We start from the raw sequence: 120203 nt of genomic DNA, 5'->3' as shown, positions 1-120203 counted from the left end.
CTGCGGTTTTAATTATTGCTGCTATTTCCGTCATAAATTTAAAAACCTGCCATGTAGAACATGTTAATTTGCAAAAGCTTCCCGTATTACTTCTATATTGGTTGTTTATTAACAATGGTTATATTTTGTGATGTTTATCGTGATTTTAGTTTGAACTGATACACAGTTCGTACGGGAAGATGCAAACTTTGGAATGCTTTGTGTATAATATCCTAATTTCAACGTCCGTTTTCCGTTTTAGCTATTTAATACGATAAAAACGTTTTCCCTAAATTGACTTACACAACATGCAAACATGCATGCATGAATGACAGTTTGCAAGTAAACTCATTTCGTATACAACTTAGGTTTAAAGAGTCTCTCCTCTCCGTTTTATACACGCTGAAGTGTATTTCAAATAATTTATATTATTTATGTGAACGTTAACAAACGATGAACGCATATAGATTTAATTATTTAATGGACACAGTAACCGGCTGTAGTTTTACAAAATTCATTCAGACCGACAGGACCACGAAATAAACAGAAAGTTTCGAGAAAGCATGTTGTTATCTGCACAGGAAAAGCTTTCACTTTAACTCGAAATACTTTTTTTGGAAAAGCTTTCAACTTAACTCGAAATAGATTTACCGGCAATAATTGTACTTTTTTTAGAGTATTTTTTTTAAACATTCATTGGAGAAGAAAACTTAAAGAAATCTTTGTAAAAGAAAACTCAAAGAAAACTTTGTAACATTCCAATCATTCAATCAACTCATTTGGGAATACACGTAAGATTATATATTCTGCGGGAAAACACGTTTTATCAAACGGGTAATGATATGTTTCATCGAGCAATTAGATCATTCTACAATTTAGTTGGAACTTGCATGGCGATTGTCATGCAAATATATTTGTTTCCCCATCCCCCATTTATTTAATCTTTAATCGTCGCCCGGACAGTATTAAGGCGGATTTCCACTTACAGCGAAATCGTTCGCTGGCGAAATATTTGCATATTTTCTTTTGAATTGAGAACACTCAAGTTGCACTAATTTATCTATGCTGTTTAAATTCAAAATAAAATATGCTAATATTTCACTAGCGAATGATTTCGTTGTAAGTGGAAATCGGCCTTTAGAGTTGTGCCGTGAAAAAGTTAATAAATGACAAGGAAGCTGCTTGAAAGGGTCTTAACTTACACCAGATGATCATGGAATCGAACTACTTGGAGATGACGAAAACAACACGTTTGCCAAAAAATTGACTTTAATGAGCGTAGGAACCACCGTGGTCGAGATCCATGCGGAAACAAGTGGTAATAACACAGACTTAAGCCCGTTTTCCACTTGTCGAACTTCAGGGCCGTAGCTAGAAGCTTAATTGGGAAGGTGTACAGTCACTTCGTCTCATGCCCGACTGATTTCTTTGGTACGCTATTGTTTTGACGGTATCTAAACATGAATACATGAATATACTCCCCCCTCCCCAAAATTAAGCGGTCTAGCTACGGTCATGGCGAATCTATTCGCACAAAGAGATAAAAAGTAGCAAGCGATTCTATTTTTTCGCGTCGAATTTTTTCGCAAACCAATCACATCACCGGATTTTAGATATCCCTTAATTCGCGTTGTGCGAATAAATTCGCCTAGTGGAGAACGGGCTTTAGTGCCGGAGTGCGAAAATGGTATGAATATCTTAAAATCAGACTTTTATCCTTTCCAACTGACTATGCCCTCTGGATCCAGTAGCGTTACTAGTCAACTTATTTAGATCATTAATGTTTTATTGGGATAGCAAATTTTATTCAAAACTAAAACAAATATTCTCTCTCCCTACTCACCCGAGTTCTAAAAAAAATACCTCCCCCCGTTGAAATCGGAGATAATATTGCACTTGCCAATGAAGTGCTTACGAATTATGATGCTACCATTATGTTGACACTCTGATGAGTTAATTTACTCCTATCCTCTTTTTTATTATATTCATTTTGAAATCAATGGTGTTTCTCGCAACTTGACTGGTTAAAACTAGTGTAACTATTAATAGAGTAAATATTATTACTATAAATAAAAGCTGATTATTCACGTCATTTAATTATAAGCCAATAACATTGAAGCTCTGCACCACAATAGCCAATCTGATTTACTATTTGAGTGAGTCAACAATCTAATCAAATAACAGGGGAAAATGGCACAACATTTTATTATTCCGAATTTTCAAATGCCCCGCAAAATTTCTTGACAAAAATAAATAAAAATTACTTACATTTTACACCGAAATTTTGGTTTTGAATTTCGTCTTATGACAAACCAGTTGCGAATACTTTGTGCATAATTTCCTTAGTGTGTAGCCATCCCAACAATAGGGAGTTTAAGATGTTGTGAACGGACTACCGACAAAGGTTGAATTTATTTTATCGCTGCATGCTTACAAATACTAAATACTTGTCCTTTCAAATTCAGACTATAGATAAGCCAGACAATCACAGCCTGGACTGGATTCATTCCTTTAGCCGCAAGTACAAAGTGACTCTATACACTACACTGCGTCCAAAAATTATATGCATATATATTTTTCTAAAATATCTAGGGCAGTATTGAGAAGAAATTTACAGAATTTTGTGTGCAAAGTGGCAACACTGACATCTGCGCACATCTGAAATGTCGTGCAGTTCTGCGCACTAGTAAACAAATGATAGCAATTTTCAACTTTTAACATTCAGGGATTGTCCAATATTTTTATGCAACATGGGCAGAAAAGTCACTTTGACTGACAATGAAAAAGCAGCAATAATTCAGGGCCTTCATGCGAAACAAACAACCCTCCAAATAGCGAAAAAACTTAGTCGTGACCATCGAACGATAAAAAAATTTGTTGCAAACCCAGAATCTTTTAATGGAAGGTCAGACAAAGGTAAATCTCGGAGGAGCTCAGTTGTAAGTCCCCGAATGGTCAAGCGTTTAAAAAGAGAGATTCGCCGCAACCCTCTCCAAACTAGCAAAGAAATTTTTGAGGCAGTTGGTTTACCACATACACCCAAAAGTACAAGATGTCTCATCCTGAAGCGCATAAGCAAATGTGGAAAACCTGTGACTAGACCTCCTTTGAAGAGCGTTCATCGTCAAAAGAGACTAAAAGTGGGCAGAAAATAACATGAAAGTGAATTTTGAGAACGTATTGTTCACCGATGAATGCAGGGCAACCCTCGATGGTCCGGATGGTTGGAGTAGAGGATGGTATGATGCACAGTCAACTGCTCCTCAAAGATTACGACGTCAGCAAGGTGGTGGTGGAATTATGTTCTGGGCAGGTATCATCCATAATGAAATAGTTGGTCCTTTTAAAGTTAAAGAAGGGGTGAAAATCACTGCAGACACGTATACTGCTTTTTTAAAAGAGTTTCTTCTGCCTTGGTATAAAAAGAAAAGTTTGTCATTCAGGAGGAGAATGATATTCATGCAAGATAATGCACCGTCACATGCAGCACGTCTAACATTGGATTTCTTGAAGAAATCTTTGGTCAAAAACGCTACAATCATGGAATGGCCTCCATACTCCCCTGATCTTAATCCGATCGAGAATATGTGGAGCATTATCAAGCGCAAGGTTTACGCGGCTGGAAAGCAGTTCAATTCAAAACAAGAACTTTGGAATGCCGTCCAAGCCACAGCAAAGGATATCTCAGCTGATGAGGTTTTAAAACTTACTTCTTCAATGGATCGAAGGCTAATTGCTGTTGTGGCTAATCATGGTGCTTATATTAAGTATTAGCTGTGAAATCGCCATCTCTTATGAAGAGAATGAGCGAAATTGTTGCGTATTTACCAAAAACGTTAATAAAATATTGTTTTCTCACATTTTCAGCCTTTTTATTTTGTTCTTAGCTCAACAATTTAAAATTTTCAAGGGTGGAATATAGTTACATATAAATAATGGACATTTGATGATACCTCAATTTGTAAAAAAGGCGATTTTTCTTTCGGTAATATTCAAAAAAGGAAAACATTTCACTAGACAGAAAGAACTAACGTTTCAATATTGTATACCAAATTTCATTTCCATAGGCCTAAACTTGCTAATGTTATTTTAAAAAAATATATTTGCATATAATTTTTGGACGCAGTGTATGACTATAACCCTATGTAGATAATTAGCTACTAACCGTCTCGTTTGAACTTTCCCACCACTGTGAGAAGAACCCTCTAACTAAAAAGGAAAAACGATTGCATGATAGACCAGATTATATCATTATAATTATTATGACTAATATCAGCCTCGATTAATTGAAAAGCTATAATATGGCTTAAGGTCCCTTCGATATTATGTCAAGCATAACATCACTTAGCCTCTCCATCGGCAATTTCATTAATCAGCTGTTGCTATATCTGTATATAAGACCGTCAAATATATATGTGACTTATAACGCTAAGGTTTGTTTACAACATTTGGAAAATTATTTGGTAAAATTGCATTCAAAATTGGAAATCAAAATGCTCAACCCCAGTTTATGATTGCACATTGAATATTTTAGTCCAAATTGCATTTTGTGAATTAGCAATGTGGTATTGCAGAGTTATAGTTGTTTGTACTTTACAAAAGTAAAAGTTACCTTCTATAAATTTGGTATAAGTTTGGACTTATCTTTATGCCAACAATCTGATAACTTAATTTACTTCGTGTTTTGACTGAATAATATACCGCTATTTACGGAAAACTCACTGAACCCGAACTGCAGTTAAATTTAAATAACTTTTCTTGTACTCGGTAAAATAATATACTAACCTATTGACCTCAATCTCTACGCGGATGTTTTTTGTTGAAATGTAGATTGCCGTGCAATAACTGGCAATGTCCACAATATAGCGGCACACGCAAACTGCTTGCAAACGAAGGAATATTTCTCTCTGATTACAGACCGAGTTATATTCATATTCAAGAGAGTATTATTAACAGGAATGCATTTCTTGTATTTTCTTGAGTACCAGCGCTAACCTGTGGTTTAATTATTTCAATAATTTAAAATTCTGCCATGTAGAACATGTTAATTTGCAACGAGCGTCCCGTATGAATTCTACATTGATTGTTTATTACCAATGGTTTTATTTTGAATATATTTTCACCGTTCGGCCCGCTGCACAATACCATAGCTGAAAATAAACTAAGAATGGGGACAAAATGATTTTCAGCTAAGAGTAAAGTGCGGCGAGGAGACGGTGTCGCAGCCGAGGGGAGGTGGGTGGGACGAAAATTCCTTCCTGTATATGCAGCCAGGTCGTCTTCGTGGCAAAATGTGAAAATTTGCTGTTTTCCCGGTCTTTTATACCAACCGTGTTTATTCATGCGAGTACTCTGATGGTGCCTTATATTTGCATTAAGTTTTAATGCACCAATATGGTATTGTTTAGCGAAGCGCCCAGGAGAATATATTTTGTGATGTTCATCGTGATTTCAGTTTGAATTGATACACAGTTCACACGGGTGAGTTTTGCTGCAATTTTAGGCTCGAATTTCTTTTTATGGCAGATGCAAACTTTGGAATGCTTTGTGTATAATATCCGAATTTGAACAATCGCTTTCCGCTTTTGCTATTTAATACAATAAAAACATTTTACCTAAATAGACCTGCACAACATAAAAACATGTCTCTCCTCTTCGTTTTATGCACGCTGTATAGTGTATTTTAAATATTATTATTTATGTGAACGTTAAAAAACCTATGAACGTGTGTTTAAATTATGTTAATGGACACAGCGAAACGGCTTTGCTTTACAAAATTTATGCAGGACGACAAAATGCTTTGAACAGAAAGTTTCGACAAAGCATGTTGTTATTTGCATGCATTCAAATACGACATCAGCTAGGAAAAGCTTTCACTTTTACTCGAAATAGATTTCACCTCAATAAATACACTTTTTTAAAGTATCTTTTTAAAAAAATTCATTGGGATTCCTCAAAGAAAACGTTGTAACATTCCAATCATCTAATTTTACAATCATCCAATCAAGTCGTGTGGAAATACACGTAAGATTACCGTGCGCGAAAAGACGGCGTTTTATTAATGCGCATTGATTTGTGGGTATAGGGTTGAAGCTCATCGCGAAAATGATTTTCATTGGCTGAACTTTACAATACATTTCTTTTTCAACCAATAGCATAGCTTTGTTCTTTAAAAAGCATAAAAAACATTATCCAATTGTCCGTGATATGTTTCATAGAGCATGCAATTAGATCATTCTACAATTTAGTTTGAACTTGCATGACGATTGTCATGCAAATATATGTGTCTCCACCCCCCCCCCTTTTTAACCTTTAATCGTCGTCCGGGCAGTCTTTGAGTTGTGCCGCAAGAAAGTTAATATAAATGACAAGAAGGCTGCTTGCAAGAGCTTTTCGGATCATGGAATCGAACTACTGAGGATGATGTAGCCATTGAATTTATAAATTTTGTATATTCGTAAGGTATATATTTTGTACCATAGCATATATGCGAACCCGAAATGATGACTTTCCATTTATCTCAAAATCGCTTTGGGTGTGACGTTGCGACATTGGTTACTGGTTATCGTGACACGGGCTGCAGAATAATGATCAATAACTAATTGATTAATGATCAATAATCAATACGTGGTCTTGTTTTCACAGCCTTCTATCAAAAACGCACCCAATAATATTAGTATACGACAATTGGAGGTAGCGATAAGATGCGTTCTGTCATGTCCTAAGTAATAATTATAGTGAAAACGCGATCAAACAAATCCCTAGTGAGTTAGCTTTTAATGCTTCGACATTTCCTGCATGTGTAGCGTTTAATACCTAATAATTATATTGTTGCAATATAGTACCAATACATATGATAACTCAAAAAACGAGAAATTTTCGTATTCAGATTATGGAATTAATTATGCTAACACATGCAGGTTTATAGTCAATAAGTATCTAGAACATACAAGTCATTTACTAGCTCCGATATATCGGAATATATTCGGCAATGGCCCTTTAGTGGTAGGCTGGTGGTTACATAACACCAGAACTTGCTTAGGGAATCCCCCGGTCGCAAGGTCCCTCTTATGGGGCGAAATAAAACCGTGAATTACTGAGTAAAATTGTTGATACTAATTAACTTAGGATACATGAGTATAGATACATGGGTTAGACAAAGTGATATATCTGTTTGATAATAAGTCAAGAGTTAACTATCGTGACACTGAAAGAAGATTAACTAAACTTAGTAATAACTATTATCATATATTGCATGGGGTTACCGTTTTTCCGTTATGAGTGCCAAAGTGGTCTGATTTTCATTGATGTTGATTTCAGTGAGTAATAATGCCCTTTCCATGTGAACCAGTTGATGCCATCAGCATGCAAACTGCGTTTGCCATGAAGATACCTGCCATTCAGGTTGGAACTGTGACAATGGTGATACCACCAAGCACCTTTGTATATCACAGCGCAGTTGTTCACATATGCATCATTGTCGCGATTCTTGGTCGTGAACGCCATTCCTTTATGTTGTGACAAAGAATCTCCTGCTGTACCTAAAGCAAAGTATGAATTACGAATTCTTATTTCCAATACAAATTTTCCCAAGCGGTCTATGACTTGTTAGAATGTTCAGTTGACAAGATTGCATCTTGTGCAGCATTGAACACGATGAATTAAATTATTTTTGAATTTAAAAAATTCGCTTCAAAACTCAGTGGGAACGATTATATGAAGTTAGGCCTTGCTATACACTGCAAATTTCTATGCAACTTAAAGAAAAATCTAATTTTGAGAGATGTGAAAATTTGGCAACTACGAAACATTTGTCAACTTTACCTCTGCATGGCGGCTAATCTGAGTACAAAAATCAACCAATCGACAAAACTGAATTATAACTTCTTTAATGTCGTATCACTTCGGAAACGGAAAATTGTATTATATTTTCATGCGTAAATACTTTCGCCTTTCCTTTTATATTATTAAGGCTGGTTTCCAGTCTGGAAAATTATCCTCCGACGGTATATCGGAGAAAAATTTATTCTATCCGCATGTTCGCAGCCAAAACTAGTAGTCTTCAGGGCAAAAAAACCATACTGCTCTCTTCCTTACTGATCTGGTCCAAAGGAAAATTTTTCTGACTGGAAACCAGTCCTTAGTTGGTAGAACGGGACAAACGACTCCAGGCGCACGATAACCCAATTATTTTTATCGATGCGCAGCATGACGTCATGATTTCACATGATGTTATGCGAGGGTGTAAGTCTTACCGGCGTATCTTCCAATGCTTAAAATATACTTTTGTTGTTCGCTACCGACAGCAAAGGTTTCATACTGTGCGTACTTGGTGTTTCCAGAAGTATCTTCCATGTCGATACGAAGTTCATTTTGTAAGGCAGTTGTCATCCGATGTATTCTGTCAAGACCAAGCCAGTATTCTCCGTTGACATCGCCAAAGCCGTTTTTGTAATCTTGCCATCCTCGATAAAAATCAACGCTTCCATTGAGACGACGTTGAATCACTGTCCATCCTCCACCGGACGTTGTCATATCACAAAAAACTTTGAAACTTCCCGTCCTGTCCGGATCTATTTCATAAACACCGTCTGTTCTTTCTCCATTTATACGGTAAAGTTCACTGCCGTCGCGTCCGTAACCCTTGAAGAAAAGGAATATTTATTAGTATCATATTAGAAAATGCCTTTTGACTGGCTCCTTTCGCCTTCACCTCTTTGAAGATGAACCGCTGTATGCACACGTATATGGCCTGTTTTCATAAATGACTGTACAAATGATGTTCCAAATTTCTAGTAACCACTAATGTGAAACGATTCTAGTTTCAAATGATGTCAATTAACCTACCACACGAACATTGTGAAAAAAAGTCCAATCACCAGATCCTACGCTGTTGCTTCTTACAGTGGTGTTGGTCAGTTGACAGTTTATGACGTCTTTCTTTTTTGTCTGGAAGTGAAATCCAACACATCTTCGGTCTTCATAACAGAGAAAATTGCAGTTCAGTTGAACAGCGGGTTGGACGTTGTGGCTTGAAATTTCTTCTTTATCAAGTAACGGCGGGCCACCTTAAACAATTACGGTTTTATACCAGAGTTAGCCTTATTTTGGACAGGGCGCTTTATACTGAGATGGTAAACACGCGCTTAATGATCTGATCGATATGTGATTTTTTTTTAATTTTCCCCCTCTCGCTCCTACATTTTCTTGTCTGCCGCTAGATTTTCAAGGTTACGTAAGTAGTTTGTATAGATTTATTCGACGTTCGCTTCACTTATAATAAGGGGTGGCCCTTTTAAAACATTTGTTTCAACACTGCGCGTTTCTTTTATAAACAAGTATCACACATTTTATATAACTTTTTGTACCGCGACTTCAACCAATTTTAGTAAGAAAATAATGCAAGAGGGTGTACGTTTAACTGCTTTTTAGTTATCGCAAGTACTTATCGCATATATAGAGTAAATATATATATATAAAACACAGTTCGTATTGGCAGAAGTGTACAATTTAGAAAAATTTTATTTGTTTCTCATCGAATTAGGACCAGGATCTATCTTGGCGTAATGATCCATTTTAGAATAGGACTACATTTTTACAAACCCTTGCCCTTGCGTTCGGCGAAGTTTAAAAAAGGCGTATTTTTACAGGTTTAAAAAAGCAAATGTATAAATAATTAGTTTACATCTCACAGTTGCTTCAAAACAATGCTTAAGAACCGAGCACTTACTTTTACTGAATGGCAAAGATAAGATTCAGAAACGATAACGAAACTGCAGCATTTGTTTACTCCTAAGCAGCGAAATCGTAGCGTTAAAGAGACAATTAAGATTTAATCTGTGAAAATGTGCGACTTTCCATCGCTTATATAAGCCTATATCTTCAAATGTTCAATTTCAATTATAAATAAATCAATCTGACTTATCTAGCTGATTTCCATGCAGCCTGGAACTAGCTGATAACATGTGCAAATTCTGCCGGCAAAGTCTAAAGAAAAAGAATTATTCAAAAATAATTTCTTTAGAATATAAGTTTTTGTGCCAAACAAGCGTTCAAATGATAAAATGTAAAATCGAAAAAATCGATTGTTGAGAAAAAAACAGCAGTGCCGTCCGGCACACAGTTTTCGAGTTATGATACTCTTGACAATTACTGTCATTCAGACAGAAAGTTAAAATGCTTTAAAAAAATAAAGATTTTCGTCGAGTTGCGGAATCGCGTCCTGTGTGTGTGGGTTTTATACAAAAGACAAAAAATACACTGTGCCAAACTTTGCCGATAAGCACATTCGTGCCAGCTCTTTCCGAAGAAGCGCTGTGTTAATTGATAAAAAACAATTCAACCACAGGAGTGCAAGGCTTCATTATTTAAAAGCCTTTGTAAAAACGATCACACATAAGTGCTTTACGGTGCATGTGATAATCAGAGACTAAGAAGCCCCAGAGAAATGTCGGCAAAAAGCCTTTCATGAATTATTCATAATTTATGTCGCTAACTAACGAATCGGCTCGTATAGTTACCGGAGCAATGAAAGGAACAAATAGGGTACGATTATTGAACGAATTATGCTGGGAAGATCTAAAAACTAGAAGATTTTTACATAAATTATCGTTGCTTTATAAAATAATAAACTGCCTCACTCCACCCTACCTTCGCGATCTTTTACCTCCATATGTCCATCAGAGATCTGATTATCATCTTAGATCTAATGAAAATTTTACTTATATTCCTACTAGTACCGAATATTTTAAAAAATCTTTTTTCCCGTCAGCAACTGCAGCCTGGAACGGGCTTGATAAAAACTTGTGCAATGTGGAACCATTATCACTATTCAAAAGTAAACTACGTAATACATTTCATGGAATGCAATATAACACTCTCTATAATACCTCGTTAAATCGATTCAGTTCAATATTACATAGCAGACTTCGTCTAGGTCACTGTGCGTTGAATTCCTATTTATATAGTATTAATTGTGCAATTTCTCCATATTGTAAATGTAGATGGGGAATAGTTGAATCAATTAAACATTTCTTTCTGCACTGTCCTCGATATGCTGCTCAGCGACAATGCTTACTTTCCTCGTCTGCACAGTTGCTCCACGCCACCTGGTTAAGTTTATCGGAGGATCAGATAGTTGAAACATTACTATTTGGTTCAGAAACGCTTGGTTATGAAGAAAATCAAATTTTGATGCGGAATGTTCAACTGTATATCCTTCAAACCAAGAGATTCACCAGTTTAATTGAATATTAATATGTAATAATTTATCTCTAGATTTTGAAATCTCTTCTCAGAGCTAACTATATTCTTTCTCTTTATTAATCATCCTATATTTGTGTATCTTTATTTAAACACGATGTACTCCTTAGTTCTAAATAATTCAACATGATCTCCCTCGATGAGCCTAGCTCGTGGAGAAAATGTTGAGAATTTAAATGTTTAAATAAAAAAAAAACGTAAAAAAAATCGCTTTTAAAAAAAATTAAAAATGTAAAAAACAAAAAATATACCTCTTGCCATATAGGTGCCTCCTGCCACCTATCAGGTTGTCTATATTGCTGAGGAAGTTTCAAAATAAAGACAATGTTGTTCAGAAAGCAGAATTAAGTTAAATTTCGGGAACTACGTTTCCAAGGATCATTTTTCTACAACTTAAGAATCGTGACGACGAGTAACATTATTAGGACACCTGCTAAAATGAATTATTTGTCATGCTTTTAACACAAATATTCTTAGTAAACAAAGTTACCTTAAAAAGGGATATAATTAAATCGAAGTCATGGTAACATGTCAATACAGTATTTTCCGACAAACAGTTGAAAACAACAGCAACAATAAACTGCATGATAACAGTGTTGCAAAATTTAATAGACATAATTATTTCTTATGTTCACTATGTAAATTTTTCAATTATTCTAAACTTTCGGGCCTTAAGCCTGTTCCATCATCAGAGAACTTTCAATAATATTAATAATTATACGAAAATAGCAAATTTATAATACACGAAAAAGAAAAGATATAAAATTGCTCAAATATCTGTTACACTGTCACTGTAAAATTTTATTTTTCCCCCTAAATTATCACTTCCAATTTAGTGGAAATGTCTTATTTTCGAATCTTTTTTTAAATTTTGGGATTTATGTAAAGTATGATACACACAATACATAAATAGAGTTTCACTCTGCAGCATGGGATGTGAAAACGACAAGTAAAAAAAGTGGATCATATATAGCTATATCATATGTTTACAGTTTTGCATGCTGTTGTAAAATAGCCAAATAGGCAGAAATTCTTGTGATCTTCACCATGTAATTTGTTTTATCATCCTAACCTAGCTTTCAGCCCGCGAGCTCTGGCTGCATGTCATCAAGGTTAATCGTGCGTGAAAGACGAAATATATAGGCCTCGATCGTTAAAATTACACTGGATTTGATATAGCTATTCAAAAGCTGTGAAGATTTCAGATCTAGGGACCAAAATAGATTATACCGCATCTGTCCAATATAACACTAAAAAAGCTCTTTAACGGCCAACAAAAACAGCGTGACAAATGCCGTATTAATATTGTTAGAGAATATAACCTTCGTTCTCGCGACAAACCATATACGTATTGCTTCAGTTGCAGAAAGTTGGTTTCTTTCAACATCTATGATGTAGTTTTACTATGAATTATATATAGCAATATTAATTTTACTGAGCCGATATCTATACATGCGAACTTGAAGTCTTTGTTCTAAAAATATGATATGCCAACCGCTGTCGATAATTTCATAATTCCAAGTTCTTGAACATTGCTGTGAATGTAATCTTGAAATAATACTAATCAATAAGATTAAGATTAATAATTTAACTTGGAAGTTTGAGAAGATTTCGTCCATCATCTTATAGAGCTCTTGAAGAGAATACATGCAGAGCTAAGCTCATGCGGAGAACATATAGTCATAAATGTAATTTAAGAGAGACTTATAGCAGGTGGTAAGATTAGGATATTGTTTTGCATGACGTTACCTATAATGCATAGGACGAATATAATGCAATGACTGCTAAGCCTTATCGATAGAGGACACGGTTCTTGAAACGCTCTAAATTCTATAGATTTATCGCCAGCCCGCGTTTATGTCGGTTAAATCTTTTCTTCGATCTGCATGAATGTTGTTTGTAACGTTTGAAATTTGAGGAAGGAAAGGATTTAAACGAAACTTCTAACTTCTCGTCTGTCCAATATCAATCTCCAAATCAAAAAAAAGATATTTTCTAATAATATACATGTGATTTTCGTTCTTTCTCTTGGGCAGGTTGTATGAAGAGGTATAGTTTTAACGCATGAATTTTGCGCAGTAACTACACACGATAAAGTAACTACAAAATTATTTACATCTGCTATAATAAAGACTTTGAACAAGGAATGAGGACAGTTACTTGAAAAAATTGACAGTATTTTGAACGAAAATATTGAAAAATGCAAAGGAACAAGAAAAAAGTTCAAAAAATATCAAAGTAAATAATTTAACGCTCTTAATGTGAAACGTCCCTTTTAAGTCAAACTACAAAATGCCAATGAAAATGAAAATGTGAGACGTCCCTTTTAAGTAAATTACAAGTTGCTAATGAAAATGTGAAGCGTCCCTTTTAAGTCAAACTACAGGTTGCTAATGAAAATGTGAGACGTCCCTTTTTAATAAATTACAAGTTGCTAATGAAAATGTGAAGTGTCCCTTTTAAGTCAAACTACAGGTTGGTAATGAAAATGTGAGACGTCCCTTTTAAGTAAATTACAAGTTGCTAATGAAAATGTGAAGCGTCCCTTTTAAGTCAAACTATTGAAACTACAGGTTGCTAATGAAGTCATCGAATCAAGTCATGAACCTTCATGCAAATATTTGCCCATACCCCATTTAATTTTAACCTTTAATCGTCGCCCGGACAGTCTTTGAGTGGTGGCGCAAGAAAGTTAATAAATGACAAGGACGCTGCTTGCAAGGGTCTTTAGCCAAGTAAGCCAACAATCCAAAAACTTTCACTAGATGATCATGGAATCGAACTACCTGGTGATGATGTAGCCATTGAATCAGATAATATTCCCGAAAACATCAGCAACACGTTGGTAATAACACAGACTTCGTTCCGGAGTGCGAGAATAGTATGAGCAGAATCAGGCTTGTAACCTTTTTTTAAACTGACCATGCCCACTGGATCCAGTTTCCTCAGATTTGAAGCGTTACTGGTCAACTTATATGGATCATTAATGCATTATTGTGCTACCAAATTTATTTAGAAAATTAAACGAGACTTACCGTAAGTTGAAGTTTGATTGAAATTCTACGAGCCATTGGTCAGAAACGAAGAAGTCACATGAGATAGCGGCCAAGGTATACCAGAATATATGTATATTTTATAAATATATACATATGGTGGGCTGTGACTTCTTCGTTCCTGACCAAAGGCTCATAGAATTTCAATCAAACTTTCAATCAGACGGTATGTCTCGTTTAATTTTCTAATTCCACTTCATCATTTGTCTACGTCACTACGAAGTCACGTGAGATTTTAAAGCAAAGACCATGAGCAATGCAAAACAGCATGCGAAAGAGAAGCTTTATTTTTAATCCCCACAACATAACAATAAAGTTCTCCTTGTGCAAACCCTAGCCCAAAGTCTTCCAACAGTAACGGTATCGTCAACTACAGAGAATATGAGTTATATATATATTGCAAAATTTTGATGGAAATTTATAAAACTATATTTTCATAAATATGGACTAAATATGAACTTCTAGAAAAAAGTAAGAATCTTGTCGTATTTTTGCCATTTTTTAACAAAAATATGCAGGTAAACTTTGATTCTTTGAAAATATACGGCCGTTGCGAGTGGCTATGACTACAGTGCTTCAACGCCCAGAAAAATATTTCCATACTTCTTTTCTTACATTAACACGTACCCTCCAAACCCCCATTAATTTTCTGACTGTCATGTTACCATCCCTATGCTTAATTCGTTTAACCGAGGCGAGGGGTTGCTGCATGCATGTATTTCTAGTACTGTTATAATATAGCACCAATAAATACGATAACTTAAGAAACGAGAAATTTTCGTATTCAGGTTATACAATTTATGCTAACACATGTAATGACACATATAGTCATTAATGTCTAGAATATACAAATTATTTATCCACCTCGTTTTCACGATATTCTGCAAATGGCCCTTTGAAGTAGGTTGGTACGTTACATAACACAGGATTTGCTTGAGGAATTCCCCGGTTCCAAGGTCCCTCTTATGATGCGAAATAAAACCGTGAATTACTGAGTAAAATTGTTTTCGATATTTTTCGATATTTTCAAAGGGAGACATGCGTGAGACAAAGTAATATATCTGTTTGATAATAAGTCAGAAGTTAACTATCGTAACACTGAAAGAAAATTAACTAAACTTTGTAATAATTATTATCATACATTGCATGGAGTTCCGTTTTTGCGTTATGAGTGTCAAAGTGCACGTGGTCTGATTTTCATTGATGTTGATTTCAGTGAATAATAATACCCTTTCCATGCCAACCAGTTGATGCCATTAGCGTACGAACTGTGTTTGCCATAAAGATACTGGCCATTCAGGTTGGAACTGTGACAACTGCTATACCACCAAGCACCTTTGAATACCACAGCGCAGTTGTTCACATCTGCATCATTGTCGCGATTCTTGGTCGTGAACGCCATTCCCTTATGTGGTGACAAAGAATCTCCTGCTGTACCTAAAGCATAAAGACGAATTAGTAACAAATAACACTTATTTCCAGCATAAATTTTCCAAAACGGTCTATGATTTGTAAGAATTTTAATGACATTTAAGAATTTTAAGGCTGTCCACTAAAAAAAATCATGATTTATTCTGTTGTATAAACTTAAATGTATGCCTAAGCAACCCTGAATATTTTTCTCCACAAAATACACAAAGAACGCGAGAATTAAGCAAAAAGTTTTATTAATTAGGCTTTTATCCCGAGTATCTAGTAACACGTGATTTATATTTGGATGCATGGAGTTTGGATAAACTGTGGAATGAGGACAGACTGTGTAGAGACAGCGGTGTAGTAGTTGTTTCATAAATATTTTTGCCTAATGTGTCTGAAATTTGTGTTAAATAGTATAAAAGTTTATTGACATTTCCAGTATTCAGTGGGGACGATTACCATTTACAGCTGGTCTGAGTGTAACTATCAAACAATCAGAAACCAGATCAACAGCAAAACTGAATAATAATTATCTTCATTTCATATCACTTCACACGCTTGTATTATTTTTATGCGGAAACATTTTTGGTTTTTGCCCAACTGTGAATTAGAATTTCTAACGGACAGAAGGTTTCCTTTATCCGCGTGTATTTTCCTCAAGTTATTAGTGAAACCTGGGCTTCCACGCCCCCCCCCCCTCCTCCAGTTAAAATAGCTGCGCCCCTATTTGCAACTTGCAATGCGATCCTACTTTTAAGGGATGTAATTTAGGAAAGGGTCTTATGAAAAATAAGTTGATAAATGTCCGTGGAGTGTAACATCGTTACATTTTTAGGGGTATTCCTAATCGTTTCATGTCGTCGTATAGAAGACAGCTGTTGTGCGAGGGTCTACTTGGCCATATCATACCGTGCAATTTTACTTGCAACTTGAAATGCAATCCTACTTTTAAGAGATGTAAATAAGGAATTGAGTATTCAAAATGTAAGTGTAACACACGTACATGGAGTGTAATAAATATAAAAGTTTCGTAGTTGCCAAATTTACATCTCTCAAAAGTAGAATTGCATTCCAAGTTGCAAGAAAACTTGCACCGTGTAACAGGGCCTTAAGTCTTACCAGCGTATCCTCCAATGCTTAAAATATACTTTTGTTGTTCGCTACCGACAGCAAAGGTATTATACTGTGCGTACTTGGTTTTTCCAGAAGTATCTTCCATGTCGATACGAAGTTCATTTTGTAAAGCAGTTGTCATCCGATGTATTCTGTCAAGACCAAGCCAGTATTCTCCGTTGACATCGCCAAAGCCGTTTTTGTAATCTTGCCATCCTCGATAAAAATCAACGCTTCCATCGAGACGACGTTGAATCACTGTCCATCCCCCACCGGACGTTGTCATATCACAAAAAACTTTGAAACTTCCCGCCCTGTCCGGATCTATTTCATAAACACCGTCTGTTCTTTCTCCATGTATACGGTAAAGCTCACTGCAGTCGCGTCCGTAACCCTTGAAGAAAAGGAATATTTATTAGTATCATAATTATTAGAAAATGGCTTTTGATTGGCTCCTTTTGCCTTCGTTTCTATGAAGATGAACTTGTAATGCTTGTATATACTATTAATTAATTGTATAGTCTAAGGACCTGTTTACATGGCGCGAGTTATCCGGGCCAGGCGAGGCGGTAAGAAGCGCATCACATCAAAGACTTGCCAAAAATCATTATTGATTTACCCTCACCTATTCCCGGCATTACCATCTATCTATACACATTAACCACGCTTGCTCTTGTCAGATACCTCTGTATAGCTCAGAGCATTGCACCGGCATCGCAAAAGCGTAGGTTCGATTCCTGCCGGAGGACCTATAGTTGACTCATTTTTCCATCAACTGTTCCTTGCTTGAATTTGAAGTGTGTATAATACTACTCGAAATTAAGACCCTTTAAGCCACGAAAATTACCCTGATTAGTCTCTCATTATATGCAGTTTTATCTCGCCTAGCCGGGGTAAATCGCACCATAGAACCGCTGTAATAACTTTTATTTACTGCCTGATAATACCATACAAACTGTTTCCCCTCATTAAAATTTGGTATAGTGTTTAGAATTGTCTAAAACTTAGAAGCCAAAACTCAATAACACACTTTAAAGCCCAACCTCGTACCCAGGGTCCCCGCGTTTAAAGTTCTGGTGACGCGAGGGGGACCCTGGCAAACTCCGATGCCGTGACGTCATGAATCTTGGAGATTACGTAATTTGTAACTTTTTGATCCGGGGGGTGATGGCTCTGTGCAGAACACTGGTGCAGAATGCAGAAGCAAACTTCGCGAAGACAAATAAATACATAACACAAATAAAAGATATATAGACACAAAGATCGTTCTTACAAGATTCTTTTTACAAGATTCTTCTTACTTTGGTTTCCCTACTGGCAGCAGCAGTCTACATATTTTTGCAATCTAAGTTGTTTACCGAAGATGTATGAAAATTGACATGAAAAGATGAAAGATGAATCACATCACAATCACATTTTATACAATTCGAAGATTGGCTATTTACAATTCAAAGATTGGCTATTCTGTGGTTATGATAGATCTCTAAAGTCCAATCAGTATCGATAGGAATCGTTTGGTACATCAGCTATAGCCTAATGGACTCATTATTGGATAAAAAAGACAACAACTTTAAGAACGTGACAGTGACTGGCAAGGCTATGAATTCAGTGTATATAAAATTGTATGTATATCTTATTATTAAAATACAGTTAAACTTTTAAGTTGATTTTGTTTGTCCTTATTTTTTATCATGATGCTAAAGTTTGAAAACACCACTTCTAAAGCACATGTATATGTTATATGATATAGCAGATTTTTTTAAAAGACATGTAGAAATCTCAAATATATAATTCATGATATAAAAAATATATAATTATGATGTACAATAATCAGCAAAATTCTTACAAAGTTACTTGAGGTTGTCAACAAATAAACTGTCCTTCAATTGCAGACTTGTTCTGCGATTGTTTCAAAATGCTTTCCCAGTGGAGGTCTATATGTAACTTAAGTTCTATTATAGATATAGTACAATCTACAGACATCCATGCTTTGGCATTCAGCAGTTGATCAATGCAGCTTGGTACGATATAAAGTCAGTTTTCATTCCAAATATTTCGTAATTGCAGATTCTAAGCTAGGACCTTTTCCCACTTTATGTTGGACAAGTTCAGAATAAAATATGTCAGCAATTTAATATTCAATATGATCAACCCAGATCAAACTGTGCACACACAAACTTGCACAAAACTACAAGAGGAATAGGTTTCAGAGCACATTTGTCTTATACTGTACATACTAGGAATAGATCACTAGAAAACAGAAACTATATATGATATATATATAGTTGCCTGGATTGTCATCAGTGATAATCAAGGCATATGGATAGAATAGTTTGCATTAATAAATATATGTGGTGTTTTTCCACCTTGCAAACGTTTAAAGAACTTGTCATCATAGGCGTACAGGGCCAATTTCAACTGGGGGGGGGCCTGAGGCTATTTGCCCAAAAATTTTCTTCATCACCAAAATTTTCTAATATGAATCAAGGGCACAGAAACGTTTTCGATATGCGAGGGGGGGGGGAATCTCACAAGGCGCCACCATGCTTGGCATGAAAGAAGAACTTGGAGTCTCAAAACGGGCATTTCACAGTACTTGTGAAAAAGTTTTAAGTATTATAGTATTCAATTATACAATCATATAATTATATTTCAATTATATTTGTTCTTATTCTGAGTATTTTCTGATGTTTGTGCCTGAAAAACCGAAATATATTGCCCAAAAAAATGTATGTTCCACCGAATCGGGGGTGGGGGGTGGGGTGGTGCTGCAGCCTGGCTCGTATGCCTTTGCTTGTCATAGAAACTACAGTATGATATAAAATTTCTCACATTTCTACCTATTTCTCACAAATGTCAGTAATTATCTTAAAAAAAGTATATGCATGCTGTATGTCCCAAATTTCAAAGCTCGCAAACATATCTTCAGCTGACATAATATGGTCACATTTTGAAACAATTGACTCAATGAGTTCTAATGTAACACCTGTACGTGTGTCAATGCCTCCTATATGATGACCAGTCTGTCCAAAGTTTAGCCTATATTTTTTCATTTGCTGTTTTATTTTAACCCGTTGGGCATCACTGACATTGCGTAGTGGAGGTTCCACATGTTTATCGCGTTCTTGACAAACGTTTAGTAGTTCCACTTCATCCACTTGGCAGGACAGGCACTTGCACTTTCTTGAGCAGTTGCTACAGCAAGAGTGTTGCTCCATTAACTTTACTGACAACAATGCCAAAGGTGATCCCAGGTAATCCAAGATTAGCTTCCTTAAACATTTATCATCTTGGGAACAAAAACCACGCATTGCAGACGTCATCCCGGGTTTGTTCAAGGAAATATCGTGACCATTGTAATACAGAGATGCCTTTGCTGGTTTCCCATCTCTTCCAGCGCGACCGATTTCTTGATAGTAGGACTCAATCGTTCCTGGAACTGTAATGTGAATGACATGCCTAATGTCGTGAATGTTAACACCAATTCCTATTGCAACTGTAGCGAAAACAACACGAATAGACCTTGATTTGTCTGGACCTTGCAATTGCTTCATTATTTCATTTTTCATTAGTTCAGTTTGAGGAGAATGAAACTGGGCAAAAAGGCAATTCTCAGGTTTTCCGTCTCCTGGAGGGAAATAACTTTTTTTACCCAGTATATCGGAGAAAAGCTTAAACGCATAACCACACCACTTCAGTGGCAAATATATCAATGTTAGTGGATACTCTCTTAATAGATTCTTCAAATCATTCGCGATGGGAAGTAGGATTGCTTTGAAACTTTCTTCGCCTGCAGATGCTGGCATTCGTTTTTCCTTGTGGATAAAAATGTTTGATCGATCTAAATTAGCAACTACCACTCTCGGATTACTGAGCAAAAGAGAGTTTGTTAGCGCTTCTCGTACATGTTTAGGCGCTGTTGCAGTTAGAACTAACAATGGGGCATTAGGAAAAAGCGATCCTAACTGGGATAGTTTTGCAAAATCTTTACGAAACTCCACTCCCCATTCTTCAACAAGGTGCCCTTCGTCAATAACACATGCTACAACGTTGTTCTGCAATACGCTAGACATAAGGAGTCGTCTCCCTTTTTTGCAAGAAATGAAAGCTTCCGGATGAGAGAATATTATTTTGAACATTCCTTCTTTGATGTTCCTTACTGTGGTGGTGTCAAGTGAAAGTTCTGCAAAATTTTCTTCACAATCATTAGATGTATCAGTCTCGCATTCTTCATTACTAGTTTCATTTGCGGTATGGCTCTTGCTTTTCAAAACAGTTGCTTCAATTCCACGTTCATGCAAAATGGAGATCTGGTTATCGATTAGAGCGTTCAGTGGAGCAACGATCAGAACAATGTTACCGCCTGTATTTCTTTCTTAGCATCCATGGTTTTGTCAAGATAGTCAGCTACGTATGGGAGGAGTTGGAATATAACTGATTTCCCATAGCCAGTTGGAAGTATTCCGATAGTGTCTCTCCTTTTCAGTACTATTGATTCCAATATTTGATATTGTTTAACTTTAAGAAAAAGATCATTGTAATTTGTTACGCGTAAAGCGTAATTTATAGCGTTAAAAAAATTATTCATTTAAAATTGAAAATTATGCAACTATAGTATCACGTCAAACTTTCGTATATGCACTATGGATTCCTCTCTATCTTAAACATTCATTCACTTCTATTTTTAACGCCCATCAGTCATTTCTATTATAAACGCTTGGAGTAATTACTATTTTTAGAATTTTCTAATTTTGTATTTTAACGCCCATTATTCATCTCTATTTTAAACGCCCGTTCACATCTATTTTAAACGCAATCATCTCTTTTTTAAGCGGTAGTCTCTAATTAAAAAGCGCGTTGCCACGCCTATTTTATTCAGAATCTCAAAGCATGGCTACGCTGCAACTTACTCCTCGAAAAGAATATTATAGATGGAAAAATGTCAATTTTTGTTGCGTTTGTGGTGACGATAAATCACCCAGCAGATTTACCAAGGTTTTCAGTGCTGTTGGTAGACAAAAGAAGTTATCTGAACTGATATGTTCCTTGACAAATTTTGAGTTGGAAGAAACCGACAGTAATGCAGGATCCTTGAAAGTCTGCCGATCATGCGAAGGAAAACTCACAAAATCAGTTGATTTCCAAACATGTGCAATTACCGTGCTGCAAAATATTCGGGAAAAAGCATCATCTAAGAGATGTCTTACGTTTTCTCCAAGTAAATCCGGATTACAGACCGAGAAGAGAAGCAATGTGGACATTTTAAGCGAAATCCAAACGGAGGAAGACCAGGCGGCAATTGGTATGGATTCCATTCCTGGCGTTAAGGTACGCGGTCATTTTCAATTTACCGTAGTTTGTTCAATTTTACACAATAATCAAAGTATTTCATGATGAAAAAGTGGAAATATTCAGTAGAACTTTTCGTCAAGCATTAAGGCGCTTTCAATTTAATGGCCAGATTGTCAGACTAGGGTTTCTCGACAATTATCAAGCGAAAATTGACTGGCTTCTCAATTTATCCCATTTTTCATGTCAGATCAAACAATCTGACCTGTCTGGCCGTACTAATGGAAGCGCCCTAAAATTGCATATTTTCAAATATAGGTACTAACTGAAACATTTGAAGGATCCCTAAGTAAAGAAGACCAGATTAAGCTTCATGAAGTGATAGAAACTGGTGTGCCATCAAATATAACCGCCGTAGTTGCATCAATTGATTCATTGACCCGTAGCTTCAAGGAAAACGTACTTCATGAACTTGACAAAGAGTGTATAAAACTCTGTACGAAAAGCGAACCATCTGAACTGCGGAAAAATTGTTTTGACGATATGGCTGTATTTGATTGGAAAAAACTTGTATCGGAAATGTCAAGTCGGTGTCCGTTTTTGCTCGATTTGCTCCTTGTGGTGATGAAAAAGACAAAGGAAGATCTACATGATATCCTCCCAAGACTTGGCCTTTGTTATTCAATTCTAATGCAAACAAGGAATCGCGAGCTTAGTTTGGTGCAACGGTTGAACACTGTGTTGATGACGAATGGAAATGCAAAGAAAGAGGTAATTTACATGCATGTTTGTCATTACCTGATTCCCGTTGTCAGCGCGTTTGGTTATTCATTATATAAATTAATCATTGGCGCTTGCAAAATAACATAATTCTAATATTTTTATTTCTTATATTTCATTGCACTTTACAACAACGTCAGAGCATTAAAACTACTTACTGCATTATATTTATATTTTTAATTTTATATTTGTATTATTGTTTATTATTATAGCTTTTCAGACAATGTCAAAAAATGGGTTTCTCCTTGTCGCATCAAAGCAAGACCAACCTTCTAGATATTATTGGCGGCCACTTTTCAGACAGTGTCGTTAAAGCTGTCAAGGACGGTAAGAATCTGCAAGGCACTGGCGATAACTGGGACATGAAGATTCATGTTCATGACATGCAATCCTCCCATCAGAATCAAGATCTTCATTACTTTGCCTCCAACCTGATTGTTGAAAGAGTGCCATGCCAAAATCTTTCATCAACTGCACCGCGAAGAGATATCACAAAACTGTCGAACTCAATTTTCCTACTTAGTGACGAAGAAGAAATTAAGTTACGGGAAGATTTTAAAGTGCTGGTTGGAAGAGTCCTTGTCACTGGTATCCAAAGTTTATCATTCCTGAAGAGTGTGATACCTGAACATATTCCCCATAAATACCAGAAAGAGATGTCCGAAAAATCAATTATTGTTCCTCTGCCCATGCAGCTGAAAGATGAGAAAAAGTACAGTGATGTAGTTGACATCCTCGATTATTATGAAAACGAACTGGAGGATATTTACACCAAGGCGGAAGTTATTGAGAAACCAGCTAAGCAGAATGAACAACAACCTGTATCAATTGAAGGACAGTCTTCATTACCAGATCAACCAAGGGCACATTACAATAGGGTGGATGAAAGTGACCATATGAAAATTGTATCAGTTCCATTTGGTGGTGATCAAATGACCCGAGTCAGGTTTGCTGGTGCAAAGGACTTGCGAGCTGGATCACATACTGCGAAAGAGAGGCTGGACCATTGCAGTCCATTTGTCTCTGAGTTATTCCACACTAAGATGTCCTACCTACAGGTATTGAGATAAATATTAATCACTCAGTAAATACTGTATCAAATGTGATGTCATGAAAGTACATTAGAATGGCTGGTTCCCCTTATTGTATTTGCTGAATGCAACTACCATAATACAGTATAATGATATTTTGCAAATATTTTTTTCATTATGGAATTACATGTCCAAGAAGCATACTCAGTCTGGTAGTTAATTGTATTCATGTGAAATTATTTTTTCACATCTCTGAGAAAAGATCTGAAATAGTTGTACTAAGATTAGCTAAAAAGGGGAACCAGCCATTGACTACTGTTGGTGCAAGTTTGATTGATTAAATTAATGAGTGCAACGCAATGACTTAACTATGCTCGGCTTAACACCAGGGGATGTTACTCTGTCTAATACCAAACAATTTTTAAAGCAAGTATGTATGCTGCAGCTTAAATGTGGACTTTATGCCAACTATTGGCCATTGCCAGACCACCTCATAAACTCTATACAAAAATATTACATGTGGTGTTTCAGTATGGTTTATAGGTTAAAGCAGCAAGAATCTCCATTTGCTGAATAAAATTGCCCGGCATTAGACAGTGTAGAGAAAAAAGTCAGGTCGAATTGGAGTGCATGGCCGCTCAATGGGCTAATGTATTATATTATACCAATATATTATTATTATTATTATTATACCAATAGAATGTTTACCAATTTACATCTTTAGTTTGTTTACAACTTACTGTACAAGGCTGGATCAGTCAGAGAAGTAGGCACTTTGAAGTTCTTCCGAGAAAAATACAATCGACGGAATGTAACACCAGAAAAGGTTACCAATTCATATGAAGGCTCAGAACAGTTCCTGTTAAGTGTTGGGAAAGCTTACATTCTTGAAGCAGCAATGGAGTTTTGGGGGTTGCAAAAAGTCACAGAGGCACCAACAAAACATGTGCCACCACCAGGAATCATCAACATGGAAAACGAAACCAAATTGGAATACTTCAATACAGTTGTTGGTGCATTTGTTGATGAATTTGTCACCCCAGACCCAAACAAAGAAGATCCCATTACCCATCAACCAGAAACTGAAGATTCAGAGGTTGATTTGGAAGAACAAGCATGCTATGATGAACCAGACAGAATAAGGTAGCCCACAAACTGGCATTGGGCCTAAATTTACTCTTAAATTACTTTAATGCTAGTTGATTTTACTTGTAAAGGATAGTGTCTTACTTTTTCTTAACTTGTCCAATGCCAGACGGTTTTACTTGTCAGTGGGGAAGCTCCTCAACCTAATGGGTAAACCATACATCTGAAAATCTCTATAGTTAATCCATTAAGTGCCATTAAGTGGCAATGCACCACAGTGTGCCCTACTAGTCCCAAACAATTTTATTTGTCAGTGGGGAAGCTCTGCCACTTACTGTTTACTTTGTATAATGCCAGATAGACCACTTGAAGATAAAGTGATTGGTTCTAACATACTGTATTCATGTCTTATTAAAATACAATTAACACTTTATATGTACTGTATTATATAATAATATTATATAATATTTTAATCTAAGGGGTTCAAGTGTTTGATATTATTCAATTCAAGCTTTATTAAAAAAGCTATTATTCAAAAGCCATATTATTAGTATAACTTTCAATTTCTCTGATAATTAGTCACCTTGGCAGTTTGAATAATAAGTACAGTATATGGTGTAAATGTTTTCAAACAATGATATCTGATTTTTTACAGATTCTACGGTTTAAACATGATAGAGCTGGCTGTGTTCTTGATGCAACTGATTGATACATGCAAGGAAGGTGATGGCTTGAGAAACAACATCAACAAAAAGAGACTCCTCTTGTACTTCAAGTCATCAAATTCTTTCCACAACTATTCACTTGAAATGTTCACAAGTATTGCACAGATAGAAGCTCTTGCATCAGAGGAAATGGCCCATAGGCTTACATGGGGCAGATTTGTGAACTGGCATGGTGGTAAAGGTAGAAACATTGCTTGTGACATGGCACAGGAGATTTGCAACCGGGTCAGCAAAGATGTTGTCAAAGCCATGGGGCCAAACAAAACGCAGAAGGCAATGGAAAGAGCTTCCAAAGCAGCTGCTGGAGTTCAGCAGATTGTACAGAGATTGAACAATGTTTCAGATGTGAAGAGGGTATCACAAGCACATACTCACAAAAGCGTGACAGAAGACGAAGTGATGATGGTACAGGACCTGAGGAATATCAAACCATTTAATAGAAAACCAGGAAGAACACATGCCCACTTTGACAAGATTCAAGCTACACCAACAAGTGGACTTGACATGAAAAGTCTTTTCATTTGGCTTGAAAAGCATAAAAAGCAAATTGCGATGGGAAAGACAAATTCGTAGCATGAGAATATGTCGTACAGCATGAGAATATATTTGTTACATAATGGTAATATACTGGGGCCGGTTGGCGGTTCAAAGCCCGTTTAGCTTAAACGGTGGATAAGTCAAAATTAAAAACTCTCATATCTCTCGTGAATCAGTTAACTTAAATATTATTTACTAAATATGTAGTTGTGACTATCAACGTTCTATTAAGTTTTAAAACTTTTAGTTTTGTTGCTGAATCTATAGACTTGCTTTTTATTTTGAGCTTAACCACCGTATATTAAAGCTAAACGGGCTTCGAACAACCGGCCCCTGATATTTAATTTACAGTACCTGTTTCTTTATCCAGAACTCGATATGTCGTGTGTATATAGATTTATACATTTCCACGCGGATCACGAGCTCAAGATCTTCGGTATTAACCAGTAATTGAATAACTTTTTATCACCAAACATATATATGTTTAAAATTTTTACGCCATATTTGTGAAATTTTTCTATTTTCCCCCCCCGGTATGACGTTGCTATAAAAGGCCAGGTCACCAAATAATCCAAGATTTTTGGATTATTTGGTAACCTGGCAATCGGAGTTTGCCAGGGTCCCCCTCGCGTCACCAGAACTTTAAACGCGGGGACCCTGGGTACGAGGTTGTTTAAAGCCTTGTCTCGTAAGAAAGATCTATTCGCTCGTGTAAATCCATTCGTTAACGTTCGACCATGCAATATGGACAATTGACGGTTGAAATAAACAAATATCGCAAAAATATCTTACCTTGGCCTCAAAAATTTTCCAAAACTTTCGAACGAAGGAAAATTTGCAAATACCTTATTTGCAAAGTGACGACGAACGCGCGAGTCAGAATGTCGTCATCTTTCGTACGTCCGAAAGATGTCTGGCCGAAGATGGACGGAAAAATCCACGAACCCACAGTCACTTTTTAACTACATAGTGGTTAGCTGCGCATGCGCAGTTTGGTTAGCTGCGCATGCACACCCACAAAAACCGAAAATTTATAATATTTATCTCAAAAAATTTTCTTCAGTTCGTGAAATTCTTATTATTAATTTTGCTTAATCGAAGTGGGTAAAATTGGTAAAGTGTTATGGAAGAGTTATGACCAAAACTTATTTTTCAAATTTTTCAGGCTTGGAAGTTCAAATCCTGAAATTCCATGACTTTCCAAGTTTTCTACAACGAACAGAATTTCTCGTTGTGGTGTGGACCGTGCTTAATGATAGATCAGACTGATCAGTCAGTAATGTACATACGGTAATAACTATAAAGTATCACATATTTTGACTTTGGAGCACACTTAAACGTCCAGAAAATTTAAAATCCGAATTTTATCAAATTATATCATTTTCAGTGGGTTTGAGCGCTGTTTCGAGTAATCTTTCCTCCAATTTTTCCATTACAGAGAATTAATACCACAAATCTACAGAAACTCTACCCGCTGTATGAACGCGTATATGGCTGAAACGATTCTAGTTTTAAATTATCTCAATTAACCTACCACACGAACTTTGTGAAACAAAGTCCAATCACCAGATCCTACGTTGTTGCTTCTTACAGTGGTGTTGGTCAGTTGACAGTTTATGACGTCTTTGTTTTTTGTCTGGAAGTTAAATCCAACACATCTTCGGTCTTCATAACAGAGAAAATTGCAGTTCAGTTGAACAGCGGGTTGGACGTTGTGGCTTGAAATTACTTCTTTATCAGGCAACGGCGGGCCACCTGAAGAATTTAAACAATTACGGTATTATACCTGAGTTAGCCTTATTTTGGACAGGGCGCTTTATAGTGACATGTGAAAGTCGCTAATCGATATATAATACATTTGGCTCTACGGCCGTAAATCTTGTCTGCCCCCTAGATTTTCAAGATTACTTACAATTTTATTCAATGTTCTCTTCACTTAAAATTATCTTTGAGCCTGGGACTACAGTTTATAACATGGGCGCGAACCCTGCATTGAAAGTTATATATATCTTAATAAAAGATATAAAAGTCTCAAAAGATATAATTATTCAAATATAACAACTTTTTTCGCCAAACGAGCGTTCAAATCATAAACTAGTACGAAATTCGTTTTAAAGAATCCATAAAAATGGATTGTTACGGGAAAGACCAGCCGTTAAGGCGGACATGCACATTCCGGACGCACATTCCGTTTTAAAAGGCTTTGTAAAAGTGATCACAAGTGCTCTATGGTCCATGGGATAATCAGAGACTCAAAGGCCTCAGAGAAATGTAAAATGTTAGCAAAACTAGACAAAAAAATTATGTGAAACCGTGGCATAGCCAACAGCTATATAAGTGTGAAGACTTTCATAAATTATTCATAATTTATGTTCACTTCACCGTAAAAAACAATCCATTTCAAACAAATTAAAAATGTAGAAAACAAAAATATAGATGTGCCCCCATCCATTTATCGGGCTGTGTATTGCAGAGGAAGTTATAAAATAAAGACAATGGTTGTTTTGAAAGCAGAACTGTGTTAAATTTCGGAAGCTACGTTTCCAAAGATCATTAATTTTTTACACCTCAGACAGAATCGTGACGACGGATAACATCATGCATCATTAGGACGCCTGTTAAAATGCATCATTTGCCATACTTTTAACCGAAATTGAAATATTCTTAGTAAAAAAGTGAGAACGGATTTTTGGTGATATATATAATTAAATCGAAATCATTCTAATATCCCAAAATATTTTGCGACAAAAAAGTTGAAAACAACAGCACAATTATATAAAACCAGCAACAATAAACTGATAATAGCGTTTAAGAGTGTTTCCCGGCAAACAGCGTTTAACCCCATCTGTTGGCTGTCGAACGGCCAAAAATAAACATAACGGCAAAAAAAAACAGTGTGACGAGTGACTGCATTAATATTGTTATAGAATATAACCTTTGTTCTCGTAACAAACCATCTACGTATAATTCATTTGTCAGTTTTCAACAATCTATGATGTAGTTTTATAACAAATTATATATAGCAATATGTACTGAGCCGGCAGGTGCAATTTTATGCTGTATATAAACATGCGAACTTCCAGACTTTGTTCTAAAAATGTGATATACCAACCGCTTTCGATTATTTCATAATCCCAAGTTCTTGAGCATTGCTGTGAATGTAATCTTGAAATGATACCAATCAATAAGATTAATATTATCAATTTAACTTGGAAGTTTGAGAAGATCTCGTCCATCATCTTCTAGAGCTCTTCTTAGCTACATGCAGAGAATAGGCTCAGCAGAATACTCAATATTTCATTTAAGAGAGACTTTTTAGCAGGTGGCAAAATTAGGATATTGTTTTGCATGACGTTACCTATAATGTAAAGAACCACAGTTAATTGAGGGGGTTATAATGAATATAATGCAATGACTGCTAAGCCTAAGCCTTATGGATAGGTTCTAGGCATGCTCTAAATTCTATAGATTTAGCGCTATCCCGTATATGCATGTGGGTTAAATTTTTTCTTGTAAATGAATGTTGTTTGTACCGTTTGAAATTTGAGGATGGAAAGCATTTAAACGAAATCTTTAACTTGCCGTGTCCAATATCAATCTCCAAGGCTATAAAAAGTTATTTTATAGTAGTATACCTGTGATTTTATTTTTTTCAGCTTGGACCGGTTGTATAAAAAGGTAGTTTTAACTTTTAACGCGTGTATTTTGCGCAGTAACTACACAAGATAAAGTAACCACAAAATTTTTGACTTTTGCTATAATTATAGACTTTGAACAAAGACTGAGGACAGTCACTTAAAAAAATTGACAGTATTTTGAACGAAAATATTGAAAAACGCAAAGGAACAAAAAAAAGTTAAATATAAAAATAAATAATTCAACGAAAAAGGCGCTCTTAATGTGAAACGTCCCTTTTAAGTCAAACTACAGGTTGCTATAATGAAAATGTGAGACGTCCCTTTTAAGTAAATTACAGGTTGCTAATGAAAATGAGTTGGCTAATCTGCAGTGATCTTCATTAAGAGCGTAATTCGGCATCGACACTTCATCCTAAGCAAATATATATTCCTTTGCTGCCCATGACAAAATTATATTGAAAGCTTACAAGCTTCGAGGGGAACTTTTCGGAGTGGATAACGGTTAAAACCTTATTGTGTGTTAACGTTAACTACGTTTACCTAGTTAACCTTGGGGTAGTTGATGTAGTTAAAAGGTAGTCAAGAGTTTGACACAACCGCAACCTCATTTACATAAAAAAGATGAGCATATCGGTTATAAAAAACAGCCAATTACTGCATTGTTAAAACAAAAATATCTTTCCATGAAGATAACTATAGTCATATCAAGACCAAAACCTCATCAACTGTTGGGACTGTATTCAATCGGCCACAACGACTACCAAATTTTCTGAATAATTATATTCAACAATAACGATACAACACGAGTCACGAAAACCAGCTACATGGAATCTCGTTTTACACTTACACGCTACATAGAAGATTATAACTATAGCTATATAGAGATTAAATTTTGCGTTCGGAGGGAGAACATTCCTTACTTATTTTTGGCCTTCTCGAGTGTTAAATATATATAAATTTTACATTACTTGCGTTCTGGGAAAGAGCCTGTCAATTCCAATGCCTATTATAGTTACATAAGTTTGATTTTAATAATAATAATACTAATACAGAAACAGACACTTAGTCCATATAATTCGGCCGTTTGTAAGGTTTAAATAGTTGATCACAAAATTTACATGCAAGTTTCTGCAATTTGGCTGATTTGGGTTCTTGGTGTTTGTCTCCAAATTTACTTTCTTCGTATCTATCGTTTCCATTGGACCAAGCTTGGGTCAATCGTTCAATGCACACACTTCATCTGTACTGGTCATGTGCCTCTCGCGTGTCATACCGATTCTCGATTACAATGTCCTGCTTTGGTTGGCAATGTATTTTGGAACAGATAATCACAACTCAACTGAATATATTCACATAATGGGCAATGTTATGAAATAAGTGTTTGGTGAAAGGATTGCGTCCGGGAGAGAAGAACAAACAGCCAAACAAACAACCAAACAACCAAACAAACAGCCAAACAAACAGCCAAACAAACAGCCAAACAAACAGCCAAACAAACAGCCAAACAAACAGCCAAACAAACAAACAAACAAACAAACAGCTAAACAAACAGCCAAACAAACAGCCAAACTAACAGCCAAACAAACAAACAGCCAAACAAACATGGAAACGGACATCCAAACGAACATCCAAACGAACAATTATGACACGACGAATAGTCAAGACATTTAGCTATAATGATATTATTTTTTTTTGAATGCCTTCACAAACCTGACATATGCAATTGACATTACAATAAACAGAAATGTGCATAAATATTAAACAAAGGAAACAACATGCAAAACACAGACATCACGATTGTATTTTTCGCCTTGCAATAATGAATTTACCACATAGCGTTGCTATTTGAAATTCTTTGTGAAATAAAAAGCGTGTTTGAAAACATGAAATTGTAAGGAAACTGATAGCAGTAACTAATCTTTAAAGCAATCTCCTTAAAAAGAAATCTAAAGAAATCTCTTTATGAATTTAAATTTATGATTATTTAAAAAAATCTAAAGAAATTTCTTTAAATTTAGATTATTCCGGACTCAAACATTTCTATGGCAATTAAACATGTTTTCGGGCATTTCCGGGTATGAGGTAAAATCTTAACCACACACAGCAAAAAATAAAAAAATTGGCTGAAAATTTTTTAACTTATTGAATGGAAAAAAAAAATTTAATAGGAATCTTGCGTACCTAGATTTTAGGCGTGTCCGCGATATTTATAGTCTGTGGATTCTTGAGCCCCGTTTACACTACAAGTCAGTTTATTGGCACGGCCCAATATTAGTGCTCAGGCTACCAAAACAAAGGCCGGCCACAAATGAAATGGGTACCCAATTTTAGCCGTGCCGTGCCAATAAATCGAATGTAGTGTAAACGGGTTTACGTGTGTTTAAATACGGTTTTTCTCGGTGGCGTAAAACTCTATATAAAATTCATGTTATATACGTATATACGGTGGCGTAAAACTCTACATACGTAAAACTCACACTCATTGTTATATAGGTGCTGTGTATTTTAAATATGATTGGTTGATTCGTAGTCACATGACTTTAAATAAATGCAATGTTTCCCGCCAGGGAAACAAGTGAAAAATTGTTGCCTGCATATTGTCATAACAAAGTTTTTTGAAATGAAATTGTCGTGTAACATGTATGTTTTTGTTCCTATATAACAAAACATTTAATGTTCGCTACACCTCGGGAAATAGTGAGTTTTGTTTTGCCTCGAGTCTCAATGTTTCCCTTGACTTCGTCTCGTGATACATTCAGACTCTTGGGAAAACAAAACAAAGTGTATAATATATACAGATAAAGATAAAAACATTACTTAAAACTTAGGACTTCAAAATGATCCAATCGCTGAACCAAAAGGTTTTTCACAGCACTGAAAAGTGCCTACACTCCAAATGAGCATTCTCAACCTGTGAAAATAAATTCGCATTAAATGCACGCGAAATTAAATGCACGCGTCAGCGGTTTTGCAAAGCAACATTTTCATGTGGTCTGAGTTATCCCCTTCTATCGCTGACTGTCGCTACTGCACAAACACACCAAATCATTGCGCAATCTTGAGTAAATTTCTTGTCAAAGGTTGCCTAAGCCTTCAAAATGGTACCAAAAGGACCTGTAGTTGAGGCGGATTTGACGGATGAAGTTGGACCGAAAAGTACGAAAGATCGTGTTAAATATTTAAGGTTGCATGAATAATTAATTAGTATAGCAACCAATGACAGAGTAGGTGACAGAGAAGATATAATCAGGTAGGAAACGTGAAGTAAATTAATTGTGAAGTAATAACAGAGATGTAAGAACTGTGCCTATATTGTGAGTGAAAAAAAATATAAAACCAATTACAAAATTGTGAATTGTGAATAGCGTTGCGATTGCATCGAATCCAACAGAATTTCCAAAACTAGCTTATATATTTCTATAAAATAGTTTTTAAAACTTGTTTTGAAGAAAGAGAGACTAGTTTTCATTTTAATTTCCATTGGGAGACTGTTCCAAAATTTTATACTCGTCACCGTAAATGATATACCTCCTTCAGTTACCCGGTTAAATTTAAGGCAGACTAAGTTCAGCTTTGCATGTCTTGTTTCTCTGCCATGTATCGAGTAGTTATTTGTAAGTAAATTATCAATATATCTTAATTGTTGCTTGGCCATGCAGGCTTTTATAGACAAATGATATATAGATAGTGACATTAATTTCCAGTGGCTAGCATAATGTAATGCACTTTGTGTAAAGTGTGAATTATGACAAACACAAGAAAAAAAATAGTGCGTAAACAATTGTTGCTGCTCAATTATTTTCACATTTTCAGTATCACTATGATTTCAGCTAAGATATGTTTAATTTAAAGATAATTTTGCCTTGCTCTTTGCTTGAAAAAAATTCTTAATTATTAATTTCCTTTGACAGAGTCGCAAGCGTTCATCAAAGCCTTATTTAGTTGAATCAAGTGATGATCACGAGGAGGAAAAAAGGCTCCATAAATATTTGTTGCTGTTAAATTATTTTCACATTTTCAGTATCACTATGATTTCAGCTAAGATATGTTCAATTTAAAGATAATTGTGCCTCGCTCTTTGCTTGCACAAAAAATCTTATTCATTAATTTCCTTTGACAGAGTCGCAAGCGTTCATCAAAGCCTTCTTTGGTCGAATCGAATGATGATCAGCAGGAGGAAAAAAGAGTGCATAAATATTTGTTGCTGCCAAATTATTTTCACATTTTCATTATCATTTCAACTAAGATATTGTCAAATATTTGTGCCTGATTAACAAGTAAAATGAAATCATTTCATTTAGAGCAAGAAGGATGATGAAGAGAAAAGGGAGGAGGCATCAAGTGACAAAGAGTCATTGCAGCTCTTTTCCGACGTTGTAAGAAAAAATGAAACCCATTTATAGCTTGCAATGCAGAGAAAAAATAAAAAATAACATTTTTGACATTAAGAGCGATATAGAAGATCCCTTGACAGTCGAAAACACCAAAGACAAAAAGAGTGACGAAGGAAAAAGGGTATGCTAAAACGCTTCTTTCCTTCCAAATATGTGGTTTGAATTAAACTTTCATTCAAAATTTATATATTTTCTTTAGGTCCAAATTAGGCGAGAGAAAGTGTGACCGGAGTGTGGCAAGGAGATTAAGTATCTCTCAAGCCACCTCGTTAATGCACACAAGCTGTCCAAAGCTGAAACTAGCCAAGTTGCAAGACGGCAGCCGAAGTCAGTGAAGGTAGGTGTGCGTCAGAAACGGGCATTGTCCTATTGAAGACTGTTCAGCTATGGTGTGCCGGGTAGACAAGCACCTCAAAAATGTGAACAATCTAAGTAAGGATGACCCGGAATACAAACGGTTAGTAGCAATATAGTGAATCCAGACATATCAAGCAACACATGCAAACACATTTTCAGAGATTAATTTAATGAAATTTGTTAAAGGTTGAATGTATGTCTAGGGAAAGTGGGGTGAGACGAGCATCTATGTTGGTTCAGAAACGCAAAAGAAAAAGCCCGAGGAAAAACCTCAATGACGAAAGAATCATGGCAAATTTGATATGCATCCAGTATTTTAGGCATATGCTAGCTCAGATCATGCAACAGTATATCTTCCTAGTGTGTCAGTTACAAGTTTAAGAATTTTCCTTGTTATTAATATAAAGTGATGTAATATAAAATTGTCAAATTTTATCCAGATAATGCACCACTTAATCCAGTACATAAAAAGAAAACAGTTGTATGATCCAAAAAATCACATATTCATCACATCAACTGGGGCAGCAATGTCCGAAAGCATGATATCAAAAGTTGTTCGACGTAAGGGGGAGAAGCTTCATGGCGGTCTAAAAGGGAATCTTATTCAATCCAGGTTTCGCAAATCGATTATAACGCATCACAGGGGGAAGAGACACATACGGTGTCTAAGGAAGATGTGGCGAGGCAAATGACCCATTCTGTGAAGACTGCCGATCGCAACTACAATGTCGAGGACAAAAACGAAAGCGATTTGGCAGTTGCTCACTATCTACAGAAAGTGACCTCTGGAAAATGTAGTGAGAGGGATGAAGGTGAAGATGATGGAGATGGAGATGAAGATGAGCCTGGAAGGAAAGATGAAGGTGAAGATGCCTTCTCAATTTTTTATAGACTTTTTTGGGGTGATTCCGTGACCCATCTCTTTACCAATTATTTTAGAGGGGGATAGTGATGATAATGGGGATGATGATGAAGATGGGCATGATGATAAAGACGGGGATGAAGATGACCCTGGAGAGAAAGATGAAGGTGAAGATAGCTTGTGAGTTTTTCATAGAAGTTTGAAAAACACAATGCCTTCAGTAATTAAATTTGCATTTTCTTTTGTCTGGAGGTCTCATTTCGAATTTCCATCGGCGGAAAAATTTGATTTCGAGCAACAATTTTTAAAAGACGATAACTCGGCCAGTTTTGGTCGTGTCGATATAAGAACGGTATAATCGTAAACTAAATAAGCTAATCTTTTTGCCATATAAAAATTATATCGTTTACTTTAGTATTTTATACACAGCAGCTTGTCAAATTTGGATTCGAATTTTTTTGGATACACACTGTATATAACATTCTTAAGATATACGCACAGTTTGGCACACTTTAGATATTGTGCTATCTCGTGTTGTGGATACTTGTTTTGGAAGAGATAAAAAAGTTGCGTCATTTCAGCCTTAAAGACGAGCGACCTGCATTATATAGTATACAAAATAACAGCGTTTTGTCGTGCGCAATGTTAAAATGTACGCGTAGATTAAAAAGACTGGGGCCTTGCGATCATGTTGGTGGGAAAATTCCGACGGTGTTATTTCGAGGTTGAAAATTTCTACAATGATCGCGACTTCGCCATTCATTTGGCATTGCATGCTTGTGGTATTTATTCTTATTTACGTATTTTCTGTTGCTGATGCTGCTAACGAGGAAAGATATGAAGAAGAGAGCCATCAGCAGTCATCTGGAATCCTTTCTTTGAGGTCTCAATAAACAAGTACGTTTGTAAATTTAATTTATTCATATTTTTTAAATAAGCCGAATATTTGCTAACTAGCAGCAAATTCTCGATTCGTTTATTTTTATATTTGTGTGGTATATCTTGATGAAACATTGGAAATCATTGAAGTTTAGGTTTCCCGATAAATCTGTAAATTGTCTATAAATATTGACATGATCTCAACCTGACAAGGTTGAAGAACTTACCCACATTTTTGTAGGTAACCTATGTGTTGAAATTGAATGGTTTCTAGGAGGTGACCTGAAATTTCTAGCATGTGTATGTGGTTTAGGTGCAGCACATGCCACACGTCCATGCATCTGGTGCAAGTGTCCCCTATATGACCACTATGATGGAACAAAAACCTGGTCACTGCGAGACATTTCCAATTGCGCTAGAACAATAAAAGAAATTCTAGAGTTTGCAAGAAGGAGAAGAGCACAATTTAATGTGAAGCATGCCACTCTTTTTCCTTCAATTCAATCCCCATTGACCATGTCATCATTGATACACTCCACTTGTTCCTTGCAAGAAGAAGTGCTTCGAAGTTCTTTCAACTGGTTTATTTGTAAGGAGAGTAAGAAGCTGAAGTGGCGATATCTGACAGGGCCCGAAAAACTAAAACTTTTTCGAAACATAAATGTTGGTGAATTGTTGCCTAACTCAGAGGCATCAACTGAAATTCAAAAATTGTGGAAGGATTTTCTGGATATAGCTCTTACTAAGCTCTTCTATAACCAAAATGAAATTAATGTAAAAGACTTCTCAAGAAAAACTAAACAATGGATTGACCTATTTCTCTCCATTTACCAAACAAAGCATGTAACACCTTATATGCATGCCCTGGTATGGGCACAATATGCCCTTTCACACAACAAGGTTTGGAAAAATTGAATGACAGAACAACTAAAGACTTTTTTAGGTCAACAAATCAAAGGGAATAGATGCTTTGTTCCAGTTGGTCCAGAAACGCAATCGGATGAAGTATTTGGAGGACATGCATAGGCTCAAGACGACAAGCTGTTGAGCAACAGTGTAATAATTGTTTACAACCCAACCACAATATCAAGACATGCACTGCTGAATGAAATATATGCCAATACAAACTCTGTTGCTCTCCTGACCATTTGAAGAAAATAGATGGATATTGGCTTACAGGTTGTACGCTAGAATAGTATAATACTGGTGGTTTTAGTATATTATTGGTGGAGTGGTGGTTTTAGTAGCTAGAACTGAGTTGTTCCTTTCGTTACGTAACTAAAATCCCCATTGATGCTCTCACTCCATTACTACCAAAAGCTGGTTCGGAAATATAGAAAAATAAGCTTTTTGAAACCTAACCATGATTATTTGCTTTAGCAACGCCCTTAGCAACGCAAAAATATATGCAAAAACCTGTTTTGTTTTTGATTTTATTTCTATCCTGTCCCTCCCCCCGACAGTTTTGTTTTGTTTTGTTTGTTGAGTAATAAGGCCGCTTACTGAAGGGTACTGCTGTTTTGCTCACGTTTTCAGAACGTTTTTATCTGAGTATTTTGAAAAGTTAATTTACAGTTTAATTGTGGCGAAAGCTGTTTGTATTTGGAAGAAGATTGCAAAAGAAGACTAGGTTGTTCAACATTTCTTTCTCTCGTGTGCTCCAGTTGTGATTGGAAGAATTGTTTCTACACGTCAAAGAAAACAAAAAAAGGTTTTGAAGTCAATAAACGGCTTGTTTATGGCATGAGATTAATAGGACAGGGAAGAACTTCTGCCCAACGTTTCTGTGGAATAATGAATATGCCTCCTCCACCTAAACTAAATGTTTATTCAAAGAACACCAAAGGCATCCTGGAAGCAGCTAAAACTATTGCTGAGAAGTGCATGAATGACGCTTGTGATGAATTCCATGCACTCAAAGGAAGAAATGAAGGGATTTCTCAATGCGGAGTTTCATGTGATGGAACATGGCAGAGAAGAGGACATTCGTCAATGAATGGCTGTTTGACAACACTCTCGATTGATACCGGCAAGTGCCTTGATGTTGCGGTATTGAGTAAAGTGTGCCGAGGGTGTCAAAGGCACAAGGACAGTGATGACCCAAAGGAAAACTTAGTTTGGGAAGCTGAGCACAAAAGTAAATGTAAAGCCAATTATTCTGGTTCTTCTGCTTCCATGGAAACAGTGGGAATCAAGTATATATTTAATTGGTGTTCCTGGCAAAAAATAAATTTTACATTTTAGGATCTTTGTTAGCAGTGTATACGCCATTCGAAAACCGAATTGCAATTGCGACCTTAGTTTATAAGTTATTGCTACTCAAAAACATAGAATTTGGAAAAAAAACGCCCAAAAGGGATTTGTACAAAATCATTGATGTGACGTCACAATAGGAACTGGTTTGACTCATTCATATTACAAAAATCATTAGCGTGTATAATTCAAATGTTTTTATAAGAAAGGTGACGGCGCAAAAAAGTCACGCAAATAAAAATATGCCGAATAGATGTATTGTCGGTGGTTGCTCTAATGCAAACAAAGGAATTTCACTTCATTTTATATTGTTTTCTGGCGACGAAAGGCCAGAAGCAAAAAAGAGACGAAAGCAGTGTGTTGATTTCGTGCGGTTAAAGCGGGAAAAAGGGATGCGACTCCCAATTCGAGTATTTTTTCAGCGCATTTTGACAAGAAAGACTTCGCACAAATGTTTTCTGGTTTCTCTGGTGAAGTACTGTGGCAGCCCCTAAGTATCACGCAGTAACAGCAGAGGTCAAACCTTCGTTTGCGAGAGCTAGGAGAATGGTAAGTTCGTACGTATCGTTAATTGTTAATTGTAAATAATAATTTTTATGGTTGCTGTCTCTTAAATACAGTGCAATTTTCTTTTGTCGGCTATTTGGATACATACATATACGATTACATGCAGCTTTATATGCAAATATTTATCATTGCAAAGGTTGTAAAACAAGCGTTGTCTGTAAGTGTGACCGCCCAAGGCGAAGAGCCGCATAAACCTTGCACGTTTTGCGGGTGGGACGAAAAGCAAAAACTACGAGCCCTGCCACTTTATTTTCAAGGTAATGCCAGTTCGTGGTAAACTAGTTCTCCCAAAATTTATAAGTCATACGAAGATCTCGTTAATGCGCTTAAGACCAATTTATCAACCCAGCATCCGTTTGGCTTTGGCGACAGCAATTAGCGGCTCGAAAACAATCCGAGACAGAGCGTCTAGCTGACTACGCGTCCGACATAAGGCGTTTGTGTAAACGTCTAAATCTAAGCGATGCGTTATTTTATTCAAGGTCTCCACCCAAACTGGAAAAGCCACGTAATTTTAGGGCAGCCACAAAGTCTTGCCGAGGCTGAGGCCTGATTGCCGATTTAGCCAATCTCAAAGAAACCGTGTCGATTGTAAATTGTAAATATTCATTTTTATAGTTGCTGTCTCTTAAACACAGTGCAATTTTCTTTTGTCGGCTATTTGGATACATACATACGATTACATGCCGCTTTATATGCAAATATTTATCACATTGCAAAGGTTGTAAATAAGCGTTGTTTGTAAGCGTGACCGCCCAAGGCGAAGAGCCGCATGAACCTTGCACGAACTAGACCCATTTGAACACGCAATGAAAAATTTTGGAGAACAACTACCAGAAAACGCTTCTCCGAACAAAGTACGTATAAAGTTTTAACAAACAAATATTTCGGTGTAACATTTGCGGGCACCAAACACCCATTGACAGTGACTGCATTAATTGTGTCTACATTTTTGTGCTTGGCTTCTTGCTTTAGACAAACAGCGTTTCGACTAGACAGACGGTTGTGTTGGTTGTGCGCTTATTAAGTAAAAGAAAAACGGAAGACTTAGACCAAGCATATAGCGCTTAAAAGCAAATACGATGAATAGGTGAAAGTTAAACATTCCAAAGGTAGCGTGTTTTTAACTTTGCTACTGTACACATATGTGCTGCAAGGAAAACCCGTATGTTTCATACTGTGCGCTGTGCTTCCATTATGCAAACGTACTACAACCGGCGACATCTATCAAGTCTAGACATAATGTTAATAATCTTAATAAAACTCATTATTTTATGACTATATATTAAATAAAAAATATTTTAACGAAATAGACCAGTCTACTATTATAGTAAGGAATAATTCCCCTATGTAAATAAAGGATATATAGGTTTTTCCTGCGCACTGTAAGTTTTAGTAATCTATTCATCAACTGGAAACGTTCCAATTTATGTATAGGTGTTCTGTGCAAGATACTGAATGTGAAGAACCAAACCGTGCTGAAATACACTTCCAGAACCCGAACCGGTCAGTAAAGAGACAGGAGATGCACTGTGTGACTTAATTGTCATGCAATGTTGTTGCACATTGCACAATATGTTACCATTTGTAGAATCATCGGAATCAAAGGACCGCCAACAATCACCGTAGAGTGTAGACGTGACTTTAGAGCTCCGTGATTTTCCCTCGTCAACGTTAAATCAAACAGTTTTCTTTGTCTAAAATGGTTTCTATTCGTGATAACCTATGTATTGCTTGACTCATTGAAGAAGTATATCAGCGAGGATTTAAAATTAGACGGGACTTGGGAGCAATCCGGTGGCGATAAAAAAAATTTAAAGACGGAAAGCATCTCGATTTCATGGCGAAAGGCCAAAAATCTGCTGCACTTCAAAGGGACTGAAGCAGGTACAATTATCCAACAACTTGTCAGTATTTATAAAAACTCTGTGTCTACAAATGATGATTTTGACATTAGAAATCCAAATCGCTCAAGCAAAGCCATTTCGCAATCGTCTTTATGCAAATGTAGCAACTAACTTTCATGCCGAAACTGAAGAGTTAAAAGAAAATCAAAGTATAATAACGAAGCTGTCTTACCACTATCAAACTCAATCAATCTCATTACTGACACTATAAAACAATTTCGAGAAGACTTTGTAAAAAGTGAAGAAAGAAATCGCTCTACAGTTTTACCAAACTCGGCTGCAAATGCATTTAAATTGCGACCTACTAAAGAAATGTCCCGAGAATAAGGCGCTGGTTAATTTTGCATCCGAGTTAAATCTCAAACAATTGATCACTTCACCAACTGGAATAACCAAAAATTGCAGATCTCTGATAGACGTCATAATGGTTTCAACCCCTGACCTTGTATACAAGAGCGGCGTTATAAACACTACTATTAGTGACCATCTTTTTGTCTACACGTTGTTGAAACTAAAGGCGCACAAGCCTCAGCCTAGTTACACCACGGTAAAATCTTATAAGAACTACAATCCCGTAAACATTTACAGCTGACCTTGCATCCAAGTCAGATTACATATATCGATTTTTTCAGAGAATGACGTGAACTCTAAACTAAGGAAGTTTAAAGACGTTTTTATGTCTACACCTTGGAAAACATACTCCAAACAGGACAATTAAAGCTCGAAATCGCCCCTGTCCTTACGTCACACCGGAAATTAAAGACTATGGAATTCTCTAACTAATGAACTACGACATGTTAATTCTTTGCGTAAATTCAGATCTGAATGCAACAGTTTTATTCGATAATTCCTTTTTATCTTAAATAAATTCACGGTACTAATGGAAAAGAGGTATCTTACTTGTATCATAACTTGTATATGCATGTATATGTATGTGTGTTCGTTTTTCTTGTATTTTACTTCATTGTTGTAAATCCTGATTAGTCTACCGTGATTAAATAAAAGTTTCAGTTCAGTTCAGTTCAGATAATAAGCTGTATTGCACTAGTGGAAGAAAGATATACGCAGAAAATGTAGAAATGAGAGAACAACTGCTAATCGATGTTTCTCTTAGCAATGTACGCGAACAATTCATATTCATTCGTATTGTACTGTAGATAATTTGCGTAACAACTGAACTGAACATGAATCTATGATATAGGAAACAAGGTAAGACATTGTCATCATTGTGTTTAATTTTTGCGTGACTTGCATCTCATTAGACTTTCTACTCTTATAGAAAAACAGTGTTTCGACAGAGGAAAAGAGCAAGAAAAACGAAATTCGCGATATTTTGACGTGGGTCGAGTGCCTCAATAGTTATATAACCGTGATAACATCTGCTAGACCTGACAGGGAACGCGATTTACTCGCCTATATGGCATTGATTATTCGCATGGCTAAACAGTTCCCAGGACGGTTCTGGCTGAATTATGATTAAGCGTTTCGCCTACACGCTGCGGCATCCAATTCAACGAATTGGAATAAGATTCACTCGGATCTGTACCATTATCATACCGCTGTCTCAGCACAATCCACGCCTTATTCCATCTCTAGTTTTTGGGAACCTCGGGGGGACCAAAGCTCGCCTATCGCTTGCAAATCATGGAACTCTGGGGCGTGCAGTAGTCCCCGCAATTTCACCACAAATGTGATCAAGTGGGATGCGGCGATGCGCATCGCAGGATCTATTGCCAAGAATCCCCTCGGAAACGAGGGCGTACTCCTAGCGAAGAATCAACTCGCCGGCGCCAGGCAAGAAGAGATTAGAGACAGCGTAATCAATAACAACAGTTCTTCGTCCGGTTGTGTATTAAATAACATTTTTACTCTTCCTTGTGTGTCCTCGGTAACTCCTACTAATGTAGACAATTTTATTTTTCTATACAATTATGCGGTCATCCAGATAAAGCGAAAGTGGATTATGTTTTAAGCGGTTTACGGGACGGGTTTCGGCTCGGGTTCCACCGCGAATCTACCAAACTAAAACCAGCATAGTCAAATTACCCATCAGCGCGGGAACATCCCTCGGTGACTGATGAATATGTGGCAAAAAAAGTTTCTCTAGGTCGCGTAATTGGTCCTACTCCTGCACCCCCCCCCCCCCTTTCCTAACTTGCAAGTCGGTCGCTTTGGCGTCATACCCAAAAAGGACGGGAGGTGGCGGTAAATCTTCGATTTGTCATTTCCCTTCGGCCATAGCGTGAATGATGGAATTCACAAAGAGGAATTCTTTCTTACTTATAGTAGGGGAGGGTCTATGGAGGGGGAGGGTCGTGGTAACGGAGATGGTGTTTTTTAAAATACTTATTGTTTTTTAGTGTAATGCAATGAATTGTAATAATATGAGAAGAGTTATCACGAAAGGTCAGTAAACTTTCTCTTCAGCTGTTGTTCATCAAAATAATGCATTGTCAAAGCGCATTGTAGTCTTGTGAAGTGCGCTTATGCAACAAAAAGTTTGGTAAAGTTTAGTTTGGTAAATGGTTGGGAAAAGAAAAAGAAATAAGTATCATAAACAAGGAAGACTTGGCTTTGTTGGTGTACAAAAGCTAGCGTGCGAGGAGAATCAAACAACCACAAATGATGAAGATGGCAGCCATACTGATGATAGGGATTTAGGTGACTCGCCTTGTGACGACGGTGCTAACCCCTCAAAACCAAATGAAATTTCTACACCAATTAGTGCATAAGAGGAAAACTCGAAAAGTCAGCATTGCTGCCTAAACACTACAGGCAATGCTTCAAAAGAACATATTGATGACCAAACTTCTTCATACAGGCTCGTTGATATTCAACAGCTGTCATCTGCCATCTTTGATGTTCACAAATGCAAAGAAGATGTGTCTGCTGATTTATTCAAATTTTATACATTGTTTAATTGTTGTGGAACTCAATTTTGTTAGTTTTTGCTTGCCAAAGTTATCATTACCGATAGCCTTGAAAAACTAACATTAATATGCATCAGTATTAGTGATCAACAATTACTTTGTGATTTAGTAAGTTTATATAGTGTTTACCTAATATACCATTGTATCTCTACATTTATATAGAAAATCTGATACTAGAAGAAGGAAATAAACAGGGGTTTATGTCTAGCCTCAACATTGAATGTGATCGATGTCAAAATGCTGAAGTGTTAAATACATCTTCCAGTGTTTCGCAAAGGGGGATATCATATGATGTAAATCGACGAATTGTTTACATCGAAATCGATTGTGGTTATGAAGGATTGACTACACTATCCACTATTTTAAACATGCCTTGTATGAGTAAAAGTGCATATCACACTCAATTAGAAGCCATCCCAGAAGTTTTGGAAAACGAATCCAAGAATGAAATAGAGAGTGGGAGTAAATATTTGTGAGGCATCAACCAGTAGACGTAGCTGTCAGTTTTGATGGTACCTGGGCTAAAAGTGGATTCACCTCATTGACTGGTGTAGTTTTTGTTGTTTCTTTGGACACTGGGGAAGTGTTAGATAAAAACGTTTTGTCAAAAACCTGTCAAAAATGTGCTCTAAAGAAATCAAAACTTAAAGCAAATAAATTGACACTCAAGAATTTAAGCGATGGAAACTGGAACATGAAACATCAAATGAGTGTGACATCAACATTTATGGCAGCTCACCAGCAATGGAAGCTGAAGGAGCAACAGTTCTATGGGAACGATCAAAAGCAACACATAACTTACGGTATCGGTGGATGACCTGTGATGGTCATAGCAAAGCTCATGGCTCTGTTGAAGAAGCATATACAGGATGCAAAGTAGAAAAACTTGACTGTGTTGGGCATGTGCAAAAGCGAATGGGAAAGCACCTGCTCAACTTTTAAGCTTCTACAAAGGGGAAGTTGAATGATGGAAAGACTATAGGCGGAAGAGGTCGCCTAATTGAAGAAAAGATCAAGAAGCTACAAAAGTATTATGGTCTTGCTATTCGTCAAAACACTATAAAAGGAAAGAAATCACCTTCAGAGCAAGAAAACAAGGTTGCTGTTTACCAGATGAAGAACTAGGGATCCAAGGATAGTGCAAAGTTTTAGCTATAATGCAAATGCTGTTATACTTGTGATTGTGCAAAAATAAAATATTATTGTGATGCGTATTATATTATCAATATATTTCATCTATTATCGAGAAAACAAAAGTTACGGCAAGGTGTGCGTCTAGCTCAATTTTTACGTACATCATTATTTTGCGAGTTGTGCTTTTGAGGAATATAGCTCAAACAAACAACCCGTTCTCGCCTGAACTGAAGTATTAAATAAATGATGTAAACATTTTATAATAAAATATTTCTGAGAAGAATCCCACAAGATACTTTTAAATTGCACTATACTGTATAAACCTTAATTAAAGAAAATAAACCTTGCATGATTTACATCACCGATGCGTGAATCGATCACTTGTCCTGACAGCACGAAAATATAACCAAACATACTCAAATTACATTACTATAGTCGCGATATTATATATGGATATCAACCATAACAATATAATTAGCCTTGAATGCCCACTGTGTGGATCCACAGTTTTCATTTTGAAGCATTTTTTATGACAGTAAAATTGGTTTGTGCATAGGCGTACGGGACTTTTAAAATGTGGTCGCGCAGATGAAACATGGTCTAACGTAATTAATGTAATAGTTACTTTGCCCTTTTTTTGGACTGATTGGACGCCTGTATATATTCAAAACCGATCCGTCTATTTACATAACCATATGCGCGCAATCGCACTATAGCCTACCTAAATAAAATACAAAGCACTAAATAAATATAGCTCTATGAAGTTGTGCTGTAAGAAAACGAACTAAATAATATTAGCACTTAATTGTCAACATTTTAGCGTGAATTAACTGCAATACGTAAAATACAAAACAATCCTATGCTTCATGAAGTTTGTGTTGTCTAGCACTCTATTCAATGAAGTATACGATCTAAATAAATCGCGCAGTGTAATATTCGATGCGTGTGTTTATAACACGATGCGCGCATCAATGGATCAGTTCAAATATAGTGTTTATTACGTGTAGTAATAGTGCGTGTCGTGTAGCACCTTAGCATACCATTTAACCTGATAATACTGATCGGCACTTGCTAGTAATATCGCCATTTGCTTCAGATTTTTACATTTTAAACAGAACTGTCTCGCTCCATTGTTTCTCTATAACAAATAGTAATTATTAAGCACTGTTATGGTTAAAAAATTTTTAACCTCCATAGTCGATTATACAGCAGTATCAATTGCTATCAACACATGTTAGATTCGTGAAGTACATTATCAAAATAAGTCGTGTATATTATGTTATGCGTGTAGTTAAAATACGATAGTGGATGTGGACGTATTCTTTCTTGGTTCTGCGTTTAATGAGTTCACAAATTCTCGAACATTTGCTCGCTTTTCGCTTAAAATATTTCAAAACAACACTTCGTCGCTCCATCGCTCCTTATTGTATTGTGCGCTTCTGAATATTAATCGCGGCCTTATGCGCATTAATGCGCTGTTCAAGATGAAATCGCGTGTACCGGGGGAACAACACACATATCATCGTAACGAATGTTATAAAATTTACAATAACCACAGTAATTCTTTCATATTTTGTTTAAATTGGAAAATACTAAAAGAATATACAAATCAGAAAACTATATACTTGATCAAACAAACTTCCTGATACCCACCCACATAGGATAAAAGACGACAAACAAAAAACACTCCGCCCCCCGGAGTTTACACTATGACTGACTGACTGACTGTCTGATGTGAATTTTCGCCACTCACCACAATACTGCAAAGTTTCACAGAAACTTTGCACTAAAAATGGTACATATGGCAACAAGATTAAGCCAGTGGGACTTCAACATACAAAGGGGATGAATGCTTGCCTCCTGTCTTTCTAGAAGTTTTGAAGCCTGTGTACATGACTTTAAGTGAAACAAATTTACTGCAAAGATGTGTACTTGGTGGCACACAAAATGTAAACGAGTCAATCAATGGCGTTGTCTGATCTCGATATCATAAGCAGTAGAAGCATCATGGTGTTAAGTCTGTCCGTTGTGCTGTTGCCTCTTCAGTGGTTCAGTTCCACTGTGGAGCAGCCAGTAGGAGGTAGAGAGTATACCAGCAAAGGTTTAGCATCCAAGGACAGAAAACGTGTGAGCACTGCTGATTTGCGAGCAACAGAAAAGGAGAAGAAGCGCCGCCAGTGTGAGAAAATGCTTTAAATTCAAAGAGAGGCTGAAGGTACCACTTATAAAGCTGGTGCCTTCTAGCTTTGTATAGATTTAAAATTGACTGTTTAGACATAATTTTATTGACATCACATATAACTTTAACTTCAAATGGCATTTCTCAAAATAGCCTGTTTTCGAGGTTAAGAAAGGATATTTTTGGAACAATTTCACTGATTGCTATGAAATTTTCAGTATTTATTAATCTTGTCATGTTTTGGGGGATGAGTTGAGGATTTTGCTATATTTAAATTTGAAACAGATTTAGACCATAAAATACCTCTCATTTTTACGCACTTATTTTATTTGTTCATTATTCGTCCCCATATTTACCCATTGCTTTGTCAACTGCAAAAAAATCACTTGATTTGGAATCACCCACTTAGACTAATGCCTGGAAAAAAAGATTTTGTCAGCATAGCAAGAAATACCCACATGCAAAAAAGGCTTCTGCTTTTTGACCTTAAAGAACTCTACGCTGCCTTCAAACAGAAATATCACCAATTAAAAATTGTTTTTTCAAAATTTTGCAGTCTTCGACCAAAATGGTGTGTATTGGTTGGATGTTCTGGAACGCATTCTGTTCGCGTGTGCACAATCCATCAGAATGTTGTACTTAAGCTTAGTGCAATCAACCTTGATAAAGATCGCCATGGGCTCATGGACATGTTGGTGTGTAGGAGGGACTCAAAAGAGTGTACGGTCCACCGTTGCCCAAAATGCCCAGCTGACACACAAGAATTGGAGAAGTATTTAAATGATCAACTCCAACCAGAAGGTGACGATGAAGATGAAATACTGAACATACATTTCCAACAATGGACCAATGTTGTCCGCTCTGAGTTGGTACAACAGATCCTGCCAATTGGAGATTTTATTTCCCTCCTTGTTGAAAAACTCAATTTCTTGATAATACACTCGTACATTGCTACAGCTAGAGCAAAGTATCTGAAGAAATGTAAGGAAGAACTGAAAGAAAATGAAGTGATTGTTTTGGGCGGTTTTGCTGAGAATTATCAATTTGTCATCCAAGATGAAATCCAGGGATTTCACTGGAACAAACAATCATGCACCTTGCCCCCAATTGTTCTGTACTAAAAAAGGACAATACAATTACAGAGAAAACCGTGTGCTTTATTTCAGATGACTTGAATCATGACACTTGTTTTGTGTATGAAATTATGAAGAAAACTGTCAATATCATAAAGGAGGAGATTTTCACAACACCAACATTGATACACCAACACCAACACCAACATGATTTTAGTGATCGGTGTGCTGGCCAATACAAAAACTGCAAAAATTTTCTAAACCTATGCCTTCATCAGAAGGACTTCAACGTTAAATGTATCCGGTCATTTTTTGCTACGAGTCATGGCAAATCTCCATGTGATGGTCTTGGGGAACACTCAAACGTTTGGCTGCAAGAGCCAGTCTTCAAAGAACACTATCAAACCAGATTTTGACAGCAAAACAGTTCTTTGAATATTAATTGTAAAGCAGAAGTACAGGGGGTTGATGTTATTTTATTGCTGGAGAAGATATGGTTCCTGTCAGACATATGTTGGATGCAAGATGCAAAAATGTACATACTCTGTCTGGTACAAGAAGCTTTCATCAGTTTGTCCCCCTCACAGAGCATGGGTAAGAAAAACACAGTGAAGATGTCAATTCCAAAGGTATCTGACTTTATTGTTTGTAAATATGATGAGGAATATTGGGTTGGACTCGTTAATGAAGTTGATGAAGAACATGATGATGTCAAAGTGGCATTTATGCATCCAAGATAAAACTCAAACGTATTTAAACGACTTAAACGTATTTAATTTTCAACGCTCTGCCCTATATAAACTGCGATGGCAACTGTTAAGGTGAAATTCGGAGTTCGACAATTAAAGTTACGTCCTTCTTCCATGACAACTATAGCAATTTAACTACGATTTTTGAGCTAGATCTGACTCGAGGGATCTATCTAAAGATGTGAAGAAGAGAGCGAAATTATTCTTCCCTCAGGCGAGGGAAACGCTGTATTCGAGGAGAAGAACATACGTGGTCAACGGGGATGTCGCAGATACGCGTGCACTCGGAACAACAGCCACATGCCAAATGATTTATCGCCACCCAATGCATCAATTTTCGCCAAGAAGATTGTAATTATCTTACCAGCCGGCAAAATCAAGAACTTCCCTTAACCCACGACCTTGTGGCCTGCAAATAAACAGTCGACATACTGTATATAGTTGACAACAACCACGCTTTAAGTAGAACCTTGGCTGGGTGGAAGAAGTCAGCCGCGGTGGTGGTGTGACGGAAAAATACCAGATACATCTGACATATCATGCTAGTGTGACTGCCATTGAAAATTTGTGAAAAGCCCAGCTCGGTTAGGACGTGAAATTGTTGGACGTTGAGTATTTGCCATGCAGTCATGCCATGCGAAAGTACAACAGGTAATTAATAGCTAGCGTTTCGAGTCTTTTATATACCTAATTTATCCGTGCATGTGTTGTCATGAAACTGATTATAAATTCTATGTTTGTGCATAGTGTAATTATAAACTAATTAGTTACCATCCATTGAAGTATATACTCTATCGGTGAGTTGACTTTTTTAATTTTAAAGCAGAAAATGGGAACTATATCGATCTGATGTTTATAGTAAAACAATTTATCTTCTTAAAAATATATATAGTTAGCTGTATATAATCGCACATGGATCGAAGTATATGATTTACTTATAAGAACAAGTATAGACATATAGCGAAATCTGTCAGGCTGCATGTTCAAAAATATTAACAACTAAGTCACTAAGATCTCATATTATATCCTAAATATATTAATCAACGTACGAAGTAGCGTGAAGCATGATAGAGCCGGATATAGAAGCATATTATATTACATTTATGTCGGTTTTTCCTGCAAGGTTCCCAATTTTGGAGAAACAATAGGAAAATAGTAGCTATAAGGGAGAACCAAGTCGCAAACATTTCGATTTCGAAGAAAATCTAATGCGACCAAGAAAAGAAAACTAGAATAGAAACATTCGTTTGTTCTGTTCGAAGATTGGCATAAAGAAATGAGACAATTTTACGTTGCTACAGTGGTTTTTCGGCACTAGAACTAAAGTCGCATTCACTAAGCATATAAAGAAAGAAGCTGCAAGTTATACGACAACATAGACAACGTTTCAAACCGTACTTATAAATGTATTTAATTTTCAACGCTCTGCCCTAAAACTGCGATGGCAACTGTTAAGATGAAATTCAGAGTTCGGCAATTAAAGTTACGTCTTTCTTCCATGACAACTATAGCAATTTAACTATGATTTTTAAGCTAGATCTGACTCGAGGGATCTATCTAAAGATGTGAAGAAGAAGGCGAAATTATTCTTCCTTCAGGCGAGGGAAACGCTGTATTCGAGAAGGAAAACCTGGAAAGAACATACGTGGTCAACGGGGATGTTGCAGATACGCGTGCACTCGGAACAACAGCCACAAGCCCAATGATTTATCGCAACCCAACGCATCAATTTTCGCCAAGAAGATTGTAATTATCTTACCAGCCGGCAAAAGCAAGAACCTCCCTTAACCCACGACCTTGTGGCCTGCAAATAAACAATCGACATACTGTATATAGTTGACAACAACCACGCTTTAAGTAGAACCTTGGCTGGGTGGAAGAAGTCAGCCGCGGTGGCGATGTGACGGAAAAATACCAGATACATCTGACATATCATGCTAGTGTGACTGGCATTGAAAATTTGTGAAAAGCCCAGCTCGGTTACGACGTGAAATTGTTGGACGTTAAGTATTTGCCAGTCATGCCATGCGAAAGTACAACAGGTAATTAATAGCTAGCGTTTCGAGTCTTTTATATACCTAATTTATCCGTGCATGTGTTGTCATGAAACTGATTATAAATTCTATGTTTTTGCATAGTGTAATCATAAACTACTTAGTTACCATCCATTGAAGTATATACTTTATCGGTGAGTTGACTTTTTTAATTTTAAAGCAGAAAATGGGAACTATATCGATCTGATGTTTATAGTAAAACAATTTATCTTCTTAAAAATATATATAGTTAGCTGTATATAATCGCACATGGATCGAAGTATATGATTTACTTATAAGAACAAGTATAGACATATAGCGAAATCTGTCAGGCTGCATGTTCAAAAATATTGACAACTAAGTCACTAAGATCTGATATTATATCCTAAATATATTAATGAACGTACGAAGTAGCATGAAGCATGGTTACAGCCGGATATAGAAGCATATTATAATATTACATTTATGTCGGTTTTTCCCGCAAGGTTCCCAATTTTGGAGAAGGAATAGAAAAATAGTAGCCATAAGAGAGAACCAAGTCGCAAACATTTCGAATTCGAAGAAAATCTAATGCGACCAAGAAAAGAAAACCAGGCGATATCTTAAGAGCATTTTAGGCGTCTATATATAGTGTCCGACTCTCTCCTGATGAGGATTTTGACGAACCAGTTCCTCTGGCGTCAATCAGTACCATTCGTCATCCTACTACCCCCAGTTCGACCGTAGAAGAGCGGGCTAAAGAGATGTTGGGCAAGATTTTTAATTGCACGATATGCCTTAACAAGACCATGTAACCGGCTGCTGCTTGCTCATCGTGCTTTTCTGTTGGTTGTATTCTATGTTTAGAGGAGCAGTGGTACGAGGCAACGACATCTATAACAACACCAAATGTACCCTACTCAGAACCTGTTGTGAAAACGTGTCAAATGTCTTGTTTGTCAGTAGAGTTGTTGTGTATTATATATATTCATATAATTATATTCATTTATATCAAAATATAATAAATTTTTAAACAGGCGAAATAATGCGCACAAACACATGCATACGCACGTCCAACCACGAGGAAGGAAACCGCTGTCCCACACGCTAACGCAAACAGATGGAAGAATGGGGGCAGTGTGGTTAGAGAGTTAACCGCGTTGCGGGGATAAAACATCCTGGGACGTGCATAAATTGCGCAAAGGAAGTTGAAGCGAAAATAGAATAATATCCCCTATCTTTAGTATAAATATAAGTAGAATTTTAAACTTTAGGGAAGTTGAGTTGGATTGGCGATTGGTTATTAGTTGTATTGTGTGGTGTGTTGTAACCGCAACGTCGTGTTCAGAGCGAGTGTGTCCTTAAGCGTGTTGTCTTAAGAGTATTGTGTTATCGACGTGCACTACGTGTGTACTGAATATACCTGTACATAGAGTGTTAATAAACGTAAAAAACTACAGTCCCCAAATTGTGGTATTCGTTGAATCTGGTGCCAGCAGCAGCGTAACATGCAGAGAGGCGAGGTTTCGCGACAGAACCAACAGAATGTACAATATCATACCTATCATTCGTGACTTTGCCTCACTTCTGGGTCAGACATTGCCCGAAGAGCCAAATCAAGTTAAACGTTCACAGCGACGACGATACTTTAGACACCATTCCTTTCGGGGACGATGAAACGCTAAGAGATATCGATGACTACATGTTATTCTATGTATTATATTGCATGTAGCGTATTATGTGTTAGAACTGATCATGCATGAGATAGATTTTATTGACATTCACACGTTGCAATGGAGAAAGGCAGCGCTAGATGCGCAATGCAATCGAAATGCTTGACTCGTAGTGTCAGGCTGGGGGATTGTGTTGCGGAATATGGCAAGCCAAACTGGACAAAAGCTGGTCGAGTATTGTATTCGATGGTCGAGTTGTGTATATGATAAGCGAGTACCGCGTGTTTAGGGAGCCCCGACCAAGACCTGAACCACCTCATCGCACACTAAAAGTCACCAGCCAGATGAAGATCTTGAGAGTTTTTGAAAACCATCTGCAAAGCTTCGAGGGGAAGGGGAGGAAGAATTCAGATGCGCGAGATCATGTGAGTCGTGTGTGCCGCATTATATACGAAATCTAGCCAAACGCGGAGGACATATCGATAATGTGGCAAGACAAATCAATCGATCTCGTCGGAACGAATTTCTTCCTTGGCAATGACAAGCTAAAAACGCCAAGAAAACCTCAGACATTGAAGGCATACATTATCTCAATGAAATTGTTTTTTCAGTTTATGCTTGCGAGGGTAGAAACTGTGAAGCGCTTCATGCAGTTGGAAAAACCGTGAATTAGAGCTTATCAGAGCGGCATTGGCGAGGCTAGAAGCCTGGGGCCCCAATTACAACGTCGCAGCTGCTCAACGGAAATGGCGCAAAATGAGAATACGCAACAAGCTGTGGTCGAGACTCTGCCAGAACCTACACGGACACATGGTCCAAGTTCAACTACAGCTACAACGCCTGCTATCAGTGCTATGACAGCTGTTTGGCGAGACGGCAGTTCCATCGCAACGCCAGCGGCAGAGAAGTGTTTCGTCGAGGCCAAAGGTCACAGACACAAGACCGTTCATGCGCGACTTGGTGTTCTCGTCAGGTCCTGATATTACCATCGTGCCACGTCAGGGAAGTCGCCTAACCTTGATGGAGAAGAGCCATGTGATTTCAGGATGCCATTTCACCAAGGCAATGAATGCAGTGCAAGTCCACCTTGCCAATATTGAAGCATTTGATGGAAAAATCCCTGATAGTGTTGACATTGAATTGGTAATGTCAGTGCACACATCATTGGTTGTACCATCCTTGGCCCCTGGGCAATATGGCAGTGATGGTGCTATGTTGCAACGGTTATACGAAAACAAGCCTTATATGTCCACCCGCGAATAGGCAGTTAAGACCTCAACCCAACGAAACTTCACAACAGGCAAGTAGCTAGCATATTACTGCTGCTATCATTTTACTACAGGGAACCATATTGTAAAGTTCGTATAATTATGTATTGTAAGGATCTATGTTGTAATTATAAAAGTGTAGTAGAAATTGCATGCATATATAGGGATAGTATCATAGCTATATAGCATAGGAAACATGCATAGGGATAGTATCATAGCTATATAGCATAGGAAACATGCATAGGGATAGTACTATAGCTATATAGCATAGGAAACATGCATAGGGATAGTATCATAGCTATATAGCATAGGAAACATGCATAGGGATAGTATCATAGCTATATAGCGTAGGAAACATGCATAGGGATAGTATCATAGCTATATAGCATAGGAAACATGCAGGGATAGTACTATCGCTATATAGCATAGGAAACATGCATAGGGATAGTATCATAGCTATAGCATAGGAAACATGCATAGGGATAGTATCATAGCTATATAGCATAGGAAACATGCATAGGGATAGTATCGTAGCTTAAAGCATAGGAAACATGCATAGGGATAGTATCATAGCTATATAGCATAGGAAACATGCATAGGGATAGTATCATAGCTATATAGCATAGGAAACATGCATAGGGATAGTATCATAGCTATATAGCATAGGAAACATGCATAGGGATAGTACTATAGCTATATAGCATAGGAAACATGCATAGGGATAGTATCATAGCTATATAGCATAGGAAACATGCATAGGGATAGTATCATAGCTATATAGCATAGGAAACATGCATGGGGATAGTATCGTAGCTATAAAGCATAGGAAACATGCATAGGGATAGTATCATAGCTATATAGCATAGGAAACATGCATAGGGATAGCATCATAGCTATATAGCGTAAGAAACATGCATAGGGATAGTATCATAGCTATATAGCATAGGAAACATGCATAGGGATAGTATCATAGCTATATAGCGTAAGAAACATGCATAGGGATAGTATCATAGTTATATAGCAGAAGAAACACGCATAGGGATAGTATCGTAGCTATAAAGCATAGGAAACATGCATAGGGATAGTATCATAGCTATATAGCATAGGAAACATGCATAGGGATAGTACTATAGCTATATAGCATAGGAAACATACATGCAGGCCTAAGAGGACGCGAATGAGGTTTGTAGCGGAGCGTAAAACTACAGAGAAACATCCTATAAGGACCTATAGTGAAATGCATAATTGATTAATAAAGCATCCTGTTTTTTATTACAAATATAGGTTAAAATCATTGTTGTAGTGTTGTGTGCATGAGATCGTGAATTGTAGTATCGTGGTTAGACAGTACCATAGAGTTATGTCGTAAAGTGTTCAATTCTGAGTAAATGTAAAATGATAAACAGTCAAAGAGTGTGAGATCGTAGACAAGCGTAGCAGAAAACCTGACTTGTTTATAGAGATTTTCAACATGTGCGAATGCAATTAAATTTTAAAGGCTTAAATGTACTTGGTGAGTTCCAGTATATTTCACCTAGTCAAAGAATTCATAGCCATTAATTTGATTTTTTGCAATGTGTTGCCGTTGGCTAAGAAGCTGTTTTTAACGCATTTTTTAGAAAAAGGTATGTACCTGGTAAGGTACAGAGAATATATCATTTCAAATGACATTGTGCTGCCTGTGTTTTGACTTTTTAGCTACTATAGTAATAACAACAACTATGTACATCTGAAATGTCAACAGGACATCACAACACAAAGTATTACACAAAACATATAAAATGGCAGGAAGGGAAAAATTATATCAGCCAAAATTAAGCCAGAACCACACTGATCTCTGAAAGTAAGTGATTGTCATTTTGGAGGATCTTGAATAAACATCTTGTTTACTCCTTTGAAAGAGTGGGAATGAAACAACATCGGCAAGAAGGTTGCTCTTCTTTTACAGAACAGGACGGACACAATCATGACATTGCCCAATGAACTATCAGTAGAGAAGCAAAAATCGGTTACCTCATTCCTGTCCAAGCCTTAGTTTGCACTTTTCCGCAACCACAACACTTTTACACTACCCATATCTGTTTCAAGACATTTTATGCTGCACATCATATATTAGAGTGAAAGTACCAGAGTGTAATTGAAGCACATGTTTCAGCATACTTTAGTAGGTTCTGTACATCTAAAAAATTAACATGCTTTTAGAAATTGCATGCATAGGGATAGTATCATAGCTATATAGCATAGGAAAGATGCATAGGGATAGTATCATATAGCTATAAAATTATAGCATCAGAAACATGCATAGGGATAGTATCAGAGCTATATAGCATATAGAAAACATGCATAGGGATAGTATCATAGGTATATAGCATAGGAAACATGCATAGGGATAGCATCATAGCTATATAGCATAGGAAACATGCATAGGGATAGTATCATAGGTATATAGCATAGGAAACATGCATAGGGATAGCATCATAGCTATATAGCATAGAAAACATGCATAGGGATAGTATCATAGGTATAGCATAGGAAACATGCATAGGGATAGCATCATAGCTATATAGCATAGGAAACATGCATAGGGATAGTATCATAGCTATATAGCATAGGAAACATGCATAGGGATATTATCATAGTTATATAGCAGAAGAAACATGCATAGGGATAGTATCGTAGCTATAAAGCATAGGAAACATGCATAGGGATAGTATCATAGCTATATAGCATAGGAAACATGCATAGGGATAGCATCCTAGCTATATAGCGTAAGAAACATGCATAGGGATAGTATCATAGTTATATAGCAGAAGAAACATGCATAGGGATAGTATCGTAGCTATAAAGCATAGGAAACATGCATAGGGATAGTATCATAGCTATATAGCATAGGAAACATGCATAGGGATAGTACTATAGCTATATAGCATAGGAAACATGCATAGGGATAGTACTATAGCTATATAGCATAGGAAACATACATGCAGGCCTAAGAGGACGCGAATGAGGTTTGTAGCGGAGCGTAAAACTACAGAGAAACATCCTATAAGGACCTATAGTGAAATGCATAATTGATTAATAAAGCATCCTGTTTTTTATTACAAATATAGGTTAAAATCATTGTTGTAGTGTTGTGTGCATGAGATCGTGAATTGTAGTATCGTGGTTAGACAGTACCATAGAGTTATGTCGTAAAGTGTTCAATTCTGAGTAAATGTAAAATGATAAACAGTCAAAGAGTGTGAGATCGTAGACAAGCGTAGCAGAAAACCTGACTTGTTTATAGAGATTTTCAACATGCGCGAATGCAATTAAATTTTAAAGGCTTAAATGTACTTTGTGAGTTCCAGTATATTTCACCTAGTCAAAGAATTCATAGCCATTAATTTGATTTTTTGCAATGTGTTGCCGTTGGCTAAGAAGCTGTTTTTAACGCATTTTTTAGAAAAAGGTATGTACCTGGTAAGGTACAGAGAATATATCATTTCAAATGACATTGTGCTGCCTGTGTTTTGACTTTTTAGGTAGCTACTATAGTAATAACAACAACTATGTACATCTGAAATGTCATGCAACAGGACATCACAACACAAACTATTAGATAAAACATATAAAAAAGCAGGAAGGAAAAAATCATATCCCCCACAATTTAGCCCCGACCACACTGATCTCTGAAAGTAAGTGATTGTCATTTTGGGGTATCTTGAATAAACAACTTGTTTACTCCTTTGAAAGAGTGGGAATGAAACAAGATCAGCAAGAAGGTTGCTCTTCTTTTACAGAACAGGACTGACACAATCGTAACATTGCCCAATGAACTATCAGTAGAGAAGCAAAAATCGGTTACCTCATTCCTGTCCAAGCCTTAGTTTGCACTTTTCCGCAACCACAACACTTTTACATTACCCATATCTGTTTCAAGACATTTTATGCTGCACATCATATATTAGAGTGAAAGGACCAGAGTGTAATTGAAGCACTTGTTTCAGCATACTTCATAGGTTCTGTACATCTAAAAAATTAACATGCTTTTAGTAAACCTCAGAAAACCTATGCAATCTTAAGGTTGAGGCAACTTAAACATGCTGTGGTTTGCTACAGTTTTCATGGAGTACAAGAGAGCAACAACCAGGAATCAGGAAGGCAGCTTCAACAACTGGCTAACAACCTAGAAGTTTATGTCAAGATTCTTTTTGTTGACCAAGGCTGAAAAGCATTTAAGCAGAAGATTCAACAGCAATGTTTTCATTATAGTGTTGTTTAAATAGAATGGTTTTCAACACATACAATATATCAGTGCTATTTTGCAACATTTGAAATTTCTGTTTGGTATTGTTTGTTTTATTTCTAAGGATTTGACAAATTACTTTGCAAAAAATATCAGCTACTTCAGCTACATCCTTTAAAAAGTAGCCAAAATTATTACAAAAGTAAAGCTACTGTATACTCAAAATTATACTGCATGCTATTAACAATGGAATGCTAATATTAATTGTATTGACCACAACTTTATCGTTGTGTGGTATAATTATATTCCAATTTATTAGTGGTTTAACTTTTTCTTTTTGAAATTGTTGCCAATGCCAAGAGCAATGTTTACTCTAAGTTACTCACAGAATGCCGTTAGCACTAATCAAGTGAAGCTTATAATTTCTGGTACCAATATTTGACAGAACACTAAGCTTACAGTAACTAACTGACTTTCAATATTTAATGCATCGGAATGTTTTTCACTCATTTCAGACTCCCTCTCAATGCAATGCTTAATCATAAGCATAATAATTGTTCACAATTACACTAGTTGGTGTTAAAAAAACTTATGTATAGCATAATTTAAGAGAAGTCCTTCCCTCTCTTAGAAAAATTCTTGTGTCGCTCATAAAATGGAAAAAAATTATGGCAGGTTTAAGGATTCAAACAACAATATAAAAACCAGCTTTGTAAACAGTTTGGTCAATGCATTTCATCAAATGTGCTATGGCCAAATAAGTATACTTTTAGTTTTAGGACAGGTACAGTATAATCAATAAGCAATACTTTTCCCATCATTTTTCAGTATATTTTAGCAATGATTAATACAGCACCAACAATCTTGGTATTTACAATGTATTCTGTAGGCTCTAAGGTCAATTAAGTAAATTAAACCCTTTTACTATAGTCATATGTAACTATTCACAAGCAAACCAAATATAATTATGCTGTGAATGACTGAATGCTATTGAAAGGTTTTAAAGTATCGACCTCCAGAGAATTTTCAGGTTTCAAAGATCCCTTTGAATCCTTTTAGAAATTGTTTAGGAACCCTCAGCAAAAGATAGGGATATTAACTATAAATACAGAACACCCCTCAACCCTGTAAGCTTGATTTCATTTTGTATATGGTGTGGAGACAATTCATGTTTTAAGCCAATTTTTTCACTCCTAGTTTAACGACCCTAAAATACACAAACCCAATTAAAATATTTAATAATTGGGATGCGATGTTAGGCACGCTGTCTTCAATTGTGAAAAATTATTAACGTGGCTAGTCATTGTAAATTTGGTTTTCATATTTCTAAAACATACGAGAAATTTATCCGCGGAGACCGTACCTGAGAAAGACCCGTTAAGACGAAGGTTCCGAAGAAATCTTGCTCACTGATTTGCTCGAGTTAATCGCTCGGGGTGAACGGGTGTAGCAAAATAGTCACAATTATTACTCCGCCTGCGTATGCGCAGCGGAGTCTTAAAATGCCATGGTCTTTTTTCCTTTTCGTCGTAGTTTTGGGCGACAGAACACAGAAGTTGGCATTTCTACAGGTAACCCAAAACATTTTGACCGAGAAGCCCTGGGTTACACGGATGAATTATGTACATCAGTTGGCATTTAGGGAGGTTTGGGGGTGATTTTGTGCAATGTTTATTTTTTTACGAGTCCTTGTGCCTCGTGTTTGAATCGACGTTCTTTCCTTGTGAAAAATTGAAAAATATGAATGTCGAATTGAAAGAGCTTTCACAACCATGTTCAACAACTACAAAGGTAAGTTGTTAAGATTTAGATTGTATTCATATGCTGTGGCGGTAATTGCATATATTAGTAAACCCAAGATTTTCTGTTTTATAGTTGATTTAGTGATTCACGTTGACGTAGTGTTTTAATACAAACTAGGTATATACAAAGTACTGTTTGCTCTCAGAAATTATAGATACTTCAAGTTTAGCGACCCTGCATGGGTAGGGATTTCGATATTTCTATTTACTAGAGTCTATTTTAAATGTATAAATGATTTCAAAGCCTGGTCGAATTGTATGTAATCAGGACCCAACATTTTGACAACCAGTCTTTGGCAGGTGACATCATCCCTTGGGTATCTAAGAAGCTTTGATTCCAGCTTTAGATCACCCCTGATGAAGACACTAGAGTTGACTGGACTGTCGAAACATTAGGTCCTGATTACAATTTGACCAGGCTTTGTGATCATTTATATAAACCAGAGTAGCGAGCGATAACAGGGTTAAAAGGGGTATTAAAACTGTTCCTATTACAGGATTGATTTGCCAAACTTATAAAACTTTATTTTTGTTCTAATTCACAGGCTTTGGTGCTCATTCGCAGGAAGTTGCAAAAAAATTAATTTCCCTGAGTGTGAATTCCATGAATGCACATTTGAATACCAAGTCACATTAGAATACCAAGTCACATTTGAATACCAAGTCACATTTGAATGCCAACTTAACTTTAAATGCCAACTTACCTTTGAATGCCAACAATGAAGTTACAATGAATAAAGTTATATTAATTAATGAAGTTACATCATTAAACAAAGTTAAGCAACTGAATGAAGTTACATCATTAAATAAAGTTACATCAATGAATAAAGATGCATTTATGAATGATCTCATATTAATGAATACAAAATGTATAACAAAAAATCCCAAAAGTATGACAGACAACAGTTTGACAGGCAACAGTACAAAAAGCACCTCATTTTGTAACCTTTTGTCACCTGTAGTGTTTGCTCACCTGCAGGCGGAGTAACGCCTTGAGCAGGCGTCTTGTTGACTTTACAATCCATTAAAGATATCTGACATCCGCCATTATTTGCCCTGTAACTCCACTTTATAAGACGATATGCTGTTAAGCGAGAAAGTTTTTCTTTCAATGATATTATAATCATAAATAATTTGCTACAGCAATCGATGAACGTTTCTTCGGAAGCAACAAGCTGAACGCACTTTACGCCAGGGCCACAGAGGAAATATGATTTGGATATACCTCTCATATATGTAGCCTGTGTGCAGTCTACCATATCGGGTAACAAATAATTACCAAAACAATACAAAAATTAAAATTTACCGCGAGCCTCGTTCACGCGTTATGGCTTATTTCCATACTTATTAGTCAAAATGAAAAATTATTACTCCGGCGTCAGCGACGGAGTTGAAAATTCGCGCTGGTTTTTGTGGGTAGCCTGCGCATGCGCAGCTAACCACTATGTAGTCGAAAAAGTGTCCGGATGAACACCGCGGAAAAATGTCTGCGCACGCGCCGAAATATCAAAATATGATGGTAAATCTAAATATCAACTTTTGGAACAAAACATCCCATTATTTGATAAAATATAAGTTAAGAAAAGGCAAAAATATACAAGACGGCCAGACAGAACATAAATTAAAAGCCTTCTAGCATTTAGAGTATCGAACGAACTGGAATTCACGGTAAATTATCCTTTTTTTACTGGGTGGCTCTAGAATATTTTTCGAAAACAAAAGTTTAAACCTAAAAGTTAAGAAAACCCGCGGAAAGTTAAGCTTTCTAATCTATTTAAATTGTAAAATACATCTTAATCTTCAATCATGGAGAACACGCAAACGTCTCGTATCTGGCGACATATTTTTTTTTAATAAAACGTGTCTCAATTAAAAGTTCGGAAACTGTCGTTGCTTATTTGATAAACAAAATGTTTGAGACGAAAAATTTGTTAACAGTCACCTTTTATCGGTGTTTTTGTAGGATGCCACTTCTAGGACTCTCTGGACGTTTTTTCTCTTAGTTTCTATAATGCAGTGTTTATTTATGCCGTCGAAATATGGATTTGAAGACACGAATGAAATCACTCCTTTTTACCGCCATTTTTAGCCTTCGTAAACGTTCGGAAACGCTTCTTAATTATTTTTAATCTCACTTACAAGCAGAGTTGACGCGTGCGCAGACGTTTTTCCGTGGTGTTGTCCGGATGTGTGTGTGTGTTTGTGTGTTGTTTGTGTGTGGGTGCCACATCTTCGGCAATCGTCGGACATACGAAAGATGACGAACGGTACGTTCTACTTCCGGAAAATTTCGTTGTTTTCTAAGGACGGAAGCAATCGAAGTTACGTTAATTAATACGTTTGTCAAATTTTAAAGGGAAGTTGAGTACTTTAAAGACGAAAAAGCCGTGATCGGTGAGCGTTGAATCTACAACTACAAAGTTATACTAATAGAAAATAAATAAAACATTGCCTTATTCGGCAAATGGTAGTAACAAGTTGCCCTGTTTTATAAATTATAATGCAATATTTCAGCTGTCAATTTCTTGCTTGTGGACATGCAGCTATTAAACCAAAAACATTACCTTATTGCAAATGGTAGTAACAAGTTGGCAAGTTGCCCTGTTTTATGAATTTAATTCGGCAAATGGTAGTAACAAGTTGTCCTGTTTTATAAATTATAATTAGGCAAATGGTAGTAACAAGTTGTCCTGTTTTATAAATTATAATGCAATATTTCACCTGTCAATTTCTTGCTTGTGGACATGCAGCTATTAAACCAAAAACATTACCTTATTGCAAATGGTAGTAACAAGTTGGCAAGTTGCCCTGTTTTATGAATTATAATTCGGCAAATGGTAGTAACAAGTTGTCCTGTTTTATAAATTATAATTAGGCAAATGGTAGTAACAAGTTGTCCTGTTTTATAAATTATAATGCAATATTTCACCTGTCAATTTCTTGCTTGTGGACATGCAGCTATTAAACCAAAAACATTACCTTATTGCAAATGGTAGTAACAAGTTGGCAAGTTGCCCTGTTTTATGAATTATAATTCGGCAAATGGTAGTAACAAGTTGTCCTGTTTTATAAATTATAATTAGGCAAATGGTAGTAACAAGTTGTCCTGTTTTATAAATTATAATGCAATATTTCACCTGTCAATTTCTTGCTTGTGGGCATGCAGCTATTAAACCAAAAACATTACCTTATTGCAAATGGTAGTAACAAGTTGGCAAGTTGCCCTGTTTTATGAATTATAATTCGGCAAATGGTAGTAACAAGTTGTCCTGTTTTATAAATTATAATTAGGCAAATGGTAGTAACAAGTTGTCCTGTTTTATAAATTATAATGCAATATTTCACCTGTCAATTTCTTGCTTGTGGACATGCAGCTATTAAACCAAAAACATTACCTTATTGCAAATGGTAGTAACAAGTTGGCAAGTTGCCCTGTTTTATGAATTATAATTCGGCAAATGGTAGTAACAAATTGTCCTGTTTTATAAATTATAATTAGGCAAATGGTAGTAACAAGTTGTCCTGTTTTATAAATTATAATGCAATATTTCACCTGTCAATTTCTTGCTTGTGGACATGCAGCTATTAAACCAAATACAATACCTTAATGCAAATGGTAGGAGTTGTCGTGTTGCCGTGTTTTATAAATTATAATTCCGCAAATGGTAGTAACAAGTTGCCCTGTTTTATAAATTATAATGCAATATTTCACTTGTCGCATTAATAATGTTTTACAGGCTACCCACATGTACGCATTGCGTACCTATTTTTTAATTTTCGTCGTCGCAAGTCTGTTATGGCGCGAAATATACAAGTATTTAAAATGTGTATGCGACCGTATTTATCTACGTCCCAGTCTTATCTCCCAAGAGTTGTGGTGCACAGCTTTGGCTAATTTTGCAATGCGCGATTCGATTTCGCTCGCATGATACGGCAATTCCTCCAAGAGGAACAAATAAACCGTTCTTTTCATGCTGTTCGATTAAGTTTAGATTGAATTGGGGTAAGAATATATTTAATACATGTAGACCCGGTCCTATTTTAATAATATCACTGCTATGTCGCCGTTTAACAAGATGATGAGGTCGTGTATGGGCGCGTTGACACGTCGCGTAGTTTGCACAGGATCGAAGATTTAATACAACTATATAAGCGCGAATTCTAAAGGCAAAGTGTAAGACGAAGCGAATGTATCATGCGGTTTATTTACATTTTTGAACAATTGAACTTCTATACTGCGATGTGCTTCTGAATTCCGCGATCGAACATTTAGGTTCGCAAGGCATCTAAATGCGAATATGTATGCGAAACAATACGCGAACCGTATTGTTTATGTTCAGAAGCTCTATATTGAAGACTGGCACGTGCGCCGGAGTTAACGCCAGAACGGCGTCTTGTTTTTCATGAACGGGTTATAGAAGAATGTTTTGCGTCTTTGTACATAACTTGGGATCCATCTCATTTTAAGTGGTGGTTTATATAAATATATATATATATATATTTATATAAACCAAATATCCAGCCCGCTTTGCTTATTACGACGTTGGCTCAAACACGTGCTATTGTCTGGCATAGATATAAACATTTTTAAACCTCATAGCACTCGAGCAGCATCAACGTCTGCTGCAACACAGGCGGAACAGCCAATTAGTGAGATTCTTAACGTAGCGGGCTGGAGGTCCGATTGTACTTTTGCCAAATTTTATAACAAGCCAATTAAGCCAACTTCAGGCTATGCCGATACTATTTTGTCAACTTGATGTAACAAATGTGATTTTCATTATCGTAACGTTCGCGTTATTTTTTCGAGAGCTTGTACTTTCATATACCGAGATTGCGTGTTTGCATGCTTTAAAGTCTCACGTGATCACTAAGCGCAGCGGGTGATGAGGTAGAATTGAAAAATTAAACTAGACTTACCCGTAAGTCGAAGTTTGATTGTGATTCTGCCGAATCACCCAGAGCGCTTAGGGATTACGTGCCCTCCTCTTAGGATATTTCTCCCACCCGATGGTTTGGTGGTTTGCAATACACGCAATCTCTTCGTTAAAGTCTGATTAATGTCGCGAGGTCGCTATGCTTCTATGAGAAGCCTCTCTGAGGCTCGACCTCGATTCTGCGTAAATGAGATCTTGAGCTATTGATACCACCTTCACATCTTCACTTGAGCTAATTTCTACTATTTTTCCACTATGGGATCGGAAGAGAATCCGAGACACCATGCCAAAAAATTGTAAAGCTTTACTGGAACTGATTGTCGTGCAAACTGTAAAGTTACATCATGCGAATCAGGCGGCCACTCTGAATTAACGCCTTTACTTTCCGTTAACAACTTTCTCACTTCCAATGCCGTAATATACATATTTCTAGTCATAGATTCTCCATTCGTACTTATGCTGTTATCGTCACCCTCATTTTCGTAATCATCTTCATCCTCTTCATCTTCAGATTCACTTTCCAACGTTGACATATCTTCATGGATAGCTGCAACATCGCCCGCTGTGATAGTATCGACGTAAACTACAGTCCCTTTAGTCACGCTCTTTGAGACATGGAACACGAGCTGTGGGTAACGATCTTGGATTCTTTTCTTCAGTCTTGGCGCTTGATATGGGACATCAACATTTTCGATAGCTTGAACGCAGCTTATAAATTTTCTTAACAAGTAACCAAGTAGTAGCACTTCCTTCTTTTGAATTAGGCGTTTCTCGATTACTTCGGCGCAAAATACGTCAAATGCCTTGTCGTACAGTGTTGGAGTAGAAATTTTCGGTTTTCGGGTCAAGAATTTTGTGTATGTGAGATAGCAACGTTTGTGATATCTTGCCTCTATCGCGACACAATCTCTTCCTCTAATGTGAATCAGGACACTTTCATCATTACGTAGCAACGCTGCTTGTTCAAGGACTCCTGCAGTAACGGTTTGTGCGGTCGATAGTTCTTGTTTGACACGTTTCTTTGTAACCTAGAATTAGTTATATACTATTACTAGTTATTACTTCAATTTTTTTAAATTGATATTTTATAAAGAATGTATCTGCTAAATTCAATAAACTGAAACTAAATACCTGGTCTGTGATAAATAATGGCCCAGGCCGTTTGCAGATTAAACAAATTTCAGGTAAGACGTTTGAACATCGATGAGGAGGAGTGATCACTCTTTGACTTTGAAGAGTTTGGCGTGTTGTTCGGGCGATCTTTTCTGACCTTATGTCCAGATGAAGACAGACCTAACCACTGTTTTCTTACATCAATTATTTTCGCCAAAGTTTCATTTGTTAACTTTTTTATTTCTCCGCCTTTCCCGTTAAAATGAATTATGCATATGGCATCACTATCACTGAGCTATATAATAGCGACCTTAAGATTAGACGACGGATAATAGACGACGGTTGTTACGGACTGGATCTAGCCTTACCGTCGTCGTCTGAGGGCGGGAAATTTAAGATTAAAAAATAAACAGACGACGGGGAATTCACAAAAATCGAAATGACAACTTTCAAAAAGACCAGAAAATTTTTAGTTGAAAGCTATTTTGATAACATTATCGACGACGAAGAGTTTGTGTTGTTGTATGATAGTAATTTTTCCAAAAATCCAGCGTTTCCTTACCAAGAATACGGCAGATTTTGTCTGGAAAAGTTGGAAAACACTGAATGCGAAGCTGAGCTGCGATTCAGAAAAAATGATATACCTGAGCTTGCTGAAGCTCTTGGTATACCTGAATATTTTAAATGTCCTCAAGGAACGAAGGCAGATGGTCTTGAAGGATTATGTGCTGTTCTGAAACGCTTTGCCTATCCTTGCAGATACTCGGACATGATACCACTGTTTGGCAGGGCAGTTCCTGAACTGAGCATGATCACAAATGTAGTTGTAGACTACATTTATGATCACCACGGCCACCGAGTTTCTCACTGGAATGAAATGCTTTTCAGCCCTGATAATCTAAAAGATTATGCTAGTTCTATTTTTTTAAAAGGAGCTGCACTCAATAACAGGGAAACTGCAAAGAGCTGTCTACAATGGTCACAAACGTGTCCATGCTATTAAATTTCAATCTGTTGCTCTGCCAAATGGAATGATTGGTCATTTGTATGGACCTATGGGTGAGTAGGTTTTGAGCAGTTTTTTTGTTTATTTTTAAAGATCAATTTAGCATGGTTTATTCTTGGGTTAACTATGTATATACATGATGGTGCATTATTTCTAATTTGTTCAGAGGGAAGAAGGCACGACTCTTTTATGCTTGCACAATCTGGTCTACTAAACCAACTTCAAACATTTTGCTTTACTGAAGAAGGCCAACCTCTATGTCTATATGGAGACCCAGCTTACCCATTAAGGGTACACCTGCAGGCTCCATTCAGAAATGCTGTTTTAACTCAGCCGATGAAAGAATTCAACAAATCTATGAGCAAAGTTCGCATAGCAGTTGAATGGCTTTTTGGAGACATCGTGAACTATTTTAAATTCATGGATTTTAAAAAGAATTTAAAAATTGGCCTGAGCTGTGTTGGGAAAATGTATATTGTTTGTGCAATACTACGCAATGCATTAACTTGCCTCTATGGAAATCAAACCTCAGAGTATTTTGGTCTAAGCCCTCCCACTCTACAAGAGTATTTTGGGAACTATTGACTAAAGACATTGTAGATAAAACATTTATTGCACACTCTGTAAAGTACAGTACAATATTAAAACCATATAACCTTAAACGTTTAGTTATCTCAAGACTTCATAGAATAACAAAACAATGTTCACTGTTTTTTTTAAATACTATGTAAAAACTAACAGTTTTTAGAAACTATATTTCAATATAGTCCAAGCTAAATGGAATTATGAACACTTTATATATATATAGTTTGTCATAGCTTACTTTCTATGGCTCAGCTGTGTTAACAAAGTCAGAATAAGATCATTTTGTTGCTTTTGTTGTTGTTGTTGGATTTGTTGTTGATTCATCATCATTTGCATGAGTTCATCATGTTTCTTGCTATCAGCTTCCAGCCTCCGTTTCTGCAAATCTAACTCTTCTTTTTTCCACTCATTCATTACAGCAGATTTTTCCCTCAAATAATTAACTGCATCACTGCCGTTTGATCGCCTTTTTACTGGTTTATTGGCTTTATTATCAACGAGTTTTCGTTTTTGAGTTTCACCCAACGTCTCCATGGCCATTAATCGAATCGATTCAGCATCTTCTCGATCTTTATTTTCTTTTTGCAATTTTTGCTCAGTAACATCCTGCTGATTTTGATCTGCTGCATCTTCAACTTCTACGATATCCTCAAGGGCCTTATCGATTTCACTAACGTCATCAATTTCGATGCCACTGGCCGATTCTTCGTCCTTCGTTTTCTTTCGAAATTCTCTTGCAAGTAAGTTGTATCTTTCTCTCACAGACCTTTGGTTGACTCGGAACGATACGTGCTGAACGCTGTTGAGATTTTGTGCAATCTCATTCCATTTAGTGCCCCTCTGTACTGTCCTTCGCCTTGTGCCTGTAAAGGGATCTACGACCAGGATTTCCCTGCACAACAGCTCGTCATGGTCTCGCGACCAAACCATTTGCCTCCTTAAAAGATACAAGGAAAAATCGAAATTTACACATTGATTCGACGAAAAACTCACACAGGAAAATCATATTTCTCCATCAAATCGAGAAAGACAAAAATTAATAAACTTACGGCTTTGGATCCATGAAAAGTAAGAGGCGTTTTCTAGTGAACGGCAAAACAGCAAAAATGGCGTCGTCGTCGTGATGTGGACGGAGCAATTTCTTTCAAAACATTTACTGCGCATGCTCAATAGTTCAATTCATTTCCGGTTACCGTCATCTCCACTAACCGTCGTCTAATCTTAAGGTCGCTAATAATTCCTGGAGGACCGGCTCCTAATGTTTTTTTCTCAAAAAGTGAAGCAAAAAACATGGCGGACTTCGCCCTTCTGCGCTTGCGCAGAAGCTTTGCTGACGCCACTTGGTTCCTTTTGGCCATGGTATTTACCACTGACCAGGCTCAATAATGAGCCCGCTACAGCAGTATTCTCCCCCCTGGTTTTTGTAAATAACAATTCTCCCCCCTGGTTTTTATATTTTTTTTGCCGTGAAATCTTGTTTGTTTTTGAAATATTTTTTGGTTGTTTTTTTGATATTTTTCGCACTGACATCTAATAAAGTTTTATTTTAAGATGAATACAAGTCATACGTACACGCTGTTTTTGCCAGTGCGGGAGCAAATATATATTTAAATATCGAAAAATGTGGACAAACTAAAGATTTTAATACTGACACGAACTGACAGGTTTATTATTTTATTTTCGTAATAATATTTTTGTTTTTTACACATTCCAATATGAAAGTTTACAAATGTTTGAATGTTTTGGCACTATCCTCGCAAGACAACTAGGAATTTATAGGCAACAATTTGACTTTTCTAAACCCTAAACTGATGAATTTCGCAGGAAGTATGTAATCAGTATTCAGTATGTGATGCTGTCTTCAAGACTTCATATCTATGCACAATCCAAAATCCAAAGAAACAGAGGCCATAGCTCAGGCAAAATGCTGCGCAGCTGACGAATACTAAGTGCAGGAATATAGTTTCAACCAAGAATCATATTTGCATAATATACTTTTCATTCAAGTCATCAACTTGTACCTTAATAAACCTGTTTTCAGCATTCTCTAATTGCATCCCTGGACCCCTGGTCATAGTAAAGAATAACATTTATCCTTCCATAGGCTCCACTGATTAGCCTAATGAATATAGCCCTCTTGGAGGTTGATACCATACACAGAAAATACACAGTAAAAGTTGCTGCAGATTGAAGACACACTGCTCAGTCAATGCATGTTTATATTTATTTCATTAATTAATAAATATGACAAATGGTATAACCACCAGCCAACAACAAAATCAGATAACATGGAAATGAAGAACAACAATGCACAGTCATAAAATGCATGAACTTCATCCTAAAAATAAAAATGGAGATATGATCAAGATTTATTCCCAAGGTGCAAGAAGCTAAAAAATAAATTAAAAGCCATGATAATTGATCATTTCACTTTGGATTTGACAAGGTAAACAAGATAATATATTAACTAGGCTTTAACAGAGCTCACTATCAGAGGTTGGAATTAATTTACACTGTTTACAGCATCTTATTATTTTGTATTAGCACCATCAGATCATGTTAATTTATGCTGGGTGGGATCAATAGAAGAGGGAATATAGTAGACTCACTGGGGGAATGGTTTACCTATTAGCATTGATGTTTGCTATCATGAAAACAACATAGACCAAACTCAAAAGATTGACACTGCCAGGAATATAATTTTTTCCCCACACAAGTTAAGAAAAAATGATAAAATTTGGGTATATAACATTGCATTTATTGTTTGTACCACACGTTTTGATGGATTTATTGTCTCAGAGGCTTTGGTACCCAGTTTATACTATAGTCCAACTCGAAAGGCCAAAAACGAAATTGTTTACAGTAAAAAAAGTTGAAAACGGCTTACCTCAGTTACTTGGATGTTATAAAATAAGAGCAAATTGAGAAAATTCACCTTACCGATAAGTGAATTAAGCCATTCACAACGTCAGACGCAGAGCACGAAGCTATGTGTCCTTTCCATTTGTTGAACAGGGAAAAAGAGAAACACTTTTATCCATTTTATATGAAAAACAAAAAATATATACGGAATAACGGAAAGCTGAAAATATTTTCATAAAATCCAGGAGGGAGACGGACTCAATTTCTCACTTTGTATCGCGGTATGTCAGTGGTATCTACCATGAGCAAAAGGAACCAAGTGGCGTCAGCAAACGCCGAAATCCGCCATGTTTTTTGCTTCACTTTCTGGTCAAGAACCGGTCCTCCAGGAATTATTATATAGCTCAGTGATCACTATCCTCACTGTAAGAAGCCATATTGAATTATAATAAAATTAAGTCACACATAGCCTACGATGACAATTTACCGCGAATTCGAGAGACTGGAACGGAAAATTTAGTATTCTGAACGATGGAAAATTACACGATCACAAATTCAAAATGGCGCTTGTTCATTTTAAAAATCTCGAAGGAGTGACATTTAAAATGTATTTTGTGAAAAAACTGCAGGTCGGAAGAGCGGGAACTTTTCGGATTCGTACTCAGGGTGTTTTAAAAAGGTAAGCTATGTGTATTTTGTTCAGTTCCACGGCATGCTTTTCATATGTGAACAATAATGGGCCTCAGCAAACGGCCTATTATAGTAATCCATATGATCTTGAGTCTCTCGGTCGGTCAGCTAACCAAGCCTTCGTGAGGGCAACTTTGAAAGGCGTTTTAGGGTTTAAACGAAGCGATATCTTTGCAATATTAATCTTATCACTCATTAAAATTATGATGTGTTTTTCACTAAAATGATTCAACGCACGTTTAGATAATACAGTACCAATGAAGATAATTCATTATAAGTTTCATTATTACGCGCAAAGCCTTTTTAACGCAATATGTCGACCCTCGACCTCGACTTCGGACCCTCGACTTCGGACCCTCGACCCTCGACAAAAATCCAGACTTCATTGCGATAATTACACTCATAAACATTCATTATTTATATATTGTCATATATCTCATGTCTTTCAACAGAATTATAAATCGGGTAATGTATCAAAGCATGCATATGAATCTACCCAATGAGGATACAGAGGGTTTTAAAAGCTTAACTTCCCACGCATTTCTTCGATTTTAGTTATTTCGCGAATATATTCAATACATATTACTTTAGACTCCAAGACGATCAAACGCCGACAACAGAACATCACTCGTTCTTAGTTTAACGTAATTAGCAGACGATGGAAAACACACAGGAATATAACGAAAGGTATGTACTTCGTATAGCTTTCGAATTCTGTCAGTCCGAAGAATACTGTGTAATATGTAGGATATAGGAGGCGAGTATATAGTATAGGTTGCCGTCGGTGATAAGTCTGCCTTGGGTGCAGCAAGTATCGTGTGTATGGACGAAAAGCACAATGAAACTAGCCTACCCAGCAGGACATTTAACGATGATTCTCTTATAACAGACTATTTCAGTCAAGAGTGCAAAAATGAGTGAGGCAGCATTATATAAAGCGGCTATTCGAGTAGTCTCTTATGACAGACTATTTCAGTTAAAGTGCCTATATCACTTGTGAGATCTTTACAGATTTGAATAGAGCTTGAAAAATTAGTTTATAAGTTTTACAACCCTTTTTGATATAATTAAATAGTTTCGGAAATATTTACATCTAAACATGACGATTTACCTAAATTTCCGTCGTGCTCGGGGGCCTGGGACTCAGGAACCGAGTTCTTGTCAAACATAATATAACAATTGTAATTTTACTTCGATCTTCCAATAACGTAAAATATTTTGAGAAAAACTCGCCCAGGTGCTACAGCCATACACAACGCACCGTTCCGCATTTTTTTCTTGAGAAGCGCAAACTATATCGCCAGTGTTTAACTCTTTTTCAACTCTGATTGGCCAATAAAACTGGCCACTGTAAAATCTACTCATTTCCAATGGCGTCGCGCCATTACGTCAATGCAAAAGTAAAAGCAACCAATTAAAAGTCACTTCAAGCAACTGCAGTCAATAATATATAATAATAATCAGCATATAGAGAGTATAGCCAAATGGCCCTTGCCGTATCCGTAGTGTTACTGAACTATTAGAATCAAAATATACTGAAATATACTGAAGGTCATTATTTCAAGTAAAATTTAAACACATTCCAGTTTATTTATACTCAAATATAATTAATAAGATAACAAAAATGTACAAAACAACGGAAACGCAAAGTAAATAATTATAGATTACTTCATGGTTGGCGAGTGTATACGATTTTTATGCACGAGTTCTGAATTAGGATCACAAAAAGAACGAGCGAGCGTAGCGAATGATTGAGTTTGCGATCCTTCACAACGAGTGGATAATAAAAATCGTACAAACGAGCTAACCATAAAGTAATTTGTAATGGCTAACAATAATAATATCGCGTTTATGGCTTACCAGCGTTGTCCGTTAAAGCGTGAATTTGGTTTAAACAGGGTGGTTGTGTCCACCGGGTTGTAATGTTAATGATGTCGGGTCGTGACAGAATTTTGACGGCTTGTACTCTCAGGAGTTGTGCTCACTGGATACGAATCCTAGAATCCTAGAAGTGTAAGAGTATGAATGCAAATCTCAAATGGCCATCTTTTAGAATTTTATTTAAAGTCAAATCAGCGAAGAGATCAGCGAAAAAATCTGGGCGATGAAAAGCGTACTTAACATGCAATGGCCGTTCGTCGATTTGAGCCGCTTTGTGTACACTTGTTTGACGGTGTTGTTTCCGTAGCATATTATAGGTAGAAGAGATATTTTTTGCTTAGAGTACTCGAATAATTGTTAGCATGCATTGATGATATGACATTTACAGTTCAATAAACCTATGTGGAAAAACGAAAACTGAAATTGCAGAAAACGGGTTAGTTGCCTTCCGAAGGAATTACATTTACGCAGCGCTGGTTTTACACAGTGGCAAATGTGGCAAATGCCACGGGCCCCGCGCCTTTTAGGGCCCCGCGATTTACGCTAAAAGTATATATATATATATATATATATATATATATATATATATATATATATATATATATATATATATATATATATATATATATATATATATAGATATATATATATATATATATATATATATATATATATATATATATATATATATATATATATATATAAATAAATGTGCTATAATCTGGTGTTTGTAAGTTTGTAAGTCTTAAGGGTTAAATTTGGGGCCCCGCGCGAAGAAAATGACACGGGCCCCGCGGTGTGGAAACGCGGCCCTGCATTTACGCCACGGGTGCGTGCTTGAAATCAGACGGCTAGATTTTACAGAAATTGCCTGTCGTGGTTTCGCAAGCTAGAAGGTTAGAACTATAAGGATATTCTCATATGCTTTCTCTCGAATGGCCATCTTTTTGTTTTTACAAAAACTTGTCGTAAAGCTAGTAAATGGAACTTTTATAAAGCCTGGCGGTCGCCCGTGCCGCTGACCAGTCAACTTTGCGAAAAAAATATTTGCATTAAAAGTCTTTCGATTTGCATTAAAAGCGAAACGACCACATCGGTTTGTATGAAACTAGCCACTCCAGCTCCAGGTTCGCTCGAATGCGGAGCCAAGAACCCGGAGCTGAATATCCTGTCATTTTCTGGTGCAGGGTTAATCATATTGAAAAATATAGACGTTCTCGGGTTAAAATATTTGGTATTTCACAAGCTTTCTCATAAATAAACATTAGCCATTCGGCTAGATTTGGCGAAAGTCAAACATTGACTTTACAGCTGACATGTTAATCGCTTTGTAATTGTAAACCAAAGAGCAAAGTCCAATTTTTTTCTTTAAAATATTCTTAATTTTGCGTTATAATATCCTTAAATTTCCTTGAAACAAGATTTAATTTCCTTGATACTTCGTGCTCTGTATTCCTAGGTATTTATCTAGAGGTACCTGATATCCATATCTGTATTTACTATCTGAATTTATTTCAAGGCCACAGTTCTAATATACCAGATTATTTTATGAAATTGCACTTTTTTAATACTACTTTTATAATATTATTTTGAAATATTTGACTCTTAAGTACAACTTAACAAAAATTCCTTAGATTTCCTTCGATGTTCTAAAATGCCCTTGATTCCTGTTTTTCGCTGCCTACGCTCCGCGGATCTTTCAGAGACATGCACACGGGACACGGAAACTTGCACCGTAAATACAGAATACGCACTCATAATGAAATAGATGTTTTTAACGTATCAGTATGCTTGTAATTTTAGTATTAAGGTGTGTATATTTGAAGACATGGACGTCAAAGCCAACTTCATATCGTATATAGTCGAAAATTCTAAGCCAATAACTGTTGCAAAGTACATTTTCTCATGTTATGTATATGTATATTTAATATTTAACAAACTTTATAGGTTTATATATTTTATTTTAGTGAAAGATGGCGCACATTTGTTCTTTTCATGGTCACACTCATTATTTTTATCATTGGGGAAAACCAGTTCAGTCTTTTCAGGTTTGTCGTAAATTTGTTTATACTTTTTTACCATCAGTAAATGGCAAGGTTGCCGTACACTTTTAGTGCACCTAGAATTCTAATTCATTTTATTTTGCATAAATTCTTCCGCGACTTTTCTTTACTTTGCTGATGAGGAGAATCAGTTCAGGTTTGTTGTAACTGACTTGGGCCATTCTTCCACCTTAACCAATACAGACCATGCATGCTATTATGCTTTGCTTGTTTGCAATATTTACATGTGTACTCCGAAATAGATCGTCCGAAATTGATGTTTTCGTTATTATCATCCTGAATATTGTCCATGAAGACCACGATGACGATGGTAAGCTGTGAAAACACATTTTGTTACTACATTGGTTTTCCGGCTTGGGTTAGTTTCATTATATATTTAAATTAATTGTTATATGCCCTTATCATGTCTATGTGACTCTCTAAGGGGCCGGTTACCCGAGATTCAACGAAGCGTGAGAGGACTTTGAGGTATTGAAATAAGTCTTTATGACACCAAACAAGCACATGCTATTGTTGTGGTGATTATACGACTGCCAAGATCATGTTATCTGCTCATTTCAATACAACAAAATCATCTCACGCTTCGTTGAATCTCGGGTGACCGGGCTCATGTAAACAGCCCCTTAAGACACGGTGATCCTTGACCTCTTAAGGAGTAAGGTGATGGAAATTATTTAACGCGCTTTTGGTTTTTAACAATTAACTTGTCCCTAATTAGTGCGCAGGGCGTATAGCAATTTATTTAAATAATTATATAATGCATTCCGGTATCGTACAAAAAACCAACACATGTTTTGTTATTAACCATGTATGCAGCACCGTCTGCACCGACAGTCATGAGCCATCGACGAAAACAAGGATAGAACTATAAGATTGCCCTTTTTAGATTTCTCAGTTTTCCGCGACCAATCTATTATTCTCCCCAATAAGGTTTTCCGGCAGGGGGATTGTAGTCCTCTCCCCAGTTTCTCCTCGGCGCTACCCCGGGTATAATAAATAGTATTATGAACGTAATGTGTGTATATATAGTCGCTATTCGCTAAACAATGATTATGATGCTTGACAAATTCTTACATGTGCTGATTATATCCAAGCTTTTATAGCTAAAATACCCCCAGGAAAAATAGAAAGGACAGGTTCAGATGGATCTAGACAGATTCGACATAATCATAGTACATGTTTTATTATATTTAGAACCTGATGTGCTCTCTGACTATATACCTGACGAAGTCTAATTTGTGATGAACAAAAATACGAAAGAGGGTGTCGCCTACATCGCAGTATGATTATCTAACTTACTACCTTACAATACATATACATAAAAGAAGCCGAGTTTCTTATAGCTACAATTTTACAAAGACAATGAATAAAATCAAAATATGCTAGATGTTGATATGTATATAACAGTATAAACTTTACGTACAATTAGATTAGTTCAAAACTACTTTTAAAACTGATTATGGAAAGTAATTTTTAATAATACTTTTGAAAGTTTAAACTTTTTACTATTTACTTGATTACACTACATGAGCCTGTTGGAGCTGCTCTTCACTACACGACTGAAGAAGTATAATACTCGGCTCTTGCAATATGACCTATCAGGCACATTCGCCATCTTGTGTGGCAAGAGTTTTTATATTACATTTAGCCTCTTATAACAAACCCTGGGAACTTTACAAATTACATCTCTACCGACAAAACCCTGGAGTATAACACGTACATAAGGACTGCCTTATTACTGAAAACTCAGCGGTGGCATTCCATGTTTGTTTGCTTTCGAAATACTGTGTTTTAATTTACCATCGAATTTGAACATAGTTAACAGGCGAAGATGGTTAGGAGAGTGGGCGGGCTTGACTAATTATTCCGTCACGTGATCAGGAGAGTGCACATTGGGACATTCGACATCAACCGCACGCGATTCCGTAGACAGTGGAACTCATTATTGATGGCCCCCTATTGGTCGTGCTGCATCTACATCAGCTGCTAAAGCAGCAGATGTGCCAATTGACACGATACTGGCAGCAGCAGGTTGGTCGAGAGAAACTACATTTGCTAAATTCTATAATAAATCAGTTCAAAAACCTGGACTTTTTAGACAGTCTATATTAGCAGCAAATTTGTAGCTGCTAACTTGTTGTGTTCATTAGTTTGTTCATGCTAAGGCTATTATATGAACAATTTGTTGAAATCTGGTGTGCACCCTTGTATTGGGTTCTTTCATCACCTAACCGCTGGGCTTAAAATTCTTCATGCATGTGACTCCTTGTGACAGGTTATGTCGAATCAAATTAAACGAAACTTACCTGGAAGTTGAAGTTTGATGAGGATTCTACCGATTTGTCATACCGGAACAAGGAGTCACACCCAACCCAATATGCAACATGATCAGCCCTACCAATTAGGGTCGGCGTTAGATCATATCGAACTAACGTACATGACGTCATAAATTTTGCAATAACGGAAGTATAATAACAGAAGTCTTACATGAAGTCTTTCTAGAGCTGGTTCATAAAAATGATAAAATAAAAATGGCGATGAATGATGATACATTTATACATTTATAAATGTACACGAAAGTGTAAATGTCTATTACCCTCATACCCAGTATAGGAGTGATCATATACTTATGTAATATTATCTCTGGCTTTACCTTAATTACGGTTAGGGTTATTGAAAATTTTATGACGTCATGTACGTTAGTTCGATAGGATCTAACGCCGACCACCAATTAGCGGCGTGGATCCCTTCTTCCGGTATGACAAGTCGGTAGAATCCTCATTAAACTTCAACTTCCAGGTAAATTTCGTTTAATTTTTCAATTTAACGCAAAAAAAAACGAAGCGAGCAATTTTTTTCATTTCCTTGAAATTGATGTGAAATGAGTCCTCGTGCTTGCGGCCATTGTAAATTTTATTATGTAAAAGAGAGGACAAGCTCGCGAATTTCGGGCGCTTGTGCAATACACCGCTGTAAAACGGCGGGCGCGGACAGATAATACTATGCCCGCTGCCAAAAATAGCGCGGGCACCGACAGATATCTGAAATTATCCGTACATATTCAGCCCCTCAGCAGACGATTACACTATCTAATGAATAATCAACATGGTTACTACACCGGATTGAAAGGCAACAGTGAAAATGTAGGTAAAATAACATCTACAGTAGAACTGAAAGACATAAATTGTCATTCATACCTTGGGAAACAGAAATTTAACAAAACATTGAAGCTCTTAGTCGTATACCGATTTGACGTATTCATTTATCATCTGACGTAATAATTTAATCTCATTTGTAAATATACATTGATATAACATATATTGATTGGACGTTTTACATTGATCCATATTTTTTGTGGTTGTGCCTCCATCAAAATTCACAAACATCAAAAGAAAGCCAGCTTCCCTTTGCAAAAGTTTCACAAATCAAAGAGCATGTCAAAATGTGTCGTGGACGAAGGAAGATTTAGAACTTCAGAGATCAGATTTTCGCTTTGATAACGCCCAAAGTGACTGCTGACAAAATTTGGTGAGAGCATTCCCGTGGTGGGATAAAACTGGAGCAGTTAAATTAATTGTATGTAAACATTATGACGATATCAAAGAAGTAAGAAAATAAAATATTCCCAATGAATTCTTATTGTTCCCAGTTTGTCATCGATATCCAAGCATTTTTCAATCGTCACCGCGAGGTGTACTTTTCACACATCAATGTTTACTTCACCTCACTTCACACGTTCTCATCTCGATAGGTTTTTACAGGTTGTAAACATTTTTGTAACAGATAAGCATTGCGTAACTCAACTGAATAGTCTCATTATGGCGATATCAAAGACGTAGGAAAATAAACTTGCAAAAAGCGAAGATGACATAACATGACATAGAGAAATAAAATGAACTGTACGACACACACTAATGGAAAGAAGTCTCTACGATACAACACAATAACACAAAACATAATATATATTTGATTTGCTTCTGCGGTGCAGAAAGCATATTAGACAATTTTAAGAATTTCAAATCAGACAATTAAAATATAATAAACCCACAGATAGAGCTAACATACTTTTAGACAAAAAACGACCCGTTCATTTACATTACAACGAAAATAATTTCTAATTTAACTCACATATATATAAAGTCACAAAACAAAAAATAATTTACTGTGTTTTATTTCCGCTCTTAATAATATTCGCTCGCTGTAACAATGCTTTTTTCAAGATGTTTGCCTCGTGTAAAAAAATGACTTAAATCAACAAATATGCAGTTCAATGTAATATTTAATAGCAACCTAGGGGCAATAGTTGGCCAGTAAAATGGATGTATGATTTATGATAGCACAGTTTGGTATTGTCAAATTTTGGATTCGTGTCAATGCTGATGCTCAAAACGCATTTTGATGCCTAAAATTGCTTGACCAAAATATCAAAAAATACCTTCAATTTATAATTAATACAAATCAGTGAAAATTTCCAAATTTTGATGTGATAATGACATTGGATGAATTAAAATTAATGTTTGTGTGCATTAATAACACCAGGCACAGTGTTATATAACATTAACCAGAAACAACATATTGACATTAATCAGGTGGTCCGGGACAATTTTTTTGGAAAATTTTTTTTCTTTTCAGATGACTAATTATATATGTATATTTCATCCTATAAAATTATTTTGTGGCTATTCATATTATAAAAGGGTTGAAATTAAGAAAGAAGTTGGTTTTATGTAAATTTCCACCTTAGCAACGCCCCTTAGCAACGAGATGTTGTTGTTAAAAGACCGCAATTGGTCCATTTTCAGATACAAAACTGAGAGCAAATGACTTCTACTTACCCCTCCCTCCCTGTGTCATATTTTAACGCCAATATATGCTGCTTACACCACGTCTTAAAGATATACAAAAAAGTCCACTGAAAAAGTCAAAGTGATCAAACATTAATCGTCGGCCATATTGTCGTTTTGGAAAGCGTGCGTTTAGAATTATCATAGTCAGGCGCGGATCCAGCCGAAAATCTGACCGTGTCATATTGGACTAAAAATTTTCCGGTCGGGGTGGGGGGGCGTATGGCGAAGGGGGAACGTTTAAAAGCGAATATTGTAATTTGTAAATCCCTGTACTTTCATAAAACCACAAAACCATTTTCAAAATTTTTGTTAAGGTATTTACGATATTTCATTCACACTCAACATAACGTGAGATTTGCATACACAAATTATTCACAGCGTAAATGCAAATTTGTATCATATGGCGCTTTCCATTAAGCGGCCAAAAAGGTCAGACCGGTCATATTTTAAATTGAAATAGAGTATTTCGTTAAGAATATAGCGGTGAAACTGCATTTCCTGTGCTAGGCAGATGTAAATAACGATATACTTTTGTCTGTACCGACTACCGAACACAACAGAACCGGTCTGGCCGTTTTTCCGCATAAAGAAGAGTGCCTATTGTTCGATTTAAAACCTAAAAGTCTTACCTTACAAGGACATTAAGTAAAGATTTTCAGTATTTGTCTCTTGGGAAATAGCAGTTTAAAAATTGTCGTTGCGATTGTATAACGCGAGCGAGCGAGCGAAGCCTTTCTTTAGTAATAATTCCATCATGTTGTAGCCTGAAGAGCGATATTTCCCCTGAAATATGCTCGCTTAGATTTGCTTTTGAGAAATTTCGACGGATTCATGTATTAATACATTCGATTCAGCCTGAATCAGCCAGGATGCAGCGAACAGACCAATTTAACATGTTATTTGTAAACTATATCCGAGTTCGAAGTCGAGAAGTGTCGAACTTTATTGTTTATCATGTTTATTGCGCAATCAAAAACAGGCCACCGTGTCGCACCGTGTCGCACCGTGGCTCACGTGGCAAAAGCTTGCCCTGTGATTGGTTTGCTACACTGCACCGTGTCCGAACGTTACTATATTTAGTAACAATTGCGCAATAATCTGCACGCTGACCGTGTCAACTAGTTGCTGTGATCGCAGCTTCGAATGCACGACTAGCTTCCGAACATACTCGGCACAATTCGGCAAGCTTTCGGCGAATTTTATAGTTCAGTGTTAACTGAACAATCATAATATGAAACAAGGAATAATAATTGGGAATTTGTTACCACTTTTAGCAGGAATTGGTAATAATATGACAACGATTACGAAAGATATTACTCAAATTATTTGTTTTAGACATATATTTCCCTAATTCTGGTGTGATTCAAAGAATTAATATGTACTTCTAAATAATGTGTGAATATTAGATTGCAGATGGGAAAATTCTGGATGGGAAAATCTGACCGTGGCTCGAGCCACGTTCGATACGGTCTGGATCCGCGCCTGATAGTATTGTTAGTTATTTGACCTCCTGATTGTCTAAAAAATGGCCAGGAATCGAGTGAAGAAGCGGAGGTTTCAGGGAAACCAACATGTATTCGATGTAAAGCGAAGGAAATGTGAGAAAAAGTCGGCGCAGTCTGATAATGTTCAGGATGGGCCTGTTCGCTCTGATGGTGGTGAAAGTAGCAACGCAACAACGTGCCAGTCGGCGTCTGCTAGAAAAATCGGAGCACCTAAAGACAAGCATGAGGTCAACGTTGATGAGCAAAGCACAACTGGTTTTCGTATCATTGATTTGAAAATGCTTGGCTCGGCTTTGAGCAGGTTACCATGCAGAGAATGCCTTGCTTGTGAACTGTCACTAACTGAGGATGACTCTAAACGCTGGGGGTCTGCATCTTGTTTGTTACTTTCATGTAACAGTTGTGGCTGGTCTGAATTGTTTTATACATCACAAAAATCTGGCCATTATTTCGAAATCAATCGACGAATGGTGTATGGTATGAGGAAAACTATGGGAAACTTTATGGACATGATGGCATGGCGTACTGTGGGGATTGACGAACAGTTAAACCAAATCGCTGAACAAAATAGTGAGAAGATGAAGTCTATTATTAAGACCGCTGTCTTTTGTGGTCATTATGCCGTGGCATTGCGAGGTGCAATCAGAAAATCCCGACGAGGAAACTATTTCGGGTAACTCCCAAGCTTGCTGGCATTTCGTGTTGACAGTGGAGACAACACGCTACAGATAACTTTGAAAATGCACCTCGAAATGCTACCTACCGTTCGAAAACGATCCAGAACGAGATTATTAACACCGTTGGCAGCCACATTACCTCAAAAATCTCAGCGTCCTCTGTGATCTTCATTCCTTTGACATAACTAAGCAACTGCCTCAAGATATTATGCACACTTTATTAGAAGGTGTGGTCCAATATGAACTCAGTTTCACCTTGCTAATTTCAAATAACATTATCCCCAAACAACACTACATGATACACATCCCAAAAATGATAAAAGAACTTGGACCCCTAATTCGCCATTCATGTTTTGTCTTTTTGTCATGTTGAGTCTGCACATGCATAACTACTTCAAGATTTAGCATGTAAACACAGTTAAGAAACCTCTCGAAGTCTTTAGCTGAGCGGTGTCAGTTCAAAGAATGTGGAAATTTTGCTGATTTCAATGAATCTCCACAGTCACACCCACTTTTAACTTCTGAAAAAAAAATCATTGACCTTGGCTAATGGACATCAAAAAAGAAATTTACGTCAAAAGTTAGATATTTCTGGCTTACTACCTTGCATTCAACATTCAGAATATTTACAAGACTACATGGGTGTCTTGCTATGGGACAAAGTTCAAAAGTGGTGGCATTTTTATCTGCAGTGTCAATGAAGATTTGGTTAGACCAAACATTGGAACCATATCTGTCATCTGGATGATAAGCAACTTTATCTACTTCGAATACACGCCATTGGACACATTTTATTTTAGTGAGAAATTCCAGATCTACCATGTGAAGACCTCTGAAAAAGTTGAAACAAAGGTTTGAGCATACGAAAGCTTAGTGGACTTCAATGTTCTTCACAAGCATGAAGACAATGAAGGAGAAATGTATGTGCCAGTCAAATATGACATACTTGACTTAATGGAACAGAATTTAAAAGGGGAAAACCTACTTAAATATTAGACTGCTGGACACTTGTTGGCATGTAAATTAAGGTGCTCCTGGCAGAAAAACGAATTTTACATTTTTAGAATCTTTGTCAGCAGTGTATACTCTATTCGAAAACCGAATTGCAATTGCGACTTTAGTCTAGAAGTTATTGCCACTTAAGCATAGAATTTGGAAAAAAAACGCCGCGCAAAAGGGATTGGTACCCAGTTATTTCTCAACAGATAATAGAGAAAGTGAGGCTTTCGAAAGACCAATAAAATGGAAATCGATCATGTAGACACTGACGGGGGGAACCTGGCTACCCTGCTCGCCTTATCTGATCATGAGATGGATAAATTCCTCAGTTCCCCAACCCACCCCAATACCCAGACAACCACCCAAGATTCACCAGTCTCCCCAAAGCACCTGGCACAACCAGGACCCAACTACCCAACTTTCAATATAACCCAAACCACCATATCCTCCCAAACACCAACCACATCTCCAGTCACTCCAACCTCAACCGACTCTCCCACAGCCAACACCCACCCACCCACCCACACCCCTAACATGCCACTCCCAACCTCAATAAACACCTCCCCTCTCAACACCCATAGCCCCACCATCCTGGCCCCACATCAACCATCCATTTCACAACCCCACACTTCATCAATTCCTACCAATTTCAGCCACACACCATCCACCACCTTCAACCAACTGGTTGAACTCCACAAAACACACTCATACCATCAACGCCAACAAACCATCCTCAATAAACACATCAATCATCACACAACACCTACTGGTTTAACTATCAAGTTACAACCCTGGACTCAGTTGTCCCCAGAACACCAACAAGCATGGGACAACCACATCCAAAACTGCCAAACACAACTCACCTCCATACTACACCAGCACCACACTCAACAATTGGAAAAAATTGGAGAAAGCATAGCCACACTCTCCAAATCTGTCCAAAACACCTACACAAAAGGCGTCTCTACCACCATTCTCGACATTGCCAGCACCTCCAATCAAAAACATAAACAAAAACAAAAAAAAAGCCGCCACAAGTCCACCCTTCAACCACCATACAAACGCACCAAATCCACACCACCCACCCACCAAACAACACCACACGCCCACCAAACAACACCACACACCCACCAAACAACACCACCAACCCCCTCGGGTTTTCGGAAACGGCCACAACCCCATCCCAAACCGACACCTCCACCCATCAAACCAACACAGACACCCATACCAATGTCCAACGAGACATTAACAGCAACCATCCGCAAACGCCTGGGGGGGGGGAAACAGACACAGTTCCCCACCATATACAACATGTTCATGAAAGAAAAGCAATAAAAGCATTCTTTCATGACACCACTCGACGGAAAGCCACCCCAAATAACACGACTAAAAACGAGGTTGTAACTGATGAGGATCGTAACAAGTTCAAACCGACTGTGTGGAAACATTAGTTGAGGAAATTGAAGTAGTAATTTATTATGGAATTGATGTTGCTGGGATTACTCCCCCTAGGAGCCTAAAGCTGAGCAAGTCTTGTGAAATCTTCACCCTATGTGCTGGCCAAACAATTGCCTCTGTCTCTGTCTAATGGTGATGCAAAATCTGACTTTACTCATATATATAATTGTAAATTAATTAATTAATTAATTCCTTAATTTTTTAAAGTCCAAACTTTTCCACATGCTACAAAATTTGTCAATTGTCTTTGGGTCCAGAAAGGCAAGTAAGAAGAACATCGATTTGGTGCATCGACTTAAGGTACATACTGTCAACTATAGTTAAATATTCTTATTGTTGACTTTCTCATTTAGATTTTTTTCTAATAGTATTACCTTAATTACTGATATTCAATATTTGATTTTAAGGATCATGAAGCTCCAGAGCAATGGTGCTTTAGGCGACCTGGAACCATTCCAGTACTGCTTGTTGTAAAATCGAAGCTTTATCTGATTTCGGGGAAAAGGATTGTTTGTGAAATGGACATCATGCTCCTAAAGGAAGCGGTGGTTGCCTTGCTGTCCACCTTCTACTTACTAGATTTGGACTACCCACGTACCCAAGAGATCGGTTTGAGTATTTACAATACTTTATTTTTAATGACTCTAATGTGCCAGAAGACATTACATCACACTTTAAATTGGCACTGGACAAGTACAACAACTTTAAGGATGAGTCGCAGTAAATTATGAACACTTGAACAGCTGAATGCATGTCTATATAGGTTTTGCTTGATATTGCGCGGTATATATGAAACAAAGCTTTAGCAGTTACTATACGAGGCACAGAGTAAGTAATACAGTAGATACAGAGATATACTATGAGTACAAGATTCGTCATTCCCACGGGTTGTTTGCTTACGCCATAAGCCAAAACTGGTAGTCGTTGGGCTTTTGAGTACGAGTTTTTAGGAAGATTTCGTACTCAAAGCTCATGCAACGACTGCGAGTTTTGGCTAATGGCGTAAACAAACAAAGCGCGAGAATGATGAATTTCGTATTTGTGTCGCTGCTAAAGCTCCCTATTATACGTATGTTCAACATTGTTACTTCTATGTTCAACATTGTTCAGTACTCCTATTTTATAATATAACTGGTTGATAAATTGTCAAATTTTGCATCTATATAGCTTTTTTCAAAAATATCCTGTTATTGGCTTAAGAAATCTTTTTTAGGTAATAAGCATTTATTCCTGAAATAAGAACTTTTTCAGTCCCAGCCTTTCTTATCTTAAGAAAAAAATTCTTAAGAAAATTAGTAAGAAAATTTTCTTATTATTCTCCCAAGAAAATTTGGACTTGTTTTAAGAAATGAGTTATTTTTCTCTTGAAATAAGAAATTGATTTTTTGCTGTGTGAAGACTTATTGTAAATCCTCAACCAATACCCATATTCGTGTCTACCTTGATAACACGACCGCCATCGCAGTAATTAATCATATGGGTACTAGTCACTCCCCAAATTGCAACACTCTGGGTAAACGTATCTAGGAATGGTGTATCGGCCGAACTATTTGGTTAACTGCTGCTCATATACCAGGAGTTGACAATACTATAGCCGACTCTGAGTCACGCAACACTTTGCTCACACTGAATGGATGATTGACAGCTCAATCCTTAAGGGTGTTTTCACCCACTTTGGATTCCAACCAAACATTGATATTTTTGCATCACGCCTTAATACTCCATTTCCTACCCACGTGTCATACCGACCTGACCCAAGTGCAATCGCGGTAGATGCATTCACACAGTTCTATGCTTTCCCTCCATTTAGTGTCATAGCCGCATTACTGCAAAAAATCCAGGAAGAGGAGCGACGGGGGTAGTGATAGTGCCAAACTGGCCAACACAACCCTGGTACGCCAAAGCCATGCAAATGTGCCGACAACCTCCAGCACGCGTGGGTCCGGGGAGAAACCTGTTGAAATTACCCGGTCAACTTCGGGAGTTACACCATCTACAGAAGTCGTTTCTGTAACCATAATTATTTTATTTAATGTTATCTTCTTGTTTTTGTATACGTGTAAAAATAAATCTGATTCTGCTAGTCTGCAACTTATCCGGCAACAGCTGATTGCCCAAGGGTGCAACAGTTAATATTATAATGGCGTCATGGCGTCAGGCAACAGGCAAACAATACAAGTGTTATCTTTTAAAATGGATCAGATTTTGCAAAGACAATGACATAAAATTGATATCGAACGAGCCAACATGCAGGATGGGCTCGAATTTCTTACATTCTTATACAAACAAGGAGTAGGCTACAGCGCGGTTTGCACTATCTGCACTGATGGCTCTGAATAGCAAGCGTACGTTTGGCGAACACCCTTTGCAACGGTGAAGCGATTTCTCAAAAGTATATTCGAGATTAAACCATCCCTCCCCCGATACTCGATCGTGTGGGACGTGGGCACAGTCCTTAAATACTTGCAGTCCTTTCCTGCCATGAAGGAGCTACCTCTATTAATGTTGACGAAAAAGTTAACAACTTTATTGGCGCTCTTAACTGCACGATGCCAAACCTTATCTAGCTTAGACTTCGATTTCATGCAGGAGCCTGATGATGGAATTATATTTACAATATGCGAGAAACTAAAAACCACGAAGGCGGGAAAGCATCTCCCGCCTATCAAGTTAAAAGCTATCCTGAGGAGATCCGCATCTGCCCTGTAGCTCATATTAAGCACTATATTATTAAAACTAAACCTATGAGAGCTGATTCCAAATTGCTACTAAGTCTAACCATTAAAACCGGTTACAAATTCGACAATTGGTCGTTGGGTAAAACGTGTCCTCCAAGGCTCAGGCATCGACATAAACAATTCAGCTCACAAAAGCCGGACGGCGTCCTCGTCTTACGGATTCCTATCTGTGTTGTCCCTTAAGGACGTACTCAAAGCTGGCGGGTTGATAAATGCAGAAACATTTGCCAAACATTTAAATAAACCAATCGTCTCCAATTTTTGAAACAGCATACTTAATCATTTTAATAGCCAGGATAACAATGATCGCGAATGACTTATATATCTTGTATAGCTCTGATAATAGCGACCTTAAGATTAGACGACGGTTAGTGGAGATGACGGTAACCGGAAATGAATTGAACTATTGAGCATGCGCAGTAAATGTTTTGAAAGAAATTGCTCCGTCCACATCACGACGACGACGCCATTTTTGCTGTTTTGCCGTTCACTAGAAAACGCCTCTTACTTTTCATGGATCCAAAGCCGTAAGTTTATTAATTTTTGTCTTTCTCGATTTGATGGAGAAATATGATTTTCCTGTGTGAGTTTTTCGTCGAATCAATGTGTAAATTTCGATTTTTCCTTGTATCTTTTAAGGAGGCAAATGGTTTGGTCGCGAGACCATGACGAGCTGTTGTGCAGGGAAATCCTGGTCGTAGATCCCTTTACAGGCACAAGGCGAAGGACAGTACAGAGGGGCACTAAATGGAATGAGATTGCACAAAATCTCAACAGCGTTCAGCACGTATCGTTCCGAGTCAACCAAAGGTCTGTGAGAGAAAGATACAACTTACTTGCAAGAGAATTTCGAAAGAAAACGAAGGACGAAGAATCGGCCAGTGGCATCGAAATTGATGACGTTAGTGAAATCGATAAGGCCCTTGAGGATATCGTAGAAGTTGAAGATGCAGCAGATCAAAATCAGCAGGATGTTACTGAGCAAAAATTGCAAAAAGAAAATAAAGATCGAGAAGATGCTGAATCGATTCGATTAATGGCCATGGAGACGTTGGGTGAAACTCAAAAACGAAAACTCGTTGATAATAAAGCCAATAAACCAGTAAAAAGGCGATCAAACGGCAGTGATGCAGTTAATTATTTGAGGGAAAAATCTGCTGTAATGAATGAGTGGAAAAAAGAAGAGTAGATTTGCAGAAACGGAGGCTGGAAGCTGATAGCAAGAAACATGATGAACTCATGCAAATGATGATGAATCAACAACAAATCCAACAACAACAACAAAAGCAACAAAATGATCTTATTCTGACTTTGTTAACACAGCTGAGCCATAGAAAGTAAGCTATGACAAACTATTATATATATAAAGTGTTCATATTCCATTTTAGCTTGGACTATATTGAAATATAGTTTCTAAAAACTGTTAGTTTTTACATAGTATTTAAAAAAAACAGTGAACATTGTTTTGTTATTCTATGAAGTCTTGAGATAACTAAACGTTTAAGGTTATATGGTTTTAATATTGTACTGTACTTTACAGAGTGTGCAATAAATGTTTTATCTACAATGTCTTTAGTCAATAGTTCCCAAAATACTCTTGTAGAGTGGGAGGGCTTAGACCAAAATACTCTGAGGTTTGATTTCCATAGAGGCAAGTTAATGCATTGCGTAGTATTGCACAAACAATATACATTTTCCCAACACAGCTCAGGCCAATTTTTAAATTCTTTTTAAAATCCATGAATTTAAAATAGTTCACGATGTCTCCAAAAAGCCATTCAACTGCTATGCGAACTTTGCTCATAGATTTGTTGAATTCTTTCATCGGCTGAGTTAAAACAGCATTTCTGAATGGAGCCTGCAGGTGTACCCTTAATGGGTAAGCTGGGTCTCCATATAGACATAGAGGTTGGCCTTCTTCAGTAAAGCAAAATGTTTGAAGTTGGTTTAGTAGACCAGATTGTGCAAGCATAAAAGAGTCGTGCCTTCTTCCCTCTGAACAAATTAGAAATAATGCACCATCATGTATATACATAGTTAACCCAAGAATAAACCATGCTAAATTGATCTTTAAAAATAAACAAAAAAACTGCTCAAAACCTACTCACCCATAGGTCCATACAAATGACCAATCATTCCATTTGGCAGAGCAACAGATTGAAATTTAATAGCATGGACACGTTTGTGACCATTGTAGACAGCTCTTTGCAGTTTCCCTGGCCGACAAATTGCTCGGACAGTTCCATCAATAAACCCAACACAGTTATTGAGTGCAGCTCCTTTTAAAAAAATAGAACTAGCATAATCTTTTAGATTATCAGGGCTGAAAAGCATTTCATTCCAGTGAGAAACTCGGTGGCCGTGGTGATCATAAATGTAGTCTACAACTACATTTGTGATCATGCTCAGTTCAGGAACTGCCCTGCCAAACAGTGGTATCATGTCCGAGTATCTGCAAGGATAGGCAAAGCGTTTCAGAACAGCACATAATCCTTCAAGACCATCTGCCTTCGTTCCTTGAGGACATTTAAAATATTCAGGTATACCAAGAGCTTCAGCAAGCTCAGGTATATCATTTTTTCTGAATCGCAGCTCAGCTTCGCATTCAGTGTTTTCCAACTTTTCCAGACAAAATCTGCCGTATTCTTGGTAAGGAAACGCTGGATTTTTGGAAAAATTACTATCATACAACAACACAAACTCTTCGTCGTCGATAATGGTATCAAAATAGCTTTCAACTAAAAATTTTCTGGTCTTTTTGAAAGTTGTCATTTCGATTTTTGTGAATTCCCCGTCGTCTGTTTATTTTTTAATCTTAAATTTCCCGCCCTCAGACGACGACGGTAAGGCTAGATCCAGTCCGTAACAACCGTCGTCTATTATCCGTCGTCTAATCTTAAGGTCGCTAATAAACTATTAAGACGGTGTATCAAACACTGAGATGGTTCGGGTTCACTTTGATTTCGCATCTTTCAATTCTCATGGTACTCCGTAGTGACAACATGTCCTCCCTTAATTGTGGAGATTGTCCCTCCCGATACTTCCTCGTTCCGTGTGAGAATAAGCGAGTTGGCTGTCTTTATAATATGGCTAGGAAAGAGAGCGCGTGCTTCTCATGTTACTCCTTCGTTCCACACTGATGACGTTATATAATTCAAATCAAACTTACAGGTAAGTCTCGTTTAATTTTCAAATTAAAATTTCCAAACCTTGTAACAAACTCGAAAAGGCCACGTTATAGTTGATGTTTACAGGACTAGAATGGGGACGCAAAGGGGTTTTTAGACACACTCCAAGTGAGTACGACCAAAAAGCGTAGTAAGTCGTCGACTCTTCCAAGAAATGGATAAGGCAAGTAAATATGAATATTTTTTCAAGAGAAAAGAGTGAAGCAAATTCTCGACGAAATTAAAGATAGACCTTAAACAGTCAACCCCACCTTCCCCTACAACATTGGCAACATTGAAAGTAATCCTATCTTATCACAATTTTTGGCCTAATGAACCGATTGTGGCAGATCAAAGACAAGATTATAACACCGTTGACAGCTACATTACCTCAAAAATCTCAGCAGAAATTGTAGAAAGTATGCTGTTCTCAGTGGTGGCAGACGAGGCAGCTGATATCTCCAACAAAGAGCAGCTCTCTTTAGTCCTACGATTTGTCGACTCAACTCAACAGATTCGAGAGGAGTTTGTTGGTTTCTACCATTGTGAAGCTGGAACCAGTGGAGCGGCATTGAAGAATATGATACTGAAGGCTGTAGCTGACCTTGGTTTGTCAATGGCCAACTGCAGAGGGCAATCTTATGATGGTGTTGGCAATATGGCAGGAAAGTACAATATGGTGTTTCTACAATGGTGTTTCTACAGTTTAGGAAAGCTTTGTATATGTTCTTTGGATGAACCACCGCCTCAATCTCTTGCTGACACTTGCTCCGATTATTTAGTAAAAGACATAATGTCTGTTGTAAGGAGCCTTTCTTCTTTCTTCTCTGGTTCTTCTAATCAACTTGAAACTAGGTTCTCTGCTGAAGCTTATACATGTTATAGTGGGTTTTGTTCCTACTATTATGTCGGCAAACCATCTACCTGGAGAAATTCTGTTACAGAATTCTGTCATCATTATTCTACTGGTATTCCAAATATTATTGGCTTTCCTGCAGCATGAACTTTATGGCAAAGAAGGTGAAGATTGTAGAAGAAGAGAAGATTGTAGAAGTTAGTATCAACAATCTTCCTGACAGGGTATCTAAAACTCTAGCATCCGTAGACCATTAGCTTTTCAAACTTTTTTTACTGTTTTAAAATAATTGGCAACTATTCCTGTCACCTCTTGTGGCTACATATTTACGGAAATTTACGTCTTGAGCTAAAGCAGGGAAAAAAACTTGAAGAGGAGCTACGGAATCTTTCCTTAAAGGGCAAGTCTTCTAAAAGTAAGAGAAGGAGAAAATCCTCCGAAAAAAACAAGCAGAACATTAGAAATTTTACCCAACATTAAAGAAGAAGACGGCGGTGAGGAGACAGAAGTTTGTGCCAACAAGAACTGTCCAGTCACTGACACTAATGAAGTTCCCCGTCTAAAACGGGAAAACTATATAGATGGTGTTTTGCCCAAGGATTTTTGGTATTAAAATAGATATGTGAAACTAAATTAAGAAAAATTGTTACCTAATTTATGAACCTTTGTTCTTGAGCCCAGGGGATTTGTTACTTATAAATAGTAAAAAAATGCTCAACTTCGCTTCTAAGGATTCTTGGGTTGCTCAGCTTTACGCAAATTTCGTAACGAAAGAAGAATGAAAGACAACCCAGAAATGCAAGTACAGAAATTAAAAATAATTGCAGCAACCACGGGTGCTACATCGCCAGGAAGTTTATTGAAGAAAATCAAAAGAGGTGATTTGATCTGGGAACCGGCCTTTCCTTAAGGTGAAGATGAATCTTCATGAATCTCCACAAGCAATTTTTTGAAGAGCGAATTTCTTAAACGGACACCAGATAAGGCGAAAATTGCCAGACGAATGCTGTTGACATTCCCCGATCGACGAAAGTTGGTGACGAAAAGAAACCAATTAAAGAAATCAAGGAAGAATATCCTGCGCTATTTTGCTCTTGGAAGGGAAGAACGTCTGAAGTTCACTCATATATTTTTTGTGTGTATTTTATATAGAAGAACTTGGTGAAGTCGCACTCGTCTTGTTATCGTTTCTACTACCCCAAAAGAGGAATTAGGCAAACCAAGAATACCAGATCCTAGAAAACTTGAGTAACATTTTACTCCGTTGCCCCGCGTGAAACGTTTGTTTTACACAATTTTACTCAAATATATTGCATAGAGCTTATGTTTTACTCAAGTTGAGTAAATTACACATTTTAAGGACGTTTTAGGTGTCACCGTGAACGCAGTTCATTTTACTTAAATTTTGAGTAAATTTTACTCAAGAAATTGCGGTAATGTTACTCAAATATTGTGCGTCACTGTGAACACATTTACTACGTACTCAAATTTTGAGTAATTTTTACGCGAGGATTTTTTGCAGTGTATCGTGGAATCAAGAGGCGTGCATTTCTCCGCGGTCACGATGTAGATTTCGCCACGTATTCAACGTCCCTGGTAGCGGCCAGTTCCATCGCCGTATCGACCACGACCCGCCTGCACCTCGTGATGGACGCCGGCCCTATCCCGACCACGCTCACCACTGCTTCAGATGTAAACGTTTACACTAGTCACCATAGCACTTTGTCTAGTACGTTATGAAAGATTTTGTATAAGGTCTCAGCAGCATGCGTTGTAAGATCTTTCGCAGTCGACCCTGCACCGTACTCGTTTACCTCACTCGTTTACCTCGTTCACCAGCATCTCTACTCGTTTACCAATTGCTTGGTCATTCAGATTGAGTTAAGGTTAACTATGTGATTTCTGGTCTGCGCGAGGGGTTTTGCGTAGGTTTTCATTCTCATTTAGTAAAACTAAAATCAGCTATACTAGCAATTGTCCGTCTGAACTCCAACATTGCGAATTGATCAATTTTTTAACACCGAAATCCCATGAGTTCTTCGCCCGTTGGAAAACCTACCGTTTTCGAATTTACAAGCAAGCCGTTTTGGCGTGATCCCAAAGAAAACAGAGCAAACTCGTGGCTTTTATTTTAGATTTATCCCACCCTCTTGGGCACAGTGTCAACGACGGTATGGATAAACACGAGTTCCCGATTTGTTACAGCTAGCAAGGTTGACGACGCAATACGTTTAATCGTCAAAGGCGGAAAAGGCGCGTTAATAGGCAAAGTTGACATTCAAAGCGCTTATCGTATTGTTTCGAACCATCCTGACGATTACTACTTGTCCGGAATGAAATGGCGCGATCAATACTTCATTGATCTCGCTTTGCCGTTCGGGCTTCGCTTTGCCCCTTACATTTCTAAAGCTTGGCGGACTTGTTTCAGTGGAATAATTCCGGTTACTAATTATCTAGTTCGTGATCTACTGCATTACTTGGACGATTATTTTACATTAGGCCCTTCGGTTTTACTCATCTGTGCTAACTCGTTTCAAGCTATTCAACAGCGAATGATACGGGCGTTTAAAGAGGCTAGCATTAATCAGGCAGGTAAATGTGGAATTTCCCTCGATGGGACTTGGCAAACGCGAGGCCATGTTTCACATAACGGTGTTGTAACCGCAATCTTGATGGACACAAAAAAATGTTGCATGTGGAAATTTTATTTGATAAATGTCAAGGGTGTCAAAAGAAAACAAATGACCCCAAGTATCAAGAGTGGATAACCAATTATGTTTGCAAGATAAATCATGCTTGCAGTGCAAACAGTATGGAAGCTGCTGGCACTCAGCGGATCTCTGAGAGGTCTTCAACAAGGGGTGTACGTTACAAAGACACGCTTGGTGATGGTGACTCATCCACATATAATACCATAAAAGAGAGAAAACCATATGGGGAAGGAGTGCATTCCAGATAAACTGGAATGTATTGGCCATGTGCAGAAGAGAGTTGGGAGTCGGCTGCGAAGATTGAAGAACACGAGCAAAGGTGTGAATTTGAGTGATGGCGAAGGATGTGATGGTAAAGGAAGACTTACTGAAGGCAAAATTGACATTTTGCAGAACTATTATGGTCTTGCAGTGAGAAGCAACTTGGATGATGTTGAAAAAATGGCTACTGCTATTAAAGCAACATTATTTCATGTAGCTTAAACCGAGTCCAATCCGCAGCATGATCTATGCCCAGATGGTGATGACAGTTGGTGCAACAACAAGCGGGAGAAAGAGTCCTACCAACACAAGAATAGAATACCACAGTCCATTGTTGATGAAATTGTATTCGTACCAGTGTTTGAAGATTTAAGGAACTCTGATCAGCTTCAAAAATGTTTGTATGGCCTTACCCAAAATCTTAATGAATGTCTAAACGGGCTGATTTGGGATCGGTGTCCAAAACCTATGTTGAAAGGTCCACTGTTGCCCTTGCCACCTACTTGGCAGTGCTAACGTTTAATAATGGGGACATTTCTTTCTTGAAGATCCTTGAGGACCTGGATATAAAACCAGGAGTATTTACTTTCGAAGGTGCCCAAAACTGTGATCGCCGAAGAATACGACTTTCTGCGTGGCCAAATGAGAATGACTCAGATCTTTCCACTCTACAATATGTGGCTGATATATTTTGTATGCATGTTAATTACCTGATTGATTTATATGGTTTGATTTAGTTTCACGAGGACGACTTTGTGTTTCGCACAAAAGATGCCTATGATAAACAATGCAAGAGGCTTGACCAAGGAGACCATTATAAGAAAACCTATGGACTGAACCAGTTTTCTTTGCTAAATACTTCAAGATATTATCATGTAATTGGTGGACTCCCACCTGATGCCATGCATGATATTTTGGAAGATGTCCTCCAGTATCCTGTTGAAAAATTGCTAAAGGTCTTTATCTTCCAAAAGAAGTATCTTAGTTTGGATAACTTGAATAGAAGAATGGCAGCATTTGATTTTGGCTATCATAACGATACAAGTAAACCTGCACCAATTCAAGCTCAAAAGTTGGCATCACAAAATAACAGTTTGAAACAGCATGGTATATGATAATTTCTTTGTGTTACTGTTTTAATATCATATTATACTGGCAACTCTTATTTTCTTAACTAGTTAACCAGCAATGTTCCCTATCCCTAATGTGGCTGAGACTTGTAGGTGAATGAGTTCACAATTTAACCCATCCACTTTTTCTCTATTGGCCATGACCAACACTGCATGCCTCTGTCTTAATTTTTTACATTGTGAAGTACTGGATAATTTTACTTGTCACTAAAACCATGTGTCTTTTTTTAAGCTAACCAGATATGGTGTCTTGGACTACATTTGCCCTTTCTCATCGGCGATTTAGTACCAGAAGATGATGAAAACTAGGAATTACTTTGCACTTTACTTCAAGCAGTGCGAATTATTTTTAGCCCAGTTGTAAGCAAGGACCAAGTAGCCTATCTGCAAGTGCTGGTACAGAAGTTCCTTACCACCTTTAAAGAGCTGTTTCCTCAGTGAAGCATTATCCCAAAAATGCATTATATGGTTCACATGCCAAAAGCAATGCTTCAGTAAGTCAAGTTAAAGATACAAGATTAAATATTTTTATAGTTATAATTTATAAATAATAATGCAAACGTTTCAGAGCATGTATATGGAGCATGTATATGTTATAACAATTGCGTGTGCATTAAGTTTTGTTTAAGCCTGTTCAGTTTAAATTTACAATGGCTTAAAGTGCCTATATCACTTGTAGGATCTTTACGGAATTGAATAGAGCTTGAAAAATTAGTTTATAAGTTCTACAACCCTTTTTGATATAATTAAATAGTTTCGAAAATACGTGGGTTGGGGGGTTTGGGACTCAGGAATGATTTGCAAACACGCCGTCTTTTATAATGTAAACATGAAGAGTTTCACTGGCGATATAGTTTGCGCTTTTCAAGGAAAAAATGCGGGAACGGTGCGTTGTGTATGGCTGTAGCAACTGGGCGAGTTTCGGAAGATCGAAGTAAAATTACAATTGATTATATTATGTTTGACAAGAACTCGGTTCCTGAGTCCCAGGACCCCGAGCACGACGGAAATTTAGGCAAATCGTCATGTTTAGATGTAAATATTTCCGAAACTACTTAATTACATCAAAAAGGGTTGTAGAACTTATAAACTAATTTTTCAAGCTCTATTCAAATCCGTAAAGATCCCACAAGTGATATAGGCACTTTAAGACTTTTGCTTTTAGCTGTTAATTAGTACTTGCCCAATCTTAAATGTAGTCTAATTGCTGACACTGGCTAGTTAATATTTAGCTACCAGATTTATAATTTATACTGTCCAGAATTTTGCTAGCGAGAAGAAATATGTCCATATATGTCCTTTGAAACAAAAGTGAGTGGAGGTGACCTTGTTCAGAACTTGCTTACATATAATTAAATTCCCTATTTATGTAGGTAAAATATATTATGTTGGTGATTCTGATTTTGGTGATTTCATTGAAGCAGAAGTCAATGGCATAGAAAGACAAACACCATTGTATAAGTAAGTTTTCCTTCTCTGACCTATTCTGCCCATATGACTTTAAAGAAGTTTCAAGGGATATGATTTATCTGATTCTTAGAGCCAAATGGATATCAATTCATAGTACAAAATATAAAGTTGGAACACGGTTACATGTTGGATTTGATACTGATGATTTTGAAATCGTTGAAATAAATGTTGTCAACAACAACCTGGAGGATCCGTTGTTTGTTGTGTTAGAGAAAGAAACAGTGAGGTTTTCAGATCATTATCAAGCGTATGAAATTGCCCCCTCAATGCAGAAAAGAAATAAAGTGCTTTACTCCAAGGACTTTACATCCCATTTACCATTAAGCTTAATTAAGCCATTTGGGTGCTGTGAAAAGTTTGTGTGTTTAAGATATGAAATAGTTAAAATGTTAATTCATGTATTCAGATTTGTGTATATGCACGATAACACAATATTAGAGTTCAGTAAGTTCTCAAATTTGTAAAAATATTCGTCATATTTATAAAACATGAAAAATAATAAAGTCATTTCTGCAAACACCTTTCCCTCATTTTGTCTTATTTCCCTTTTTTGGGTACAGATTTTTTAAATCTCAAACGGATTTAACATTGGAAAAGATATTAATAAAAGACGTTTTCTATTCACAGTTTAGCATGCAGCTACAGATCTTTGACCAGTGTTCTAACTACAGAACGATGCTGATTTAGCACTTGTAATTTTAACACTTTTTCTGGTGCTGTTTTAGCAACGATATTCCTCCTGTTCTAACTCCAGAATAGTGCTGATTAAGCACTTGTGATTTTAACACCTTTTCTGGTGCTGATTTAGCACCCGCACTCCTCATGTAGGTGCTATTTCAACTCTCCCAAAGTGGTGTTAAATTATTTGAGTGTTGAGACTTATAGGTAACAGGTAAGACTTATTTATACTATAATAAATAATTTATACTATAACTATTTTAAGCAAAGAAAGACCTGATTAAATTTTTTAGGAATTTTAATGCTGGGGTTGGTTGTATTGTACGTATTATTCTGGATAGCGTAAATCCACTGGATAGTGATTTTTACAACAGTTCTACATAAAGATATTTGAAAAGCAGTAAACCTATAGATATACTGATTTAGGTCTGTTAGTAAAGATGTTTGAAATGGTGCGGATATAGGTAATTATCATAATACATGCAAACATCATAGGAATAAATTAATAGTGCATGAGGATCAATAATGAGTAAGGAATTCAGATAATAAAGAGCTCAACTTGAGAATATCAATTAGGGATTGCGATAGTGAATGTGAATTAGCGTTTTTTACTTTACTTTACTTAATTTACTTTAGAAAGAAGGTTTAATCCGGGTATAGCTACCAAACAGTCATCACAGATACACACAACTAAGAACCACCGGAAGCTTTGTCGCGTGATTGGATTGAAAAGGATAGTTTTAAAATCATTTTAGGCAGCCGTCGAATTGACATGAAATTTGGACTGACATAAAATTAACCCTTTTCCACATATGTAGGATTCCTTCAAATTGTCAATTTGGTCGTTTCATGTTTTGAAATTAATAAATTGACTGTAAAACCCTTCATATTAATAGGAGTGCTATACTGTTTGAAATTCGAAAAGGATCTAGTATTGTCTTGTTTTTGTAGCAAAGCATTTAACATCACAGTCCATTATAACTAATTTTCATTTAAAAGATTAGGTGTTTTTTGTACCCTGTACTTAAAGATGAAATGTCATCCGGTTAAAAAAAGCATTGTTATAGCGACAATAAGTTCACTTTGACATGGTGTTTAATGTCAGACAAGTACTGGACAAAACAAGACAAAACAAAACACTGTACAACCTAATACCATATATGCATTAACAGACAACATGACAACACATCACAATTATAGAAAGAAGAATGTAGAGTTGATGGATGATCAAAGCTAACAATTTGCCAAATGAACTAATCAGAAGAGAATAACAAATCTGTTACAAACTTATGTTCAAACCTTTCTTTGTGTTGGATCCTTCACTTTTTTCACTTTTAGTTTCAATTCCAAGATAACCAAGGAGATCAAGATCTTGTTTACTCTAATATCAGAATGTACAAGAATGGTGTTAGAAACATTACCGGTACCATACAATGTCATGCACCTATGAGTTCAAGGTGTGGTCATATTGAAAAAAGTAAATTTCACACAAAAACACTGCTACTGCATTGGATTTGGATTCTAAAAAATAACTAACCAACAGACTCCATAATATAAACTAAATGTTCTGAATGAAAATACTGAGGTGAATTACATTTAAAGCCATATACAATAGAAGGTCTTAAATTTAATTTTCATTATACAGTAGATAGAAGAAAATGAAAAAGTGTTGCCACCTAGATGAATAAAATAGTTGTCTCTAAGGTGCATAGAAATGGTGAACAAACACTACAATATCAAAGTTTGTAAATTTTGTTTTTAGCCAGTTTTCTAACAAAAGTTTTTGTTGCACAAGTACAAAATAAATAAATAAACATGGTAATTAGTCACTTTATCATAAGCTAGGATGAATATTTTTATTTAACTGAAAATTCTAGCAGTGAAACACAGTATCATTGAAAGGTTCTTCCAAAGATGGTTAGCTTAACCTTGCATTAATGCAAATTTACAAATCAAACTTGCCAACAGTTTCCAGACAGAAGAGGTTTTACTTTAAATCTTTCAACAGAAGCCATTCAGCCACAAAATGATGTCTCACATTTTTTGAGAAGAGTGTATATATAAAATTTGCAATGAGGTAAATTTTAACCTGATATGTTATGGAGACATGCTGCTATCATTTAAGTAACCCTTTTTGTCTGCAGCTAAACCACTGGCTATGCTAGCCACATTGATCAGGACAGGTATTCATCACATTTTGATTAAAATTCATTTTCCTTGACTTTATCAATAAAGGCTTTTCCCAGATTTCAGAAATTGTTACCCGGTTGAACAAGCCTGCAAGGAAAATATATAATTCATATACTAATATAGTTAATATAACCATTTTAATGTATGATGGTTAGGACTGGTCTAATTACATACACAACTTACCATGACCCTACCATGCATAAATCATACATTTCAATTTTTTCTTTAGTACTGGCAGTGAGTAATCCTACTATCAAAATATTTTAATTCAAGTAGGTTTTTCACCCTCTAGAATAATGTGCTGCTTTAATTAATACATTACGGGGTATTCTATAGTATGTACGTTAGGTTACCTATCACCTAAGACTACAGTATGAAGCTTCATATCTCCCTGACCACTGCTATACATTTGGAAATTCATCGATGAACAGCCTGAATCACTCTGATTTGAAAGTTGTTCCAAACATTAAAGCAAAGAACACACTATTTGTTAACGTATGTGTTGTGTGCAAGATTGTATACAAGAAACTGCGGTTACAACTTCTTAACGCCATTTTAATCATTTTATAAGCAGCTAGATATAAAAATAGAAAAAACTAACACAGGTAATCGCTAAGAGTATAAACATCTATTTACCGTATAAAGATTGGCCATAAATTGTATGGTTTAAATTGCCATGTTTTCCAACGTTGTTTAGCGTTCTCTGTCGCCTGTTGATTACAAACTTTCTGATAATGCACCATTTTTCTCGCTTTTTGAAGCAATATCCTTATTTATAAACGCGGCAATGTCCCTTCTTAATATTTATCCAAAAATTTAGGTTCAGAACCTTTCTAAAATGTAGGATTGAAGGGATATTTTTCACACCAAGAAAGCATCTCACGCAGTTTATGTAATGATCAAAATTCAAAAGTAAACTGTAAATTGACTAAATCCCAGTGCTTCCGTTTCTAATATCAAAATTTCCTTCTTTTACCATCAAAATTTATTGCATATTATATAATAACGTAAAGAATTCAAGCAATTTCATTGGTCGAGAGCCATGATCTATAAGAGGACAGACGCACGGAATGACGTCACAGCAATTTTCTTTTTACCGGTTTAATTTTGGATTTTTTTCAGTTTTATTATATAAAACAAATAGATTACAATGAACCGTTGTCTCGCCCCGGCGGCTCGTGGCCACTTTTTTGTTCTTATCACATATGACGTCATACCGTGTATCTATAACTGAACAGACAACGGTTCATTGTAATCCATTTGTTAAATGGCCCACTGAGCTCACCGTGAGCGACTGACTGCCTTTAATTTTAGGCTGAATTTATTCCTGGAAGGTCTGTTCATTCTAAAATAGTTACTTTTCCTGATGTTATATTTTAAATCCATATGAGAAAATTGAAAGTAACCAAAAACGTCTTTATTAGCTAATTTCCTGGCCATCACATGACAAATGCTCGTCGTTTAAAAAGCGTTCAGGTCAACAATTTGAAAAACGCAAAAAAAGCCGCAAGAATTAAAAACACATTTTGAAATAAAGAAATATTAATTTATACAAATGCTCAAAAAATTGTGACATTTTCCTCGGCACTTATGGACAAATATCTCGATTCTTCCGAACTGAAGTCTTTAATTTTAAGAACTTGCGTGTCATTCTATTTATAATTATGCAAAGGTGATTCTTAGAAAAAACGTGCCTTGTCACTTGAGTTTTCAAATTAAACGGGAACAATTATGTCCATAATTTTTAACTGCGGTGTAGAATAAAACAGGTTTTTATGATTCCCAAGCTCATTAGATTTTGATCAGATTTTGATTCCCAAGCTTTCAATCGCATTCTCACTTGATCGGATTTATAGGTCAAGAAGTATAACACAACTTAAAAGTATATGAATTATAAAGTAATTACAAAATGTTACAAAAAACGTGATTTATATAACCATAGCTATTATAAGGTTCTTTTGAACGTTTGGATAATCTAGTGTGTCGATAGCCTGTGGTTCTATTTATTTAAATCATCTTGGCATCATTTGTTTCGTCCCTCACATGTTTCAGAAAAGACATATATTCTTAAGAAAATGTGAATTGACAATTAATAACATACCTCAAAAAGTCAGATGATAGTAGTTAATAAATATTCTCAGCTTGTACGCAAATTAACCCATTTCATATCTCATGGTCTGAAATGGTTAAGTTTTATTGGCTATTCCATGGAGACCCTGGGTTGAGTTGGGTCAGACAAGGTTGGGTCACAACATCTGAAATGGGTTAATTTTCATGCAAGCTGAGATGGTCTATTGAACTGGTCTATTGTATGAGTCTCACTTTCCGTTTGAAGGCCTCAAACAATAAAAAGATCAGCAGACAGCAGAAAGCTGGACCAAATTAGAATCAGTAACAGTGCAATTTTCTTCCATACCTGTTCCTCCTGTGCCGTGATGTACCAGTGCTCTATCAAGTTTATTTTTCGCATTTGCTGCTTGAATTGTCACATAGCTGAAATATTGAGATAAATTTGACGATTATTGTCACAACTGCCAGTGGTTAGCTGAAAAAGAGGTTTGGGTGGGACAACTGTGGGGCACTACGAGAAATACATCTTAATCTATACGTCGTACATCAGTGAACAGCTGTTTTTAGTCAAGGGTACTTATTACAAGACTTATATCCTTGTCATGTTTGTAATTATTTATTCCGAAAATAATGTATTATTTCATGGAGATCCGCCGACACACTTTCATTCCTGTAAGAACAGGAACGCGCTTGGCAGCGCGCAGTAACGTATAGCCAAGCTGACGTTATGTTCCACTATGCTAGTACTATTAAATATGGCGTTCATTGACTATAAAAACAATAAATTTTTAAAAGCTTAAATAATTATAATAACTCGAAATTTACACAGCGGGATAAAATCATCGAACTCCTGATAGGGGGGGGGGGGCGCCAACGACAAACGAGAGAAACTTTTGAAACGAAGGCATAAAATATTCTATTAAAACAGATCCCTCCATCACTCCCTTGTGGTTGCCAATTGTAAGGAAATTTCCTTGCATTTTGGAAACCCTGGCCATAGGCTGCTGTTTCGCAGGTTTTTCTCCCTCGGCGGTAAATGTGGTTATCAAATAAATAACATTTTAATAGTTTAAGTAAAATTAAATATTGAACTCACCTAGTTACAACTTGAATATGTAGACTTCGAAACTGCACGAGACTTTCCACACAGTCGTCGTATAGTCTCAACAATTCACCATCTTCACTTTTTAGAACTATTAAAGTAAGAACATCATAATTATATCACCAGGTAGAAGTGTAACTGGAAGAGTATCTTTATATATAATTATTTATGTTTTAAACAATCAGTTTAAAAAAAATCAGACCTAAATATTTGCCGGCAAATTAATTGATCTTTTTCATACTTACGTCAAACGTGGAAAGTCTGATGTTACACGAAGTTTGATTGGCTCGATAGTTTTGTGGAGCCAATCAAATTTCGTGAAACATTAGACTTTCCGCGTTTGACGTGATAATAAGAAAGGTCTATTGTGTAGCTTCATCCTGCCACTGTATAATAAATATATACATGTTTTAGCCGTTGGAGTCTGAACATTGCTAATTAGTCTCACAGTTTCAATACGTATTCAGGAAAATTATAGAAGAAATCTTTGGACAGAAATAAAGGTGCACGAGGAGAGGTATTACTATTATCATTTAATAGTCATAAATTCACAATTTGATCTCAACTTTGATGTTGCTAAAATCACGATGTGTGTCCTTTTTTCTAAAACTCTGTTCCATGCAGCTGCGCTAAACTGAGTCTGTTTCCAGCGCCTCAGTTGTACTATTGTTACCTATATAAACAAATCTTAAGCCCGCCGCACACGTGATGTATTAGCTGAAGAAAATGCCAACGCGTGGCTGTTAGCTCAGCAAGTTACCCTCGTGTGCTGGTGTGCGGGAAGTTTTTCGTGAGGAATTCGCCTCGAAAAGCAGGTTTCTCATGTCTGCAGATGGTTTTCGGGCAGAGCTAACAACCATCCGTTGTCTTTAGCTCAGCTAATAGCTCACGTGTGCGGCGGGCCTTAGAACAAGGACTAAATAGCCCATCTGCTCACGTGAATCTATATTTAAAATTTGATCTACTAACCATAGTCACGAATAGATGGTCCTTTACGAATCTCTTGAACAAATTGCCGATGACCACGAGGCATATAATCCAACATTGATTCCAGATATGTCTTTTCACCATCTAATAGATAGAAGAAAAAACGATATAGATATCAGTACAGTATTACACCCAGAAGAGGGGTTTAGGGCCAGATCAAGTTAAACTCAATTATAGGGGAAAATGAATATGTAGTACCTGTAGGTAGTAATATATAATTGTATACAGAGATTTCTGCGTATAACAATTATCACGATGCAAAATTTCAAGAATAATAATATTATCTTGTTTAAATGGTTACTTTTCTTCAAATAACTAGTTATGCTTTATTCTCTTGTATGTACATTGCAGGTGAAAAATACCTTGGTGCGTAATGCCAAGAGCGGCATCAAACAAATGAAATGTAGTACTTTGCGATGCACTTGCTCCTGAAAACTGTAATAATAATGGTAAAATAATTACATTCCGTAGAAAAAATTAGTGTTCACCTAATCACAATGTCACATGGCCGGAAATGATTGGTTTATTATTTAAATTTAGTGCTAAAAAACGGTATCTTGTTTGACTCATTTTTAATTTTTTTTACGAATATACTAGTAACATAGCTTTTAAAGCTTTAATCGTGAACTATGTCAGGTTATAAAGCATACACTATTGACGTATTTAAGAGTATATTTCGAATTATTTATGACCATAATGATGTTTTATTCGTCGAAAATTTACGTGTGGCTAATATGCTTATAAAGACATGCACCCCTCCTCTCTGCCGGCGCAACTTCAGTAGGTCACTAAAAGTTAATTCAACCTTGAAAAATTATTACGAACCTTAAATGGTTTTGAGCTCACTCCTTCATAAATAATTCCATCTGGAAGCGATTTGTTGTTCTTCCAACTAATTGAAAACATTTATGTTGTATAGTATCTGCGAACGATTCCCAAGTTATTATAAATTAATCAAATCATTGCAACAATTACGTGGTCGGACGGAAGACGTTGCTGCACGATGCTGCACTACATGTTGCACATTTTGCATAATAAGGTTGCAAAATGCACGCACGCTTGTTACATAACGCACCCTGATGTCGCGTAATATGTTGCCATTAATGTTGTATTACTTTGACTAGTGGTGCATGCCACAGATCAAAGAAAAAAAACATTACACAAATGCGGTTTTTACTATCATAGAGCATTTTAATTTACATGTAAGTTGAAAGGAAACGGGTTTTGTGTCAGCGATCGTTATGATTACATAAATAGTGATGAGGGACTTTCTTTTTGGGCAGTATGGGGCGTTGTGTTTGTAGTGTACCGAACTTTATTAGTAACAGCTAATTTCAAAGAAAGTTAAACTGATTATCTGTTTTTCAATGCGTCCGCACATGAGAAGAACAAATTTTGAAGCAGGTTTAGATTATTTGAACATTACATAATTATTTGTATTATGCTCGAAATCTCGAATTTTTGTATGTGTATGATGCAAAAATATAGCATACTATACCCGGCTAGAAATATCCGTAATTTCGTATAAAAGAAAGTTGGACTACATTGTTCTAAAACATATTGTCAAAATGTTAGCTAAATAATTCACTCAAAGTCGTTTTGTGATTATTATAAGAGTAATACAAAACGACGATGATGATGATGATAATACCTGTGGTAATGGCAGTGATGATAGTGGGGATGAGGGTAATGATAATGATGGTGCTGATTATAACGGTAATGATGATAATGCTTAGGGTGATAGTGGTGATAAGGCCTAGGTAGGTGGTGATGACAGTGGTGATGAGGACTATGATTGTGGTGATAGTGGTGATGTTAGTGGTATATATACCCGTCCCAGGGTCTTTTGTGTTCATTTCCGCACAGTCTAGTCCCTAGGCCTCTCATACGTTCTTTAGTACAGCGATTTCACGCGATTTCATTACTATGCAGGCGAACTCCTGAGAGTCCTAGACCAAAATATTTTTTGGCTAAAATGGGGATTTTTTGTCCCTCTTTATATTGAGATAAGTGGTCCATTAGTAGCAACAGACGGAAATTCCACTGAGCGAATAATAGGGAGTTTAGTTTACGATCTACGACGCGGTTAGCTGACCTTGTTCGATATCACTATAGACAAATATTTTGCTTGAAAAAAGCTACGGGAAATAATGCTTCTGTTGATGGTGGTAATGAGGATGATGATGTTGGCATATACGATGATGATAGTCATGATGACGATGCTGGTGATGATGGTGGTGATGATGCATAGATTCACTGATTTTTCATACCATACATTCTTTTTAACGATTTTTTAATTTCTGAATAGTTGCTTGTAAAACGACCAAGCATGCGCAGAGTAGTTCTTGATTTTGTCACGCACAGCCTAAAGGTAACGATATTAAAAGAGCAAGAAATCAAGATAATGTATAAAAGCTTAATAGTATGGAAAAAACGCAGACCTTACTTGTTGATCAAATAACGTTTCTAATGATTGAAAGATCAGAAAGGATGCGACAAGTTGTAGCATGTTTATCGAATCGAATAGTGTCATTATTTACGATTCTCTTATGTTTGGTAAAGTTCTTCAAAACTTTGAAAAAGTTAATAGTTGACAACATACTTTTTGTGCAGCGACTACACTCTAGAGTTGTGAAAATAGACAATTTTAATTAGTCACAATTTGGCTGACTCATTAGGGACAATAACTAGTAGGTCCGTCACCAGAAGCTTAATTGGGAAGAGGGGATGCATATTCATATATTCGTCTTATGCCCGACTAATTTCTTTTATTAGCTATTGTTTTTACGGTTGTACGCACATGGATATATTAGTATGTAACCCCCTTCCCCAATCAGCTTCTAGCGACGGCCCTGATATAACCAGTTAATTTAGTAAACGATGTTGCAGACTCAGGGAAAGTCAGATTATCACAGCTCTGACTTGAATTGTAATCATATATTGGTAGATTTTTAAGTAGAAATATTCTTTTGAAAATGGATAAACAACAGGGTTGGTATTATAAAGTATTTTGAAATTCTGAAATTAGGCCGTATAATATATTCCGACGTACCCTGAACTGGCATAGACTACCGTTGTCTGGTGAAGGAATTGTTAGCGCTAACCATAGTGCGACTAAATCAAGCTTTGCTTACCCTCTCAATTGATGCTCAATATGGAAAATCAAGTCTTGGCCAGCAAGCAAAATCACAAAAAATTTCAGGACTTACCTTAATTCCTGGTACAGACTGGATTTCTATATCCCAGTGAATTAAAAAGAACCAAATCTCCTCATTTGATCCGGTATATAAAGATTGCATATCAATGTTGCTAGAGGAAGTAAATCGTTTGACAACATATATGAATTGACCCTTTTTTTATATCAGACCAGCATTTGATTTAGGCAACAAAATGGGAATTTCCGAAAAGTGAAAACCAAACTTAGTAAAATTGCCAAGTTTGGCAGCGAAATATGGTAAAGTACGGAAATTATGGCCATGCGATGTAGGCGATTTTACTACCGAAATATAGTTACACGCTTCCGGGCATAGTAAAAAGATTACAAAATTTGCCTACTTTGCATGGCTATATATATTTCAAAATACTCGACATTTTGCTGCCAAACCTGGCAATTACACTAATTTATGTATGCTCTTTTCTTTCTTCTTAGAAACTAGAACATAATTATTTTAATTATGCAAATAGGTCCATTGTTTTAACGGGGCTAGTTTTTAGGCTAATAATCTTAGGAAAGTCTCAAGACGGTCAATCTCAGGGAAAGAAATAGAACTTAGAGAAGAATACTTCAACTTCAGATGAAATTTTCTTGCTTTTACAATTTTGCCACTATGATATCTTCTTATAGTTTTTCACACTGTTTTTTCTATCACGAAGTCATGAATAAGATATTTAATACACCTATTTCCAGTCTCCTTCGGCCTCTGCCACGGCTAAAGTAATACGGCTATAATTATATGGCCCATCCCCAAAATAGGTCAGCCTGATTCGATAAAATATCTACCTTATATCCAAAGCGGGTCTTTAAAATATGAAAATTTAATGAAAAAAAAAACATTAGTAAAAAACATTACAAAGTCTCTTGAAAGTTTTTATAAAAGATCTGTTTGCTAACGCTAATCACTAACCTTGTTTCATCTTTAATTTTCCAGTTATTGATCAGAGATGACCAGACGCAAGCAACAGGATACACACCTACATTATATTATGAAAACTTCTTTGATTATACCAATTAATTATATAGCTCAGCTGTATATTTGCATAATTTGAGATATGTAGACCTTTGTCGAAAAACTCGAATTCTGAAGCTATATATAATCTACCAAAAACATTGAAAACATGCAGTACTATTATTCATTGCTTATCTATTATATATATATACGGAAAAAGCATCCAACATTATTAATTATACTCTTTCCTATATACCAATATGATTTGCAGCCGCCACCAATGGTATTGATAAACACTTTGGAATAATCTAAACGAAATCAATAAATATAATATTTGCCTGCGAATAGGAATTTTATGTCTGTCATCTTGTTTCATTATCATAATGGGCAACTCTGCCAAAGGGGTGGAGGAAATCTGCTCTGAAGAGATAAAACTTTAGCTGTAGGCAAATAATTTAACAGATGGAACAATTAGATTATTTTCAGGGTGCTATCATAAGACACACTCATAAACATTTCAAGTTAGTCGCTTAAAGTCAGCTGGCGAAGCAAGTCAAACTATTCTAAACAGTTTCATACATCCCACCTCCTCCCCATGCCTGCATCAACGAACCTGGTTGTGATGGTATTCGGGGCTAGGGGGGGCGTTATTGTAAATTTTACCCTCACCTTACTGGGCAAAACAATGTGATGAAAAATATGTAAAGTTATATAGTTAATCAGTTCTGTTAAAGTTAATAAATATTACGTCATTTTATTAATAAAATGGCTAGGGGTAATTGTAACCCCTAGCTCAAAATATCCCAAACTCGTGTTTGGCTCTTTCAATCGTAATTAAGACTGTGGGAAAATGCCCAGTAACGAGCTGCGGAAATGCAACATCCATGGAGCGACATGCGAGGAAATAATATACAAATATTACTCGCGCAAGATGACAGACATAAATGCTAGTAAAATAGAAGTGTAGGTAAGTGTAAGTAAGCAGATTATAGTTTAGCTATATAACTTGCGCATGCAAATTGTTATCAGTGTTAGACCTCTATACATCAAGGGATTTGTATCATATTATTTTATAAAAGAGTTCAAGCTGAATCCATGAACATATATAAATATCAGTTTACCTTTGGTGGATTGTTTTGCCCATTTTGCCAGACATAACCATGAGTAATAGCGGTAAGAACAGTCAACGCTCTTCCCCACTCCCGTTCACTTGCCAAGTGATTATGATCGAGTATTGGCATCTAGATTTGAAAGAAAATTTAGCAGCTTTTCTGTTATTTTCTGTATTTTCAGATAATATGTATCTATATGTCGAATGGCCTGTAACGGTAAAGGGTAAACTAAAGGCCGTTTTCCACTTCAACCGTATCGTAGCGAAACGTAGCGAATCTGATTGTTTTAAAGTCGAATACAAAGAAATACGCTACGCTACGTTACGCTACGATACGATTGAAGTGGAAAACAGGCCTAAGGCTAAGACCCCGTTTACACTACACTCAATTTATTGGCACGGCGTCGGCAAGGCAAAAATGGGTACCAATTTTATTAGTGTTGAGGCTACCAAAACTAAGACAGACACAAGATGAAATGGGCCCGCACTGTAAAAAATGAATGGTTGAAACAACCAAAAAAAAAAGGTTCTCCTGGATGCAACCAGGACAACCAATTAAAATTTGGTTATTTTTTTACCAAATTCATTTTGGTTAAAATTACCAATATTAATATTGGTTGAATCTACCAATATTTAATAGGTTGATGTAACCTGTATTGAATTTGGTTAATGTAACCAATGTGCAATGGTTTTTTTGACCAATTATTTTAACCAATTAAAGATTGGTTAAATTATCCTGAAATTCAAAGCACTTCAAATCAAATTTTGTCAATACACACATATATATTATAAAAGATCTAATATAATAAATAATTTATCCTAATGGTTATTTGCACACATATATACAAGTTACTACATGCAAACACTTATCTTACTAGGATTCATCTATACTTAGGTCATTTCCAGGTTCTCAAAGCTGGGGTAAAAAGTTTTCAATTCAATTGGAATGTTCCGTTTTCCGTCTGTTTGTAGTAATATCTGGTCCAGAAGAAGGAAACACATTCTTTGTCTACCCACCTCCAGCTTTAGGGTTCTCTGCGTTGGATACATACAATGCAGTCAGCAAACACATAACTTCATTTAAGATGGAAAACTGCTTAAACTTTATTGCTACCATGCCTTCAGCCACAAGGTCTAGTGAATGTCACCAAGAGATCCAGTTAATAGCACCTTCGGGGATGTGCTTTTTTTGACAATAGTCAAAATTTCAACACCACTGTCATCCTAAAATAAAATTTAAAAATTATAAAACTTAATATTCCTAAGCTTGGAAATAAAACATTTACATATGGGAAAAATCCTGGGACACAAAAGAACAAGACCCTACACTAGACAAGAAGCCACTTGAGCATATTTTAAGTTTTTATGGCCTATAGTTTAATATTTACAGGGCCAATTTCCCAAAAAAATTGGCCAGGTCTTTTTCTGTCCCAACTGAAGCAGTGGGGCAGTGAAAATGCAATGGTTTTCCATTTCTTTTAAATAAGTTTGATTACAAGATTCAGCAGGCAACATAATAAATGTGATTTGCATACTGTATTTCAACGTTGTATATTATATACATATATATCTGTAGATACCTTTTTCTTGTTCGGGTGACAATCCTCTAACAGACCAATAATGTGTTGGACATCTTTGTTCTTGTTCTTTTCCAGAGCAGCCAGCATTGACGGCTTCTTTGAATCAATGTTTCGGCATCTCAACCATGTGCATTGAAATGATGCTCTACACACAGAAAAAGTAAAAGTCAACAATAGCTAAACCAAGATATGTATATAAGATATATTAACTTCCACACATAGTTACTAACAATACTACTTACCACATATACTCTTAATTTTCTCTGGGTTGAGTTGGGGTTTTGCATCCTTTTCTTTAAAGGCATTTGAAGCTTTTCCAGGGATGGAATGACAGCAAAGTTGTTCTTGCATCCTTGACATGCCCATAATTGCCTAAACCAAATCTTTTACATTTAATTTTGCTTTTATAACTCTATTTTGACCTTTGGTTAATATGATGTTTGGATATAAGAAAATCTGTAAATTTTAACGGTTAATATGAAAATTAAACATTTAGCACCTTATTCACTCCTAGCATTATGCATGATATAATAGCTATAGAATTTATAAATGTACTGCAAAAGCATTGACAGAAATAAATTTTAGTTGTAATTGTCCTATTTATAATGATATAAATAAAAGGTATATTATATTATCTATATGATTCACCAGAAGTAGGATTTGCAGTTGTTGAGTTTTGACAGCATATAAATACAATAATACTTGCCATTTCTGATTCAGCATCAGTCATAAGTATCTTGCACTTAAAGGTGATCTTGAAGCCTTGATGGAGTGAATAAAGTAATCTTTTAAATGACTCAGTGCATGGTTATACATAGAGGGCATTTTATATTAATTAATACTAATAGGCAAGTGAGTGAAGTGACAGCTGGACAAAGTTTTGAAAAAGGGTCCAGCAGCCATACAAAGTCTGATCTGAAAAAATAGTCAATATTTTAAATATAAACATTATTATATACAAACACACTCACCACTGAATTATAATACTTTAGCTGTACACATGTTGTTGTTGAAATTGTAGATGGTCGAATGGAACCTTTGATTATTTTCTTATTAACTTTAGAAATTCCACATGGCCATGACAACATTACAAATCCTCGCGATCACAGTCACTATTCACAAATAATCCGGATCTCCTCGCGTATTAATCCAGCCTGTTTCACCAATTTCGCATGACTACTTATTGACAAATTCAAATAACGCGTATTTTATGTTAAAATACGAAAGAAAAACTCACTAAATTCTACTATAAAACCTTGAACGGATGACAAAGAGTCAAAGACGCGCTCAAAATTTGAAAATAACGCGTGTCGGTTGGACAAGTCCCACATGACCTTGCGGTCTTGTTTGGGCAAAACACCCGCCACCTTACCCGCGAACAGGTATATTATGAAAACAGTTAACAGTGAAATATGTGTGATTTGTCCTTCCAAAACCGGAGCGATTTTTGCTGAGAATTTTAACTTTAAAACTTAATATTCTATAGGATTTGTAAATTCTATAGAATATAGCAATAGAATTCTCTATAGCATAAAATCATAAAAAGTCCTATAGAATATTCTATAGGATTTAGAATGTGCTATATCATATTCTATTGGATTCAATAAAAAAAAAGAACCAGAGGTGTACAAATATACTTCATCGACCGCAAAGAGTAATTGGTCAATTTAACCAAATTTTATTTGTTGCTACTAAATATATTTGGTTGTTTTTACCAATATGAGCTTTCATATCCATTTTACCAATTTTTTATTGGTTATTTCTACCATTTTAATTTGGTTTTAACCAATTTAATTGGTTGAAACAACCATTTTAAATGGTTGCAACCTTTTTTTTGGTCATTTCAACCATTCAGTTTTACAGTGCGGGTACCGATTTTAACAGTGCCGTACTAATAAATAAATCGAGTGGAGTGTATAAACGCGGCTTAAGACCCTGTTTACATGCACTATACTGGATTGTTTCCGGGGTGGATCAAATTTTGTAGGGCTGTAAAAGGCAGTAAGAAATTTTACTGGTAGTGATAAAAATATACCAAATCTATACACCAATTAAACTAATCAGCATAATCAACCAATCACAAGTTTTACTTACATACAAGTTTTACATATCGTCACAAGCGAGTCTGTTACAGTGTAAACGAGGCATAACCGGCTTCAATGCCAATATGGTTTGTCATTATGTGAAATTAAATTGAATATATATATATTAAACTACGGGGAATTGCGTTTTTATAATGCTGACCGTTTCATCTATATTACGCAGTAGACAAAATATAACACATGAATACAGGCCCGTTGGAGAGACGTTGTTGAAGGCGGGCTAATTCATACAAAGATTTCCCCAGCTTGCGAAATATTTCTTATAGGTGCATCTCTGCTTTCTTGACAAATAAAGTCTTGGTTACTTCTTGGTTTCCGTGTTTGGATGGCCTCATCCAAACATGCTGGAATGTTGCGAGAGTTAAGAAAATCGCGCGCGTGAAACACAAGCCGAAGGCTAGTGATTTTGCGAGCTTTTCTTAATCAAAGCAACATTCATGCACAATTGTTTGGATCAGGCCGGCCATCGAAACACAGGAAACCATTAAGTCATTGTTTTATAAAATAACAACAACAAGGTAGTACGTGTTCCAAGTTTGAATTCCATACGCGAATTAAATTTCGAAACACGTTATAATTTATTTTATAATAGGTGTTCGTGAGCTTATGACGAAGAAATTTGATTTTATACTAATTATGTTTTATAGTTTTAAACACTTTCGTAAATATCGGTCGTTCCTTACTTGTTCTACAGCTTGTTGTAGTTTCTTGAACTGAATGAGCGAGGTTAATTCATTGAAGATATCATCCCAGATTGAGAAGTATGGATTGCTAAATTTGAGCTGAAATATATAACTAGACAGTATTAGCTATATAACTACACAGTGTATTATTATTTGCGTTCTAATGCAGTATAATGATGAAAAATGTATATACATACAGTACTGTTTACATAAGTTCGCAGGAAGAAAGGAACAATTAATCTCGTTTCGGCGTTTAAAGGCAATTAATTGGCCAAAAGACGAAGATACGATTATGCAACCCTCCCAATTAAACTTCTAGGTATGACTCTGTGTTTTAATTCTCTTTCAAAAAGTGCTTGCCGTTCTTCAGTTGCCGCTTAATAATGGTTATTCAATTTCGTGGAGCGCGATATTTAAACGTCTGATTACCAACGAAAATAAAGTCTGCAAGTTATTGTGTAAGAAATCGAGTCATTAAAATGCTGATTGGCTGAGGATTATAAATATACTTACCAGAGGGTTTTGATGAGGAAGGAAACCACGAGTGTACGATACGTCGTATTTTTTAGTGAAGACATTATCCATTCCCTTTCTGATTCTATTATTTCAAACGCATTTAAGTGAAGGAATGTGTTGACGGTGTCGTTCATTTCAAAATTGGTGAAATAGAAATGTATCAAAATGAAACAACAAAGATGTTTTTCAGTGCCAAATGACAATGGCTGAGAAAAAGTCTTTGTTAAGATCTTTTAAATAGGGCGGAAGAATAAACTTCATAATGGAGAGTTGACGTTCAACCTGAATTACCATGCACATATTTGAATATTCAAACGTTTGGTGAATTGTTTATGGCAAAGGCAAGTTCGTGACGACGCCGGCATTGTCAAAAAGGTCACCGAGCTATTCTTCGAAGATAACGCAAAGGTCAAGCCACAAGTACCGGTTATTACGTTAGGAAAGGTTGGTTATTATACGTTGTGGCTACGTGAGAAATCAGGTTTTGTTATTGTCACTATAGTGAATAATTATGATCAGTGTTCATGACCATTCCCAAGTGCAGACGAATACTTTTCATGTTTTTGTGCATGCCTCGGAATATTATGATGCGACAAGCATTGCATCGTTTAGTGCGACCGCTACGTCTTTTCAAATAACCACAAAGAAAATGTCATGAATTTATTTGTGGTATAGAGATTAAAAAGTCCAGAAATAGTTGCTTTTAAGTCGCCCTTTCCACCCAATTCATAATTGATATCATTTTAAATACATGTGTCACAAATATATATTCATGAATTATATATCAGGTAAATTGGACAGTCCATATAGTCTGTAGGTGGTATTAAAGCCTATTAAAGATCCACTTGAATGTTTGGATAGTCTATGTAGCTAATCAGTAGGTGCTGTGTAGTTTGACTGTATATGTTCCATAATGGTTTATTTATTTGATCTTGGCATCATTTGTCTTGTTCCTTACTCGTTTCAGAAAAGACATATATTCTTAAAAAGAGAATGTGTAATAACATAAAATTAATAATGTACTCAAAAAACTGAAAAAATAATAAAAAATGATGAAATAAAATCAGAATTGTCTGCAAATGTTTCGTAGCCTGCATGCGTTAAGGAAAAATAAGAATTGCAAATTCTAAAGGCCATGCAGTCAAATTTCAGTTCAGCTGTTACAGTATTCCATCAAAGAAAACAATAATAGTTTCCGTGCGATTTCAACATGCAGCTCATGCATGAGTCAGAATATTATGCAATAAATTAAATAACAATGTAATTTCCCCCTTCATATACCTGTGCCTGCTGTGCCTGATGTGACGTAATATACTGGTGCTGTACATGTTTCATTTTTCTTGCTCGCCGCTTGAATTGTCACATATCTGAAGGTATTAAAACGCGTAGCTACACTGTAGGGGCGAGTCCCACGAGAAATACCCCTCACGTAATGTCATTATAGGGCCATTTAAACGAGGAAAAGGACGCAACCGGTTAAATAAGACCTCATCGTATAAACTATGCAAAATGCTTTTTCGCGTCTTAGATAAGACGCGTCTTGTGTAAGACGGGCCTGACAGCTCCCGTCTTACTCAAGTTGCGTCGTATATATAAGTTGCCATATATATATATATATAATATTATATATAATATTTTCCCTCATATATATAAATGGCCTTTTATCTCATTAAAACATCACTTTTATTTTTGCAGTAAAAGGGAAAACTTATTCCGCGGATTTTTTCCGTTAGTAAATATATGGAGTCAGACGGGGTTATATGAAATAAAATTAAATATTGAACTCGCCTCGTTACAACTTGAACATGCAGACTTCGAAACTGCACGAGACTTTCCACGCATTCGTTGTATAGCTTCAACAATTCACTATTTTCACTTCTTACGACTGTTACAGTAAGGATATCTTATGTTATTTGAAAGGAAACAAGGCAAGACATTTATGTACATGGGTAACCATGCAATATATATTGAAGTGACACAGTGAATTGAAATTTATATTTCAAATTTGATTTACAAACCATAGTCACGAATAGACGGTTCTCTACGAATTTCTTTCACAAATCTCCGATGACCACGAGGCATATAACCCAACATAGAGTCCAGAAATGCCTTTTCACCATCTAATAGATAGAAGACAATAGAAATAGCCATATAACTACGGTATCCAGTAGAAGAAGGTTAATTTTGTAGCCAGCTCGAGTTACTTTTGTATGTAATGCTTTGCATAATTATAATCATTATTAAATGATTCAGCCACAGTTAAGTATATATTTGCTGATACATTGCCATGCTTCACAAAAGTTACACCGAGAATTTTCCAAACAATATGGTCGTCTTTGTGAATTGAAATATCACTTCACTATAGGCTGAGGAAAAAGCACGAACAAAGCAAGTCATTCGAAATATGCATGCATGCATGCATGCATGTATCTACCTGACTTCAATGCATAATTTTTGCCAATGTTTAGGGGCAATTTTTTCCGGCAGTCTTAGAAAATATTTGAATACTTCTTGTCTCCAAAACTCTTTGTCGATAGTCTAGCACCCCGGGGAAAACTGTATAATATTATAAAATATTATAATATTATAAAATATCTACCTTCGTGCGTAATACTAAGAGCGGCATCAAACAGATGGAATCCAGTACTTTGTGCTCCACTTGCCCCTGAAAACTAATGATTTAACCATATAAAAATTATGATGTTCTGCTAAAGTGGGATCTTCCGTGCATGCGTATGGCACTGATCGGTTCATTTTCGGACTCAGTCGGATCTCATGTAGCATATATCGCCTAATCAAGGTAATCAGGCACGCTCATTGACCATTGTAGCGAAAGAAGTTTTGGCATATATTTTCATAAAAAAATTACAAAAATTCTCCGGGAGAGCATAATTTGATTTCCATGTGCCAAAAAATGCACCAATGGCACGATTCCGCGGCATGTTCGGACTGGGTCATGCATAGGACTGGAGTTGTAAACTATGGAGTGGATTGGACTTGTAAAACATGGACTTGTAAAACATGGATTTGTAAAACATGCAATTGTAAACATGGACTTGTAAAACAAGGACTTGTAAAATATGGGCATGTAAAATATGGACTTGTAAAACATGCAATTGTAAAACATGGACTTGTAAAACATGGACTTGTAAAATATGGACTTGTAGAATATGGACTTGTAAAACATGGACTTTTAAAACATGGACTTGTAAAACATAGACTTTTAAAACATGGACTTGTAAAACATAACCTTGTAAAAAATAGACTTGTATAGTCTTGTAAAACATAAACACCAATCTTCGAATCTGCTGGTTTGAGCTCATTAAACACACCATGCACACAACAACACATTACAAGATATCTTGTCACTCTCTGCCCCCAAAATGCATGTCTTTGTATGTCTGTAAATGGTCGTTATTGCCAGTTTTACGTCGTTATCGCCGTCCAATTCCGACGGCAAAATAATAAAGGAGGGGTAGAGAGTGACAAGATATTTTGTAATCTGTTGTTGTGGTAAAACCAACAAATTTGTAGATTTCCTAAGATTGGTGTCCATGTTTTACAAGACACAAGTCCATGTTTTGCAAGTCCATGTTTTACAAGACAATGTTTTACAAGTCCATGTTTTACAAGTCCATGTTTTGCAAGTCCATGTTTTACAAGTCCATGTTTTACAAGTCCATGTTTTACAAGTCCATGTTTTACAAATCCATGTTTTACAAGTCCATGTTTTACAAGACAATGTTTTACAAGTCCATGTTTTACAAGTCCATGTTTTACAAGACAATGTTTTACAAGTCCATGTTTTACAAGTCCATGTTTTACAAGTCCATGTTTTTCAAGTCTATGTTTTGCATGTCCATGTTTCACAAGACATGCAATGTTTTACAAGTCCATGCTTTACAAGTCCATGTTTTTCAAGTCCATGTTTTATGAGTCCATGTTTTATGAGTCTTTAGTTTACAACTCCAGTCCAAACCATAGTCCAGTCTATGTTCTACAACATGCCCGAATCGGCGACAGAGAACTTTTTAATCTAGACTAAGGAAAGACTATGAAGAATTTTTACTGTAATCAGTTACTTAAAGTCAGTGAAGGAGTTAGCTATTTTAAAACGCACTTTCCCGCCCCCAACTCTCTCCCAGCTAAAACGGCGCCAAACGGGGAAATATCCTGGGAATCCATTGAGCCGGTGCAACTGACAAACGTTTTACAAACCTGAAATGGTTTTGAGCTCACTCCTTCATAAATAATTCCATCAGGCAACGATTTGTTGTTCTTCCATCTAAATGAAAACAAGTTTGATATACGTTATAATAATAAGCTCCGCGATCGATGAATAAAAAGCTCGACTCCGTCAAAAATTAATTCAAGGTAGTGTTTCCACAAAAAAACGGCGTACAAAATGACTATTATTGCCGTGCAAACATTCAAAGAACTTATTATAGTTTAAATTGTGTATGAAACAATACTCAATAACTAGTAAAGCATACTATACCCAGTTAGGAATGTCCGTAATTTTGTATAAAAGAAAGCAGGATTGCATTTTTCTATAAACATGGATATAATAAACTATGTCTATTACAATAATCATGATTTACAAGGGTGATCACAATGAAAACGCCGCGGATTATTCATACCAGATATTCTTTTCAACGATATCTTCAATTTTTGAATTGTGTTTCGTAAAATAATCAGGCATGCGCGTAACAGTTCTTGATTGTCGTCAAGAACAGCCTAGTTAAAATAGCGCAAATTAAAGATAAAATAAGGAGGGTTTCAATCCAATTAAAGGATTTAGGAAAGCTACTATTTGTCTTCCGTAGACAGTCGGACGCATCTTTTATTTGCGTCAATTTAAATAATTAATATAGGTATTTGTGACTATTGATCTTCCTGCATTCTTATTGGTCAAAATTCATTACCTTTGAAGTGATAGTCACAGGTCAGTGACCTACTTTTTTCATATAAGAAATTTGAAGTAATTATAAATTTCAGTGTAAATTTCATGAAATTGTGTTCGGTTTCTTATTTGAAAACACCTCGAAATTTATACTAAAACAATTAGTCGCCTCAGGTTCAGTGATAACAATCATCTTCGCGGCTAAAATTATTGTTAAATAACGTTAAACTAGCAGGCTTTCTAATCATGCATAGGAGTGCAGTGGCGAAGGGTTTTGTTCATGTGCGGGATGCCTGCGTTAGAATACTGGATGTGCCCGACCATTAAAGATGTGCCCGACTGTTTACGAAAAGAAAATGGCGGAGGAGACTCGTTCTATCCATAGACCACGGAGACAAGGGACAAATAATTTGTTTTACTTTTACCATAAACTTTTACCTTTTGTGCAGCAGCTACACTCTAGAGTTAAAAAAGTACATATGTTATTTATCGGTGTCACGGTCTGAACCGGTTCGCCCAGTCTGAGTTATCGACTTCGAATAACTGCGCATGCACTGAAAAAGTAGACCATTGAGCGTAGCTTACTGGTTGCAATGTTCCCCCCAGAGTTTTCTACGTTCAATATTTCATCGTTTTTTGGGACGAAAAAGCTATTTATTGTATTATTTGACAGAAGACAGGCTATTCTTAGATCTTACAAGGCCGGTAAGCAACTATTTGTTGAATGCTTGCGGTGTTATTTCTTTATAATTATATGATCTCCATTGCACACTTCGAAAAAACTTACTTGTGAATACAAGCAAGTGTGTATTCAAAAGATTGAGTGAGCGTTTATTCACAAGATTGAATGATCGCCGTTTACAACGACCTTATTCCAATTATGGTAAAAACCGTTGTAAAAGCCGTTAGCGTTCGGTTGAGTGTATTCGAAAACCGGACCGCAAACGAACTTGTTAGGCTGAATAGCGCGAATACCGTACCAT

The 120203-nt window shown here is 36.5% G+C and overlaps 7 protein-coding genes and 2 long non-coding RNA genes across 11 annotated transcripts in view; all 9 read right to left on the bottom strand.

Moving 5' to 3' along the window:
* Window positions 1-7254: 7254 nt before the first annotated feature.
* LOC114539270 (fibrinogen C domain-containing protein 1-like) lies at window positions 7255-10651 on the bottom strand. Its single transcript, XM_028559899.1, has 4 exons — window positions 10630-10651; window positions 8827-9047; window positions 8235-8622; window positions 7255-7520 (listed from the first exon to the last, which is right to left on the bottom strand). The coding sequence occupies exons 1-4, from the start codon at window positions 10649-10651 to the stop codon at window positions 7255-7257; spliced, it is 897 nt and encodes a 298-aa protein (XP_028415700.1).
* Window positions 10652-15138: 4487 nt separating this feature from the next.
* On the bottom strand, window positions 15139-29916 carry LOC114539267 (fibrinogen C domain-containing protein 1-like). The gene is made up of 4 exons (XM_028559896.1): window positions 29384-29916; window positions 27806-28026; window positions 16830-17217; window positions 15139-15731 (listed from the first exon to the last, which is right to left on the bottom strand). Exons 1-4 carry the CDS (start codon window positions 29508-29510, stop codon window positions 15469-15471), a joined length of 999 nt encoding a protein of 332 aa, XP_028415697.1. The 5' UTR covers window positions 29511-29916; the 3' UTR covers window positions 15139-15468.
* A 25943-nt stretch (window positions 29917-55859) lies between these two features.
* Window positions 55860-59837, bottom strand: LOC114539265. Its single transcript, XR_003688863.1, has 3 exons — window positions 59738-59837; window positions 57994-58158; window positions 55860-56325 (listed from the first exon to the last, which is right to left on the bottom strand). It is a non-coding gene; the product is annotated as an uncharacterized LOC114539265 (long non-coding RNA).
* Window positions 59838-68049: 8212 nt separating this feature from the next.
* LOC114539264 (nucleoporin GLE1-like) lies at window positions 68050-69040 on the bottom strand. Its single transcript, XM_028559893.1, has 2 exons — window positions 68867-69040; window positions 68050-68754 (listed from the first exon to the last, which is right to left on the bottom strand). Exons 1-2 carry the CDS (start codon window positions 68878-68880, stop codon window positions 68052-68054), a joined length of 717 nt encoding a protein of 238 aa, XP_028415694.1. The 5' UTR covers window positions 68881-69040; the 3' UTR covers window positions 68050-68051.
* Window positions 69041-88834: 19794 nt separating this feature from the next.
* On the bottom strand, window positions 88835-93557 carry LOC114539259. Its single transcript, XM_028559888.1, has 2 exons — window positions 89646-93557; window positions 88835-89532 (listed from the first exon to the last, which is right to left on the bottom strand). Exons 1-2 carry the CDS (start codon window positions 90307-90309, stop codon window positions 89114-89116), a joined length of 1083 nt encoding a protein of 360 aa, XP_028415689.1. The 5' UTR covers window positions 90310-93557; the 3' UTR covers window positions 88835-89113.
* A 5222-nt stretch (window positions 93558-98779) lies between these two features.
* LOC114539260 lies at window positions 98780-100869 on the bottom strand. The gene is made up of 3 exons (XR_003688862.1): window positions 100637-100869; window positions 99900-100087; window positions 98780-99191 (listed from the first exon to the last, which is right to left on the bottom strand). It is a non-coding gene; the product is annotated as an uncharacterized LOC114539260 (long non-coding RNA).
* A 1060-nt stretch (window positions 100870-101929) lies between these two features.
* LOC114539266 (indoleamine 2,3-dioxygenase 2-like) lies at window positions 101930-106446 on the bottom strand. The gene is made up of 8 exons (XM_028559895.1): window positions 106430-106446; window positions 105658-105709; window positions 104985-105051; window positions 104522-104594; window positions 104142-104243; window positions 103167-103263; window positions 102417-102493; window positions 101930-102066 (listed from the first exon to the last, which is right to left on the bottom strand). Exons 1-8 carry the CDS (start codon window positions 106434-106436, stop codon window positions 102008-102010), a joined length of 534 nt encoding a protein of 177 aa, XP_028415696.1. The 5' UTR covers window positions 106437-106446; the 3' UTR covers window positions 101930-102007.
* Window positions 106447-106452: 6 nt separating this feature from the next.
* Window positions 106453-111382, bottom strand: LOC114539269 (indoleamine 2,3-dioxygenase 2-like). The gene is made up of 10 exons (XM_028559898.1): window positions 111259-111382; window positions 111017-111161; window positions 110454-110660; window positions 109447-109566; window positions 108582-108633; window positions 108284-108350; window positions 108160-108177; window positions 107369-107468; window positions 106762-106782; window positions 106453-106524 (listed from the first exon to the last, which is right to left on the bottom strand). Exons 3-10 carry the CDS (start codon window positions 110484-110486, stop codon window positions 106453-106455), a joined length of 483 nt encoding a protein of 160 aa, XP_028415699.1. The 5' UTR covers window positions 110487-110660; window positions 111017-111161; window positions 111259-111382.
* A 4579-nt stretch (window positions 111383-115961) lies between these two features.
* LOC114539262 (indoleamine 2,3-dioxygenase 2-like) overlaps window positions 115962-120203 on the bottom strand; it is a 7961-nt gene continuing 3719 nt past the window's right edge. For 2 of the 3 annotated variants that reach the window (XM_028559890.1, XM_028559892.1), the window contains 7 exons: window positions 119659-119679; window positions 118958-119054; window positions 118816-118867; window positions 118536-118602; window positions 116917-116989; window positions 116336-116437; window positions 115962-116202 (listed from right to left, as the gene is read on the bottom strand). In XM_028559890.1, coding sequence (XP_028415691.1) covers window positions 115979-116202; window positions 116336-116437; window positions 116917-116989; window positions 118536-118602; window positions 118816-118867; window positions 118958-119054; window positions 119659-119679 — 636 coding nt within the window. In that variant the 3' untranslated portion in view covers window positions 115962-115978. Of the gene's footprint in view, window positions 116438-116916; window positions 116990-118535; window positions 118603-118815; window positions 118868-118957; window positions 119055-119658; window positions 119680-120203 lie in introns of all 3 variants that reach the window. The other variant, XM_028559891.1, reaches the window with a different exon arrangement.

Source organism: Dendronephthya gigantea, unplaced genomic scaffold, assembly GCF_004324835.1.
Source record: "Dendronephthya gigantea isolate DGI-Jeju-01 unplaced genomic scaffold, DenGig_1.0 000197F, whole genome shotgun sequence".
Taxonomy (NCBI): Eukaryota; Metazoa; Cnidaria; class Anthozoa; order Malacalcyonacea; family Nephtheidae; genus Dendronephthya; species Dendronephthya gigantea.
The sequence above is the reverse complement of the archived record's forward strand: the minus strand, read 5'-3'. Positions and strand labels throughout refer to the sequence as shown.

Excerpts from the sequence above, each read along its gene's own strand:
- LOC114539259 (XM_028559888.1), bottom strand. The coding sequence starts at position 90,309 with ATGACAACTTTCAAAAAGACCAGAAAATTTTTAGTTGAAAGCTATTTT. Across the intron at positions 89,533-89,645 it reads TCATTTGTATGGACCTATGG|AGGGAAGAAGGCACGACTCT; the intron begins GTGAGTAGGTTT and ends TAATTTGTTCAG.
- LOC114539269 (XM_028559898.1), bottom strand. The coding sequence starts at position 110,486 with ATGTATCCAACGCAGAGAACCCTAAAGCTGGAG. Across the intron at positions 108,351-108,581 it reads GGCGGCTGCAAATCATATTG|GTGTGTATCCTGTTGCTTGC; the intron begins GTATATAGGAAA and ends AATATAATGTAG. Across the intron at positions 106,525-106,761 it reads GTGTAGTCGCTGCACAAAAA|GCTGTGCGTGACAAAATCAA; the intron begins GTATGTTGTCAA and ends CGTTACCTTTAG.
- LOC114539267 (XM_028559896.1), bottom strand. The coding sequence starts at position 29,510 with ATGATGGACGAGATCTTCTCAAACTTCCAAGTTAAATTGATAATATTA. Across the intron at positions 28,027-29,383 it reads TTATGAAATAATCGAAAGCG|GTGGCCCGCCGTTGCCTGAT; the intron begins GTTGGTATATCA and ends TAAATTCTTCAG. Across the intron at positions 15,732-16,829 it reads AAGCATTGGAGGATACGCTG|GTACAGCAGGAGATTCTTTG; the intron begins GTAAGACTTAAG and ends TTTATGCTTTAG.
- LOC114539270 (XM_028559899.1), bottom strand. The coding sequence starts at position 10,651 with ATGGAGGTAAAAGATCGCGAAG. Across the intron at positions 9,048-10,629 it reads GGAGGTAAAAGATCGCGAAG|GTGGCCCGCCGTTACTTGAT; the intron begins GTAGGGTGGAGT and ends TAATTGTTTAAG. Across the intron at positions 7,521-8,234 it reads AAGCATTGGAAGATACGCCG|GTACAGCAGGAGATTCTTTG; the intron begins GTAAGACTTACA and ends ACTTTGCTTTAG.
- LOC114539266 (XM_028559895.1), bottom strand. Across the intron at positions 103,264-104,141 it reads ACCATCTATTCGTGACTATG|TTCTAAAAAGTGAAGATGGT; the intron begins GTTAGTAGATCA and ends TTACTTTAATAG. Across the intron at positions 102,494-103,166 it reads CATATTCAAGTTGTAACTAG|CTATGTGACAATTCAAGCAG; the intron begins GTGAGTTCAATA and ends TCAATATTTCAG.